This window comes from Hyperoodon ampullatus, assembly GCF_949752795.1.
Source record: "Hyperoodon ampullatus genome assembly, chromosome: 12".
Classification (NCBI taxonomy): domain Eukaryota; kingdom Metazoa; phylum Chordata; class Mammalia; order Artiodactyla; family Ziphiidae; genus Hyperoodon; species Hyperoodon ampullatus.
The window spans coordinates 70,172,528-70,316,706 of NC_136925.1; the positions used below are offsets into that span (position 1 = coordinate 70,172,528).

Below are 144,179 nucleotides of genomic sequence, written 5' to 3' on the forward strand. Positions count from 1 at the left end.
CAGAGAGATTTCCCTGTCTCTGCTCTCACAACTCCCGGGTCTCAGCCTTGGACCTGGCCCTGCCTCTGCGCGTAGGTCGCCGGAGGGCGTCCGTTCTTCGCTCAGACAGGACGGGTTTAAAGGAGCCGCTGATTCGGGGGCTCTGGCTCACTCAGGCAGAGGGGAGGGAAGGGCGCGCAGTGTGGGGTGGGCCTGCGGCGGCAGAGGCCGGCGTGGCGTTGCAGCAGCCCGTGGCGCTTCGTGCGCCCTCCCGGGAAAGCCGTCCCCGGGTCCCGGGACCCCGGCAGTGGCGGCGTGCACAGGCCCCCCGGAAGGCAGGGCGGACAGTGACCTGCGCTCGCACACAGGCCCTGCGGCGGCGGCCGGCGGCGGCGGCGGCGGCGGCGGCGGCAGCGGCGGCGGCAGCGGCAGCAGCCGCCCCAGCGTCCCACACCCGTCTCCGAGGTCTGCGCCTTACCCGCGGCTCGCGCCTGTCTCCAGCGCCTCCCCAAGCAGCCCTCTTAATGCCCTCTCCTCGCGCACCAGGCAACAAAAGGGAAAAAAGTCTCTTGCCTCTCCAGTATCTCCAGACCCTTTCCCCGGACTCCCTCCGGGCTAGCCGTGGTGCACTAACTCCTTCAGGCTCTCTTCCTGCCTCGAGCCCCAGTCCTCTCCCTGCGTTCCGACTGAAAGCCGATACCCGAGCCTCAGCTCCCAGCCCCACTCGCCCCGGCGGCCGAGCAGACAAGCCTCTCGGGCTGGTGTGTGCCTGAGGGCACCGATCCTCTGTGCCAGAATCTCTCCGCTTTGCCCTCCGCACCCCTGTTGCTGTGCTCTCCTCCGCTACTCCGAAGCTTTCCCCCTTCGCCACCTGCAGTCTCCGCCCGCGAAGGGGCTTGTAGTGTGTAGAAACCTTCCCTCCTTCACGGCTCCCTCCCACTGGTGCAGGTCCCGTCCATATCCTATTGTCTCTGTTTATTCTTTTTTTTCTTTTGACCTACCCAGGTATGTGGGGAGTTTCTTGCCTTTTGGGGGGTCTGAGGTCTTCTGTCAGCGTTCAGTAGGTGTTCTGTTGGAGTTGTTCCACGTGTAGATGAATTTCTGATGTATCTGTGGGGAGGAAGGTGATCTCCGCCTCTTACTCTTCCGCCATCTTCCCTTTGTCCTATTTATCTGTATTTTAACTTTTTACCTAGTAGTGTCTTTCTATTTAAAAGCCTTTCTTGTATGCAGCATATAATTGGGTCTGACAATTTTGCCTTTTAATGGGATACTTAGGTCATTTACATTTATTGTGCTTACTGATATGCTTAAGTTTAAACCAAGCATCTTGCTGTTTGTTTTTTAATTGCCACATTTGTTTCCCTTGTCTCTCTTTTTCTTCTGTCTTTTGGATTAAATGAATTTTATTTTCAATTTGTTTTATCTTTTTTGTTGGCTTATTAGCTATTATTCTCTGTATATTTATTTCTGTGGTTGCTTTAGGTTTACAGTAGACATCTCTAACATATAATAGTCTATATTTTAGTGATAGCATACTACTTCACGTAAAATATAATAACCTTACAGAATACTTCCACTTATCTCTTACCTTGGTCTTTAAGACTTTTACATAGGTTATAAACCCTAGACCACATTTTTATTAATTTTTTAGAGTCAATTTTTTTCAAAAGTATTTAAATAATAATAAAAAGTTCTTATAGGGGCTTCCCTGGTGGCACAGTGGTTGGGAGTCCGCCTGCCGATGCAGGGGATGCGGGTTCGTGCCCCGGTCCGGGAGGATCCCACATGCCGTGGAGCGGCTGGGCCTGTGAGCCATGGCCGCTGAGCCTGCGCATCCAGAGCCTGTGCTCTGCAGCGGGAGGGGCCACAGCGGTGAGAGGCCCACGTACCGCACAAAAAAAAAAAAAAAAAAAAAAAAGTTCTTATAAATTTACCCCGTGTATTTACTATTTTCAGTGCTCTTTATTTCTCCAGTTAGAAGCATATTTCCATCTGGTATCATTGTCCATCTAATGAACTTTATTCATTACTTCACATAGTGTAAGTCTGCTACATGACTATAATATAGGTATCTGTAAATATTTTCAAGGATTTTTTTGGTATAAAATTAAGTTACTTGGAAACAGTTTGATCTTTTGGGGTCTTGTGTTTAAAATATTTCAAGCAGGACAAGAACAACCTTTAGTCTAAGGCTAATTTTGCCTCATTACTGATTGCAAATCTCTTCTATGTACTTACCCAATTTCCCACAAATTATTAGGTTTTCCATTCTGGTTAGTAGGAACAGGCACAATTCCCAATTTTGCATGAATGCTTGAAACTTTCACATCTCTTCTTTTTCTCTTGATCTGGTTCTTACCTCTTCAGTACTCTGTCCTGCAAACTCTAGCTTCTTTAATCAGCCTAAATCCTCAGTCCATCTCCTGAACTCAGGGCATCTGCTTGGCTTCCTAGATTCCCCCTCCCTGGGCTGCAGCCTGGAAACTCTTTTAAGGCAGTATTCTGGGGCAGTCACTGGGCTCAAACCACTTGTTTCTCATCACTCAGGGTCATTTACCTTCATTACCTGATGTATAGTGTCTTGACTGTTTTTTCATGTATTTTATCTAGTGTTTTGCTTCTTTAATGTGGGATGATAAATCTTTTTCTGTTATACCATATTCACAGTCTTTTTTTAAAAAAAATCTTTAGTTTTTTTTTTTTAGAGAGAGCTTATTCTTTCTATATTTATATATATATTTTTTGGCACTCAGAATGGGGGCTTGCCCTCAGGGAAGGAGCAACAGAATTTAGGTGTAATAGCAAGGGGTTATCAAATACCATAATATCCCTTCAGAACTATTTATGCTTTGAAAATATATTAACTCTCTGTGTCATTAGGCTATAGCCCAGGCATCTATTTTTTGAACAGCAGTGAATGCCACTATATTTGAAGATAAAGTGATATGGTAAATTATGTACAAGATACACACTCACAGATCTATTCCTTTATTTAGATTTTTGTATGATGTGGAGACAATCCCTTGCCCCCCAAATTGATCTTTCTTATTTATTTAGTAGTAATTTCTAAGCATCCTCCACAGCCCTAACCCAACTTCCAAACAGAAAAGTTTAGAAATTAATATGATAGGAATATTTCCAGATTATTCCCAATCCAAAGAAATGCATACTGCCTACTCTATCTGAAACAAAACTCCAAATGAACTCTGATGGTCTTTAATGCCAATCTCTTTGAAAGACTAATCAGTAATAAATTTCTATCCTTTGTAGTATGGCTCCCAAGTGTACTGAAACATTACCAAAACCTTCCTAATTGCCAAATTTAATTAGAGTTCTTAGGTTAGGTTTTTTTTTTCCTTTTATATATGACTTCTTTGAAGTATTTGAAACCCTTGAAAATTTTATCTTCTTGAAATTTTCTTATTCCAATCACTTTTCTTCTGGTTCACTCTCATAATATCTCACCTAGACTATTACAACAGCCATGTAATTATGAAAGGCATGAAGTAATTGGTAACAACATAATATAGTAGAATATAGAAACAGCCAAATCGGGGATGTCCCATTTTGAAAGAAATATTCCCACCTTAACATGATGTTCTTATGATTAATGAGAAAAGTAAACTCAATCCATATTTCTATTTTGTCCCCATTTTATTCAATAAAGAACTGTATTGCACATGGCTCAGAATATATGAATTACTAATATGCCTCAAAGTGTTATTCCTCATGCAGGGAGAGGAAGAGTGATTGCCTGATGTTTACTCTCACATACACACTTTATAATCCACAACAGAGGACAAAATATTGAGAAACAAGTTGCGCAAGAGTGAAAAATATCCTCTGCACAGGCTGCTGTGTTTATTCGCCTGCTGTGATCCATTAGCAAAGAGCTGTTCTTGACTTCTGTAGATAAGAATTCTCTCAGTACAGCAAGTTGGGGAGAGAAGGGAGTTATTTTTTTTTTCAAACTGGTGAAGCTATGCCAAAAACATATTTGTAACTCCTTGCAATGTATCACACAAAATGAGTACCCAATTAATATATTCTAATTGTCATTACTGAGCATAATTCTCAATTTGCCCAACTCATACCATTCCCAAGAGGAGAAAAAAACAAGAATTTGAGTAAAGGAACTTTTGATGAGGTATAAAACATAACAAGATATCTAAAACCTTGAGGGGTGTGCCATTTCTCTTAAACAAATCCATTTTACTCTCTATAATTCAATTTATCAAGAGATTTGAAAATGTTAGTGAAATCTCATAAATAAAGCTTCTGAATTAAATATAAATTATATATGCACAGATCAGATAGTAGACTGTTTGGAAAACTGCTTACAGATTTAGCTGTCATTCACTCTGTTGCAAAATGTATTGAGGGCATGCTTATCAACTGCTAACAATGAACACCAAAAACCTCAAGGTAAGTTTCTCTGATGAACCATAATGAATTACACAGATGACTGGAATGCCTTAATAATGTGTCTTCATTGCCAAATACAGGATTTTTTAGACTTCATTGAGTATAGTATTGACATGTTTATCTTCTGGGAAAAAATATAATCTCACAGTTTAACATTCTTTAATATTGGAAAGAACCTAATAAAAAGCATAAGTGCTGTAGTGAAATAAATTAGTTTTACTTTAGAGGCCTATATATTCTTCATTTAACAAGAATGGACAAATCATGCAATTCATGAATTTATTCCTAGAGAACAGAAGCTAAATTCCTCATGTAGGACATGCTTAACTTGGAGAATTGAGTTATTTTTGAGAAAGTGCCTTCAGGAATCTTTATTCAATTTGAAAGTAATTCAAATTTGGGAAAAGTTTGAAGTATGAAAGTTTTAAAATAATCATGTTAACTATCACTTATTGCTCTAAGTTGGTTTTCCTTTTGTATCATAAATGTATATATACATCCCCAGGTTATTGCTAAAAAATAATCATCAGCATTATTCATTTATTTATTCACCAAACGATTTTTGAACACTTACTGCATGCCAGAAATAGTGCAAGATGTTAAACATTAAAAGATGACCAAAATACAGTCTGTGACTTATGTTTTATAGTCTTTAAACTTAAAGTTTTAGTATCATAAAGAAACAGGTAAAGACTCAGAAACAATGCATTGTGACAAATGGATTGGGTCCATCAGGATACAGAAACCACACTGTTATTTGAACAAGGAAATTGTACTACAAGGAATTATTAATTAGGAGATTAAAGAGAACTCTGAGGGGTCCACAGGTAGCAGATGCAAAAGCTACCACCCCCAGGCTAAGAAAGAGTAGAAAATATGGAAACTAATGACTAGGAGAGGACCTTGCCCCCAACCAAAGCCGAGATCTAGCTCTCTTCGAAAAGGGTATGTCTATGACAGGAACACAAAATCTGCTGCTGACAAAGAAACTTGCCAGAAGGAAAGGGACAGTGCCGTTCCGTAGAAACAGCCCATGTTTTGGAGTATGAGGGCAGCCTGAAGTTGGTTTACAGAAGCAGCCCATCACTGTGAGAGAGTGCGGATGGATTAGACCTACTTGGAAGTGGCTACTGGTGAGGAAAGGATGGTCAGAAATGGAACTGCACAGAGTATTTCATTATTTCACTTCTCATTTACAAATGTGCCTAGTTCCACAAAATAATATATTTTATGTGTAAAATCCAAATTTTACTAGAGAAATGGAAGCTGAGTCTCATTGCTGGGGAGGGTATGGAGGGTATGAAGGGTATCCAGGGGACCTGGAAATAGGCTATCTGACATAGCAACAAAACAGATTTTATAAGAGATGTATTCAATGGAGATTTGTCTAGGAGCAGGATGTGTAGTGTTGTGACTGTCATCCTTTTCAGAGCCTCTATAACTCTTAAGTAGAGCTTACAAAAATAAGAAGAAAAAATAAAGAATGATGATGAATGATAAGTGCAATTGGATTTCATCTGAAACTAAGTGAAGGGTCGAATTTCATGTACTGATTGATGTTAGGCCCAAAGAGCATCAACTTGAATGGGTGAGAAGACTGCTAATATCTGGGCTACTCAAGCAATGCGTGGTCACTGTACAATTCAAATTTTTAAAAGAAAGAAGCATGACAAAAGGAAAACAAAACTTTCAAAAAGCAATCCCAACTTCCAGTTTCCATTCTGACATGTAAAGAGCTTAGAAATTGTCACTCCCACCCTTAATATTAAAAAAAACAAAAAACAAAAAACAAAACTCAAAACCAATGACCTCCATCAGAAACTTGAGGTCATACGGCAAACTGCCGCACTGAAGACTGGAGACACAAGAGAATACAGAAAACCACAAGTTTTCCATAATTTCTTCCAGAAAATAGAAGCAGAGGAAACACTTGCTAACTCGATCTATGATGGCAGCATTACCTTAATACTACAATCAGACAAACATCATAAGAAAGGAAAACTACAGGCCAACATTGCTCATGAACATACATGAAGAATCTTTAACAAGATATTAGCAAATTGAATCCATAAATACATAAAAAAGATTATACACCAAGACCAAGTTGGATAAACATCTTTGTATGTTTATTTTTGTGTACTTATTCAATTATTTCCTTAGGGTAAATTCCTAGAAATAGAATTGCTAGATTACAGGGTGTGCATATCCTGAAGAATTTTAATGATTATTATTAAAATTACCTTCAAGAGAGCTGACCTAATTTTTATTTCCACCACAATAATCTAAGACAGCTATTTGAGCTTGTATGTATCCTCTCTGGTGATTTTGTTTTATTTCTGTTAGGTTTTCTCCCAAGTTTTAAAATAATAATTTTTATACAGTAAGGATTTATAAGAATTTTTCATATTTTGTACCTGATTTTTCCTGCTTTGTCATTTGCCTTTCAGCTCTATTTTTTATTACATTCTTTTGATATACCTTTCTTCTCTGACATGAGAACCATCTTGCTTTAGTTATGGAAGTGATATATTACAAGTTTCTTTAACTTTTATAGCTACTCAGATTACTTTATTCTTTCAGATTGAGTGTAAAATCATGTAATAAATTCTCTGAACGTTTTACATTGATTTCAGGAAGGTCCCCACCATGCAGGGGGGCATGGCTGTACCCTCTCCAATGAGGTCTGAATCTCATAGTAGGGAAGAGGAGAGGAAGGTGGAATCTTCCATATTTGTTTCTTCCTTGTGTGCTCTATCTCAGCCCTAAAGGTAGGTATTTCTCCCATGTCCATTACTCTTATATTCCTTAGACTTTTCTTTCAGGAAGCCATTCCTATACCAGGATGGTTATTAATAGTTTAACTTTGCCTAGAAGTGCCTGAAAACTATATAAACACACCCCATTAAATGTAAATTAAATACCCCAACTCCACTGAATCTCTGGGGCCATTTCAAAACCATCTGACACAGGAAGTGTGATGGAGGGGAAGCTGGAGTAAAAGAAAATAATAGTCTTAATTTGTTGAAATTGAAGTAGTTTACTTTTCCAAATTTTACAAAAATATGTGACCCAAATGAATACATTGTCATACCCAGTGCGTGGCAAGTGAGTGGCCTTGAGCTTAAGCTTCAGTAGCTTCATGGTAATTCTGCCTCTACTCTTAAGACTTCAATTTTGGAAGGTTGCAACATAAAGACGTAAGCTCCTCCTGGATTTCTGTTCAGTAGAGTGGCCAGAGACGTTCTGGTCCAGGGACAGACCAACAGAAGTCTTCCTGGTGGCATACATGTGGCATGTTGGTAGTCCACTGTGCGGTATCCATACTTGGCCATGAAAACAACAGCATCTCTGCCAAAGCTGCCCAGTGGTGCAACTGGGACATCATTTCTGGTTGTGACTCCCCCAAGCCTGTGAAGCTGCCCAATACGCCTTAGTGAACACCTTTAATGCACAATGAAACTATCTAGAAGAGAATCCTTTATTTCTAAATAAAAGAAAAATTTTAACTTAACTGTTAAAAGTCAGTGAGCCTGACCCCTTCAATTTGTGGGTTATCCCAGAGACTAGATGAGAGGGAAGCCTTTCCTGAACCCCCAAGCTAGTCAGATTCTTTTGTTATGTGTCCTTCTAGAGATGCATTCAAGGCACTAATTTTAGTTTTCATTATACATTTTATGCAATTAGTTTATTGACATCTGTCCCCCAAAAGACTAAGAATCCTGAGATCAGAGACTATGTCTATTTTACTTCACCAGTACTTATCACCTGTAGGTGCCCAATAAATGTTAATTGAAGAGAAATAAAATCACTTATCAAATGAATTCATTCTTCTGCTTTTATGCTTTCATCCTGCACTTGCCTTTTTTTTTTTTTTTTACCATATTTAACACATTCTGTTGATATTATCTATTTACTGGTCTGAACACCCTATTAGAGTATAAACCCCTAGAAGTTCAACATTATTTCTCAATTATTTTAAAATCCCCAATAATTACTCAATAAATGTTTGTTGAACTGATCTGTGCCCTGAACAGGGAATTAGTATTTCTGCCATGTATATCAGATGGCTTACACAGCCTCTGTGAGATTCAATTTTTTTTTTTTATCTGTAGAGTGAAGAAGTTAGAATAGAAATAATCTCTTAGGATCCCTTCCAATTAAAAAAGCTTAAAGTTATATGACTCTAAATATAAAATACATTCTCATATCTCAAATCACTAGCAATATCTTAAGCAATTTAAATGAGAAAAAAAAGGCCTTCAGGGTAAATTTGAAGATGTGGGGAGAAATTCCATAAAAATATATAGAATAGAATTTTGTCAATTATTTGATTTTTACTCAACAGAATTATAAACAATAAAATGTTTATTCACAGAAGCCAAATTGGATAACCATAAAGAGTTTATGCTCTTCTGGGGCCATGCAGAAAAATCCCTAAAATGTGTGTGCATTTTTTAAAGCTTATCATTTTAGGAAATAAAGTAGTTTGTACTTCTTGGGAATTTGAGAAATGTGATTATGCCTGCTGGGTAGTATTACTGTACACAAAGATTTAAAAGTTTCCTTTAGGAATTTACTATTATACTCAAGGAAAATATAGTAGATATTTGGGCACATTGGACCATTTAACATAACTCTCTTTTAACAAATGTGATTTCTGGTAAAGAATAAAACATGTATATTTGAATGATTCTGTTTTAGCTTTTACCCTGCTCTTACAAATGTAAATTCTATATTGAATCGACACAATGCAACTACTGGAAAATCTGTTTATCTTCAAAATAAATAATTTATTTAGTGGCATTTGCTCCAGAGCCTGAGAATAATTTTCATAAATCAAATAGTTCATCAAGATGTTTCAAAGAAACAGAAAAGAAAGGCAATTTGAGAACACTGGGTAAATGAAAGTAGCTGCTTTCTCATATCCTCATAAAAAATACATCCCTTAATCAACAAGATTACTTCCTTTTGTAAGAATAGAATAAAGTATATTACCTCCAACACCTTCCAACTTCTACTTTCAAATGACTGTGTGGATCTAAAATATAAGTATGTAGAAAAAGATCTAAGTCTGAGAAACAGTAATGAGGACCACTGGTCTCTAAAGATGAACTCAGCTAGACTGTCAGAGTATCATACATTTCACTGCTAGGGATTCATTCCTTGGAGATTTTTGCCATGTGGAAGCAGGTCCTTTTTTGGTGTCTAATTTGGGGGGGGGGATCACTAAATATATCAAACTTTTACTATTCAATCATATTGCACCTATAACTTAGAATACTGTCAGCCCAACCATGAAAGTAAGTCACAAGCTGGAAGGAATATCAGTTAGATTGGAGAGATGAGGAGAGAGGACCTATAACCAAGTAGGGCAGGCCTAGGGGACCAGAATGAGGCATCTCTGCATTCATATTGTGTCTTATTGGTATCACTAGGGTTGGGGAGAGGGAAGGAAAGAACAGAGAACAGTAATGGATGCTTAAAGGAATAGCAAGATTATGGCAAAAATTAAATTTACAACTTTGCCAGGGACAGATTTTATGTTTCGTGGTCTACTTATCAGAAAGTGGCTTTGACTGCCAACCTGGAGTTCACCTTCCTTTGAGAGACCGTTCAGTATTTCTAGCAACAACAACAGCAGCAGTTATTCACAAGTTATAACAATTATACCAAAATGCCATACATGGTAAGTAAAATACTCTTTGGTTTAGCATGTTCTCACTTGAGTATTTAAAAGTATTTTTTTTATCTTTTATAGAAACATAGAAAAACATACTCTAAACAGTTTGGGCACTACTCTAACTTTTGATATCACCAACCCCCAGTAACTGGCCCTGTACTAGGACATGGGTGCTTCATAAACTCAGGCTCTTCCATTAGCCTCTTCTCTGAAGCTGGGATGCTAAATAGGAATGCTTCATTCTGAAGTTCAACCACAATGAAAGGTAAGAGTACGATTATGCAGACTGCAAGCGTCAAAAAGGAATATATATGGCTCCTATATATGGCTCAGAGGTAAACCAACATCACTGTAATTCAGGAAAACTGACACTCAAAAGAGAGTGTTCTCAGGCAGAGAAAGACACATTGCTTACTAATAATGCTGGCTTTCCAGATACAAAAAGGGAGTGGTAACCTTGGCATCAAATTTTTGTATTGTAATTTACCATTTATGTACATTAAAATTAAAAAGATTTAAAATTAAAAACTCCATGGTCAAAAAGAAACAAAAAATATGCTTTCAGATTCAGAAGAAATAACTCAAAAAGTGATACATCAAACGACAGCATATTTAATATGGTTAAGAAGAAATTGTGAAAAAAATAAACTACAGGAAACTTTCATCACACCTTAGATTCATTGATAACCCTAACTATTCATCATACAGCTTTTTATCCCATGGGATTCTTCTCAAACCAGGTGACTAACTATGGAAATTTACTTCTGCCAATTGATTATTCCTTTAGCAATCATCTAAATTCTTATTCAATTTCATAATCACCAAAGAGAAAAAGAAGAAAATTAAAATCAAATCCAGGAACAAAAGTAGAAAAGTTTGACTCTACATGAATAGAAACCCAATTGTTTATGGTTCTTGTGTCCCCTTCTCAGCTATTTCTGTGCCCTGCATGAACTTCTGGAGGCAGCACACATGTGTACTTTAATTTTTCATTTCTTAACTGTGTAATTTATTTTATTTTTTAGACATCATCATTCTTTTTCCTCACTGGTGCACTTCTTATATGTAGAAAAAATCATACTCAATACCCTGGTATAAATAAAAAATATATATGCTTTTTAAAGCATGTGTTTACATTTGATGTTAATTTCTCATGTTTAACTATTCTTATATTATATTAAACTTTTATGCAGAAAGCATTTCTAAATTACGAACCAGAATCCATTTGAGCTATGCCAAGACATAAATATTTGCTTCATAGTTTTTTATTAACGATTTTAAATGCTATTTTTCTATTAAAAAAACCATGTGTACAGTTTGAGTTGTCTTCAATACAAATTTAAAAATTAATCAGCTATAATGGCAATGTGGCATAGTGATTAAGAATGGGGTTTGTGTTGGGCTTCCCTGGTGGCGCAGTGGTTGAGAGTCCGCCTGCCGATGCAGGGGACACGGGTTCGTGCCCCGGTCTGGGAAGATCCCACATGCCGCGGAGCGGCTGGGCCCGTGAGCCATGGCTGCTGAGCCTGCGCATCCGGAGCCTGTGCTTCGCAACGGGAGAGGCCACAACAATGAGAGGCCCACATACCGCAAAAAAAAAAAAAAAAAAAAAAAAAAAAGAGTGGGGTTTGTGGTATCACAAAGCCTGATTTTAATTCTGCCTCTAACACTTTGAAAGTGTTTTACCTTACAGAAGGTATTAACCTCTCTGTACCTCAGCTTCCTCATCAGCAAATGAGAACAATCGTAGCAACCACCTCAAAGAATAGTTATGAGCCCTGTTCATTTAAAGCCATTACTGTTACTATTGTGTCTAGTGTCAGCCGAGGAGATATCTTGGTATTGTTTTCACTATCATCCCCAAGAATCAATTCTGCACTTATAGACACATGATGCTTTGCTAGACGCTAGGTACATGAGTTCATCAATTGAGTCCTCTCAAAACCTGCAGACCCACACATGTGCACATGTACACACATCCTGCAATAGAACGGCCTGTACCAAACTCTGAAATAACCAATTAAGAACATCATCTACAGATGTGCTCTGCTGACATTAGAAACAGGTCAAAGGTAAATGGGAAGGGATGTGGAGATGCCCGTGGAAGTCCCTGGGAATTCTGCATTTCACAAAGAAAAGTACAGATCCCCTCTGGTTAATGGCTTCATGGAAGAGCAGTGACAGTGACAGTTTAAGAGAGGAGAGACACAACTGGGTGGATTTGAAAGAAAAGAACCTTATCTAGGCTTGCAAGGCTGTTATCTTAAAGACTTGGCATTTGGACTGGAATGACTGTATCATGGGAGTTTGAGACAATTTTGTCTAACATGATTAAAGACTCATGAACCAAAGAATAGAAACTAAGGAAATGAAGCTCAAGGCTTGTCCCTGACAGGCTGTGAAGCACGGTATGTGGATCTTAGAGTTCTGAAGAACATAATCAGCGGCAAGACACTATCAGGCTTTGCGGGGAGATAAGCAAGAGCATTTTAGGAAGAACTTCAAGGGGCTAAGAGATGGATGAAGAAAACAATGCTGACCATAGGATGACAGTGAGAAGTGCAGGGCAGCTGTAGGCAGAGAGTCCGGAAGGAGACTAAAATTGATCAAGACACAAAATTAAAAGTACTCGGGACAGGTGGTAAAAATGTGGGACAGATACGAGGGAAAAGCATGAAGCAGAATAAAGTTTAGTTTAGCAATAAAATGCATGAACAGAATGCAGAGGAGGTGAAATGACACTAGTTTGTGGCTTGAAATGGGAAAGAGATGATAATGACACAGCTGCTTTGATTGACAGCAGGGTGGAATAGAGGATTTGAAGGAAAACATAACACTGTTCTTGAATCTTAGCTGACATGGGATCTCCATCACAACTCATCCTATGTTCAGGGAAATATAAATCAAGAGTGTGAGAAGGCAAAAGGAAAATTACATTTGTATTTCAAAGTTCTTGATACCATGTGAGGTCAGCACTTACTATCTAAACTCGCTGCTGCTTCTCCCCTTTTCTTAACCCTTTGTCTCTATCAGTTACCCAGTAGCGGCATCTGGCCTGTACAGGGGGAAGAGAGAACCTAGGATTCAAAGGTAGTTTTATGTACACACAGACTGAAGCACGCATGCACATACATACACCTTCCAAAGCTAGAAAACAGTATCAGAATTAAACTTAAGAAGCTATTTCATTAATGCCCTTTCCACGTTGTTTTCTTTGGTAAAATGACTTTTGCTTTCTGCACTTACTCATATAAAAATATCTTTGTTATTCCTTACATTTGTTTCACACGTATCACTTCATAAACAGTTGAATTATGGAAAATAAGAGGAAGTGTTCACAATACCTCCTTAGTTGGTCATCTCTCTTCTCCCGTAGTACTAAAGAAAGTAGTATAAGCAACACATTTTTAAACAGACAGTACAGAAGAAGCGCTGCTCTGAGGGCCCATTTAAGTTTGATGTATTTTCAGAGAGCCATAACACAGTGCTGAAGAAATAGATGCAAGTGGGCCACGAAGAAAATAGCAAAACAAAAAGTTACTCTCAGAATGAGCATCTGAGAGCCAGCTCCCATCCTGAGCTAAGTACCTCCACTTCAGCATAGACAGCAAATATCTAATTAACATAAATATCTAATTGCTTTAACAGAATAGGCAGTAAATTATATTAAAGGGAAAAAAATAAACAGCAGGGAAAATAGGGAGAAAACTACTCAGGAGATTATTTATTTGAGAAATGTGATTATACTCACAAGTATTCTCTTTACTTTACTTGGCTAAGACACCGTCTCAGCAAACAGCTCCCATCCTATGAAACAGTAAAAGGAAGCAAGTTCTCCCAGGGAGAGGGAGGGGATGGTGGTTAGCCACAAGACTAGGTAATTAGTAAAATCCTGGCATGTCTAATACACTTGCCTTGAGTAGTGTTCTGGGTCAATTAATTGATCTGATATATTGCTTAGCTCAAAGTTAAAATACCAAATGAATAGGTGAGCAGGACTTGACCAGTCAATATACCTAATATAACATAGCCCATAGAACTGTCAGCCAATAAACTAGAACTGTGTCCAGGAATGATCAAATTTAAATTTGCTTTACTGACACCAGACTGGATTTTTGTCAGAGATGTTTTAAAGTGAAATTTTCATGAATTCCGAATAAAAATTTTACGTGGAAAATGCGTGGAGAAGATAATGATGTATACTCAATCAAGACAATTACATGAACTCTAAATGATTTCAGGGGTTTATTCTTGTGGCAAAGATGGCCCCTTCTCTCTTGCAGGCTATGACCCTCTTTTTCCTTTAAAGTTCTTCTCATTGGAGAATCTATCCACAGCTCATTCCATTTGGCCCCAGATATGTTATTCTAGTGTTCCCTACACACATAATGTGGACCCCTGCATAGCTTCAGAAGGTTTACACTTACTTATTTTTTATCTGTACATTCATTCATTCATTCATTCTTCATTCATTCCTTTACCCTATCTTCTACAACATCACTAGGAAGGGGCACGAGCCAGTTGAGTGTTCAGTTTTCTCTCTGAACACTGTAGAACATTTTTACTGTCCTCTCAGGTCCTTTGGTTGCCTTGGTAAGTGACAATTTGTAGCTGTTTAATGTTCAAGGGAAAAGAGGAAATTGAAAGTTGACATAAATCACTAATTAGAAGCATAGATTGTTAACTTTGGAAAGGACCTCAGTAGTCATAGGATCAAGTCTTCCATCCAGGAACGGACCCTCTTTAAAATATTTGTAGAGGGGTTTTTTCAACTTCTGGTTTAAAATCATTTAGTGGCAGGAAGCTCATTATCTCAGAAAGCAATCCGTTTTACCATTTTCCAATTCTGTTTAGAAAGTTCTTCCTTAAAGGAAGCCAAAACCTACTACCCTATAACTCCCAGTCATGAATCTTTCTTCTGCCCTCTGGAGCAGCAAGTACAAGGTACTTGCCTTATTTATATGTCAATTCTTCAAATATTTCGAGTGTTACTTCTTTCTACAGTCTTCTTTTCTCCAAGTGAATTGTCCTAAGCTCTTTTCTATATATTTTGATAATTACATCCGTTTAACAAAGCCATTGTGAGTATTAAGTGAAAGTCCAAAATGGTGCCTGGAATACCAAATTCATTGATTAGCTCTAGTAGTTTTCTGGTAGCATCTTTAGGATTCTCTAATTATAGTATCATGTCATCTGCAAACAGTGACAGTTTTACTTCTCCTTTTCTGACTTGGATTCCTTTTATTTCCTTTTCTTCTCTGATTGCTGTGGCTAAAACTTCCAAAACTATGTTGAATAATAGTGGTGAGAGTGAGCAATCTTGTCTTGTTCCTGATCTTAGTGGAAAAGGTTTCAGTTTTTCACCACTGAGAACGATGTTGTCTGTGGGTTTGTCATATACAGCCTTTATTATGTTGAGGTAAGTTCCCTGTATGCCTACTTTCTGGAGGGTTTTTATCATAAATCGGTGTTGAATTCTGTTGAAAGCTTTTTCTGCATCTATTGAGATGACCATATGGTTTTTCTCCTTCAATTTGTTAATATGGTTTATTTCATTGATTGATTTGCATGTACTGAAGAATCCTTGCATTCCTGGGATAAACCCCACTTGATCAGGGAGTATGATCCTTTTAATGTGCTGTTGGATTCTGTTTGCTAGTATTTTGTTGAGGATTTTTGCATCTATGTTCATCAGTGATATTGGCCTATAGTTTTCTTTTTTTTGTGACCTCTTTGTCTGGTTTTGGTATCAGGGTGATGGTGGCCTCGTAGAATGAGTTTGGGAGTGTTCCTCCCTCTACTTTATTTTGGAAGAGTTTGAGAAGGCTAGGTGTTAGCTCTTCTCTAAATGTTTGATAGAATTCGCCTGTGAAGCCATCTGGTCCTGGGCTTCTGTTAGTTGGAAAATTTTTAATCACAGTTTCAATTTCAGTGCTTGTGACTGGTCTGTTTATATTTTCTATTTCTCCTGGTTCAGCCTCAGAAGGTTGTGCTTTTCTAAGAATTTGTCCATTTCTTCAAGGTTGTCCATTTTACTGGCATAGAGTTGCTTGTAATAATCTCTCACGATCCTTTGTATTTCTTCAGTGTCAGTTGTTACTTCTCCTTTTTCATTTCTAAATCTATTGATTTGAGTCTTCTCCCTTTTTTTCTTGATGAGTCTGGCTAATGGTTTATCATTTTTAGTTATCTTCTCAAAGAACCAGCTTTTAGTTTTACTGATCTTTGCTATTGTTTCCTTCATTTCTTTTTCATTTATTTCTGATCTGATCTTTATGATTTCTTTCCTTCTGCTAACTTTGGGGTTTTTCTGTTCTTCTTTCTATAATTGCTTTAGGTATAAGGTTAGGTTGTTTATTTGAGATTCCTCTTGTTTCTTGAGGTAGGACTGTATTGCTATAACCGTCTGTCTTAGAACTGCTTTTGCTGAATCCCATAGGTTTTGGGTCATCGTGTTTTCATTGTCATATGTTTCTAGGTATTTTTTGATTTCCTCCTGATTTCCTTAGTGATCTCTTGGTTATTTAGTAGTGTATTGTGTTTGTATTTTTTACAGTTTTTTTCCTGTAATTGACATCTAGACTTATAGTGTTGTGGTTGGAAAAGATACCTGATACAATTTCAATTTTATTAAATTTACCAAGGCTTGATTTGTGACCCAAGATATGATCTATCCTGGAGAATGTTCCATGAGCACTTGAAAAGAAAGTGAATTCTGTTGTTTTTGTATGGAATGTCCTATAAATATCAATTAAGTCCATTTGTTTAAAGCTTGTGTTTCCTTATTTATTTAAAGCTTGTGTTTCCTTATTTATTTTCATTTTGGATGATCTGTCCATTGGTGAAAGTGGGGTGTTAAAGTCCCCTACAATGACTGTGTTACTGTCAATTTCCCCTTTTATGGCTTTTAGCATTGAGATGCTCCTATGTTGGGTGCATAAATATTTACAATTGTTAGGTCTTCTTCTTGGATTTATCCCTTGATCTTTATGTAGTGCCCTTCTTTGTCTCTTGTAATAGTGTTTATTTTAAAGTCTGTTTTGTCTGATATGAGAATTGCTACTCTAGCTTTCTTTTGATTTCAATTTGTATGGAATATCTTTTTCCAGCCCCTCACTTTCCGTCTGTATGTGTTCCTTGGTCTGAAGTGGGTCTCTTGTATACTGCATATATACGGGTCTTGTTTTTGTATCCATTCAGCAAGTCTATGTCTTTTGGTTGGAGAATTTAATCCATTTACATTTAAGGTAATTATTGACATGTATGTTCCTATTACCATTTTCTTAGTTGTAGGCCTTGTTATTGTAGGTCTTTTCCTTCTCTTGTGTTTTCTGCCTAGAGAAGTTCCTTTGGCATTTGTTGTAAAGCTGGTTTGGTGGTGCTGAATTCTCTAAGCTTTTGCTTGTCTGTAAAGGTTTTAATTTCTCCACCAAATCTGAGTGAGATCCTTGCTGGGTAGAGTAATCGTGGTTGTAGGTTTTTCCCTTTCCTCACTTTAAATATGTCCTGCTACTCCCTTCTGGCTTGCAGAGTTTCTGCTGAAAGATCAGCTGTTAATTTCATGGGGATTCCCTTGTATGTTATTTTTCCCTTGCTGCTTTTAATGTTTTTTCTTTGTATTTAATTTTTGATAGTTTGATTAATATGTGTCTTGGCATGTTTCTCCTTGGATTTATCCTGTATGGGACTCTCTGTGCTTCCTGGACTTGATCAACTATGTCCTTTCCTATATTAGGGAAGTTTTCTAATATAATCTCTTCAAATATTTTCTCAGTCCCTTTCTTTTTCTGTTCTTATTCTGGGACCCCCTATAATTCGAATGTTGGTGCATTTAATGTTGTCCCAGAGGTCTCTGAGACTGTCCTCAATTCTTTTCATTCTTTTTTCTTTATTCTGCTCTGCAGTAGTTATTTCCACTATTTTATCTTCCAGGTCACTTATTCCTCTTCTGCCTCAGTTATTCTCCTATTGATTCCTTCCAGAGAAGTTTTAATTTCATTTATTGTGTTGTTCATCACTGTTTGTTTGCTCTTTATTTCTTCTATATCCTTGTTAAACATTTCTTGTATTTTCTCCATCCTATTTCCAAGATTTTGGATCATCTTTACTATCATTACTCTGAATTCTTTTTCAGGGAGACTACCTACTTCCTCTTCATTTGTTTTGGCCTGGGGGTTTTTACCTTGCTCCTTCATCTACTGTGTATTTTTCTGACTTCTCATTTTGTTTAACTTAATGTGTTTGGGGTTTCGTTTTTGCAGGCTGCAGTTTTGTAGTTCCTGTTGTTTTTGGTGTGTGCCCCCAGTGGCTAAGCTTGGTTCAGTGGCTTGTGTAGGCTTCCTGGTGGAGGGGACTGGTGCCTGTGTTCTGGTGGATGAGGCTGGATATTGTCTTTCTGGTGGGAAGGACCGTGTCTGGTGGTGTGTTTCGGGGTGTCTGGAAACTTAGTATGATTTTATGCAGCCTCTCTAAGGGGTGGGGTTGTGTTCCTGTCTCGCTAGTTGTTTGGCATAGGGTGTCCAGCACTATGGCTTGTTTGTCGTTGAGTGGAGCTGAGTCTTAGTGAGATGGAGATCTCTGGGAGAGCTCTTGCTGATTGATATAACATGGGGCCAGGAGGTCTCTGGTGGTCCAATGTCCTGAATTCGGCTCTCCCACCTCAGAGGCTCAGGCCTGACAGCTGGTGGAACAACATGACCCTGTCAGCCACACAGCTGGAGAAGCTGGGCTCTGAGTTGTGTGTTAGCCACTGCCCTGTTGTAGCTCTGTCTCAACTATCTCCAAAGGTCACCCAGATACACTGGATTATTCCACCATTCCTCAGAACTTGCACATGCCAGTCTGGGATTTGTAGATGTCCTCCTGATACTCTTCCCTGAGATACTAATTATAGGCCCATCAGTCAAAATTATGACCTCCAAAATAGCAGGCTTTTGAAAGTCAGCTGAAGGTACATGTGTCACAGGACAAAGCCTGCATTTATGGTGGTGAGAGATATGCTAACAGTGTTGGTTCTCTTCAGTTCAGAGACTGGGACAGTCTGAGCCTTCATGTAGCCAAGTCAGGAGCAGCTGGCCAACGGTCCCAAAATGATAATATGTTAGATTCCAAGAAGGCTTTCTGCAGCACCTGAGCAGTAGTCCCAAGCAGCCACTCTGCTCAGCTGCAGCACTCTGACCAGGGAACTCGGTGAGACCCTCAAATGAGGATTTCTGCTGGCCCTAGAGCCTGACTTGCCCACCCAGGCAAAGAGCTGAGGAGGGCGTCTCCCGGCTCCGTCTCACCAGAGGAGCGGACACCTGGAAGCTGTGCAGCCAACAGCGCTGGAGCTGAGAGGTGGGTAGGCGGGGCTGACAGCCTCCCGAGAAAAGACCGAACCACATGGAGGGTTCTGGTGCTACCGCCCAGGTAGGGGAATTAATTCAGAGCCGAGGCTGAGAATAGTTCCCAGCCTACCCTGCCTGGAAAGCCTGGCGTTACCACATCCGGTCCTGATAAGGCAAGTTGCTGCAGCTGTTTTTATGCTCAACAGACTGTATAGAGGAAGAACAGGTGTTCACATCTGATTATTTACTCCATTGATTATAAATGAAATTATGGAGATGAGGCAATTTGTTGGATTAATCAGAAAAAGAAAAGAAAAACACAAAAACACATTCCTCCCTCTGTAAAGTTTTAGACATACAGGAAACTTATGATGATGACCTGAATTCTAGCTCATCCTTGCTTAATCATAAGAATGCATCTATCAATCAAATCGACACATAGGCAGGAAGACAATCTGTGGGTTTGAGACAGTCGTCTGATATTTGTGTCCATGAGGCAAAGTATAAAGGATGATGCTATTTTTAGAGTATCTTCATTTCCAAAATATGGAAATTTATCCTGAGACATATATGACATTTCATGACATTTCACCACTTTTTGACATTTACACAAATAGTATTCATATTCATTCTTTATTGAGCAAGTGTTTTAACATGGCAACTATTTTATTTGTGTATTTATTTATACCTCTTTCTCCAAAAGGAATTAAATATGAAACTTATAATGAATCAAACAATATAGCAAAATGAAAATAAAATTTTAAGTAAGTAAGAAAGATGAGGCAATGGAGTAAAAAATGGGTAGAAAAACAAGGCAGACCATGGAGTAAATTTAGTTCAAGAAATTTGTACTACATAATCCTAATTGTTACTGAGAAGAGGAAAACAGTTATTTGTAAGCTTCACACTTGCATTAAGTATTTTTTATTGCTCAGGAAAACAAGAACTGTGCCTAATTCCTTGATCAGAAGGAAATTTCTTCCATGAGATCACTCACTGTGAGAATACTGTGCAGTGCAATACAATCAATAATATTCTTAGTACACTTAGCAATGTGTTTCATAAGACTGTTCTTTTTTGATGCCATCAGTATTAGCCTATGATGGCAAACCAAAGGGGGAATGAATAAATGCAATTTTCAGCAAGAGATTGGGTTGAAAATGCAATATAAAATTTTATAGAATCACGGCTTTCTGCTGTTGATATATATTTGTTATGATTTAATACCATTAAATACTAGTGGTATATATAGTAATGGATATTAAGCAAAAAACAACAAAAGGAAGCCTCTGATAGTACTTTTCAATAAATTACCCAATCATTAACTTACATGAAAAAAAGTTATTCTGAAATGTTTTCTTCATATTTCTCTTAGGTTAAAATATACATCAGATCTGAGCACAGGAGCCAAAGAAGTATTTGGCTTAAATGATATCTGAGAATGTGCAAAACCCTGTGTTGCTAAACACTATTTACAATTCCTTCCTAAAGATGTTATAGTGCAGTGTGTTAAGTGCTTGAATAGCAGCAAGCGTAGGTCCTATGAAAATGCCGGGGAGGAGCAACCTTGGGGACCCATGAAGACATCTCAGAGAGGGTGACCTTGGAGAACAAAGGACAGGCCAGACATAGATGGGAGGGAAGAGGGTTCCAGGCAGAGGAAAGAGTATGTGCAAAAACCAGAGGGTAAAAAAGTTCATAGAACATTGAAGTAATTCACTGTGACTGGAGTGTACTCTTGGAGGATAGTTACACGAGTGACAAGAGAGACTGGAGAGAAAGACGTGGTCTGGATCATAAGGGGCCTTATATGTCCCAATAAGAACTTTTTAACTTTTTCCCTAAAATGATGAGGAGACATTGAGAAACACTGAGCAAGGAAGAGACAGTATCATACTTGAATTTTAGAAGGGTTTCTCTGGTAGCCACATAAAGAATGGTCTGGAAAAGGGTAAGAATAACAGTAGGAAGATAACTCAGAATGTTTTAATAATCTATAGCAGAGCTGATAATTGGGAGTGGACATACTTAAGAGATATTTAGGAGGTATAAGTGAAAGAACTTGCTGAGTGATTAGAGGGATGGTGAATGGGAGGAAAACGGCAAAAATGACATTCAATCTTCTGACCTGAGCAACTGGGGGAAAGATGTTGTCACTGTTTGCCCAAAGGAGAAAATGTGGGAAGTTCAGCAAAAAAAAGAAAACTTCATTTTGTGGCATGTTGAATTTGAAAGCTATCCTGGGAGATGTCCGAATAAAAATGTTCAGAAAAAAAATTGATATATGGGCCTGGCACTCAAGGAAGAGCTTTAGAATTGAGATTTGGGTGTCACTGGTATAGATGATGATTGAGAAAATTCTGATTTTAAATGGCAAACATGCTATCTCTCCAGACATCTGAATGGAAATTACAACATAAAATTTGAGGATAGAAATCCACCTCCAACAATGAATAGAAAAGTTAAGAAGGATGACCAGCAGATAAGACATTTCATCACCGAATGAGGAGATGCCACACTGCAGGAAGATGGGCAATAATGTGCTCATTGGAATCTTGAGACTCACTGAGCTTAAAGTTCTCAAATATAATGGAAGTTGAGAGATATAGAAAGGCAAAAATGAGATGGGGTGCTAATTATAAGTCTGGCGATAAAGAGTACGTCCTCACCAACATTTGCTTTGCTCTCCCTAACAATCAAAAAAGAGTTAGGAATATAAAAAGGAAAAAAGAAAGTATATCTAAAACAATTCATAATTATAATTGTAATAATGTCAACAGGAAGGAGGGATAAATACAAGTGGCTGTAGGTCAACATTAATGTTCTTTCCTTTAAGGAAGAGGAAATAATTAAAGTCAAAACTAAAAGCAAGAAAGGAGAAAATAAGGCATAGAAAAAGCAGAAAGATTTTGAAATAAAAACTAAGCAATAGAAACAAGTTCAAATATATCAGTAATCATAATAAACAGAAATGGCTTAAGTCCCCGAAGCATGTGAGGTGCTGGGCAGACATAAGCTTTGTTTGAATACCATTCTATAAGAAATGGAGGATACTTATCTTGTTTGTCCACAGTTGGTACAAAATCTTCACTGCACTTATCTCGACCATGAATCCATCTTTGGATTTGTCATTTAACTTTAAGAAAGCAACAATAAGGATCTCTATTAAATGAAAAATATATTCCATTTTCTTAAATAATTATATACAGCACACTAAATTTTATTCAGTGAGTTCTGAGTTTTCTCTCACTAGAAATTGATGAAAGCCTTGATAAGTGTGACAATGACAATTATCTGTTCTGTTCTGTGCTAGGTCCAGCTCTTTACTCTTTTCACTGTTCTGTTTCTTCTGAATTTCTTTTTTGTAATCCAAACCACTTTGATGCTAGGCCATACCATTTAATACTAATTATTTATAGTTCACATTTTAAATGACAACAATCTTATCCACTGAATGCTAAGTAGTATTTCCTTTAGTAATATTGGTATAATGTCTGATACAACTATAGTACAGGAATTCATCCTGCCTGTTACTTGAATGGCCCAACATTTTCTGTCTGCCTCTGGCTATTCTTTCAGCTCTCTCTGGATTTTCTTCTTGGGTTTCTGTCCTTTGGGCCAAATGATAACTTCCAGATCATATTTGAGCTTAAAGCTTTTCCCCCATTAGACATATTCTGAGATATTCTATAGCCTCTAGCTACAGGAGCCCAGAGCTAGTCCATACCTACTATAATGTAAACTAACCACATATTTTATGTTGACACTAAATTAATGCTAAGGAATCAAAGAAAAACAAACAAGATTAATGGGACATCTTTAGAAGGTAATAAAAGAGCTGCTCAGTAGAAGACTAATAATATGAAACACACAAATACATTTTTACCAAACTCTAAATGATCTCACATAATAATAATAGCTAATAATTCAACCAAAGAAAGTTTTGAATGTGTTTTGTGTTAGGGTTTTGAATATAAGTTTTATTAGATTAAAAACTTGGTCCAGGGCTTCCCTGGTGGCGCAGTGGTTGAGAGTCCGCCTGCCAATGCAGGGGACGCGGGTTCGTGCCCCGGTCCGGGAAGATCCCACATGCCGCGGAGCAGCTGGGCCCATGAGCCATGGCCGCTGGGCCTGCGCGTCCACAGCCTGTGCTCCACAACGGGAGAGGCTACAGCAGTGAGAGGCCCGCGTACAGCAAAAAAAAAAAAAAAAACAAAAAACAAAACTTGGTCCAAGTTTACCGTGTAAGTGTTCTAGTGCAACTAGAAACACTGAACATTGTCATATGAATCATATTTTAAAGTTTCCCTCATCTAAATTACCTACTTGAAAATTCTACTTTTAAAATGTGAAAACCCAATTCATATATTAAAGGGCTAATGATTCCATTTGTGAAAGTCCATTATTTTTACTGCTTCTTCCTTTGTATGCTACTTTTTTCTTTTGTTTCTTTTCTTCTTTAAAAAAAATAAAAAACTTTATACTCAGTATAATTTATGTCTAAAGATAGGGAAAAGAAGTCATAAACTTCAAATCAGCCCAGTCCGTTTAATTTTTCACCATCTACTTGGCTAGATATTAAGATTACCTGGCTCACATAAGGCGTGGAGACTATCTGAAGGTGTAATCCTGTGGAGTATATTTATTTATTGCCAAGAAAAATGGTGAGTTTTCAATATCTTTCATTTTGGGTTGGCATTCAGTTAGCTAGGTAAGAACCACTACTCAAAGGACAATAACTGGAAATCACAAATATAAAAATGTTCTAAGTCTACGAAATTCATCACAAACTACTTTTCTCTGTAACATTTTCATTTGCAGATCATCATTTAAGAGCTTCCATCTCCCTTTTAAGAACTATCCTCTGAAACCCAGTAGTGAAAACACTGCTATTGGGCAATATTCCAGTAGCAGCAAATATAAGACATAAGCTGTTTAAGTGACATCAGAAATCAGAATACATTTTAATGTCACAAGTTATGACAAAAATATTTTTTTTCATAAAACTAGAACTTATATATTGGTAATGAACCAAATACAATGCCTTCAGCTGTAAGCAATAGAAAACCCAAATCTCTGGTTTATACACAAATAAGTAGTCACACACAACTGAAGTCAAGAAGTTGGGAAGACTTCAGGTTAACTTATCTAGTAGCTCCAGCTTCACCACTTCTCTTTTCTCTCCTTCTGTGTTATTCTCAGGCTGGTAGGAAGATGGTTCCACTAGTCTGGATCACATATCTATACAAAACAACCGCCAAAGGAAGAAAGAGCATCTCTTCCTGTAGTTCTTTCTCAAGAGGGAGAAAACTTTACCCAGAAGCCCCCAGAAATGCTTTATATATGTCAGGGGCCCGTGTTAAGTCACATATTTTTCCTGAACTCATCTCTATTACCAGGGAAATACTTAATTTTACTCAACTCTGGGTTCCTGAACCAAGGAGGAGAGTGTTTCCTGTCAAGTGTTTTACTGTGACTGTGGCCTGACATCAGGCTAAACTGGTAAAAACTGGTAAATGGAAACTCAGTCCATTCTGATCCCTTCTTCCACATTTCCACTCTTCTTCAACCTGCCTGGTTTTTCATTCACCATAGTCTACTGGAAGTTGTTTTCTGTAGTGTTATGGTTTGAGTTGCGTCCTCACCAAAATTCATATGTTGAAGTCCTAACCTCCAGCACCTCAGAATATGACCTTATTCAGAAGGAAGGTCTCTGCAGTGTAACTAGTTAAGACAAGGTCATACTGGAGTAGGGTGGGCCCCTAACCCAATGTGGCTATACCAGTCCTCATAAGAAGGGGAAATTTGGACACAGACACACACATAAGGAGAATACCATGGGGAGATGAAGGCAGAGGTTGGGGTGATGCTTCCACAAACCAAGGACTGCCAAAGATTGCTTAACAAACCACAGAAACAAGGTGAGAGGCCTGGAGCAGATTCTCCCTCAGAAGGAACCAACCCTGCTGATACATTATCTTAGACTTCTGGCCCCCAGAACTGTAAAACAGTACATTTCTGTTGTTTAAGTTACTCAGTTTGTAGTACATTTTAATGAAGGCCCTAACAAACTAATACATGTGGTGTGCCCAGAATTCATATAGGTGCTTCTCCAACAAACCAGGAGTGAAACTGTCCTATTTGCCTTAGAATAAAGTCACATTTTCTTTGTGCTTTCTTATCTGTCAAATAGGGATAATAATAATATTTACCTCGTAAGATTTGCTGGGAAGATTAAATAAGCTCCCAAGTATAGGTAAAGCACTTGGAGAAAAGTACATGGACCATATATGCTCTCAATAGTTACTAGCTATTCTTGGCCTTGACTCATTGAGCTACATGCCAAGCTTCATTACAGGCACTGTAAGTACATCACCAAACAAAACAAACACAAAATTTGGCCTTTATGATTATTACATTTGTAGTGAGAGGATGCAGAGAGTAAAACAAATAGGCAGATTATGTGATATACTGGCCAGTAGTAAGTTCCAGGAAGAGAAATGAAGCAGAGAATGAGGAGAGGGAGGGCTGGGATTGGGTGTGGCAGTTTTCAGTAGGGTGGTCCAGAGAGGCATCGCTGGAGGAGGGATGGGAGTGAGGCATGTGCTCACCTGGAGAAAGACCACTCCAGGCAGAGAGAAGAGCAAGTGCGAGTGCCCTGAAATAGGAGCCTTCATGGAATAAGCAAAGAGCAAGAAGGCCAGTGTGGGGAGAACAGAGTGAGGTGGAAAGCAGTAGGAGGTAAAGTCAGAGACATAACAGGGGAGCAGGTTGTGTAAGTCCCTAGAGGTCTTTGGCTTTTATTTTGAGTGACATGGCAAGACTTTGGAGGTTTTGAACATGGGAATGATATGATCTGACATACATTTTTAGAGGATCACCCTGGCCACTGTACGAAAATACTAGAGGCAGAGGGAGAGGGAAGGCAAGACACAGGCAGACCAGGTAGGAGGCTGTTTCTGAAGTCCAGTCTAGAGATCATGGTGGTTCTACCTAGGGTGGTTTGGGGGAAGAGGTAAAACATAGTCAGGCTATAGATATTTTAACAGGAGAGGTGACAGGTTTTCCTGATGGATTACATGTGATGTTTGAAAGAAAGAATGGAGTTTAGAATGTCTCTGAGGTTTGAACTTGAGACTCTGGAAGCATGTTTCCATTAACCGAGTTGGGAAAGAGTGCTGGAGTAATTGGGGAAGGAAAGAACAAAGTTGTTATTGTTGTTCTTCTTCTTCCCTTTATTATTATTGCCATTATTATTGTTGTTGTAATGAGGGGTAGCTTCATCAGTCCTTCCCATTTTATTCTTGGTCCCATCTCCTATCAGATTTTCTCTTTTTCCCAGCAGGTAATAAACCTCTGTGCATCCCTCCCCTCTATTTGGTCAGCACATTACATCAAACTGGTCGCTTTTCCTACTGTGATCTAGTCCCAAAGAGAAGCGTTATAGATGTATACTGAGCATGACCCTCTATCCTGGGAATATAAAACTGACCCTAATTGCCTGTTTCTACACACACATCTTCCTTCTCAACTCCCCCAATAGTATTGTTATGAAAGGAACCACCTGCTTTTTCTTCTTTTGGAAATTTCGCTGCCCTTTGCTTTTTCTCATTTTAGCCACTTTTCTTCCACTTACTCTAGTTTCCATTAATCTTCCCACCAACTCTTCCCCACTAACTAATACTGTCTGCTCTCACTCCCATGAACTTTCCTATGACCCCTCAATACCGCAGTAAATCTCCTGACCTATCTCCCTAGCTCATCCCTTTCCACTGCCCTCAACTAAAGCTTTTTGTGGCAGGAAGAGTCATTTGAGGTCTCTGAGACTTAGTTTGCTCCTCTGTAAAATAAAGAAATTAAACAGATTATCTCCAATGATACTTTCAGTTTTAACTTTTGATCAAACTAACTCTACATTTAGCTATTCAGTATTCTTTCATGTGTGGAAGTTCTCATTTCCTAGCTAGTTTGTCCTCGATGTTTCCTTTCATTACTTCTTTATAGGTTCCAAAGTCCTAACCACATTCTTTCATCATTATTCCTTAGGCCAAGCCAAGTGGTTTTCACCCACACCTTAATGTTGGTCAAAAGAGTGTTTCTTTTCTTAAATTTTTCCTAACATTAGCACACAAAATAATTGACGGATAATGTTTCAAGTCTAAAAGAAAGTAAACTTATTGGGACATCTCTTTACCCTGAGTGAGATCTTATGTTGTTCTTTGAAAAATCTGTGACTGGAAAGTTTTGTTAACGCCAGTGACAAGCAGCTAACGGCACAATATCTGCTTTGATTTTCTCTGACACACCCCTGAGCTTTCCATCCTCACTTCTTTGTGGTGCCCTCACCTTTGACTTTCTTTTGTCCTGTAACTGCCAATTTTGATCAGCTAATGAGAGCGATAAGGAAAAAAACAATTTAGCTCAGCCGAATGCCTCTTTTAATAAATAAGGAAACACAGTTTGTTCTTCTGGATTTCAGACTAAATTAACAACATTTTAAAAAATCCTGCACACAGAGGTCATCTTTAATGCTTTTATTTAGCAAAAGTTGCAGGTGATTTTGAAATACATTGGACATTCACTGAGGATGAGAAGTTTTTCCAAAACATTTTCAATAGCCCTAAACTGATTTTGTCTATCAAAGCAAAAATGGGGAAAATCTACCCCAAAAAAGTCTTTCTATGGTGGAGGTTACGTAGCTGGACTTCGTAGACATTAAAGAAATTCTCACACACACATTTATATAATTAGTTAGAAATATTCCATTTTTAAGATTAAATTTTACATAACACATTATGACTATGGGTTACTCGAATACCATAGTTACTTCTACTTATTTTTAGCAAGAGAACTAGACTTCACATTACCTAATCCTGGCTTATAAATTTAACTTTGTAAAATTGTAGGATACATGTGTCCTGTCTAGCCTTCTCTGCCCAAATTAAACGCCATCGCCTTTGAGTCCCAGTTATAAGATGCCTCTCCCTCCTCTGAACTCCACTGGGACTTATCTTTCGTCCTTCTTATACCCATGCTTCCTAAATCAGAGTCTCTCATATCTATCAATAAATGTTGATGGAAGAAAAGGAGGAGGAGAAAAATAAATAAGCATTTTAGTTTAACAGAAAAAGTATGGGCTTTGAGTCAGACAAACCTAGTTTTGTATCTTATTTCATCTATTTATTCACCATGTGATAGAGGACAGTTGATTTAATCTCTCTGAGTCTTAGTTTCCTCATCTATATAATGGAGGTAATAAAATCTCCCTCATAAGGTACCGTGAAGATTACATTAAATAAGATTTAAAGCATCTAGCACATAAGAAGTACCCAATAAAAGTTACTTCCCCTTCCGTATTCCAGCAAATCATTACTAGTTCAATCCTGCAGTGCACCTGATTGAACATAGGGCTTTTTCTAGGCTATGAGCTTTTTGAAGACAACATCTTACTAATCTTTATATTTCCTATAGAACCCAGGATAGTGAGCTGCATAGTCTGGAGGCACAGTAACTGTGTCTTGTATTAAACTGAGGAATAACGCAGGATCACTCCTAAACTGTGGAACAATTGTCTGTGGACTTTGGCACTTGGGGCTCTTTTGGGAATACAGCTCCCCTTGTGAGCTATGTATGGCTCAGGCCACTCTGGCCTTGAGGCAGCCCCCATGGTTTAAATTAGGAAAACTACTTTCCTGAATTCTATGGCAACTGATCAGAATGCTGTTCCATTTCTTACTGTAAAACTGCTGCAAAAAAGTCGACCTTCCTCCGACAGAGACTGAACTTTGTGCTGGCAAAACCACAGGTTGTGTTGAAAAAGCACTGAGTCAAATAAACCTGGGTGATAAACTCCAGCTTGTCCCTCACCAGCCATGAGACCTTGGGCACGCTCCCTCTGCTTCCAGAGCCTCAGCTAAAACAAACAGAGATAATAATGCTTCTGAGGCTGTCACACAGGGTTGTGGGTAGAGATGGAAGGTGAGGCCTTGGAACACATTTTAACAACCATGAAGCAGAATGCAAAAAAAAAAAAAAATCTAGAAAGTCATCGCTTTGGGTCATATGAGGCTCTTACTTTATCATGGCCTAGGCTCCCACCCACACTATTCCCTTCTTTGGTCAAATGACCAACTCTCATACTTTATAATTCCATCTCAGTTCAGCAGAAAAGCTGTGCGTGTATGTACGTGTGTGTGTGTGTGTGTGTGTGTGCATGGACACACGCAGTGATGCCATCTACGTAACTCCCAACCTTTTCTTCCACAAGCCAAGTTACAACGCAACAAGCAAGGGCAGTCGTGCATTCACAGTACCGCAAAGCAGCCACCACGCCGCAGGCGCCGAGCCGCCTGCAGGCACAGAACTGCACCCATTCACCATCTGTCTGATGCCAGAACCACACTGCACAGTCCAGCTGCTTGTGGACTTTTCTTGCGTGTCAATTACAGCTTCCTTTGTAAAATATTCCAAAGAAGATACAGCTCAACCAAAGCGTAACCGGAAGTCAGTGCCAGACTAAAGAAGGCAGGTCAGCGGAGAAGCCAAGACCCGTCTTGGCAGTTGAGGGAGACTCTTGGTTTCTAGGTCATTTACAAGCATCACTCCAGGCTTCATAAGGGAACCGGGAGGTAGTTGAGGCAGATCCATCACCTATACACTGCATATGGAAGACCGAACCTTCCCAAATTTCTGATAAAAGTCTTCCTCTGCCCGGGTCAAGGCGTCTTCATCAATGTACACAGCCGGCCTTTTGGCCACAAGGAAGTACTGCACCTTCCTGCGATTCCAGCCCAGCACGTACTGGAGCCAGCCACAGATGGCGGCAGTGGAGCGGCCCACCCCGGCGTTGCAGTGCACGTACACAGTGTGTCCGTTCTCGAGCAGCGCGTGGAGGAGACACACGGCCTGTGGCAGCATCTGGACTCGGCCTGGGATTGAGAGAGCACAGCACAGACCAGTGAGAAGTGAAGCCCGTGTTGCCGCTCACAGTCACTCCTCCAGCGCACCGAGGAATCACAGTGTTTTGGCGGAAGGGCAGGGATGTCGGAGCTTGCTTCACTCCTTTGTTTTGAAAGGAGAGGTGAGACAATATCAAAACCTGCTGATTAGAAAGTGGAAAGAGCAGCCAGAGGCAATAGGTCAGCTCTGAATCTTCACTTGATTTTCCTTTGAATGACGTCTGCATCCGTGCAAATCTCCCTTCAAAGATAATTTTTTCACTACCGCCTATCCTCAGAAGAATGGATTTTTACATCCATCAGAATGGTCTGTACAGATTGGGCAGAGGTTTAAAGGATTTCAAAGAGAAGCTCACAGGTCCTGTCACCTGAATTTCCTTTAATCCAAAAGGATCTTCCAGGTAAATCCAAAACAGTTAGTCCATATTGGTTAAAGGAGTCAATCTGACTCTTTCAACATAGGCTAATTTTAATTTGTCCAGTGAAATGGCTAACTTATTAACTGATACACGTGGGATAGCCAGTCATTCATGTATCCCCTCACGACGTAGTGTGTGTTAAAACTGATTCAATTTCTCCTTTACTGTGCAATTATGATTATAGGTGTTGCTGCTCTGTGGCTACTATCTTGATGATTAGAGGATCCAATGTCTTCCCCTCATCACACTGAGACAGGATATACAATGCTCTGCTGAGGCTCGTTGGACTCAGGCCCTTTTCATCATCCTAGGGACAGACAGCCCCCTAAAACCAGCAAAATCCTGGATGCCTGGAGCTTCTCCTGCTCACAGATTCTCAGAGCAAAATGAATTTAGTGGAGTTTTTTGGAGAGTGGAGGATGGTCATTATAAATTACTTCAAGAAGCGATTAAAGAGGGAAACTATACAGAGTCCTGGATGAAAACTCTGTGCTATGACCTCACATACTCCAGCTGCTCTCTGTCCTCAACCACATGGAGACACCACAGTCCTGGGGCGATCTTCTGAGGGCCACAGAGAATGCCCTGTCCAGCCCTCACATTGCCATCCTGTTGGTGGCAGAGGTGGGAGAAACCCCTCCCTCAAATGATTTCATGAGGCCTGGAATTCTCCCATGAGAGCTGCTCAAGTAAGTTTAGACTTTCCTTAGATGTCCTTTTTTTAAATGCCTTGTAGGGACCAACACAACACATTGCAATCAGGCACCACCACCTTAGAAGGAGAGAGTTACCAAAATCCCACTGTGGCCTGAAGTCACCTCCCTGCTGGGGCAGGGGGTGGGAGGGGGCTGGCACTTAACTTCAGGCTCAGCCTGCTCTGGGATCAGTGCAGGAGATCTATATGGAAGCCAGATAATATTCTAGTTGCTCCTGGTGCTCTGTTACTGCCTCTGACTAAGGGATCTAAAGGCCCCAGGCGGCAGTTTAGAGATGCTTTTAACAGGAATGCTTGAGGCAGAGCACACTTTGAAGTGCCTGAAGCTCCATCTCTTGCCAGTACCTGTTGCCACACTTTCATGTTCCCTGCCTTGTCCCTGAAGGCATCTGAATTGGAGACACACCAGCTCCAAGCCTTGATTGATTTCTCAGAGTCCAAACTGAGCCATAGACTTTAATTGATCTATGCTTCTGTGCTTGGTTGCAGGGTGCTCTGAGGTTAGAGCTAGGTGGGCCTGCCATTCAGTCAGTTATTCATGGCCCTCTCCTAGAGGCAGTAAGTATCTCCATAGATGTAACAAGGCAGAAGACACCATATGTACCAGAGAGGTGTCTCGCTGTATGTCTCAGGGAAAGGACTGTTTATTTGGTCCACCATTGGAGTTGAGGGATCAGAAGGGGCAAAACCTCCAAGGTCTGTTTGAGTGGCCCTGCTGATAAGGGTGAGGCCTGTTCAAGGGCACAGCTTTTGTTCCACTGAGGGCATGTTAGAGGTTTACTTTAAGTGATGTTGTCCAGGAAGGGAACTACCAGTGACGGATCTGGGAGGCTTGGGTCACTCCTGCTTCTGCCACAGCTGGCATCACTTTTCAAGTTCCCTGTTACGGCTGCCTCTCCAGTTACCATGTTCATTGCCAGGAAATAAACATAAATATTTTTAATATGGGTTTTCATCAAATGCCAAATACACAAGTAAACCACAGTGGACATTTGCAGGAGGAACTGTTGCAGAGTCCCAGAGTCAATGCTCAGCTTTTGCAGCATCAGTGGAGCCAGCCTGCCCTGGCCACGTCTATATGGACCCATCAGGATCCCTTCTGCTGACCTTCATTATGGCCAGAGGTTCCCCAAGGAAGGGTCCGCACCAAATGGCCGAAATGACCTAGTCTCTCCCCCTCTCCTTTTTATCTGTAAAAGATTCTTCAACAGGTATGTACACAGTTTAGAAGTTGAAAAGGGATTTGTGTTAGCTTAAGGTTCAGTGAGCTCAGATGCATAATCCTGGAATGTAAATGTCAGCTGCCACGTGGAAACTCCAGAAGGCTCCCAGTTTAAACACAGGTCTCACCCACCAGTGGTCTTCTCCTAGAATCATGCAGCCGTCCCACTTAAGAACTGTCAAACAATTATTTAAATAGCATAAAGAATGAATAAAGAATAAAAAGGAGCACCAGAGAAGCAGTCAGTCTAGGGGGCCCACCCCTCTCAGCCTGGCTTCAGCTGGAGCCCTCCTTTACTTTGACCCTGTTTTGATTGATGACAGCTAACACGTATTGAGCCTTTTCTACTTGCCAAGCACTGATCTAAACATTCTGTGTGCAATAGCTCCTTTATAGCTACCTCTCGAGAGCTATGAGGTTGGTACTATTATTATCCTCAGTTATATCTGAGATTTGCCCAAGGTTACTCCCTAATGGCCACCTCCAACCCAGCCATCCAGATTCTAAAGCCTCTGGTTTTAACCTCTGTACTACTGTCCTTCTCTAACCTACCTGGTCAATGGCACTTGCTGGCCACTATGCTGTCAATCTGAATTTTCAGTCAGTCCCTGCCCCCCCACTTACCTGGTCATGCTGCGGCTCTCACTCCTGTGGGACAGTAACACCCTCCGTGGGATTCAGCACTTCTGCTCCTACCCTAGAGGGGCCATCTGTGCCCTACAGGCGCATGTCCTTCTGCTTGAAAACCCATTCTAGGGAGCTTGAGCTAATACGTAACCCACCAAGGAATCACAAGACGGTCCCCAGGGTCAGGGCTCACACAGTAAAGCCAGCGTCAACCAGATCCCCTAATTTTTATGTTTCATATATTTAGGCTCCATATAGAATTTAATTTGATAAAATGTTTCCATTTTTATAAACAATAACACCCCGAGGCAAAAGAGAACCACTGATTTTTTAATGTAAAATATTCCAAATTTTAAGTGTTGGCAACTAAGTTGAAATTTTTAAAGCCTGTGCAGGTCCAACAAAACACTCTACCATCTGTGATTCTTACTTTGGAATTTAAAACAGGCCTTGACTCTCCACAGATGCTCAATAAACACTCATTAAATACATGAATTAAAACAATGTAAAAAAACCCATTAATACCGATTTGATCTGAGACAGTCCAAGACCCCTCTTATCTAAATTTCTGGTCCACATCTCCTCCAGGCTAACCCAACTCTGGAATGATTAAAAGCTACCTGAAAACATGCAATGAGCAAGCAAGCACAGGTGAGAAAGGGGACAAGGGCATGGTGGGGCAGCCTGAGGCATGAGGGGGCCTGAAATAAGTGGGAGTGGGGAGTCCTTAAAGATAGCTGAGGTTGACCGAAGTCTGACCCTGAAAGAAATCATTCCTGGCACAACTTTCAGCCTTCCAACACACACACACACACACACACACACGTCTTTCCTTTCTTAATCCAGAGGCAGATTTATGGCTGAATATATTACTATTTTATTTGAGCATATTTTCTTTTCCTTAATATTGATAAGGTCTATGTTAACTGCAACGCCCTTTGGTAGAAACTGAAGAACTTGGCACTAATATTATAGTCCCAACTTTGGAATTTTGAAAGCACTTTCATATCAATTATTTTATTCTATTGTTATAATCGTGTAAGTCTGCAATTATTATTCCCCATTTTCCAAGTGCAGGAACAAGCCTGCCCGTATCACATGATGGTGATAAGGCTCAAGCCCCAGTGGTAAGGCTCCAAGGCCAGTGTCTTCGCCTCACGGCAGCACTGAATTTAGTGTGCTGAGTCAGAGAAAGCACTAAGACTGTGACCACAAGTGGGTGGCTCTGGGGAGCATGTTAACCCATTTGGGAGACAAGGGTAAACCATTTGTTATAAACAGCACTGCGCTTACAGAGGTCAAAACCCAATCTGAGTACTTCCCGTGTGAAGGAAAACTGACTTTTAATGAACAGATTTTATGTTTTCAGGTGAGTGCTAGATTTGGGAGCTTTTTGTTCCTCAGGTGAAAGACACAAATCAAAATAAAATAAAAAAAAAAAGAAAAGGAAAAACCTAAACAACCCCAGTCCCACTGCATATGACAAAAAGTACAAGAGAAAGAATCGATGGCACAATTGACTGTACCAGGTCTGTGACAACCCGTGGTGACAGTCAGGCCTAACAGACTGTCTTCTTTCTCAGACTTTATCTGACAGCATTATGCTGCGGCTCAAAACACTTCCATATGGATTTTTCTCTAGAGTTCTAAAAATATTCAGCTGAATTAATCTGTGTGTTCATTGTGCTAATGTTGTGACCACAGAGATTGATCTGTTGGTCAGAAATTCCTCGGCGACGCAGGAGTGCTGTTAACTCTTTGATTACTCCCCGAGGTTCTGCTGAACCAAAGAAACCCTTTATTTAGTCTTGGGGTTTGGCCTTTTTCAAGTGGGAGCTTTCATTTTGCTGCCATTTCATGTTTCCAAAGTGCCGCAGGGTGGAAGACGCTCCGTTGTATGACTGGTGACTCTGTAACCCTCCTCCCCCACCGACAAAGGTTTTAATACCATTACAGCGGGGCTTTGGAGGTAGAATTTTCCATCAGGCTTCTGTATATTCCCAAACTATCAAGCAAATTGCCTATCAGTCAGCAGGGTTTTGGAGAATCAGTGCATGGGGTGGAGCAGGCCATATTTATCTCAACTTCTCTGAGCTTCGTCTCACATCCTACTCCAACAGGATAACAATGCTCTAAGATGACAACCAAAGAAGCGAAAATCAAAACACTCCCAAGAAGCTACAGGCACACTGTCCTAACGACCTTCTCCATTTTGAAACCAGAGAAACAAACTGGACAGGGCAAATATGACCTAGATTCGACCAGTGCTCTTCTGTGCTTATTTGGTGGGTTTTTTTTTTTAATTCCTTGAAAAAAGACAGAGCTCTTGCAGTTGAATCAAGCTCCTCTGGATCAGCATTAATTACCAAGAAGAGTAACCAAACTATCTCCTTCTTCAGGAAGAAAAATTATACATCCCCAGTGACAGTTCAGTTCAGACTGACCCACGAAGGGGTCTAACCCGGCCAGGAGGACCATAAAGATTCATTAAGAGCCAAGATGGCCAAGGTCCTGGGACACTCTGGGGTGACAAGCTACTCCCCTGGAAACTCATGACTTTGTCTAACTCCAGCTGACGATGTACATGACAGACTGAAAGTGCAGGTGGTGGTCTGCAGAAAGTGCATGAAGAGTCCACGTGAGCATGTAGAGAAGCTTCATCATATGGTGTCAGGAGCAGTGTTCTGAGCCTGACTGCCTGAGTTGAAATCCAGGCTGTGTCTCTGCTCTATGACATAGGCCAGGTTACTTAACTTTTTTGTACCTCATTCCCTTCCTCTGCAAAATGCAGATAACTACAACATCTGCCTGGACTCTTGTCTTGAGAATTAAATGAGTTAATGTATGAAATTGCTGAGAAGAGTGTTTGATACATAATGTACTTTGCGGGGAAGAGGGCTAATGATAGAGACGCTTCCTCCCTGGCCATCACTGTCTTCCTGCTTTTCCTCAGAATAGCAGTTCACCAAACTCCCTCAGCCTGCACCAGTCCATAGCTCTCTACTGCCCCCTGCTGATATCTGGTTGATATTATTCGTGTAACTTGTTCTCTTGGCTCCACTCCTTTCTACAAACAAGAACCCTCCTCCACAGCCAGGCTGAAATACAGATCGTTCCTCTAAAATACCATGCCTCTGGGCCTTGGTTGTTTCTTCCACCTGGCATGCTCTTTCTCCCTCTACCTGGACCTTTCACGCCCACCTCAAATCCCAGGATACTCATGTAGCCTCCCTGCGCTCCTCCGTAAAAGAGCACCTCCCACGCTATAACCCTCTTAGTGCGCAGGGCTCATCCCTCTCATCACATTCTTCTTTCTACTATAATTAGTTTTGAACTTGCCTTACTGCCTCTTACCATGAGAACAAATGTGTGCCTTGGGCTTCCTTGGTGGCACAGTGGTTAAGAATACGCCTGCCATTGCAGGGAACAAGGATTCGAGCCCTGGTCCGGGAAGATCCCACATGCCGCGGAGCAGCTAAGCCCGTGCACAACTACTGAGCCTGCGCTCTAGAGCCCACGAGCCACAACTACTGAGCCCATGTGCCACAACTACTGAAGCCCGGGCACCTAGAGCCTGTGCTCCACAACAAGAGAAGCCACCGCAATGAGAAGCCCACGCACCGCAACGAAGAGTAGCCCCCGCTCGCCGCAACTAGAGAAAGCCTGCGTGGAGCAACGAAGACCCAACACAGCCAAAAATAAATTAATTAAATAAATAAATTTAAAAAAAAAAGTGTGCCTTATTTATCTCTGTTTCCCTGGCAGCATCCATGTCACACCCTACTTCCCTCTTCACAAAGACACACTCAGCCAGTGTTTGTGCAGTAAATGAAGCATCACTATTGCCACCCTGACCTGAGCTGCGTTCTCTCTCGTTCTCTCTCACCTTACCTACTGCAGTCGCCTCCTAACCGGCGTCCCCAGATCGGCTGGGGCCCACTCCGACATTCTCTACACTGCAAACGAAGGGCACTTTTAGAGGGAAAAAAAAAGTTAACTTGACATCTCTCAGCCTCCCGCCCTTTCAACTGCTTCTCACTGCTTTAGGATAGCATCTAAAGTTCTTATTGTGCCCCAAATCCTGCAAGACTCTGTTCCCTCCTTCCCAGCCCTGCAGCCACACTGGCCTTCTTTCAGCTCCTCCAACACTCTGTGCTCTCCTGCAAAGGGGATTCTTCCCAAGCTGCTCCCTCTGCCTGGAAGCCTCTTTCCCACCTCACCCGTGCCAACCCCCGCTTCAGATCTCAGCTCAAACACACCCGAGAAAACCTTCTCTGGCCCTTCTCCCTAGGTCTGATTTGCAGGCCTAGGCTCTCATAGCAACATCTATGTATCTTTCTAACCAAAAACTCATCATAGCTTTACAACTCTATTTGTAGTCATTTGTAACGCTTGTCTGCCCTATAGAACTAGAAGCTCCATGAGGACAGGAGTTGTGCCTGCTTTTCCTCACCGTTGTATTCCCAACCACCAGCCTAGGGTCCCACACATAGTTGATACACAGTAAATACATGTTTAATGAATAAATAAATCGAAGGACCCATGTTAAACGGAATCTTAGCCAAGGTGTCAAAAGATATATATATTAAATATATTAAACCAAAAACCTTATATTTATTCCATATCTGTCATTTACGTTTAGGTCATTCAATTATAGACAGCAAGGTAGGTAGGTAGATAGGCAGACAGATAGAGAGACAGACAGGCAAAAAACCAGCAAGCGCTTCTTTGAAACATTCAACGAGGAGCCAGAAAGCTCCTTCTCATTCTTACCTTCAGTGCTCATATCCGGTGTCGGCATCCAGATGTAGGCCAAGCCTTCTTCCTTATACAGCTTAATCATAGTGTCAGGAGTCATGGGTTCTGGGTAGCGGTTACAGCCTGAGGAATTCTGTACAATATCCCATTCCGTCTGGAAATTCATTACAGCCGTAATCCCCAGTTCATGCTTCAGTTTGATGGTTACATGTTCCACTTGGCGAGGGCAGCTACCCAGCCAGATATTTGGTAGAATTCTAATAAGAACGCATGGAGTCAACTATTACTATTGTTGGTGTTATAGGAGCTGCATAAAACATGTAGTATTAAAATGCAATTAACCTTTAAAGCTGGAACAGGAAAAGCTGTATTAAGAATATGAGAACCAATATTATTATCAAAAGACTGAAATACTGGTGGTGGTGTTTTGGGGGAAACAAATAATTCAATTAACTAGAATGCCAGGAAATAAGCATTAGCAAACCAAATCTATCAATATATTAAAGTAAGTCCACCAAGTTATACCTATTCCAGGAATGTATATGTGGTTCAATGTTAGGAAACTCATCAACATATTTCAAATACTAACAAATTAAGTGTAAAACTCCTATGATTAATTCTGGAAAATATGTGTTAAAATTCAGCATTCATTCCTGTTTAAAACTCTATACAAAAATTTCGAATAGTATGAGATTAACAGAAACTAATAATCAATAATCTTCTTTTAAATAAAAACAAAGTAAAGTTTATTTCCATTAGTAACAACATTGTATGATTCACCTAATGCTACAATGTAAGAAGAGGAAATGTAACTCTGAAAAAGTGATTAAACTGCAAAAGCTATGAAAAATATTAAAAGTATTAAGATTAAGATATCTGGATGAAGGAAAATATAAAAAAAATCAAGCAACCATTCTCTGTACTACCAATAGCCAGGTAGAAATAGAATGGGAGGAGCAGGGAAAATTTCATTCAAAAATAACAACAAGGGCTTCCCTGGTGGTGCAGTGGTTGAGAGTCCGCCTGCCGATGCAGGGGACGCGGGTTCGTGCCCCGGTACAGGAAGATCCCACATGCCGCGGAGCGGCTGGGCCCGTGATCCATGGCCGCTGAGCCTGCGCGTCCGGAGCCTGTGCTCCGCAACGGGAGAGGTCACAATAGTGAGAGGCCCGCGTACCGCAAAACAAAACAAAACAAAACAAAAACCCCAAACAAACAAAGAAAACAAAATTATAAAACATCTAGGAATACCTTTGACCAGAAAGCACTATAAAATTTTATTAGAGGACGTTATGAAAACAACAACGAACAAATAGAGAGACATACTGTGATATTGTGATTTATAATAAGAAATATATATTTGCTCTTCATAACCATTTCTGGCACAGAGCTCCTAAAACCATTGAAATTTCCTAAGTGATGAGAGCTGTAATGGTGTCTTTTGTTAATGAGGTAACTTTTGGAATACACCTAAGCATGGAGGCTGGTTGCCAGGGGATACCAACCTTGTGATTAGAGAGTTGGAATTTTCATCCCACCCCCTGACCTCCTGGGAGGGGAGAGGGGCTGGAGGTTGAATCAGTCACCTTTGGCCAATGATTTTATTAACCATGCCTATGAAATGAAGCCTCCATAAAAACCCAAAAGAACAGGGTTTGCAGAGCCTCCAGGTTGGTGAACACGTGGAACTGAGAAGGCCCTGCCCTTTTCCCCGTGCTTCCCCTAGGTGTCTCTTATATCTGACTGTCCCTGAGTTACATCCTTTTATAATAAACTGGTGATCTAGGAAGTAAAATGTTTATCTGAGTTCTGTGAGCTGTTCTAGAAAATTAGTCAAACTCAAGTTTAAGGAGAGGTATGGGGAATCTCCAATCCGTAGCCAGTCAGTCAGAAACACGGGTAACAACCTGGGTTTGCGACTGGCTTCTGAAGGCAGGTTGGGGGCTGGGTCTTGTGTGACTGAACACTTAACCTGTGGAATCTGATGCTGTCTGTAGGTAGGTAGTGTCAGAATTGAATTGAACTGCAGGACACCAAGCTGGTCTCTGGAGAATTGCTTGGATATGTGAGAACACTCCCTACCCCGTACATTGGAATTAGGTCCCAGAACCCAAAAGATATACCATGCTCTTTAGTTGCAAGACTTAAAATCATAAAATATAAGTATCCTAAAAATGTAAATATTTTCCAAATTAATATATAAATTGAACACGTTATTATAATCTGTTGCATATGGTATATGTTGTCTTGTTCACTGATTATTTCACATGCATACATTCTCTCCAGAACTAATAGATGAATAATCTATTTCAAACTTTACTTGATTCATGTAACCTAGAACCTTACTAGGTTCATTACAGGGCATTCAGACAATAGTCCTTAGATGATGGTGGCAGGCATCATGGATGCTCACCAGTGTTCCCACGTATCCCCTTTCAAGCATGGAGGACTAAACTTCCTCTCCGCCTCAAAGTTAGATATGGCCACATGACTTACTTTTGTCGCTAAAACGTAAGCTGAAGTGACCAGTGTGACTTCAGAGGGACATACTTAAGACCTTATGCATGATCTTCCACTCTCTCTTTCCCTGCTGCAATGAGTATGAAGGCACATGTGGATGCTGAGCTTCTAGGAGCTGAAGTCCCCTGGATGGTAACCTAACTCAGGGAGGACAGCAGCCCAGAGAGCTAACAGTTCATTGTGTTAAGCCAATTTTGGCATTGTTTGTTACCACAGCCTAACTTGACTTGTTCTAATACAAAGCCTAAATAAACTAATTGCTTAAAGTCTCTAATATGCAGGGAAGAAACAGAGCAGAGGGACTACACTTTTATTTAGTTACTTTCATTTTAAGTTTAGAGCAGTCATTCTCAATTGGGAACAGTTTTGCTTCCCGAAGGACATTTGACAGTGATTATGGAGACATTTTTGATTGTCACACTGGTTGGTGCTACTGACATCTAGTAGGCTGAGACCAGAGATGTTGCTAAGCATCCTGCAATGCACTGGACAGCTCCCCACAACAGAGAATTATCTTCTCCAAAATGTCAATAAAGTGGAGGTTAGGAAACCTTCATTTAGGGGAATAAAAGTGGAATAGAACTCTTTACTTTTTGTAGGAAGAAAAGGAATGTGGAGCTGGAGTAAGACCAACATACCTGACACAGAGTTTGTGGCTCATCAGCTACAATATTCTGATGATAATATGATTCCATGTCATATTTGGAAATATGTAATTATGTATGTACGTGTGTATATGAAGAGAGATATAGAGAATGAAGCAAATGCCTAATATTAGATAGCTGAACAGCAGGATAACATGTTAAGTGTGGCATAATGGAAAGGGGACTAAACACAAGCTAGAAAAACTGGGTTCAAATACCAATTTTAGCACAGTATTTTTAAAAGCACTTGGTAATAACTGTCTGACCTTAGGCCAACCTATTTATCATCTCTGAGCCTTTGGTGTGCTCATCTTTAAAATGGGTCTCAAAATAACTAATTCACAGGAATTTTGTAAGGAGTAAATACCATTAAGTAATGTATTTGAGTAAGTCTGACACTAGTGGATACACAATAAGTACCAGTGGAGTTTATGTCTAGTTATTATAATGTACCTATTTTAGTAATTTATTTGATATTGAAATGGCTATTTATATAATTTTTCATTGTCCTATGTATCCTTCGTTTGAATGCTGCAGAGAGTAGACTATTCACCCTATTTTATAATATGAAATCCAGCTAGTTATTCTCCTTTGGTTGTTGTTGTTGTCATTGTGGATGTTAACATTAAGAAGCCAATTGACTAATCCTCAAATGTGGGTATTATCCATCCTCAATGAAAATATCTTACAAGATCAAGCATCATCTTTCTAAAGCTTGAACCCTACTTACTCTCCAGGAGAGGATAAACCAATTTTTTATTGCCGCTTGGGTTCTAAGTATAATGGGTTATTAGGAATTTCCTTGTGGATATTGAGGATTCTTATGGAAGGAATAAAAGGATAAAATTTAAAACAAAGAGAAACCCAGGTGCTGTGAAGAAGGGCACAGGATCCAAAGGGTTTTTTTTAAACTTTATTTCTGACTCCAGAGAATTCTCAGACACCCCATTGGGTCCAGTGAACTGAGAGAAAGACCACCAGCAGGGACACATTTAGAGTAGCCCAGAGCTATGCTTGGCCAGGACACTGTTAGCTGAGTATTGGTCTTTGCAGGAATGGAAACTTCACATCCCCTGGGTCGTTGCCCCTACACTCCGGCTGTTCAGTGAGAGTAGGAACCTTCCCCTATGTAGATGTTCCATCCTTCCTTCCATTATTCCATAAAGATTCCTCCAGCAGCAACCTGCTGGTTGCCTAGTAGGTCATAGTGTTGGGCTGCTTTACCTATACTTTGGGGTTTAACTGAGCATACTTAAGAACACTCAGCTGGAAAAAGAAGGAAGTGGACACCTCAGTTATACAACCTTCTGAACAATAGTGTACTTTTACTGTCCAAATTTTGAAGTGGACTGGTTACATATTAAAATGAATATTCATGACAGGTAAGCTAAATTCCAAATGTTATCCGGAGTTCTCTTGAGTACTGTACTCTTTGAGTGGGAGCATTTAGTATTCAACTAGTAGATAAGTGCCAAAACAAAGTGGCTGGCATGCGAGATTTGCATATATACCGAAGAGTAGTTCAAAGAGATATATAAAGGGTAAATCAGGACATTTGACCCTATAAAATAAGAAATCAGAATCCAAAACCAGACTCAATATATAGATCACATTGTGTTGCTAAATAAAAAGGTGTTATTTTATCATCTCATTCAGCCCCGGTCTTCAAATGTATTTAAACTAGCCAGTAACCTTAAGAAACTCAGAACAAATCAAAGATAAATAGGCCCAAAGTTGGTACCCTAACATATATATTTTCCATATCAAGTTTCTAATGGAAATAAGCCCTTGAAATACACACCCACACATACTCACACACAAATAACACCAGTTTCTATACGAGATACTTCCAACTTTTACTTAACATAATTAATTCTTCCTCTAACAATGCTAGAAGTCAGAGTACATATTCAATAAATTAATATAAAATAATTCCTGATTTTTTTAGAGTAAGATGTTCTGAACCTAGGAGGCGGATAACTAAAGATAAATTCTGAAAACAAGTAGTGTAGTGAAGGATAGAGAATTGAAGTTGTAAAGTAAATTATACTGAACCATTACATGAGATATAGAGACAAAATACTGGGCTTGTTGGAAACACACAGATCAATAGAGTCTACTTAATCAGACAGCTAAAGTGCCCTTTATATGCATTCTATTTCAGTTTGTTGTCTCTAATAGTAGGTGATACATTTCTAGTTACACGATACACTATGGTAATAAGATGCATGATGTCCTTTCTAAACAGTAATTAAACTTTTACTTCATTCAAAAGAGAATGATTTGACACCAATTAAAAATCAATTTTTACTCATCTCATCTTAGTTTTAATCTTCTTTTGGTGTCAATGATACTTTAAATGATTTTTTAAATCAGGATTTTTTTGTAAAGGTGAAAAGAAATTTGTTGAAATATAAGATTTAGGGAATAAAAAATCTTCTGTAAAGGTAGTTTTAATGCAAGACATACCAAACTTCAAAGATACAATAACAGAATAAAAAGCAGAGCTTATAATTATATTGTAAACCACATCATAAAACTTCCAGAGAACTATTTTATGAATAACTCACTATCAATCATGAATTACAACAGAGATTTCTGGCATCTCCACTATAGATTATTTGGAAAGGTCAAAGAGAAACCACTGTACCAAATGGGCATTGACACTCAGTCAACCCAGAACAGAAGTTCCCAGATCTGGATTTGCATTCAAGTCACATGCAGTGCTTTTATAAAAACTTCTATTACCAGGATCTATGCCAGAGATACTCATAAAGTGGCTCTAAAGGGAGGCCTCAGATTCTGTGAATTGATTTTTACTTTATTTTTTTAGAAATTAACCATATTACATATATTACATATGTAGCTAGATTCCAGAACCACTAGCCTAGCAGATCCCAATAAACGTTCAGGAGGAGCTGAGTATATAGATCTCAATACCTTTTAGTAGCGGTGAAAAATATAGAAATGAGAGGATGTGGACTTGCTCAGCGCTACACATGGACATATAAAGTGAAGCCCTTACTTTCTCCAAAAATAGTTTCAAGACTGCATGTGATTCCTAGACAGAGAGTGAGGAATGGGAAACTCTGTTATAAGAGAGTAGTTGTGAGAACACGTGTCCTTATGTTTAATGCATATTATCTTCCAAAACATCAAAACTAAATCTCTTTCTGAGTCATGCCAAATACTTAACACAGTTATATCCACTAAGAATGTACTATTGTAGAGAAAAATTATTCACTTGGGTTCTGACTATTGCCACTATGATTCAACAAGATTGAATTTAAATAAAATCCATCCTAGTCATATCACAACTTGGCTAAAGACCAGGGGAAAGAAATAGATGGCTGACATTCTGGAACCTTACTTTCTTGGATTGCAAATCAAAATCAGTTTCATTCATTTGAGTGAATCTGGATTTGTGGTTCCAGGTCATCACATTGCAAAACTACACCGATTGCTTCATTTGTCAGGCTAGGACCTACGGTACAACAGCTACTGAAGCATACGAATCAGAACTCACTTGCTCCATCTCAGCTGTCAGTCAAAGGAGGCCTCACTGGCAGTAATGAGTACATCAAGTAGAATGAGCACCCAAGCACTTTTCAAAAACATCACAGGGGGGTTTCCCTGGTGGTGCAGTGGTTGGGAGTCCGCCTGCCGATGCAGGGGACACGGGTTCGTGCCCCGGTCCAGGAGGATCCCGCATGCCGTGGGACGGCTGGGCCCGTGAGCCATGGCCACTGAGCCTGTGCGCCCGGAGCCTGTGCTCCGCAACGGGAGAGGCCACAATAGTGAGAGGCCCACGTACCACAAAAAAAAAAAAAAAAAAAAAAAAAAAAAAAAAAAAATCACAGGGTACTGACAGGAGGAGGGAGCGTGGAAAAGACAAGAGATATCTGCAAAGGAGACAGCTGTATAGACTCCACATCGCAGGTTCCATCCTTAATGGCCACAAGAAATGGCAGAATAACCTTTTCCTGAAGGTGAAAATTAGCATTATGTTTTGTCCACAGGAAAAAAAATTAGGAAAACCACAGGAATGGTGGGATCAATGTATGAACATAGGCTTTTGTTTATTTCTTATCACACCAAGAGACCACAACTTGTGAATTGCAGCACCCTCTTCTTATCCATACAAACACAGCACCGTTTCAAAGACAGAGAAAATGGATTTTGCTGAGGTTCTTCACAAAATCCAGCTAAGAATTCAGGAGCAAAAAGAGATTAGCACATTTCTTAAGGTGTATAATTGTGCTGCATTTACCTTTTTTATTATTTTATGGACAATTCGATGTGAAATTAAAATGTGATCTGGCTTTTAAATAATAGGTGAAGAAAATAAGTCTATTAGGACTGTAATTTAGATCTCATTAGGGAGAAAGCAAGAGAAACATTAAAATCAACCTCTAGTAAGCTCCAAGCTTCATTAGCACATATAGGTCCTTCCACTGAAAATTTGTTCTCTGGTGTCAGGTGCTAAGTTATTAATGCCAAATTTCTACCCCAAAAGGGTGCTTATAACAGACTCCAGTTAAGGCTGAATAACTGCTCAAAGACAAATTCCAATTTTAAAAAAATGATGCTAATTAACTTCCTCAATAAAAAAGTTTTGGGTTTTTTTTTTTAAGATTTTTTTATTTTTATCTTTTTGGCTGCATCAGGTCTTAGTTGTGGCATGTGGGATCTTTCCTTGTGGCATGCAGGTTCTTCATTGTGGCGCGTGGGCTTCTCTCTAGCTGTGGCATGAGGGTTTTCTCTCTCTAATTGTGATGCACGGGTTCCAGAGCGCGTGGGCTCTGTAGTTTGCAGCACGCGGGCTCTCTAGTCGAGGTGTGCGAGCTCAGTAGTTGTGGCATGCAGGCTTAGTTGCCCCGCGGCATGTGGGATATTAGTCCCCAGACCAGGGATCAAACCTGTGTCCCCTGCATTGTAAGGTGGATTCTTTACCACTGGACCACCAGGGAAGTTCCAATAAAAAAGTTTTATTATAGTTTGTTTATGGGTCATAGACTATAGTCTATATAGAGCATATGTGAATTTTTATAAGCGCAGTTAGTTTCTTAGATTTTTTTGGATGTGCTGTTTTTGGCCACATAAAGCAAATATTTTTGACATGTTCTTTTATTTTCTATATTATAAAATGTCATTTAAGTAAATTAATTATGAAGGTCTGTTATGGGTTGAATTGCATTTCCCAAAAATTCCTGTGTTGAAGTCCTAATCCCTTAAAATGTAACTTTATTCAGAGAAGGTTCTCTACAGAGATAATCAAGTTAAAATGAAGCCACTAGTGTAGGCTAATTCAATAGGAATGGTGTCCTTATAAGAAGGGAAAATATGGACACAGACACATATGGAGAGAAGATGATGTGAAGATAAAAGGAATAAGAGTCAATCTCCAGTGCAAGGGAAGAGGCCTAGGACAGATCCTTTCCTCACAGCCCTCAGAACAAATCAATCCTACAGACACATTGATCCCATACCTCTAGTGTCCAGAACTGTGAGACAATGAATTTCTGCTATTTAAGCCATCTGGTTGGTGGCACTTTTTTACGGCAGCCCCAGGAAATGAATATAAGGTCTAAAATTCAGACTTAAAATATATACAATTATCCAGACTCTTCAAATAGCCATATATCAGGTGCACTTAAAGTTAAGCATTTGAATAGATATTTTTCACCTTTCATCCTGATGTTTGGAATTCTAAAAATGCAACTAACATTTGATTGTGGTGCCAAATTGTTCTTTATACACAATACTACCCACACTCCTTCCTTTACTCAGGTCCTTCAATCCATCACCTGAGTACCTCCAATGTAGGGGAAGAGACCATCAGGCCCCTGGCTGGGCTATTTGTCTTCTTTCTTGATCTAATAACTCAGTTCTAAAGTCCTGAGGTATCTATCAATAGTTTTGATAAATACAGTAGAGTCTTGGGTCCCTTTGCTTGGCTTTCAGGGAATGCGCCTCATTGGAGAATTACCTGAAATGTATAAGAGCACAGTCTCTCAGACTCATGATTTCTTCAGACTCTTAGTCCCATAGAGTTTGTTCTTCTTATTTATTTATTTTTTTTGGCAGTACGCGGGCCTCTCACTGTTGTGGCCTCTCCCGTTGCAGAGCACAGGCTCCGGACGCGCAGGTTCAGCAGCCATGGCTCACGGGCCCAGCTGCTCTGCAGTATGTGGGATCTTCCCGGACCGGGACACGAACCCGTGTCCCCTGCATCGGCAGGCGGACTCTCAACCACTGCGCCACCAGGGAAGCCCTGTTCTTCTTATTTTTGCATATATGTTGGCCTGAAATTTGGTTTATATGCCATATTGACAGATTGTACTGGTAAATACGGCAACTAGCACGCTTCACTTTCTTAAAGTCAATCACAAGGTACCACAGACTAAGACAAATAACTAGGCTAGCAGCCTCAATTGGTTCCCTTGATACAAATTTCAACAAAATGTTCCATTAAAATATCCTCTTGGCATGTTAATTTTGTTTCCAATGCCTTGCATTCCTTGAAAGAGTAAAATGTCATGTTTAATATTTCTTCACATAATGAACTTGAAAGGATTTCTTCAAAATTAATTACTTGCATAATGAATTAGGAACCACAGAAGATCAAGGAAGTAATAAAAAATTAAGCATGTGAAAATTTTTATATTTATTTTACAGTCATCCTTTCTATTCAAGAAAAATGTAATGATGCCTGCTTTTTACCAGGTACTCAACAATCGGTGGTGAGCAAGACAGTAAAGGTATGCCCTTATTGGAGCCTACTTTCTTTGAGGAAAACAGGCAATAAATGAATAAATATCCAAAATGTTTAAAATTTATAAATTAATTTGTAATGTGCTATTGAGGACTTAAACAGGGAGTTAAAATAGAGAACCACAGAGGAATCAGAATTCAAGTAAGACAATCAGGCAGGTCCTTCTTGAAAAGGTGACATTATTTTCTTTTTTAATTGAAGTATAGTTGATTTGCAATGTTGTGTTAATTTATGCCGTACAGCAAAGTGATTCAGTTATGCATATCATACATTCTTTTTTATATTCTTTTCCATTATGGTTTATCATTGAATATTGAATATAGTTCCCTGTGCTGTACAGTAGGACCTTATTATTTATCCATTCTATATATACTAGTTTGCATCTGCTAACCCCAAACTCCCCCTCATCCCTCATCCACTCCCCCTCCCCCTTGGCAACCATAAGTCTGTTCTCTATATCTGTGTTATTTCTGTTTTGTAGATAAGTTCATTTGTCTCATATTTTAGATTCCAAATATAAGTGATATAATATGGTATTTGTCTTTCTGTTTCTGACTAACTTTACTTAACATGATAACTCTAGGTCCATCCGTATTGCTGCAAATGTCATTATTTCATTCCTTTCTATGATTGAGTAGTATTCCATTGAATATATGTACCACATCTTCTTTATCCATTCATTCGTCAATGGACATTTAGGTTGTTTCCATGTCTAGGCTATTGTGAATAGTGCTGCTGTGAACATAGGTATGCATGTATCTTTTTGACTTACAGTTCTGTCTGGATATATGCCCAGAAGTGGGATTGCTGGATCATATGGTAATTCTATTTTTAGTTTTTTGAGGAATCTCCATACTGTTTTCCATAGTGGCTGCACCAACTTACATTCCTACAGACAGTTTAATGTCCCTTGAAAAGGTGACATTAAAACTGAGACATGATATAGAGGGACTTCCCTGGTGGTCCAGTGGTTAGGACCCTGAGCTTCCACTGCAGGGGGCACAGGTTCTATACCTGGTCGGGGAACTAAGATCCCACATGCTGCTTGACATGGCCAAAAAAACCCAAACAAACAAACAGAAAAAACCCTGAGACATGATGTAGAAAAAGGAGCAAGACATACAATGTTTTATGGTGAGAAAGAGAGGTATATACTTTAGGAACCAAGAGAAACGTAGAGACAGGAGTGAGGGGAATAAGGAAGAAGTGTGGCATGAGACAGACTGAAAACACCATGCCAGGCCTCATTGATGTACTAAGGAATTTGTATAAGAATATAAAAGCAATGAAATGTCAATGAAGGATATTTAAGTATAGGAGTCACATGGACTTATTTCATAATTTTTATAAGGTGACTCTGGCTGCTATGAGGAAGAGGGAAGACCTTTTGGATAGTGACAGCTTGGAATATAGTTAGTGGTGCAGATAGAGAAGTGGATTAATTCAAGATGTACATTAGCAGTGGAACCAACAGAACTTGCACATTAATTGGATGAAAGGATTGAGAAAAGGGAAGATTATAAAATGACTCTAAGTTTACTAATGTAATATTATAATATTTATATTTATAAATTACAATTGCTTAACCAGGTCTGCCCTCAATGAAGCCTATCTCTCTGTTTCCTTACTACATATTTTTACAAGTTTCAGATTAACCAACATTTCATTGACTAGACATCATGCTAATGGCATCCATATGCCCAAAGTCTTGAGAATATCAAACTATTCAAACTTCCTTTCAGTTTTCCACTCAACTCTTTCATTTCTATTATGGAAATGTTAATAAGGTAGGGTTTTGTTTTGTTTTTTTGATGTAAGAACTTTGTACAGAGGATATGTTGCCCATCAATTAGATTTAACTCACATCAAGGAAATATCCATTGTAGGCAAAGTGATACACAATTAAACTGATTGATTGATTTAATCAGTTCTCTAAAGAGTTATTTTTAAAAATTTATTCTTTGCACCTGTGGGCCCTTATTTCAGCTCTGGAACAAAAATGAATTTAGAAAACAAGACAGTTGGAAAATGAAAAAAATGATTTTTTTTCTTTTTTATGTTAATTCTTCATCATTGCCAACTAATCATTTGATTTACTGAAATACAAGGAAGTTCTATCGTGAAAGGAATTCTATTATGTACTTTGAGCCACAGTAGGCGTTTTCCTTATAATTTTCTTGACCAAAAAAAATCATCTGGGGTATTTGTATGGTTATTATTCATCTAAACCAGTGTTTCTTAAATATTAATGTACAGGGCTTCCCTGGTGGCACAGAGGTTAAGAATCCACTTGACAAAGCAGAGGACACAGGTTTGAGCTGTGGTCGGGGAAGATCCCACATGCTGTGGAGCAACTAAGCCCGTGCACCACAACTACTGAGCCCGCATGCCGAAATTACTGAAGCCTGCGCACCTAGAGCCCGTGCTCCACAACAAGAGAAGCCACTGCAATGAGAAGCCCGCGCACCGCAACGAAGAGTAGCCTCCGCTTGCTGCAACTAGAGAAAGCCCGCGCACAGCAACAAAGACCCAAGTCAGCCAATAAATAAATAAATAAATTTATAAATGAAAAAAAGTATATTAATGTATAGAGGAATCATCTGGGGATTATGATAAGATGCAGATAGTGATTCAGTAAATCTAGGTTAGATCCTGAGATACTGCATTTTCACAAGCTCCCCTGTAATATCAATGCTGCTGGCCCTTGGAACACACTTTGAGGAGCAAGGAGTACTCTAATAGTGATATTTAATCGATATGCTATTATGATATCATTATACAATAGATCAATGCAATTCATAATGCTCAGGTGCACTGAGAAGTAAACAAAATAAGGTCCCTCTTGCAAGTAGAAACAAAAAGAGAAGCATTTTATCTCTATGGTTGATACTAATACTAGAGTCCTAATAACTGTGCAGAGAGGCTTGCTATTTTTTAAAATTCTACTAATTACAGAAAAAATTTTAAATCTCTTTAGCCCTCTTTCTTGATTTCTCAGTGAAGAATCTGTAGGAAGCCAAATGGTTGTATTTACATAATGACCTTCCTTGGTTCTAAAACATTCCTCTTTTCTCCTTATTTACAGTGCTCATTGGCCTCTTGATAGGGGGAAAAATTCCCTTTTGTGTTATCTTTTTAAAGTGAAGCTTGAGATTTTTTATATGTGGATGCTGAAAACTGGGGATGATACACACAAGACTTGAAATTTAGGGAACACCAAGGAATTTAAATGGTTGAGAACTCTGATGCAATTAGCAGTGTTGCAGTCAGGGGTGTCAGAAATTAGGTAAGCTTCCAGAAGGACAAACAGAAACACCTCCTCTCCCCTATGAGATGTAAGTAGTTTGGATGACAGGTACAGAAGAGAGATTCATAGCTACAAATACTGTAATATTGGGACTGAGAAAATCCCTGGGAAGTTTTGCTTTTTTCATTCAGCCTGGAATCAGGGCACATATATTTCATGAGGACCAAAACAAAGTCATGACAGTCAATAAATCCACTTAAGGGGGTACAAATCAAAAAGGCCTCTGTTTACTTTATGTTACCCAGATTCTGAGAATCCATAGATAGGGAAAAAAATCCACAGATATGCCAGATATCAGTGATACTTGGTCTACTTACATTATTTTGAACTAGGAAAAGTCTTAAATAAACAGTCGGGCATGTAGTCTAATACAATTCACAAAGAGAATTAAACACCAATAATACCCAAACTAAAACTTTCATATTTAAATTGGTGAATTTCAAATAACCCTAATCATCACGAGAGTGCATTCAGTTATGTGGTGCCCTTATATGCAGTTAATTCATTCTGGCAATACCTTCAAAATACAGATTTATTTCAGATCATCCATTCCACTGAGCATATATTAGCTTACATTCATTGAAGTGCTTAATTGGGAAAAACTGGTCTTACATTTTTTAAGCTAAAATTGCCTCTTCCATGTTTTATGGTCAAGGACATCACCGCCTCCAACTGCTGTGCTTAGATGTTTTCAAGATTTTTCAGGAACGTTATTCTGCATTCACAACTGGGCTTAAGTGTGTGGAGAAATGTTTGGATTTCAAACTTTTGAAACACATCTGATATCTAAAACATCTGTCCCTTAAATAATAAAAATCATCCATAGGCTTCTACTAAGAGAATTCAGTCCAGCAGCCAGAGACCCAACACCTATCAAGTCCCATCTGACACAGTTGATAGTTCACAGTTTAATGTACACTTTCTATCTCTGTCTCAAATTACCTCCCTATGGGCTTCCCTGGTGGCGCAGTGGTTGAGAGTCCGCCTGCTGATGCAGATCCCACATGCCGCGGAGCGGCTGGGCCCGTGAGCCATGGCCGCTGAGCCTGCGCGTCCGGAGCCCGTGCTCCGCAACGGGAGAGGCCACAACAGTGAGAGGCCCGCGGACCGCAAAAAAAAAAAAAAAAATTACCTCCCTATTACATCTATCAAATTACCAAATTACATTCCTGTTATATTATCCCAAATTACATCTCTGTCCCAAATTACATGTATCCTATTGATCACTTCCATTATCCCACATACTCCTAGTTTATTCATACTTATGCTCTGTTTCCCTCATAAACTCTGTGTCCTCTACAAGCCTTAAGTGTGAGTGTTTCTCAGGGTTCCAAACTCTGGTCTCTCTTTGATTTATATACTCTTTTTTTTTTTTTTTTTTTTTTTTGCGGTACGTGGGCCTCTCACTGTTGTGGCCTCTCCCATTGCGGAGCACAGGCTCCGGACGCGCAGGCCCAGCGGCCATGGCTCACGGGCCCAGCCGCTCCGCGGCATGTGGGATCCTCCCAGACTGGGGCACAAACCCGTGTCCCCTGCATCAGCAGGCGGACTCTCAACCACTGCGCCACCAGGGAAACCCTGATTTATATACTCTTAAGTTATCTCACTAATATACGTTGCCATCTATAACTGCCATCTACATGCTGGTAAATTCCAAATCTACTGCCTCCAGCTCAGACCTCAACGCTCTATTGGAATTCTCCACTCATAGTCCCGTAAGTATCACCTGAACACATTTTCACCATCTTCCACTCTTTGCTCCCGACCCACAAACCTGATTCTCCCCAGTTGCTCTAGATTTCCATGTATTGTGCCACAAGCTGCCCAGTCACCTAAGCCAGGAAACCTTTCTTCCTTCTTTCTGCTTCCCCTCTCTACAGTCATTAACCCAGTCATACAAGTCAAACTCCTGAAAAGCTGCAGAATCGGTCACCTGTTCTCCATTCCCATTGCTTTCCTTCAGAGGCTCAACACTCAAGAAGTGAATTACACTAACAGCCTCCTAAGTGATCTCCCAGTCGGTCTCCCTTCTACATTGTAGCTAAAGTGATCTTTCTAAAACACAAATCTGATCACATGACCCTACTGCCGAAAATACTAAGGTGACTACCCATCACTTTCGTATGAAGTCTCAAGTCTTTGGCCTGACCCTTTGGAATCTGACCCCAATGTAGGTCTCATTCTGAAGCCCCATATGAATCCCACCATCCAATTTAGGGGAGATACTTGTAATTCTTCTGAAGCACCATGCACTCTCCCTTCCCTGACATTTATCCTGCTGTTCTTCCTCTTGGAATGCATTTTCACTGCATATCTATCTGATTAAACCTATTCAATCTTCCTTGGTCCTCCACTTAGGTCCTCCTTCTTTGTGTTCCCATAACATATACGCACCCTTATTTCAGTCTCTGACCTGTCTCACTAGAAATTTTGGGTTTTCTGAGCATTTCTCCCACTGTACTCTGTACCCCTTGAGAATAAGCATGACATCTTATTGATCACCTTACTTCCAGAACTTAACATTGTATCCAGCATAACGTTAGCAATTAAAAGCAAACAGGTGAGCTTCCCTAGTGGTGCAGTGGTTGGGAGTCTGCCTGCCGATGCAGGGGACACGGGTTCGTGCCCTGGTCCAGGAAGATCCCACATGCCACGGAGCGGCTGGGCCCATAAGCCATGGCCGCTGAGCCTGCGCGTCTGGAGCCTGTGCTCAGCAGCGGGAGAGGCCACAACAGTGAGAGGCCCACGTACCGCAAAAACAAACAAACAAAAAAAGCAAACAGGTGATTGAATAAATGAATGAGTGAATGAACAACTGTAGAAATGTCTTTACTTACTCAAAAGATTTGGTTCATTCAACTACATGATGGTTCTTACAACTATCACCAATTGAACAGCATTTCTATAACTTTTGCAAAACTGTGGTGAAGATATTTTTAATTGTGTTATCCCAAGGATATATGTTAAATTGCTGGTTGAAATTAGTTTAAAAATAACAATTTTCTCTGCAGACAAAGTGAAAGCTGTTTTTAGCCAAAATATAAAACTATATTTATATTCTTTTTTTGCCTTAACTACCAAAAAAGTTAAAGACAAATTTAGTGTTCACTAGTAGTAATTAGACCATCTCAAGTCCCTGATAATTTCTATCCCATTTCCTCTCATAAATGTTCTCTTTCTATCCTAAATTACTTTACTACACATGATTTATTCTCAAAATTCTTCTATTATAAATGATTTTAATATTTGTAAGTAGGTAGAGAATGGTGGCAAAACCTAATCCTTCGGGCTTCCCTGGTGGCGCAGTGGTTGAGAGTCCGCCTGCCGATGCAGGGGAAACGGGTTTGTGCCCCGGTCTGGGAGGATCCCACATGCCACGGAGCGGCTGGGCCCGTGAGTCGTGGCCGCTGAGCCTGCGCGTCCGGAGCCTGTGCTCTGCAACGGGAGAGGCCACGACAGTGAGAGGCCCTCGTACCACAAAAAAAAAAAAAAAAAAAAAGAAAACCTAATCCTTCAAAATATGTGTTTCTTCCACCTTAAGTCCCAGGCATTAAAGAGCCACATCAAAGTGAAGAATGAGGGCGGGAGGGGGACGAATTAGGAGTATGGGGTTAACAAACTACTATACATAAAGGAGATAGGCAACAAGAATTTCCTGTATATCACAGGGCATTATATTCAATATCTTGTAATAACCTATAATGGAAGATAATCAGAAAAAAAATAACTGAATCACTTTGCTGTACACCTGAAACTAATACAGTATTGTAAATCAACTATACTTCAGTTTTTTAAAAAGTCAAGACCAGCCTCTATCTGAGCCATACAGACTTCTGGCAACCTATCAGAATCTGAGTTTTCTGGTTAGTCTGGTTCTGCTGCTATGCACGTCGATCCAAACGTCCCACTCACATAAAACTGACTGCATATTATAGCCACCAGTACAATTTATCTGCAATACTAAAGTTCCACTCATGCTTGAAATGTGGTCACATTTTTATTAATTATAACCCATGGACCATAGCCGTAAGTTTCATTTCATGCCATGTAGCATTTTAAATGTTAGCTGTTAATGCAGGTGGACAAATTTAGCAGACGGTAACAAACGTGATTCACAATCCAGCTCCATACAAGAACCTGCTGGGGGTAGCTTTTGAAACACTTACACCAGATCCTCAATTAAAATGTAATTTCTGAAGCAGTAGGGTGGGGCCTACCATCATTTTTTCCAAGTACCCCAAGTGATTCTATTGTACATTGAGACTTGAGAATCAATGGCTCAGCGCCTGGGAAAGAGGTCCAAGTTAGAGATAAATATTTGTCATATTTCTCTTAACAGAAGACTGCCTATCAGATTTTTTAAAGTGAAAATAATTCTACTTTTAAAAAATAAAACTGTATTTACCCCCATTGAAATGAAGCTGGTTATAAAAGCCTGAATTAAAAAGGGAAAATTAGAGATGATTACTCATTTTTAAAAGGATTTCTGTCTTTATAAAGGATTAATTCGAGCATTTCTTCAAGTACCAGGTGGTGATTTAACTGATTTTTAGACTGGTCTCAGTTACTAATTATACTTGTGACCTTTGCAAAGTCACCTGAATCTCTCTAGACCTTGCTTTTCCAATGTGTTAACTGAGAGAACTGGATGAAAGAAGCACTTTCTTAGCTCACACTGTTTCCCAGAGGTGTCTAGATATTACACAGAGGTGGAAGGGTAGCTGAGGGCACAGACCCTGGAGCCAGACTGCATAAATTTGTATCCAGGCACCACTAATTATGCTACCTTGGGCAGATTAATTAACCTTTCAGTGCCTCACTTTCATCAACTATAAAATGGTATTAACAATACTACATACTTCATAGGGTTTTGAGATTAAATGAACTAATATACGTAAAAGCGTTTAGAATAGTTCTGGGCACACAGTAAGCACTATTTAAAACATAAGTTATCATTCTTATTACTTATATTCCACCCCTGAAGAAAGTCAGGGCCTTGAGTATTGCTAATGTATTGGTGAGCCTCTAAGAAGGGGGAACATCATGTAGCACTTCAAAGATATATTTGACCAGTTAACCTTTGATTGCAGGGGGACAGCTGTCTATGGATCACACATTGGGGAAAGCTGGACTACATGATTGCCATATCCCTTTAAACACTAGTATTGTATGACTCATCCCCATGTCTTAGAGACCCAGAAAACTATGGCCCATGGGCTAAATCCAGACGACCATCTGTTTTTGTAAACAAAGTTTTCAGGGAACACTGCCATTCTCATTTGTTTACATATTTCTATATCTACTTTCACACTACAACAAAAGAGTTGAATAGCTGCAACAGAAACCATATGGCCCACACAGCCTAAAATATGCACTGTCCGACCCTTTGCCAATCCCTGCTTTAGATGTGTAATGTACTGCAAAGCCTACAGCTCTTCTCCATGGTAACTTAATCGAGACAAATTTTATTTTATGAATAGCCATTTCTATTCCATCGACCCAGTTGGCTGGAGAAAGAGAGGAAACAGTCATCAATGTGGGATGGAAAAAGAGACTGGGTATGGGGGGTGGGAGGTTCTCGATTATATGGTCTGGAAAGGATAAAGAGCAAGGATCATAGAGTAGAACTGCTGATGGCAAAAAAACAGAAAGCAATTGGAAAAACAGAAGGTGACCCAAAGACCTTGACACTAGTTAAAGGTGCTGACATAGGATGGGCATCTTCTCCCATAACCTTCCAGAAGTCTACTCATCCTCCCCAAAATATTAGATTTCTTTTATAATTACCATTATTAATCAAGTACAATCCTAGAAAATGCTTTTGTTATGTTGTTTCTTTTTTTATTAATTTTTATTGGAGTATAGTTGCTTTACAATGCTGTGTTAGTTTCTGCTGTACAGCAACGTGAATCAGCTATGCATATACATATATCCCCACTTTTTTTGGATTTCCTTCCCATTTAGATCACCACAGAGCCCTGAGTATAGAGTTCCCTGTGCTATACACTAGGTTCTCATTAGTTACCTATTTTATACATAGTAGTGTATATATGTCAAATGTTATGCTATTTGTTTCATTATATAATTATTATCCTAATTTTATAGAGGAATAAACAGCAAAGTTCAAGTAACTTTCCCATAGCTGATCAATGGTTGAGCTCTAAGTAAAAACTAGTTTTACTGATCTCAGATTTTCCATTATGCCTCAGCTGAAGTTATTTGGTTTTAGACATTCTCTTAAATGCAGATAAATGCTAGATATAATTCTGATGACCAGAATTTTTTATGCACTATTCTAAATAATTGTTTATCACTGGGCAAAGCTTTACTATTTCTACCCATACAAACAATCTATCACTCTCCACAAGTTTAGCTCTTGGGTGGGGGTGATGGAGGAGGGGAATGGATAGGCAAGGTGATATAAGGAGTCTGCATTCTGCATAGATAGGCAACCGTGTTGAAATTTATCTTATCAAGAAAGATAAAGAAAGGAATTCATTCAGGATGAATAGAAACACAGGAAGCTACTGAAGAATAGACAAAAATGCACTGTTTGAAATGGCAGCTGCAAATCTTATCACTTATATTTCACTGCTACAAAGACTAGTCAGCTTTTCTTAGCCAAATGTGAATTAGAAGAAAGATAATTTAGTGTTTAGAAAATATGCCTAATTTACCACCAAAGCTATATAGTTTTGTCTTGAAGTAAGGAATTCTACATCAGCTTTTTAAAATGATGGTGATTAAGTAGACTACAATATACTTCCAGTGTTCTGTTCTTTTCATTATTTGTGGCACCCTGATGAAAAGTAATTATGCTTTGGCAAATTTTCCTCTTAGTTGTAATTTGGACCACTTATCTGAGATTCTCAGAAGGGAGCTGACTTGACAACTAAAAGAGAACACCTGTTTCTATCAATGTAAAGGAAGCCTTCCTGAGAGCCTTTTCCTCTGCTTAGCAAGGCACATTTCTACAACCAGAAATACTGAGTGATGCATTAATGAATTGCTTTCTCTATTTAGCAAACAGAGTCAGGAATTAAATGGTATATCTTTATATTTACATAAGGAAAGAAAGAATGGTCATGAATATAAAATAACAAAAAGAGAAAAGGGAGTGTGGCAGTGATTGAGAGGACTGAGCTACACTGATGTCTGCCCTAGTGACCTGCCCACCTGCAATGAGATCTCTCAGCTACTCAGGTGCTTTAAAAAAAATTCACAATTTGGGATTCTGTTATTTTATTAAATAGGTCAAAGGGGATCTGCAGAAAAGGTTCGTGTATGTTTTATTGTTTCCAATACACATTGTGTGTGTGAAAATTCCATCCATCCTCTTTTCACTGACGTTAAAAGCAGGCAGCTGGCACAATACTAACGGTTCATAAAAAGAGGATGGGCCCACTGTTTTATTGAAATACTAAATAATTCCATTTTCTGACTAGGGCCAGTGAAGCTTCAAATATACTTTTAAGAGGCTTTATTTATTCCTTTTATGACCTATAAAAAGGCTACACGGCTATTACTTTGGCTTTTCCATCCTGTTTTAATGAACATCAAAAAGCACTTTTACAAATACAATCTTTTGGTCTCACTGCATTCTTGAGATGAACATCAACAAGTAAAATAAGTACAGTACCAAAGATCTAAGACACAATTTATGTGGATCTACTGAGAATCAGTTAATGGACTTCAAGGAAATTTGTTTTTCTTTGCCTATACGTTACCATCCCTTTTTGTTTGCCTCTAACGGGAATCTAATTTTCTTATGGAATAGTTTATGGAAACTATTGAAGGGAAATTCTGAAACAAGTTATTTTGGTTATTTATATTTGTAACACATTAAGAGCTTGCACCCTATCAATTTTTCTAAGTATCTGCAAGACTGGGTACATGAACTTTTAAAAACTTTTTATTGAAATGTAATATACATTAAAAATACACATAAGTGTACTACTCAATTTTTTTTTTTTTACAAATAATACATTCATATAGCCAGCACCCAAATTCAGAAACAGAACTTCTACCAGGCCCTAGAAGACTCTCCTCACACTCCTTTCTACTCATCATAAAGATAACTACCATCTGAACTTCTCCTAACCCTAAAGATGTCAGTTCCATAGGGTCAAGGGTGGGCACATTAAATCTTACAAATCAGGAATTCCCCAGTGGTCCAGTGGTTAGGACTCCATACTCTCACTGCCAAGGACCCAGGTTCAACCCCTGGTCAGGGAACTAAGATCCCACAAGCTGCATGGCACAGCCAAAAATAAACAAATAAATAAATGAAATAAAATAAAATAAATCTTACAAATCCTCATTGACACCCCCAAACATAAGCCTGGCCTCAAAATTCTCCATAGCAATAATCAAGTTAGAAGATTAAAAACAACATCTAAATACATTTGAAAGTAATTCAAAATTCTATATCTAATCAAGTTGCCATCTATGTATAAAGACAATATGAAGACATATTAAATATGTAAAAGATTTAAGAAATAAACTCTCATGAATCCTTCTTGAAAAACTACCTTGTGACTTAATCTAAGCAACCCAGTGATGACTTTAAAAAGACTCAGAAAAGATAATGCCCTTATATGAAAGACATGATGGTCAAGCAATTTATTTAAATATGTAATTAAATCTAAAGAATTAATTATAGTGACAAAACAATGTGTTGTCACTTATAAAAGTAAAGCTATACAATATTAAAAATAAAAATAAATAATTATAAGGAAAAATCCCACTAATACTAAAAACTGAGGTTGTAGCCAAGGGATAGTGGGTTCTTTATCTATCTATGTAATAATATCTATGATCTTTCAAAAGGAGGCCTCTCTGGGTGCTTTCAATCGATTAAATTGAATTTGAAGTAACAGTATGTTCACATTCAAAAGATAACCTATAGTAGAACAAGAAACATTCTATATATCTTCTAATTATCAGAAAGATGAGCATATATAAAAGACAGAATGACAGGAAATGTTTAAAAAGCATTAAAAACAGGAGACTTGGGCTTCCCTGGTGGCGCAGTGGTTGAGAGTCTGCCTGCCAATGCAGGGGACATGGGTTCGTGCCCCAGTCTGGGAAGATCCCACATGCCACGGAGTGGCTGGGCCCATGAGCCATGGCCACTGAGCCTGCACTTCCGGAGCCTGTGCTCCACAATGGGAGAGGCCACAACAGTGAGAGGCCCATGTACCGCAAAAAACAAAAAACAAAAAAAAAAAAACAGGAGACTTAAGATAAGATGGTATAATTAAGACTGAGCATTTTATAATACTAAATATTAATGGACTATATTTACCTATTAAAGAAAAACTACTCTCCCACTGATTCAAAAAACAAATCTAACTACATATTAAATATAAAAGGCAAAGTAAAAACAATGTAATTTGGAAATGGGTAAAGTAAATAGATAGACAAAAGTTTATCTTTTTACTATTAATTTATCATTAAATTATTATTTGCAAAAATAAATCAAGGAACAAGATTTTAATAGAAGGAAAGATTGAATTCAAGGTAAGAATATTAAAGGATTTCATTTTATATTAAACTGAAAGATTTGATTATTTCAAAGGAGCCAACCTTCTGAGTTGAAAATTAAGATTGTATTTTATGACTTAAATGAATATAGAGCTTTTATTATCTATAAGTGACCAAAGAAATTATTGACCTCCCCATATTTTTATCCAGGGAGAATTTCTCTACTGAATTCTGGAAGAAAAAATAAACTTGTTGCTTGTTTATAATGCCAGTTATGAGAATAATTAAACACGTTTGGCACTTAGTTTTAATTTCTTATCTCATTTAATCCTAGCAACAGCCTACTAAGGTTTAAGTTTACTATTAACATTCTCTTACAGATGATGCACAGCACTTAAGTAACATACCCAAAGTCCTACTGCTTAGGGAGTAGTAAAGCTGGAATTCAATCCCTGGCAGCCCAACTCAGAGCACATGCTTTTAATGACTACATTAAAATATGGTGGGAAAAAAGAAAACAAAAAACCCATTCACACAGAATGGGATGCATGTACCTGGGATTAGCACCAAGATGACCAGATACCAGTCTAAGGCTAAAAGTCTACCTGCACCTCTACCAATTGGTGGTGAAGGGCCTTCTGAGAGCCTGCTGTCCTAGCCAGGACTGGCTCAACACATTAGCTAGGCTGAATCCCATAAAGTGAATATGTCAGGGCTCCTCAAGATCACTCCAGGTTTGGTGATTTGCTAGGTGATTTCACAGGACTCAGCATATAGTCGTACTCGTACTGAGATTTATGACAGTAAAAGGATACAAAGGAAAATCAGCAAAAGGAAAAGGTGCATGGGAGAAGTCTAGAAGAAACTAGGTGCACGCTTCCAAGAGTCCCCCAAACACACAGTGTAATTGCATAGGACATGCTTAATTCCTCCAGCATCAAGTTGTTAAAATAAATGGGAAGTATTGTCTACCAGGGAAGCTCATTAGAGACACCACCAATGGCTTTTTGTGGAGGTTGGTATGTAGGTATCCTCTGCCCAGTATATACCAAAATTCTAGATTCCCAAAAGGAAGGCAGGTGTTAAGCACAAATATATTCTTTGCACAGTTTAGGCACAGTGAGCCACAATTAGTATTTAGGGAGAGTTTTATATCAGTGTGTGGGACTGTTTACTAGCCAAACTCCCAGAGACCAGCAAGAGGGCCAACCTTGCAAGCAGGCTTTTCTAAGAATAGGCAATTTCAGACCTGCACTATTCTTTTTCTGCACAGTGAACATGAAGCATTCAACTACCTCGTTCTGAGTTTCCCTCTATGATTTGTGAATTGATGCTATAATATTCTACAGTTCTATATTTTTAATTTTCTTATAATTTAGATTTCTTCACCTTTCTCTACTCCCACCTGCGTACTCACTCTATCCACTGAAATGTGTACTCATCATCATTAGTTACTTCTGAAAAACAACCCCTCTGAATTGCTGACATTACACAGTCAGACTCTCTGGCACTCTAGAGATTCAAAGAGGGGAGAAGGCATTGTGCCTGCTGGTGGCCAAGCTATGACTCTGTAGCAATTCAGTTGTCATTTCCTCCACCCCTCACCCCCCCACCCCAGCACTGCACACGACCTACCTATGAATTGCAAAACTTTTGGATAAGTTCCTAGATGGCAAGTAATAGTGAGCCACTGAATGAAGTTCATCATTCAATCTATACATATAACCATCAGTTATGTGCAAGGCATTGTGTTAAAAGCAATGAATAGATGTGACACTGAATTCAGACATATATCCTACATCAAAGGAGTATATAGTCTTATAGGATGCATCATTAAATAACTTTTATATGAAATAAGAAGTGATGGATTACAAAGTGTAGGCACCATAACTGGGAATACAACAGTGACTGAAATAGACAAAGTCTTTACTCTTATTACCAGAGACAGGGCAGGTGGCATCAGAGAATGGGCCTGATCAATATCTGGATATGTCAAAATGATGATGCAATGTCATCATCATGGAAAACAGTTGACACAGGTACAGTGCTGTTGCCAAAAGAGCCATATGAAGCTGGATGGGATAATTTCCTGATCCAGTGTGACTGACTATGTTCTATCTGCAGAATGCCATGCATAGTATTCGAAGTCTCAAAAACATCCCTGCTCTTCAAGGCTCTTTAACACTCCTTTGACAGTGTGGCAGCATGAAATTTGCCCAATCTTGTAGATAAAAATGGGTGCAATTCAATATTGTACTTCTACAGGTAAAATAATCTCCTGAATCTTATGTTTATTAGTTTATTTTTAGGAAATGTTAGAAATTTTTTCAGTGTCCTCTCATAAAACAAGGCAGGATTCACTTTAGAGAATGTTTGTAATAGGTTTAGAATCAACAATAAAATTTGAAGAATGATAAATTACAATAAACAAAAGAATATGCTCCATCATTATTTTTTATTTGAGAAATTTCATCTTTCTAATTTTTTTTTCCAGACATGTATTGTAATTTTTTTTAATGGAAGCTATGCTTCCTATCTAACGGACGGGATTTATTCTCATCATTAAGTTGTATTTAGGTTTTTCTTTCTGGCCTTTGCTTTTTTTCATTTACATTCTTTATTCCTTTTCTCCCATTTGCTCATGCACCTTCTGTGCTGGCTTCTCTTAACCACTTGATCCATAATCAGAGATCTGACTTTCAATTTAAGTGGCATTTTTGTAATAATCTGTTTGGTCAGTTGGGGCCTCAAGCTACTACAGGGCAGGTTTTAATTAGAATTTTAGGAACACGAAGCAGCCTTTTGCTAAGATTTTCAAGTTCACTTTAAGGGCCAATTTCATGCTCTAATCAAAAGACTATCATTTCACTCTTAAAATAGCATAAGATTTATAATCCCTGTCCCCAGAGTCTGCTGAACTCAGACATACGGTCACTCAGGTGATGTATCTCATGGGACTGCCCTTCAACTTTGTCCTAAACTGATAATACCAAATTCCCATCAGCTTAGTATATCATAAGACTATGTTTGTTCCTTCGACTGTCTGGAATAAAACTTCATTTTCTTAATTTTTCTTAGTACACTAGCTACCTTATGTGCACTCCATATTTGCTATTTTGATTTTCCCAAAAAAGCTATTTGCATTAGCAAGAGAGCAGCCTAAGACAAACACCTTTAAATAAGCTGAAGAAATTAGCCACTACGTTAAACCAAAATTGCATAGTAAATACTGTCAGCATCTGTCCAAGCATGCAGTCATACTTTACTGTTTCTTTATTTTGCATTTTACTTACAGATATGCTCCATTAAATGACTGACCTGTTCTGTACTACCTCACAGCATTTTTTAAATTTATGGGCTTCTTATTTTTACTGAAGATCTGTTAGTTTGGATTCACCATGTACAATAAAATAGATGGATTTTGCTCCTAAACTCATTATTTCTCCTTCTCATTACAATTACTAGAAATCTGAAATAGTTTCAGTCAGAGAGTTAGTTGTTCCTTACTTTTACTTCTAAGCCTAGAAGAGGACTTTCCTATTCTTTTTCATTTAAAATACAACCTATTCTGTAATGGCATAGTTCACTGAATTCCAGATGAAAGTTATGTTGTTTTCACTAAAATTCATTTCATAATTAAGCAATAAAAAATCTACTCTGGGATGACACATGCCTTATAAGGCTATTTCAAAAACCCATATATGTAGAAAAATCTACTTTGCCTTTTATAAGTTAATGTAGTGAAAAGCCATAAAGGCTTTCTAAATTCAAAATCTAAAAGTGGCTTTGATTTTTAATTAATGTCAACTCTTAATCTTCCCAGTGCATTAGGGGCCTTCATATAATTTTTTAATCTCCATTTTCAAATAGTGTTTAGAAATGTTTGTTTCTAGGCTTAGATACTTTTCCCTACACAAATTCTAGGAAGATTTTTCAGACTGTTGCAGGGGAGGAATAAATTCTTTTTCTAATACCCTTCTAGGTTCTCTGACTGGAGCTCTATAAATCAGACTCAGAAAAGACAGATTAACATGAGAAAAGCATACAAATTTATTTATATTAATATATACTTATTTAATATAAAATTTACAAGACACAGGAGCCTTCACAGGGACACGAAGACCTGAAGAAGTGGTTAAACCTGAGCATTTTTATACTAGGTTTGATGAAGAGTGGAGAGTAGTGGGAAAATGTAATAGAACAAAAGGATGTGAACTAAGGGTGGTGAACTGGGGGAAACTAGCAAGGTATGTGCATTTGGATTCTTCTCAGTCTTCAGAGATAAGGATGCTCCTTTCCTCCAGGTATAGGGGTATCGGGAGGGCACTATTCACACAAAGGTCTTGATACCTGCTTTAGGAGAAGGTCAGATACATGCTGTTTCTCAAATTCCTTCAGCTTAAAATATTTGATATCCTGAGGTGCCATATTTGGAGTAGCATATACTAAACCCCATCACTGTGAAACTGGACATACATGAAGATTAAATAACATGAAGTGTAACCAACCAGGACGTTATGAGCCTTCCCGGGACAGGCCACCCCCACTCCCACCCTCTACTTTAGCTCCTCTCTGAAGTATGTAGATAACAGTATCAGATGCACATTTCCCGGGTAGTTTTACAGATGCTAAAGCCCCACCAAGTGGAAGAAATTAACACATCCCCTCTGCAGTATGGCGGGAACCAGGAAATATTTGCAACAACTTATCTGGCTTTTTAACTTTACCTCACCATCAACCAATCAGAGGATTGTGCGGGAGCTGATCATACCCTGGGACTTCCTTCCCTTGCCTGGCCTTTAAAAATGCACAGGGGGATCACCTCGGTGCTTTGTGACCGCCTGCAGGGGTGGGATAGGGAGGGTGGGAGGGAGGGAGACGCAAGAGGGAAGAGATATGGGAACATATGTATAACTGATTCACTTTGTTATAAAGCAGAAACTAACACACCACTGTAAAGCAATTATACTCCAATAAAGATGTAAAAAAAAAAAAAATGCTTTGCTAAAACCCATCTGGTAGTTCGGGCTTTTTGAGTACTAGCTATCCCAGACTCCTTATAGGACACCCTGCAGTAAATGCTGCACTTTCTTTCACCACAACCCGCTATCAGTAGATTGGCTTTACTGCGTGTGGGCAAGTGGACCCAAGTTTAATTTGGCAACAATAGGCCTTAACTCACTCAGAGTCCCTTAAGAAATGTGATGGAATATCAGTCAATTGACTTGCAAACTAAATAGTTTAACACAGGTAATTTCTTAGAAGTTATTACATCTGGGTCCAAAACATACTATGAAGTTTTTAAGTGTGTGTCAATCAAAAAAATTATAACGCCCACCACATAGATTTGTGTACTGTCTAAAATTATTACCCAACCAGGACCACCACATGTAGCAAGGCAGGCTTTGCACTGCACAGAGTGAGTGGTAGCAGGGTGGGTGGAGAGGGGATTCACGTAAACCACTATATGAATCATATATTCTGGAGTTGTGCACAGAAAAGGTCCTGGACACAAGCCTCTATGAAAATATATTTTAAATAGTGATAAAAATCTAAAGCCCAATTTTAAGACAGTGCTATGGTCTTCCCTGGTGGCGCAGTGGTTGAGAGTCCACCTGCTGATGCAGGGGACACAGGTTCGTGCCCCGGTCCGGGAAGATCCCACATGCCACACAGCGGCTGGGCCCGTGAGCCATGGCCACTGAGCCTGCGCGTCCGGAGCCTGTGCTCCACAACGGGAGAGGCCACAACAGTGAGAGGCCCGCGTACCGCAAAAAAAAAAAAAAGACAGTGCTGTACTTTACCCGGAAGGCTTTTTCTGTACTTCAACAGAATAATTATTTAAAAGATTTTATTAGGGTGAGAAAATAAGAATGTGAGGTAAATAATACTTTTATTAATTTGTGGCATAACTATGTTGGGAGGATTGAACAATAGAAGGATGTCACTGAGGTTTGTGGGGGAAGGGGAAGAAAAAAGAGCTACATTTTCATTTTTCAGGTGTGAAATCAATAAATAATACCAAAAACTAAAATCAAGAAGCAGTAATATAATCATATTATTTATCATTTACCTGAAAGTAATTAGCAAATAATCAGCTTAAAGATGTGAAAGTGGTTGCCTGTGGACAGACCAAATGAGAGGAGGTGTGGAGGCAGGGGGAGTGGCAGACTTCTCTTCCTAGTAAAGCTTGTAGATCTACTAGATTCATCAAACATGCACACGTACACCCTGAGTATGAAAGACTCATTTATATTTGCTAAATTAAATCTAAGTTCTATAACCCTTGGAAATGTAAAAGTAATGAAAAACAGGAGTTAATGGGTGGGAGTAGATGTGGAGGAAAATATAGGGGCAGTAAATCTCTTACCTTACACAGTAGGAAATCAAGGGGCACCGTCAAATATGTACGTGTCAAGAAATAGAATTTTTATGAAGCTAAATAACAAAATAATTCTTTTCATGAGCTTGGTAGGGATTGGAAGTGGGGAGAGAAGATAAGTGAGCTAAATTTCTCTCATGTCATAGAAGGGAATCAAAAGCTATTTTTAAATTGACATATTAACAAACAAAGTATATGCATATTATTTAAGACTTGGATTTAAGCTCTAGAAAAAATAACCATTAAATGGTTAAAAATAATCACTTCTGGTGAGTGGGAACGAAGGAAAGTATATTGAACCTTTTCATTTAGCATCCTCTTTGGTGTTTGAATTTGTATTATGGCACATATTGTTGGTATAATAATTAAATAGACAAATAAAAATAAATCTATTAATAAATACTGGGTGGGTCAAAAGGTTCCTTCGTTTTTTTCCGTAAGATGGCCCTAGTAGTGCTTAGTTGTCTTTAACTTCATTCGAAACAATTTTGTTAGATTGTATGTAACAGCTGTCACATCAGCATGAATTTTAAAAAAAGACATCAAAATTGGTGAATTTTTGTGTAGCCATTTTAATACTGAAGATGGAAGAAAAAAGGAATATTTTTGGCATATTATGCTTTATTATTTCAAGAAAGGGGAAAACGCAACTGAAATGCACAAAACGATTTGTGCAGTGTATGGAGAAAGTGCTGTGACTGAATGTGTCAAAAGTGGTTTGTGAAGTTTCGTGCTGGAGATTTCTCACTGGACAATGTTCCACGGTCGGGTAGACCAGCTGAAGTTGATAGCGATCAAATTGAAACAATAATTGAGAACAATCAATGCTATACCACACGGCAGATAGCCAACATACTCAAAATATCCAAATCAAGCGTTGAAAATCATTTGCACCAGCTTGGTTATGTGAATCGCTTTGACGTTTGGGTTCCACATATTAAAGTTAAGCGAAAAAACCTTCTTGACCATATTTCCTCATGCAATTCTCTACTGAAACATAATGAAAATGTTCCGTTTTTCAAACAAATTGTGACGGGCGATGAAAAGTGGATACTGTATAAGAATGTGGAACGGAAGAGGTCGTGGGGCAAGCGAAATGAACCACCCACAACCACACCAAAGGCCGGTCTTCATCCAAAGTAGGTGATGTTGTATATATGGTGGGATTGGAAGGGAGTCCTCTATTATGAGCTCCTTCCAGAAAACCAAACAATTAATTCCAACAAGTACTGCTCCCAATTAGACCAACTGAAAGTGGCACTTGACGAAAAGTGTCCAGAATTAGTCAACAGAAAATGCGTAATCTTCCATCAGGATAATGCAAGACCATGTGTTTCTTTGATGACCAGGCAAAAACTGTTACAGCTTGGCTGAGAAGTTCTGATTCATCCGCGTATTCACCAGACATTGCACCTTCGGATTTCCATTTAGTTTGGTCTTTACAAAATTCTCTTAATGGAAAAAATTTCAATTCCCTGGAAGACTGTAAAAGGCACCTGGAACTGTTCTTTGCTCAAAAAGATAAAAAGTTTTGGGAAGATGGAATTATGAAGTTGCCTGAAAAATGGCAGAAGGTAGTGGAACAAAAGGGTGAATACGTTGTTCAATAAAGTTCTTGGTGAAAATGAAAAATGTTTCCTTTATTTTTACTTAAAAAACCGAAGGCACTTTTTGGCCCTCCCAATAATAGAGCAGATGATCACATCCTATCTAGTTTTATGTCTAGATTTTCACATATGTTTATTTGAATCATATTTTATAAAGAGACAGCAATTTTTGTTTTACAGCTGGTCTGTAGCATAAAAGATACAAATGCTGATTTATGATATTTTAGTCTGGTTTTTATTTTTAATCCACTATGTAAGTACAAAGATTGGTAAACCACTGTCTGGTCAAAATATGTTGATGCCAGGGTGTATACTTAATAAAAGAATTCTATAAAAAGGATCCTTCACATCTAGAACCAGAAACTCTCACACAGTAATTCACTGTAATTTACCTCCTCAAAGCACTGCAGGCCTATATAACCCTCCAAAGGGAGATACTGCAGTTTTACACACAGTGAATACTTCCATTGTCCTAATGCTACCCTTGTCCTACTTATATGTTTATAAACATGGCACTATTTTTACCTTGAATAATGCATGGCTTGGTGGCCTGCAATATTAAAATAGAAGTCTGTTGTGTGCTTCATCTCATTGGTGTGCCCAGTGGCCTCGATCCAGTGTCCTATTGGGAGACAATAAACACCATCCACCAAGTTGTTTTCATTATAAATACAGCAACGGTCATGGTGAGGCCCATTGCCTAGAACAAGAAGAAATGACAAACAAAGCAATTACATCAATGTTTTGCTTAAACAGCCACAGAGTTGCTGATGCAAAATTAATAGTAAGATGAAGATAAATACAAAGCTGCATAATCTACACATTTCAGTATAAACAAAAATAGACTAGAGTAATAGGGAACACAGTAAAAATTTGTAGAGTTACTTATGAATTTCATAGAGTCCTATGCTCCCTTTGAATACATGGATATTTCCAAAAGCATATTAACTCAGAATTTCTTGGGACCTTTCAGTGCCTAAAAGCCTGTTGTGAGTCATTTTGTAGCCTGATAAGCTGCTGAAAAGGGTTTTTAAAGCCATTAATGTCCCTATGCTGCATACTTTTATCTTCCTGGTATGCAAATTTATGACTAAAATCAGTAATAAAGTGTTTCAGTATCAGCTCAAGCAATAAATTAAAAAAAACAAATACATTAATAAATAATAAAACGAATATCACATCCAATCCAGTTTGCATGTAAATCAGTGGTTAGTATTATCTTCAAATGGGAAAACTAAGTATCACAGAGATTAACTAGCTTGTCCAAGGTCACAGAACTAATAAGTGCAGAGCTATCAGTAAACTGATAGCCCTAGACCCTAACTTTCAGGCACCTGACACCTTCATGCTGTTTTCCACCTACTTCACAAGCACCAAGACACACATCCTCTTTCCAGTGAGTGGAGGAAAAGAGGCAGAGACAGAAGAACATGTCTCTGAACACACTACTTGCCTACATCACAGTTCTGCCCAGTATCAACTACACTAGTAAACAGACCTTTTATTTCTATGAAAATTGTAATTCGTACACTATTTTTATTAGCCCTTATGTGACCACCCCATTTCAAATAATTCTTTTCCTTAAATTACCTAATTTCCATACATTGTCATTTATAAGAAAAACATGTAAGCAAAATAAAACAGGAAAAGTCACATTTATTATGAATATGAAAATTTGACTCATTTGTTCCTTGCTCTATCTTACAAAACATTTTACCTAAGGTTATTTGGCATAAAATCTATTTTAAAAAATCCTTAAGTCATTGGGCATTTCTTTAGAATGTAACTTGCTTCCATCAGATAGAAGGTACAGGATGGCTCCTTTAATAAATCATCATTGATCTTCCTATCTCAGACTCCTCTTTTCCTCTTGATGACTACAAGGCACTACACCTTGTAACTGCCCTATTAACCTTGATATTTAATAGATGAAAATCAAACTATACTAGCAATTTCACTTCTAGAAGTATATCCAACAGAAATGTAAGATTAAAGAAAGATACATAGATGCATACATGTGTGTGGCAATACTATCTTAATAGCAATACTGTAAACTACATAAGTTCATCTATACATTTTTCCACAAATATTTATTGAATGCTGACTATATGACAGGCATTATACTAAGTCATGTTAAAGATTTAGGTATTTCCCATAAAAGCAATGAAACATTAAAATATTTTAAGCAGACAGGTGACATGACCACATTTTTATTTTGAAAATATCTCTCTGGTTATAGAGTAAAATATTAATTCAAGCACAATGAGATTAGAAACAGAAAGTCCATTTAGGAAAATACTGCATTAACCCAGGAAAGAGATGGTAAAAGCTTGGATGTAAAAATGGAAAGGAGTGGGAAGGTTCAGCAGGGAAAAGCCACAGGACTTGGTGATTAATTTGATATGGGAGGTGAAGAAAAAAGGAAACCAACAATGACTCCTAGGCTTCTGGCAAATACAACTCAATATATAGTGGTACCAGTCACTGAGATGTGAAATCTGGAAGAGTTGGAAGGAAAGATCATCAGTTTGGTTTTGGCATTTGGGGCTTGAAGTGCTATTTAGATACAAAAGGAGATGTCAAGTAGAGAGTTAGATTTATTGATTCGACACTCAGACCAGAGATCTAAACTAGAAAAATAAGTTTATGAGTCATCTAAGTATAGATGGTAATGGAGACAAGGATATAGGTGAGTCACAAAGAAAAACAATACTTTATACATTCTTTTAAAAAATATTTATTTATTTTTGGCTGTGTTGGGTCTTCATTGCTGCACAAGGGCTTTTCTCTAGTTGCAGCAAGCGGGGGTTACTCTTTGCTGCGGTGCATGGGCTTCTCACTGCGGTGGCTTCTCTTGTTGCGGAGCACGGGCTCTAGATGCGTGGGCTTCAGTAGTTTTGGCTCGTGGGCTCTACAGCGCAGGCTCAGCAGTTGTGGCGCACGGGCTTAGTTGCTCTGTGGCATGTGGGATCTTCCCGGACCAGGGCTCAAACCCATGTCCCCTGCATTGGCAGGTGGATTCTTAACCTCTCCACCACCAGGGAAGCCCCGAAAAACAATACTGATTGAGAAGAAAAGGTTTCTAGAACCAAGTTTAAAAGCATCTCAACATTTAAAAGCTGGACAGAGGGATGAGCTTACAAAGGAGGCACAGAAAGAGAAGCTGGAGAGGAAAACTAGCAGTGAGTAAATGAGGTGGGGGAGCATGATTGAAACTGTAAACATAGACTAAAAACTTGATGGATGCATGTCTGACTGTTAACAGTAGTTACATCTGAAGAATGTAATTGGGATGGAAGGACTACTTTAAACTATTTTGAATCCATTGTATTTGCTACAAAGGGAAGGTATTACTTTTTAGTAATAAAAGAATAATATCTATGGCTCCTACTGTTCAGTATAAGAGACTTACAACAATTTAAATGTTGTAACTTAAATAAATTTAATTATTGAGGAGCTCAAATATACATAAATTACACTGTTCAAGCAAAATTATGTATGTAACATTGACTTCCTAAGAATTCGTCATTCCTAGAATTAGTTTTCTGAATTATTCATTTTTACACATACATGTTTTAGGAGAAGTAACATGACACATCTATCTCTCTCAGCCAGGGAGGTATCAGTGCAGGTGTAGGGGAGAGCAGGAACTCCCACCCCATTCAGTAGTAATAAGGAGTCCAATCCCTTCAGCTGTCAATGCAGATTGGGCGAGGAACCTGGGTAATGAGGTGGTACCTCCACTCTCCTGCTGGAGCAGCATCAGAGGAATCCAGTTAAACCAAAAGGGGTTTGATAACATGCTAAGTCTCATTATATAATACTCAGAATGTCGAGGTTTCAGTACAAAGTCACTCATTATATCAAGAATCACAATGATCTCAAACTGAATGAAAAGAGAAAAGCTCCAAAGATGCTAACATCAAGATGACAGAGATGTTAGAACTATCTGACAAAGATTTTAAGCCTCAACAATCCATTGAACACATTTGAAACAAATGAAAAACCACAAAGTCTCAGCAAAGAAATAGAAGATGAAAGTAAGAACTAAATGGAATTTTAGAACTGAAAAATATCAGTATTAACAATTGAAATAATAACTTCAGGGGATAGGCTCAAGAGCAGAATGGAGGGGACAAAGGAAAGAATTAGCAAGCTGCAAGATAGAACAACAGAAATTACCCAATCTAAGCAACAGAGAGAAAACAGATTTAAAAAAAAAAAAAAAAAGAACAGAGACTTAGGGACCTGTGAGACTATAACAAAAGATGTAACATTCCAGTAATTGGAGTACTAAAAAGAGACGAGAAAGAGGGTATGGTGGAAAAATATTTGAGAAAAATAATGTCTCAAAACTTTCCAAATTTTCCAATAAGCATAAATCTACAGGTTCAAGAAGTTGCACAAACTCCAAACAGGGTAAACAAAAAGAAATCCATGCCACAACACATCATAATTAAATTTCTGAAAACTAAACGCAAAGAAAAATCTTGAAAATAGCCAGAGAAAAATAACAATTTAGGAAAACAACCATTCTAATGTCAGTAGGCTTCTCAAAAAAAAAAATGGCTAAACATAAGATCTCTATAAACAGAAAGGAAATTGTTGACCATCAGGAAAGAAGAACATGGTAAGAAAATATGGGTAAATACAATAGACTTTCTTTCTCCTCTTGAGTTTCTAATAAAAATTACAATGCTCTCTGATGTGGCCCTACATGGATGTAGTGGAAATATTTAAGGCAGGTATATGGAGAAGGGCAAAGAAATAAAGAAGGAAATAAGATTCTTCCAATTCATTTAAACTGTCAAAATGATGAAACCAGTTAACTGTGACAAGTTATGTTTGTATTATGTAGGTAAATCAAAACGGAATTCTAAAAAATGTTTAAGTATGAACCATATTGCCATAAGAAGGCAGAGAAAGGAAACAGAGAGAGAAAAAAAACCCCTCAGAAACAAAAAATAATATAGCAAACTTAAGTCCTAACATACCAATAATGTCGTTAGATGTAAACTGTCTAAATGCACATTAAAATACAGAGATTGTCAGAATAGATTTTTTTTTTAGTGAACCAGCTATTTGCTGCCCAGAAGAAACTCACTTCAAATTATACAGGTAAGTGGAAAGTAAAAGTATAGAAAAAAATGCACCATGCTAACATTAATTAAAAGAAAGCAGAAATGGTTATATTATTATCATGTAAAGTAGAACCCCAGAGCAAAGAAAATCAGAGATAGGGAGGGAAACTATATGGTGGCAAAAGTATCAGTCCAACATGGATGGATCTTGAAGGCATTATGCTAAATGAAATAAATAAGACAGAGAAAGACAAGTACTATATGATCTCACTTAAATGTGGAATCTACAAAACAAAACACAGAAAAAGTGTTAAGATGTCTTTCAGTGATTGAATGATTTAACAAACTGTGGTACATCGGATACCATAATTTAGCCAAAAAAAGGAATGGCCTATTGATAATGCAATAACCTAGGTGAATCTCCAAAAACTTATGCTGAGTGAAAAAAATGCCAATTCCACATACTGTATAATGCCATTTATATAACATTCTTGAAATCAAAAATAAAAATTATAGAGATGGAGAACAGTTTAGTGGTTGCCCGGGGTTAGAGGTTGGGGAAGGAAGAAAGCAGGTGAGGCTAGAAAACAGGAACATGGGAGATCCCTGTAGTGATGAAAATGTTACCATTGAGGGAACTGGTAAAAGATACACAGGATCTTTCTGTATTATTTCTTACAATTGCATGTGACTATACAATTACTTCAAAATAAAAAGTTTAATTAAAAAATAAATAAACCTTGGTTTGTCTGTTTTTTCCAAATAGACTGGAGAATTTTTAAGTTTCCAACTCACTTTCTTTTCCATAGGACTGGCCTAAGAGTACAATGTATAACACATTGTTTACTACCACAGTGATCATTTACGCCTAGAAGTTCAGTTGACTTTTCCAGGTCTCTTCTACCTCATAAAGGAGTCAGTTGGCTGTGTTGTAACAAGGTTAAAGGAGTAACTTTGTGGCTTCTTTGGAGGGGGGATGGGGGTGGGGAGGGAGCCTGTAGGAGGTGAATTATCTGTTCCATTGGAGCCACCCACTGCCAGTCATTCATTAGCATTAATTTAAAATAAATAAACATACAAACAACTCACTAAGGCAGGATAAACTAACGTGTTATTGGCAGAAAAGTAGAAAAGGGTTGGTTTAATTAACAATAAACACCTATTTCCCTAGAGCAGATTTGGCCATAATATTATTTGTTCACTGAAGCAAGTTAGGTAAGTTAAAATAAAGCAAATAAATGTGAAGGAGTAAGAGGCCTGCTTTCTGACACTCCAATTAAAGCCAGAGAAGTAAGAAACCTCAAAAATTTAAAAATCTGGACTAACACATTATTTTAAATAGTTCTATAAGTTTGAAAGTTCAAGTGAAAGTGACTATTTTTTATAAACTCAGAAGGCTTGAAATTATATTGGACAAGCAAAATCTACTGGATAGTGTAGTCTACTTAAAATTAAAATTATTGGGGCTTCCCTGGTGGCGCAGTGGTTGAGAGTCCGCCTGCCGATGCAGGGGACACGGGTTCGTGCCCCGGTCAGGGAAGATCCCACATGCCGCGGAGCGGCTGGGCCCGTGAGCCATGGCCGCTGAGCCTGCGCGTCCGGAGCCTGTGCTCCACAACGGGAGAGACCACAACAGTGAGAGGCCCGCGTACCGCAAAAAAAAAAAATTAAAATTATTTTGCATATGTTATTTTATTTGAATCTATCCTCTTTAGAGTTTAATTACCTTGCAGTTTTTATTTCCAGCACACGAACATCAATTTTGAACCTAACACATTAATCTCTAATTTTAGCTAGTAATTCACCCAAATCAGATCTCTCTCATGCCCCATCTGTTACTTACTACTTCAGAAACTATTGGTGCATAAAGTTGTACAAATATGGTATAATCATTACCAACTCTGGTATTTTGATGTTCTATTCCAATGGCAAAAGCAAAACAAACTAAAATGCAAAAAATCTTTTTGTTCAACCAACTGCCCCTTTGAGAGAGTGGATCCTGTTCCACTTGAGCTCTTTGGTAAATTGCAGTATGCAACGGTAGAAAATAGCTGAGTTTGGGAGTAGCAATGGGAGACAGGTAAACTGCATGATAGAATAGAGGACACAGGTGTGATCAACAAAGGAGAAGATGGGGAAAAAGGGTGTGAAGATTGAGAAAGAGAAGGAAAGGTGAGATGGAGAAAGAGAAGAGAGAAGGCAAGATGCAGCTGGCAAACTACATAAAGTGAAGTAATAAACACATTGGTCATGAGACCACCAGAGAGCAGGTAAAGGCAAACATATTAATTCTTAATTTGAAGTTGTTTGTCTTTCTATAATATTCCTCTCTACTCCTCCCACCCAACCTTCAATACAACCTACTGCATTCACACACAAATTTCTTGCATGGAGAGACAGAGAGGAGAGTCCATTAATGAAAATGTGTTTAAAAACTCAGTGTCTTGCCTGTGTTGATGATGTACAACAGGGCAACAAGAAGCTTTATCTGCTAAGCAGAGCAGAAGCAGGAAAGCAAATGTAAATCCTTACAGGAGGATTTAAACCTTCCCTCCTACACAGGCATCTTAGAGAGGGTTCCATCCTCCCCAATCTATAGGAACAGGGACTTAGATAGATATACATAGATATATAGATGTACAGATATTTAGATATATAATATCATAAGGAGGAAGACCACAGTTAAAATCTAACTTATGTAATTATAGTCTTTACAAGCTTTCAGAATCTGTACACACACAACAAAATAAAATTTTAAGAAAGAAAACAAGGAAAGCTAATAAGAAAATAATAAATAATACAAGATTTAGGAAGAATATTTTGATTTACAAGATTTTTATCTCATTTGATTATAGGAATGCAAAAACCTTAAATGCAAAGAGTTAAGTAGACAACACTTCATGCTAATGGTAAAAAAATGAAATTTGACTAATGAAAATTAGGAAATCAATGACTACCTGTGGGCATGAAAAAAGTTCTATACTAACTCAGGTAGGTATGTAGACAAAAACCCAGTTTCTGTATAATAATATTGCATTAAAATAATAGGAGGTGTATATAGTCGAGTGCCATGCCAAGAGTTAAAGCTAAAATAACTCCTAGGAAAAATCCAATACAAAACAATCCAACAAATTCAGGAAAGAACTCCAAGAGTTTTGGTTTAAAATAATTATAATGACTACAAAGACACTTAGCAATGATGAAAATAGGAACTAGATTTAGAGATAATAAGGTTTTTCTACAGTAGATAAGAAAATATTGTTAAGGAGGCTAGAATTTGGAGGACCAGAAAGGAAAACATCAAATGTGACAGGATGATTATGGTAATGATTCAAACATCTGACTCAGGGGTGTGTGTGTGTGTGTGTGTGTGTGTGTGTGCATGCGTGCATGCATGCAAATATGTATATGTGTGTGTGACTGTCTTTCAAGGTAAAAAACTGATTATTATTGGTGATTGTTATTTTTATGGCGAATAGTAAGTTGAAATGTAATACATAAGCATCATCCTTTCTGTAAATCTATACACTGTCTAACCCTTTCAGTCAAAATTTAGACAATTACTTGATAGAACCACAAGTCAGGGGTCTCCAACCTTTGTACATAATAGGTCTGGCCTCACTTGCTCTCATTAAAATGATTCACATATTCTTCAAATTCTCAAAGTCCTTGAGACAGTTGTTTAGTAGGCAGGTGTGATGTGTTGGTTCTCTCAAAGGTGAGCTTGAGGTGTGCAGAAAACAGGAACAGCAGGAGTGATTAATAAAGCTTAGCCTCGGGTTCACTCTCTACCAAGTCTCCAGAGGGGATTTTTTAGGTAAAACTCCCCAAAGAGGCTTGATCAGTTCCAGCTATGAATTTTAAAGAAAAACTTAACACCTGCCAAACCATACAGAGCAGAAAACATTAGAAGGGAAAATTTCCATGATTATAAGAAGATATAGGTGAAGTGGAGGCTTAGATCAAGCTAGGTTGAAGAAATATAATTTTAAAATGGTTATGGGAAAAGCAAAATTCAATAGTTCTTTTCTTAAAGATTTACTAATAATTTAATATCTCATTGTTATGAACTAAATTATGTACCCCCAAAATTTATGTGTTGAAGCTCTAATCCCCAGTGTGCCTGTAGCTGGATATAGGGCTGTTAGGGAGGGAATTCAAGTTAAATGAGATCATAAGCGTGGGGCCCTAAACCAATAGGACTGGTGTCCTTATAAGAAGGGGAAGAGAAACCAGAGATCTTTCTCTCCATGCAGGCAAAGAGGAAAGGACACAGTGAGAAGGCAGCCATCTGCAAGCCAGGAAAAGAGTCCTCACTGGAAACCAAATCTGCTGGCCCCCTGACCTGGAACTTCTAACTTTCAGAACTGTGAGAAAATTAATTTCTGTCATTTAAGGCACCCAGTCTATGGTATTTTGTTATAGCAGTCTGAACAGACTAATGCACTCATATATGTGAAATATTCTAGAATTTAATCCAGTTAATATCCAAGTATTATTGAGAGCTTGTTGTATATCCAGTCCTGTGGTAACTGAGGTAGACAAATGAAATTTAAAACATGATTGTCACAATGAATTGACTATTGTTGATTAGACAAAGGTTACACAAAGCAATTAGTGAATGAAACAAAACTAAACTAAATGGTGAAAATAATTTTAAAACTACTCAAGACACTGATACATGAGCAGAATGTTCAAGGACTGCAAATAAGCTGCATCTCCAATGACATTTTTCAATGTATGATGACTGGAATGCTATGTTGAGATTTATTTAAAGGAGTAATTGGCTCACTAGGAAAGGAAACCATGATAGATGTGCAGTGTGTACATGGATATAGAAGACAAAAAATAGAGTATCAGTATGAGCTACATCTACTGAGAAAAGTTTTGTGATAAAGGGTATGGGTCTCAAACTGTGATGACAACAGGGTATGCTTTAGACACATAACAAAGAGCACAACAATGTATGAATGAGTATGATTCGAAGAAGAAAATAGATAACAAGAACAAATGTTTCCTTCAGTGGGTAAAGTGACAACATAATATGGACTCATAGGGGGTTCATATTACTTACCAAATTCTAAAGCAAGCACTGTAAAACAACTGGATTTCATGACTTGGAAAAGCGAAAAAGAGAATTACCACTTTTCTAACCATTATTTAGCAAGTCAGACTTTTTTTTTATTGCAGATGATTTGCATTCATTAGTGATTCATGAGTATACGCACATCTTAAAATGGGAAGCATCTCAGAGATTGAAGATTCTCTTTAAAGACATCCCCAAAATGTCATTACCAGGCAATTATGCTTCCATTTAAAATTAAATACAATAACAGAGCTCTCCTTTTTATATAATTTTTAGAGAAAATCTGAAACTTAGATTGTTCTTAATAGGCTTACTCAAAGCACCAGGACTGAATTATTAATAATTCATGCAATGTGATGATAATCTAGAGAGAAGCCAAAAGATTTGACCATCTGATTTGAAGTGATCAAATCTTTTGGTAGCTAATAATGCCATGACTCAAGGGATTAAACAAGATTGGAATATTAAAATGCTCCATCTCTGCATAATTGGATATATTTCTACATACTGCATTTACTTTCTATAGTCACGTGCAGAGATATTTATTCATGTGTTTAATGCATTTTTATTTGATTTCTCTAATAATTTTTAATGTTGATTTTCCTACTGTCATTTAAACAATTTTTATAATAGTGTCTAGACTTCTGCTGTTAAATTGTCAGGTCAATTTTTCTCTCCATAGCACTCTCAGAATTGACTAGAAATTTCATTGTGTTTCATTGTCTGGACACAAATCAAGTCACACTATAAAAATAAAGCATCTATATTAATATTAGACTCACTATATGAAGCAAATTCCTCTAACCAAATTTCACTACTTCATTTGACATACTGTGAAGCCCACGACAAAGCTCTCATGTCACCTATCTTTGTGTACTTTAAGTCAAATAATGCTGAGGCAGAAGGCAATACCTTCCCTAGTAGCCATATCTCAAGTGTCCAACATTTGGATGCAAAGAACATAAAATAATCATATTCATCCCAGGAACTCTGAAGAACATTGAGGATTATTTTACATTTAACCCCATCCTAACCCAGCTCACCCAGCAGACAGGCATTTTAGTAATTTCATAGTAAGTAAATGCTTTGGCATGAAATCTCTCTTCAATTATGATTTTCTAGAATGTGGACTAAATGGTTTAATAAGACATTCCCTTGAGCTGATCTAGATCTGATGTGAAAACCATCTCTGCTTCATGCCTTGGTTTCTTCCATGGCAAAAATATTTTTTTGATAGTATAGAGATACAGCTGATGTAAACATCATAGAGGCACTGCTCTAGTTACTGAAAAGAAACTAGAAATGAACAGCTAATTGAACAAAGTGGTCAAACAGTTTTAAAGACTAAATTGTTTCTGAAATTGATAAGCCAGATTAAAACCTTTTTAATAAGATATATAGGCTGTAAAAATAAGAGTGTCAATTAGGTAGATTATCTTAAAATTTACCAAAGCCATAAACTACACATGTATAAGAAAGAGTTGATAAAGAATTTTGCTTCTCTGAGTCCTACATCTGACGACAAGCAACAGAAAAACTGACTAACACTGACTTCAACAAATACACATATATCTCTCATGTAACAAGAGGTACAAAGCCAGGCAGTCCAGAACTGGTGAAATACCAAGTGCCTTCTAAATGTCTGCTTTGCCATCCTTCACACATTGACTTTGTTGTCATGCTTGTCAACCCATGTTCAAAGGGTGACCTCTAGACATAATGTCTGACACTCCACTAGCCATGAAGAAGAGTGAAGCGCCCTTGTTCCTTTTCATGAGAAATTGAAAGCTTTCCTGGGAGCCTCACCCAAAAGACTTCTCACATCTCATTAGCTAGAACTAGGCAACACGGTCATCCTTAGACCAATTGTTAGCCAAGATGAATAAGAGTACCATAACTGATTAAAGTAATAATGTTTCATCCCACTGCTACCAAAACAAATCAGGATTTCTGCTATCCTGGGAAAGTTAGGGAAAACAAATGCTAATTAGGCCACTGATGGTGATGGTAGTAGTTTGGAACACATCATCTTTCTCCAGCAAATCATTTTGGAAGATAAACCACATTTCTTTAGGTAGCACTTGTCTCTACCTGATTTAATTCAATAGTATCCAATGCATTAAATTTTTAATTATAAACTATTTTTAAATAAATCAACAGGAAAATAAATCATCTAAAAGCATTTTAAGGTTTTAAAACCTTAAGAATTGCCCACACAGGCTCCCCTCACCTCCCCCCCCCCAAAAAAAAGAAAGAGAGAGAGAGAGACTACAGGCTCTCTACTTCTTGACTGTGTCTGTCCTGTATAACCTCTTTGCTATCACACAGACTCTCCTCCCTCCTACTCCTCGCCTTAAATCTCTCCACATCCCTCCTCTTCAAGTTTTCCTTTAGTCTCTGCCCCACCGCCATCTCTGATAACCTGATTTTTCTTCTAACTAGGCTGGTCCCCAACAAATACCCTCATTTCCCTATTCAGTCTTCAGGGGCCTACAATTTGGCATCTGCCCTCATCACCCCACTGGAAAAAAAACTTTAAATGAAAGTCATCTCATGTCAGATTCATTTTTCACCTTTCTTTACCTGCCTGCAGCATGTAATGATAGTGGCCACTCTGTTGAAAGTCTCCTCTGTTGGCTGCATAATACTCTTTCCCTGGACGGCAGTATATTATAGCAGTTAAGTGCATGGATTCAAGGTCCAGACTCAGACTCCATCCCATGTTATACCATTTACTGTTTGTAAGTAGTATTAAGAAAGTCATTTAAGCAATCTGTGCCTCTGTTTTCCTGTTTGTGAAAAAGGGATTGTAGCACTATCTATCTCATAGGGTGGTTGTGAGGAAAGTCAATCAGATGATCCTTTTAAGGATTTAACACAGGACCTACCACAGTTGGTGTTCAATAAGAACTTTTTTTTTTTTTTTTTTTACGGTACGCGGGCTTCTCACTGTTGTGGCCTCTCTCGTTGCGGAGCACAGGCTCTGGACGCGCAGGCTCGGCGGCCATGGCTCACGGGCCCAGCCGCTCCACGGAATGTGGGATCTTCCCGGACCGGGGCACGAACCCGTGTCCCCTGCATTGGCAGGCGGACTCTCAACCACTGCACCACCAGGGAAGCCCTCAATAAGAATTCTTGACTAGTCTTTTCTTACAACTCTTCCACTCCTAGTCTGTTTGCAAAACTGTTTACTGATTTGCAAAACAGGTATACCTCTAAAATAAGTTCAAATTGTTTTAACAGCTCTGTCCAGACCTACATGTTCCAAAGATAAGATCACCCATTTTTTTCCAGCAACTCACCTAGTTTACAAATTCTGATCAATCTCTTTCCAAACCATGCTAACTTCTCCCTAAAATCAAAACTAATTGAAACTCCCAAATCTTTTCACTTTGAATTGTTCTCAAAGCAAATTCTCTAGTTCTCTATTTTTATAAAATAACTTACTAATGTAAATACAAGACTTGACTTTTATTCATTTCTTCTCACTGGTTTATTCCTACTTTGGGACTTAATATTTTTCAAGACTGCTGCTCTCAAATGAAATAGCAACTCTCTCTCCCAGTTTTCTCTCATCAGCAAGATTGATAAGCATGCTTCCTAAATTACTAATAAAAAGATTTAGCAGGAAAGGACCTAGAATAAAGTGACTTGTGAAATGCCAGTTGCATTCACCCTCATGTTCCTACTGCTTTATTAATCAGAGCACTTTAGGTTCAGTTGTTCAACTTGCAATCAATCCACCTAACTAATCTATTAGCCAGCCAGTCGCTTCCTAATTTGTAGACAAAGAAATTGATAGGTTTTTCTAAAATCCTTAACTAAGATACACTGCTCCTCTATTTTTTCCCTTTGTACAAATGAGGACTGATATTTGATGAGGTAAAACTTCTGAAACAAATTTTAAACCTACTTTAAAATATGTAATGATGATGAAATACGAGAGGTTTTTTTTTTTAACTACTGTGGGTTGTAAATTCTTTTGATAAGCAGTAAAAAGCTATGGATCATCTTCCACAAAAAACTTTTTAAAAATGTTCATGCACACAGTGCAAACAGCTTAACACTATCCTGTATATTAGAAGAGAGGAAATGTGATTCGTAACTATGACCATAAGAGAAAGAAATGAAATTTTCATTAACATATCAATTCATGTTTAGACATCTATCTTTTTAACATTTTTTTCCTCCATGAAAACAGCAACAATTTATTTGGCACAAAACTATTAAAATTTTCTATCAAATGTCAGCCATTTAAAAATAAGATTTCTCTATCCACACCATTTTATAAGCAACTTTTCTACAGCCTAATTTTCAAAGCAGCTACTTTCTCTTGTACAGAATGCAGTGATTATGGCAGTTTAAAACTGCACCGATGGTCTCCTTACAACTAAAAACTAGCAATCCATTATACTGCTAAAGAATCTTTATATTTTTTCATGCTACAGGGAAAGACTGCTCTAGTAGACCTAGACCATCACTTATATGGAAGCCTTAATATACAGAAGTCAGCAAGGAATAACTTATCAAACTTTACAAGTATACTTTTCCTATTTAACTCATCTTGTAGAATTAATTTTCTAAGAAATTCTCATGCAAAGCAAACTGATATGGAACCATGACAACATGTTTCACAAACATGTCATAGACATCAAAAGATTCAGCATAACAACTTTATCATGTAGGATACACAGGATAAAATAAGCATCGGTGGTATTATCAGTCAAAAACGTCTACATGAGTTTATTGAAAAAAACTGTTAAAGCATTCACAAAAAAAGCCAATGGCAAGATATTTGTAGGTGATTTTACTGATTTTAATTACCTACATCAAACTAATTTACCTACATCTGAGCAAAATTAGGCTATCTAACACTTCTTCCCAAAAGACGCAAAAGTTCTGGGTAAATTGCTAAGTCTTAGTGATTGTCCTCACATATATATCATTAAATCACTTTTAAACAAATGGTAACAGTTTCTCAGAATTGTTTTGGGAGATAGGGAGTGCACAGGATGGGAAAGGGGAAAGATAAGGTTGGGAGAAAATGAGATGGTGATTAAATTCTTTTCTTCGAGATTAATACAAACTATAAAATTATAGTAGAGTACAAGTGAAATACTGCCACCCAGTGGACTTAAAATATAAATAAAATCTTCAAATTTGAAAAGATTGCCAAGCCAAGAATTTCATATCACTTTTCAACTGGCATAATAAAGTTTAATAATTTTCAAAGTACTTTCAAATATATTATTCCTCAAAAAAATCCAGTGGGACAGATAGCAGACATGTGAGTACATTTTTTCCTGAGTCTGAGATTCTAGCAGATTCCATGACAACTGAGTCCTATGCTTAACCAGCAGCAAAGCAAGCACTGGAACCCAAAGCTGCTGGCTCTCAGTCCACTGCTGCTTACACCACACAGCTCCTCCTAAAGAGACTCTGACATTTCTACCTTTGTCCAAACCCTGTATTTCATAGAGGAGGAAAGTGAGACTCAGAGATTATCAGGGTTTCTCAAACATTTCTAATATATAGACTGGCATATATAATCTATAGGAATATAGATTAAAGCAGAACCCTACTGTCATAAAAATTCTTGTATTTTTTTCCTTTTAAAATTCCTGTGGAATCTGTGTTCTCTTCCATATTATATGCATGTCTGTTTTAATCTGAAAATAATGAGGTTTTTTCCTCAAAGATCTTTTACAAAAAGTGTTGCTTTAAGACAATGATGCATTTCTATCCTGTGCTACAGACTCACTAGTCCAGGACCACATCAAAGGTGGGAAGACAGAGAGTATGAGTGTACTAGTTCGAGACACCGGGAAATTGCCTTGTTCAAGTTCATTCATTCATCAAGTACTTAATGAACACCTGCCAAATGCCCAGCATTGTTTTAGATCCTAGGACATACTGTGATAACAAACAACTCTAAGTTATCAGTGGCATAGAAAAGCACTTCTCTCCCATGCTAGAGCTCATTGTAGATTGACTAAGTAAGGGCTCTTCTTCACATTGCCAATATCTTCATATTGGGACCATCAGACAGAGCAATCATTTTTAGAACATCAATAGTAATCTCTTGTCAGAGAGAAAAAAGTGAGGCAAAACAACAGGAAATGACACACATCATTTCCTCTTACACTTTATTGACCAAAGCAAGCCACGTGACAAAGGTATACTTCTTTAACAGGGCAAAGAAGAATAATCCTCCCACAGGGGGATGGTGTGGATATTGGTAAACGATAATCATCTACACACCCCAAATTTTCCAAATATGCTGAGAAAAGGTGGTGCTGGGTAACACAGAGGAAAGAGGTCAAATCCCTCAATATATGGGATGGGAATTCAAGCAATTTTACTTAAATATCAAAAGAAAGGGTTATCACAGAAGCCTAGAGGACTTGGAATATTGATGCTTCAGATATGTGAGATATAAATGAGTAGGTATTAAACAAGTAGACAGAGAAAAGGGATTTAGAATATTTGTAAGTATGAATTACAACTCTTAGTCTTAGTTCTGGACATAGCACTTTATCAGTACAAACTCACAGAAGCTGCCTGTGTTCAGTGAAGGGTACCATATCTCATCAGAAGCAACATGGCAGGGTTACTTAATTTACATAAACATAAAACTATAGCCAAGTGGGTGGGGTATCAGAGCCAGATGTATGCAAATTATATCCAGTGTCAACTCAAATGGATGCTTAACTTACATGTATGTAAAACCCACAACCAGTTAAATGGGGGCAACAGAGCCAGCAGGTGCCCTAATCACATATATAACCAAAATACGTGAGTTCACTAAACTGCATGTTATTTTCGTAGCTCAAAAACACTTGCTCTAGCAGGAGGGATGCATATTATTCCTTCCCTCTGCCAATGCTGGAAGGTTAAGTCTCTGACCAGAAGCTCTAAAATGAAAACCTTCATACTGAATCTAACCAACACTGATAACCTAGACAGCTGCCAGAGAAAAAGAAAGCAACCTTACCTACAAATGCCACCAATGGACTGTGACAGACACCCCTTAGAGAGTAAGAAACTCACCCCTATATTCCTAATCCCAAGAAGTATATATATGAATGTGTGAGTGTTGTGCATTAGTCATAAGATTTTTTTAGATAGATTCAATAATTTTACATTATACAATCATTTGTTGTACTTAATAATTATATAATAAATATAAATTATTTCAAGAGGTTACCTCTAACTGGTTTTCATATTATTCCACCAAAGCCAATGGAATAATGTGTCATGGTTTGTTGCAGATCTAAGACTGCCATGGTTTTGACAGAAATCCAAGAAAAGGGTACAGCACTAATAAAGAATTGCATAAAATATTGGGGAAAATTAAGAGTCTAGGTGGCTGAAACTTAGACTTCCTTAGGAAGTGGCAGGAAAAGTACAGGCAAAAGTAATTTTTTTAAAATAAATAATTGCCAGATTATAAGGAACCTGAAAGGTCATACTAAGAAGTTCAGACTTATTTTATAGGTAATAAGAAATCATCAAAGAATTTTTAATCACACATGGGATATTATCCAATCTGTGCTTTAGGAAAATAGCAGCATGGAGGAAGGAATGAATAGAGAAGGGATGCAAAGGAATTAGATCTGTAGAAGGCCACTGAAACGCAAAGGAACCAAACTTTGGCAAGAGGCAGGAAGATGAACATAAAAAGGGGTGGAGTGCAGATTGAAATATTTCAACTGCAGAAGCACTTTCAGTGATTTCCCAAGCCAGTTGCTTATCAAAAGCACCTGGGGTAATTGTCAAATTCTTATTCCCTGGACAATTCCAGAATTATTAAATCAGGATCTTTAAGGATGTGGCCTAGAAAATGCCCCAGGGGCTCATGATGCAGGCAGCCCAGGCTAAGAAGTACATATGTTTCCATATACTTGAGTGACTAAGCTATATTGTCTTTAAATTGGGAACAAAGAAAAACAAGTTTTGCAAAGGTTGATTATAAGCTGAGGTTTGAATATCTTCAGTTTAAAGTACTTTTTTTTTTGTACATCTTTATTGGAGTATAATTGCTCCACAACAGTGTGTTAGTCTCTGCTTCACAAGTGAATCAGCTATACCTATACATATGTTCCCATATCTCCTCCCTCTTGCGTCTCCCTCCCTCCCACCCTCCCTATCCCACCCCTCCAGGTGGTCACAAAGCACCAAGCTGATCTCCCTGTGCTATGCGGCTGCTTCCCACTAGCCATCCACCTTACGTTTGGTAGTGTATATATGTCCATGACACTCTCTCACTTTGTCACAGCTTACCCTTTCCCCTCCCCATATCCCGACGTCCATTCTCTAGTAGGTCTGTGTCTTTATTCCTGTCCTACCCCCAGGCTCTTCATGACATTTTTTTTTCTTAAATTCCATATATATGTGTCAGCACACAGCACTTGTCTTTCTCCTTCTGACTTACTTCACTCTGCACGACAGACTCCAGGTCCATCCACCTCATCACAAACAGCACAACTTCGTTTCCTTTTATGACTGAGTAATATTCCACTGTATACACGTGCTACATCCAGGTGAAACAGTCCTGTAGACAATAGACTATATAAGCTTGGAATGTAGAAAAGGGATTAGAGAGGACACCTTCAAGATGGCGGAAGAGTAAGACGTGGAGATCACCTACCTCCCCACAGATACATCAGAAATACACCTACATGTGGAACAACTCCTACAGAACACCTACTGAACGCTGACAGAAGACCTCAGTCTTCCCAAAAGGCAAGAAACTCCCCCACGTACCTGGGTAGGGCAAAAGAAACAAGAATAAACAGAGACAAAAGGATAGGGACGGGACCCGCACCAGTGGGAGGGAGCCGTGAAGGAGGAAAGGTTTCCACACACTAGAAGCCCCTCCGCGGGCGGAGACTGCGAGTGGCGGAGGGGAGGAGCTTCGGGGCCGCAAAGGAGAGCGCAGCAACAGGGGTGCGAAGGGCAAAGCAGAGAGATTCCCGCACAGAGGATCGGTGCCAACCAGCACTCACCAGCCCGAGAGGCTTGTCTGCTCACCCGCCGGGGTGGGCGGGGCTGGGAGCTGAGGCTTGGGTTTCGGGTTTCAGTCGCAGCGCAGGGAGAGGACTGGGGTTGGAGGCGTGAACACAGCCTGAAGGGGTTAGTGCACCACGGCTAGCCCGGAGGGAGTCCGGGGAAAAGTCTGGAGCTGCCGAAGAGGCAAGAGACTTTTTCCTACCTCTTTGTTTCCTGGTGCGCAAGGAGAGGGGATTAAGAGCGCTGCTTAGAGAGAGCGGCATGGACATATATACACTACCAAACATAAGGCAGATAGCTAGCGGGAAGCAGCCGCATAGCACAGGGAGATCAGCTCGGTGCTTTGTGACCGCCTGGAGGGGTGGGATAGGGAGGGTGGGAGGGAGGGAGACGCAAGAGGGAAGGGATATGGGAACAGATGTATATGTATAACTGATTCACTTTGTTATAAAGCAGAAACTAATAAAAAAAAAAAAAAAAAGAGCGCTGCTTAAAGGAGTTCCAGAGACGGGTGCGAGCCGCGGCTATCAGCGCGGACCCCCGAGACGGGCATGAGACGCTAAGGCTGCTGCTGCCGCCACCAAGAAGCCTGTGTGCGAGCACAGGTCACTCTCCACACCTCCCCTCCCGGGAGCCTGTGCAGCCCGCCACTGCCAGGGTCCCGTGATCCAGGGACAACTTCCACGGGAAAGCGCACGGCGCACCTCAGGCTGGTGCAACATCACGCCGGCCTCTGCCGCCGCAGGCTCGCCCCGCATCCGTACCCCTCCCTCCGCCCCGGCCTGAGCGAGCCAGAGCCCCCGAATCAGCTGCTCCTTTAACCCCGTCCTGTCTGAGCGAAGAACAGACGCCCTCAGGCGACCTACACGCAGAGGCGGGGCCAAATCCAAAACTGAGACCCGGGAGCTGTAAGAATAAAGAAGAGAAAGGGAAATCTCTCCCAGCAGCCTCAGAAGCAGCGGATTAAAGCTCCACAATCAACTTGATGTACCCTGCGTCTGTGGAATACATGAACAGACAACGAATCATCCCAAATTGAGGAGGTGGACTTTGGGAGCAACAATATACATATTTTTTACCTTTTTCCCTTTTTGAGAGTGTGTATGTGTACGCTTCTTTGTGTGATTTTGTCTATAACTTTGCTTTTACCATTTCATTTGTCCTAGGGTACTGTCTGTCCGTTTTTTTTTTTCTTCTTCTTCTTCTTTTAGTACAGTTTTTAGCACTTGTTATAATTGGTGGATTTGTTTTTTAGTTTGGTTGCTCTCTTCTTCCTTTCTTTTATATTACTTTTTAATTTTTTAATTTTTAGTATTTATTTTAATAACCTTATTTTATATTATTTTATTTTTTTCTTCCTTTCTTTCTTTTTTTCTCCCTTTTCTTCAGAGCCATGTGGCTGACAGGGTCGGTGTTCTGGCTGGGTGTCAAGCCTGTGTCTATGAGGTGGGAAAGCCGAGTACAGGACACTGGTCCACCAGAGACCTCCAGGCTCCAAGTAATATCAAATGGCAAAAGATTTCCCAGACATCTCCATCTCAACACTAAGACCCAGGTCCACTCAACAACCAGCAAGCTAGAGTGCTGGACACCCTAGGCCAAACAACTAGCAAGACAGGAACACCCCCACCCATTAGCAGAGAGGCTGCCTAAAATCATAATAAGGTCACAAGCACCCCAAAACACAACCGGACATGGTCCTGCCCACCAGAAAGACAAGATCCAGCCTCATCCACCAGAACACAGGCACCAGTCCCCTCCACCAGGCAGCCTACACAAACCACTGAACCAACCTTAGCCACCGGCGGCAGACACCAAAAACAACGGGAACTGTGACCCTGCAGCCTTCGAAGAGGAGACCCCAAATGCAGTAAGTGAAGCAAAATGAGAAGACAGAGAAACACACAGCAGATGAAGGGGCAAGGTAAAAACGTACCAGACCAAACAAATGAAGAGGAAATAGGCAGTATACCTGAAAAAGAATTCAGAGTAATGATAATAAAAATATCCAAAATCTTGGAAATAGAATGTAGAAAATACAAGAAACGTTTAACAAGGACCTAAAAGAACTAAAGAGCAAACAAACAATGATGAACAACACAATAAATGAAATTTAAAATTCTCCAGAAGGAATCAATAGCAGAATAATGGAGGCAGAAGAATGGATAAGTGACCTGGAACATAAAATAGTGGAAATAACTACTGCAGAACAGAATAAAGAAAAAGGAATGAAAAGAATTGAGGACAGCCTCAGAGACCTCTGGGACAACATTAAATGCACCAACATTCGAATTATAGGGGTCCCAGAATAAGAACAGAAAAAGAAAGGGACTGAGAAAATATTTGAAGAGATTATGGTAGAAATTTTCCTTAATATAGGAAAGGAAATAGTTGATCAAGTCCAGGAAGCACAGAGAGTTCCATACAGGATAAATCCAAGGAGAAACATGCCAAGACACATATTAGTCAACCTATCAAAAATTAAATACAAAGAAAAAATATTAAAAGCAGCAAGAGAAAAGCAACAAAGAACATACAAGGTAACCCCCATGAAATTAACAGATGATCTTTCAGCAGAAACTCTGCAAGCCAGAAGGGAGTGGCAGGACATATTTAAAGCGAGGAAAGGGAAAGACCTACAACCAAGATTACTCTACCCAGCAAGGATCTCATTCAGATTTGATGGAGAAATTAAAACCTTTACAGACAAGCAAAAGCTGAGAGAGTTCAGCACCACCAAACCAGCTTTACAACAAATGCTAAAGGAACTTCTCTAGGCAGGAAACACAAGAGAAGGAAAAGACCTACAATAACAAACTGAAAAAAATTAAGAAAATGGTACTAAGAACATACATATCGATAATTACCTTAAATGTAAATGGATTAAATGCTCCCACCAAAAGACATAGACTGGCTGAATGGATACAAAACCAAGACCCATATATATGCTGTCTACAAGAGACCCACTTCACACCTAGGGACACATACAGACTGAAAGTGAGGGGATAGAAAAAGATATTCCACAAAAATGGAAATCAAAAGAAAGCTGGAGTAGCAATTCTCATATCAGATAAAATAGACTTTAAAATTAAGACTATTACAAAAGAGAAAGAAGGACACTACATAAGGATCAAGAGATCAATCCTAAAAGAAGATATAACAATTGTAAATATTTATGCAGCCAACATAGGAGCACCTCAATACATAAGGCAAATGCTAACAGGCATAAAAGGGGAAATTGATAGTAACACAATCATAGTAGGGGACTTTAACACCCCACTTTCACCAATGGACAGATCATCCAAAATGAAAATAAATAAGGAAACACAAGTTTTAAATGATACATTAAACAAGATGGACTTAATTGATATTTATAGGACTTTCCATCCAACAACAACAGAATACAGTTTCTTCGTAAGCGCTCATGGAACACTCCCCAGGATACATCATATCTTGGGTCACAAATCAAGCCTTGGTAAATTTAAGAAAATTGAAATTGCATCAAGTATCTTTTCCGACCACAACACTGTGAGACTAGATATCAATTACAGGAAAAAATCTGTAAAAAATACAAACACATGGAGGCTAAACAATACACTCCTAAATACCCAAGAGATCACTTAAGAAATCAAAGAGGAAATCAAAAAATACCTAGAAACAAATGACAACAAAAACACGATGACCCAAAACCTATGAGACGCAGCAAAAGCAGTTCTAAGAGGGAAGTTTATAGCAATACAATCCTACCTCAAGAAACAAGAACTATCTCAAATAAATAACCTAAACTTACACCTAAAGCAATTAGAGAAAGAAGAACAATAAAACCCCAAGTTAGCAGAAGGAAAGAAATCATAAAGATCAGATCAGAAATAAATGAAAAAGAAATGAAGGAAACAATAGCAAAGATCAATAAAATTAGAAGCTGGTTCTTTGAGAAGATAAATAAAATTAATAAACCATTAGCCAGACTCATCAAGAAAAAAGGGAGAAGACTCAAATCAATAAAATTAGAAATGAAAAAGGAGAATTAACAACTGACATAGCAGAAATACAAAGGATCATGAGAGATTACTACAAGCAACTCTATGCCAATAAAATGGACAACCTGGAAGAAATGGACACATTCTTAGAAAAGCACAACCTTCCAAGACTGAACCAGGAAGAAACAGAAAATATAAACAGACCAATCACAAGTACTGAAATTGAGACTGTGATTAAAAATCTTCCAACAAACAAAAGCCCAGGACCAGATGGCTTCACAGGAGAATTCTATCAACATTTAGAGAAGAGCTAACACCTATCCTTCTCAAACTCTTCCAAAATATAGCAGAGGGAGGAACACTCCCAAACTCATTCTACAAGGCCACCATCACCCTGATACCAAAACCAGACAAAGATGTCACAAACAAAGAAAACTATAGGATAATATCACTAATGAGCATAGATGCAAAAATCCTCAACTAAATACTAACTAACAGAATCCAACAGCACATTAAAAGGATCATACACCATGATGAAGTGGTGGTTATCCCAGGAATGCAAGGATTCTCCAATATATGCAAATCAATCAATGTGATACACCATATTAACAAATTGAAGGAGAAAAACCATATGATCATCTCAATAGATGCAGAAAAAGCTTTCGACAAAATTCAACACCCATTTATGATAAAAAGCCTCCAGGGAGTAGGCATAAAGCGAATTTCCCTCAACATAATAAAGGCCATATATGACAAACCTACAGTCGACATCATTCTCAATGGTAAAAAACTGAAACCATTTCCTCTAAGATTAGGAACAAGACAAGGTTGTCCACTATACTACTATTATTCAACATAGTTTCGGAAGTCTTAACCACAGCAGTCAGAGAAGAAAAAGAAATAAAAGGAATCCAAATTGGAAAAGAAGAACTAAAGCTGTTACTGTTTGCAGATGACATGATACTATACATAGAGAATCCTAAAGGCTCTACCAGAAAACTATTAGAGCTAATCAATGAATCTGGTAAAGTAGCAGGATACAAAATTAATGCACAGAAATCTCTTGCATTACTATACAGTAATGATGAAAAATCTGAAACAGAAATTAAGGAAACACTCCCATTTACCACTGCAACAAAAAGAAAAAAATACCTAGGAATAAACCTCCATAAGGAGACAGAAGACCTGTATGCAGAAAACTACAGGACACTGCTGAAAGAAATTAAAGATGATACAAATAGATGGAGAGATATACCATGTTCTTGGATTGGAAGAATCAACATTGTGAAAATGACTATCCTACCCAAAGCAATCTATAGATTCAATGCAATCCCTATCAAACCACCAATGGCATTTTTCACAGAACTAGAACAAAAAATTTCAAAATTTGTATGGAAACACAAAAGACCCCAAAAGACCAAAGCAATCTTGAGAAAGAAAAACGGAGCTGGAGGAATCAGGCTCCTGGACTTCGGACAATACTACAAAGCTACAGTAATCAAGACAGTATGGTACTGGCACAAAAACAGAAAAATAGATCAATGGAACAGGATAGAAAGCCCAGAGATAAAGCCATGCACATATGGTCACCTTATTTTTGATAAAGGAGGCAAGAATATACAATGCAGAAAAGACAGCCTCTTCAATAAATGGTTCTGGGAAAACTGGACAGCTACATGTAAAAGAATGAAATTAGAACACTCCCTAATACCATACACAAAAATAAACTCAAAATGGATTAAAGACCTAAATTTGAGGCCAGACACTATAAAACTCGTAGAGGAAAACATAGGCAGAACACTCTATGACATAAATCACAGCAAGATGCTTTTTGATCCACCTCCTAGAGAAATGGAAATAAAAACAAAAATAAACACATGGGACCTAATGAAACTTAAAAGCTTTTGCAAAGGAAAACATAAACAAGATGAAAGGACAACTCTCAGAATGGGAGAAAATATTTGCAAATGAAGTAATGACAAAGGATTAATCTCCAAAATTTACAGGCAGCTCATGCAGCTCAATATCAAAAAAACAAACAACCCAATCCAAAAATGGGCAGAAGACCTAAATAGACATTTCTCCAAAGAATATACACAGATTGCTAACAAACAGATGAAAGGATACTCAACATCACTAATCATTAGAGAAATGCAAATCAAAACTACAGTGAGGTATCACCTTACACCAGTCAGAATGGCCATCATCAAAAAGTCTACAAACAATAAATGCTGGAGAGGGTGTCGAGAAAAGGGAACCTTCTTGCACTGCTGGTGGGAAGGTAAATTGATACAGCCACTATGGAGAACAGTATGGAGGTTCCTTAAAAAACTAAGACTAGAATTACCATGAGAGCCAGCAATCCCACTACTGGGCATACACACTGAGAAAACTCTTCAGAAAGAGTCATGTACCACAATGTTCACTGCAGCTCTATTTACAATAGCCAGGACAAAGAAGCAACCTACGTTTCCATCGACAGAGGAATGGATAAAGAAGTTGTGGTGCATATATATAATGGAATATTACTCAGCCATAAAACGGAATGAAATTGAGTCATTTGTTGAGACGTGGATGGATCTAGAGATTGTCATACAGAGTGAAGTAAGTCAGAAAGAGAAAAACAAATATCATATATTAACGCATGTATGTGGAACCTAGAAAAATGGTACAGATGAACTAGTTTGCAGGGCAGAAGTTGAGACACAGATGTAGAGAACAAACATATGGACGCCAAGGGGGAAAACCGTGGTGGGGTGGGGATGGTGGTGTGCTGAATTGGGTGATTGGGATTGACATGTATACACTGATGTGTATAAAACTGATGACTAATAAGAACCTGCAGTATAAAAAAACAATAAAAAAGAACAACTAATACTAAACTTTCTTTGGGTTATTTGTATGGAAATATGTTAATATAAATGTTTCAGACATTACATGAAATTTCTAAAAATCTTACATGTTCTGGTATAATGTTATAAGTCATTATTCTAGTTATTACTTTAAAATATATATCTCAGAAATAACTAAATTTCCTTGTCAATTGCATTATTATGAACTTTCATCAAATCTTTAACTTTGGTCATTTTTAAGTCTTCCTTAATTTGCAGACAGTTCTGGGTGTACTCTGATGCTTTTGCAAATGTATTCCTGTAATAGTGTTTCATCTTCAAGGAATTCATGGAAAGACTCTGACAAGTACAGGTTTCTGGTAACTGACTATACTGCTGAACTGAATGAATAAGCATTTTCAGAACTCTAATGGAAACCTGATGAATTTGTAAAAGTGCTAACAAAAGATCAAGATGAAAAAAAATTAATTACATGGGACTGAGTGAACTGATGAGGATGATTATAGTTTTTGTGACTTTCTGTTTGAATTAAAAAAAAAATCCCACAAAGACTCAGAGGCAAAAGATATACAAATCAATTTTCACTGCAAAGTAAAGGAGCTGTTACAGTGGAGGATTACTGGACTGAATGTCAATATTATGACATAGTATGAGTGTGTTTCGTGTTTGGTAATTGCAATCATTGTTGCTTTTGTTGTGGTCATCCATTTACAATGCTTGATGTCAGTTTATTTATCTCTTGTAAAAATAAAATACAGGGTGTGTGTGTGAAAAAAAAGTATAAAAAAATACCAAAAAATTTTATTTGAGGATACAATCCAATGAAATGATTAAGACATTCAAGAAAGTGGAAGATTTGGAATCCTTAACAATGCAACAAACATCGGAGTTCAATTAAAAACAAGAAAAATAAAAGTCCCAGATAGCTGTGCTCAGAAAGCTATATATTAGTGAAAATTGGAACAAAAATCCCAATTCTTCAAGGAAAAGAATGTTTTCAAAAAGTGAGGAATTTGCATTAATCCAATACTGCATTTAAGCTAGGAAATCGTGACGATCAACGTGCTGTTTCTGTTTTTAAAAAGTAACTAGAAAGTTTGAAACAAGGTGTAGAACATGGCCACCCAAATATAAAGTAAAATGAACTCTGGTATCACTTTAAATAAAAATCTGAGCATGATTTACAGTGTAAGAGAAGAGAGCTTTTCCTCCTGGTACACAGGTTTCATGTCACAGAATTATATTTCCAAACTTTTAATGAGTGCAACTGAACCACTTAGTTCCACACTAATTATTTCCTAATCATAATAGTAAAAATAACAATAACAAACACTTATTTAACACTTAATATATGTCTTATTCTAAGCTCTTTAGATTTATTAGCCAGTTTAGTGCTTTCAACAACAGCACAGTAAAGTGACTTGCCCAAGGTCACACACTGGCTGGTGAAGCCATTCTGGCTCTAGAATCGTTGCTCTTAAAAATGGGCTATGCGGGCTTCCCTGGTGGCGCAGTGGTTGAGAGTCTGCCTGCCTATGCAGGGGACGGGTTCGTGCCCCGGTCCGGGAAGATCCCACATGCCGTGGAGCGGCTGGGCCCGTGAGCCATGGCCGCTGAGCCTGCGCGTCCGTCCGGAGCCTGTGCTCCGTAACAGGAGAGGCCACAGCAGTGAGAGGCCCGCGTACCGAAAACAAACAAACAAACAAACAAACAAACAAAATAGGCTATGCTGCTCCTCATGATGTTCTTTGTTAACTTACAATTCTTAGAATCAACCTATCCACCTAAAACAAGAAGGCACAGCAACAATTATAAAACAGAATACAAATTATATAATAGAACTTAATGTAGAAATGATGATTAACCAAAGTAAGGAGAAGGGGAGGAATGTGTAGGTGAGTTATTTTTCTTATCCTTTTATATAGGAGTAACTTTCTATGTAACAGAAGCATAATACAGAAATTTCTATATAATAGAAAGTCAACAATAAACTACATATATGCAGTATAAAATAATAATATAAAAACCAGCAGGGAGGAGAGAGATAATGAACTTGAGCTAAATTCCTCATATTTCACAGCAAGTATGATGGCTAATTTAATGGGTATACAGCAGCTGTCAATAGATACTGTCTAATTTTAATTTAAATGTAATATATAACTTGTATGGTAACTCAGAAAATCTAAAAACAGAAAAATTCAAGTTGATATATTAAGAAATAGCAATATAAGCAAGTTATTCAGAACTTTGGGAGGAATACCAGAAAAACTAAAAATAGAAAAGGAGAGAGACTGAATAAAGGGAAGAATCTTTCTTTTTTACCATCCTAATTTTTATAAAAATGATCAGATATTACTTTATTATGAAAAATAATTATATAATACTATTAAAAATAGTAATATCCTGTAAAGAAGGGCGTAATTGATGAGAGTACCTTTCAGTTCTGGCATGGTATTACAAAAGGACAATAAATGTCACCAGACCATGAAACTCAGTGGGTACAAAAAGAGGCACAAGGAAAAAAATATATATAAACATATTACAGAACACTCATGCTCGTTGCAGATTCTTTGATTCCACGTCATTATGGGCTAAGTGGCCCATTTTTGTCATATAAACTTCCACAGAGACATTTCATCCGCTTTAGACAACTACTGAGCCACACATACTCCAATCCCCAACTTTGCACATTTCATTTAAAGAAAGGACTGTCTAAATTCACACATCGCGGGCAGGATTCTACACCGGCATAAAGTTTTCAGGGAATAATTTGGTAGTCCTTACTGAAATGTAAAATATGGCCACGCTTTGACCTAACAGTTTCACTTCTCAGAATCTACCATACAGGAACATTTCCAAATGCTCAAAGATAACTTTATACACGGATTTCCAATTAAGCTATTACTGTTTATAACAGAGGAAGACAGAAAACAACCTACATGACATTGGTAGATGCAGACTATTTCGCTGCCATTTAAAAAATGAAATATACATTTATACGAGTGGCACTAAAAGGTATCCGCAACCTTTACAGAGCAAGAAAAAGCAGGATAAAGAATAATATATTAACCAATTTGTGTGTGAGATAGATACATATGTCATATATTGGTCAGTGTGCAGTGGACCTAGGGTGTGTGGAGGACACAAGTTTTTACTTTGTACATTTTTTGCTTTTGTTTTTGATTTTTTACAGCCAGCATGTATTGTTTTTATATTTTAAGAAATCAGAGCATATCTAAACTGTCATATATTCAGGGCTTTAAAAAAAAATCAAAACGAGAAATGCTCAACGTTTTTCCATTAGTTCACTCTCAAATCGAAAAGAAGAAAAAAAATACACTAGATAATACGTTGCAGTTTAGGATTAGCGAAAAGGCTAGCTTCACTGGTTGGGTCATTTTTTAGTGAATCAGGGCAAGAAAATGAGGGCACAAAGACAGTCAAGACAGAGTTAAGGAGCGAACCCAGGAGCGGCGGGGGACCTGGCAGCCCGGGGACCCGCGCAGGGAGGACGCGGAGGGCGAGGGTGACCGAGGCCCGAACCGGGTCCCGTGTTTGTGGGAAAGAGGTCGGAGGAGCAAAGACCGAAGGGGCGGGAGGCCGGGAACCCAGCCTCCATCTAGCGAACCTGTCGGGTGCGGGAGGCGCGGCTGGGGCGACAGCTGGGCGGACAGAGAAGGGTCAGCCCAGGGAGCCCGGGGAGTTCAGACAGCTTGCGAAGCCCGAGAGGCGGGCAAAGCGCCCGGGAAGGCGCAGCGGGGACTGTGGGGCCCGCCCCAGGCCGAGGCCGAGGCCAAGGCCAAGGCCGAGGCCGGGGTGCAGGCCGGCGCAGCTCCCAGTACCTTCCCAGTAGAGCTCTCCTCCCGGCTCGCGCTTTAGGAACTTGTACCAGAACGTGTCCACGCGGCCCGGCTCCGCCCCGTCCTGCGCCGCCTCCTCGGCCGCCAGCTCCACCTCCCCGAGCCACAGGCCCGGCTCCTGCAGCGCCAGCGACCCCGCGCCTGCCGCCGTGCCCGCCGGCCTCAGGCGCACCGCCCCGCGCGGCTCCCAGTGCCCCAGCTCAGGCCGAGACCCCACGACCAGCAGCTCCGGCCCGGCCCCGGCCACCGCGGGCGGCACCACCACTCCGAAGCGGAACCGCATGGCGGCGGGCGGCGCGGCTCCCGGGCTCCAGTCTCCCTGCGACCGGCGGACGCGACCCGAGCGCCAGGCGGCCGCGGCGATTGGGCGGTGGCGCGAGAGGCCTGGACGCGCGAGGCGCGGACGCTGGCGGGGACACGTGCGATGCTGCACCTTTTTTGGGCTGCATCACGCGGCCCAGGAGCCCGAGGATGATCCAGGCTGGGGCCTTTGGCCGCGGGAAGTGGTCAGCTGGGGCCACCACCCGTCTCTCCCTGAGAAGGAGCCTGGCCCCTGCCCGCTGCCTCTTCCAGCGGCTCCGCGGACGGCTGGGTACGCATTGGAAGCAACGAAAAGGGGTTAGGAAAGGAAATAAAACATCTCATAAGCTCCGAGATTTTCCAGTAATCTTTCCAAAAACCTCGAAATTATTTTTGTGAGGATCGTAGGAAGAAGAGAATGGCATATAGAAAGCAGCCTCCACAATAGTGAAGTTGGGGAAAGATCCTGCAGTGGTGTCTGGAGAGCTCCGGACCTTCAACAGCTCACTTACTCTCTTTGGGCCTCAGGTTCTTACCTGTAAACTGAGGGTATAAAATAATGATCTTTAAAGACCCTGCCGGCTCTGAAGTTTTTCTGATTAGTGGAAGAGGCTCCATTCAGAGCCTAGAGCTCGTGCAAAAACACTGAATACTTTTCCCTTGCCTAGACCAGTCTGATGCCTGAAATGACACATGATCACTTTCTTTTTTCGAAAGAGTGTTATAATACTTTTAGTACGTATAAAAATGGGTTTAAAGTAAATATTTTCAAGCCTTTCCAAGGTAAAACAAAACCCCAAAACGGTAATTCTATGACTGTAAATATATGACTGATAATTTTTAAATGGCATAAAATAAAGCTTTTTGCTTTGAATTTGCTTTCAGTAAAAGTCAGCAATATTTTTTCAACTTAAAACATCATTTTGTGTCCAGAAACACAGGCTTATAGTTATTTGATCAAAAGAAAACTGTTAGGGGTAGGGCGGGGAGGAGGGGGGCTTTAATTTTGGTCACTGCCTTAGGAAAACTACCTGTCCTGTTTACATAATCTGTTACTTTTTGATTCTTTATTAAAATTGTTCTCGTCGTCTTAACATTTCTATATTCATCAGCACTTATTCATCAGCACTTAACATAGCAATCTGATGTGAACTAAAGACACACAAAGACACATCTTTACCAGTATTTGAAAGCTTGTGAATAGTGGGGGGAAAGTCAAAAAATTTCAGACATTCAGAATATCATAAGTAGAACAGAAAGAAGTACAAAAATGTAAACCATACAAACTCAGTCTCTCTGTGGAACAATTAGTGAACTATTAATACATTTCACTTTTAAATATCGATATTCCACTCAGTGTTTGGTTAGTTGCTAAGCTTAAGGATAAACACAAAGAAAGATGTGAAGACAGCAGGGCTGGCCAAATACGGCTGATTCAGTAGCAAAGCAGACATTAAATCACAGTGACAAGTGAGTCCGTTTATTCAAATTGCTGCTACAAAATATTCTTAGAGTAATTTTAGGAAAATAAGAGTCACTTGGCCATGCAAGGACCCTGGAAGCTGACAGTTCAGAACTTTCTTGTGTTCTGCCGTGCTGCTGTGTTGTGTACTTTCCAAATGGCATTATTCCCATCAGCTCTTCCAAAGGGAATACTGCCCATTCTGTAGATGAAACAATGACAAAAAAGAAAACAATGTATTTTTTCAATAGACATTATTTCCTTTTCTCCTCTCTCCTCGTAAAGAAGTTGAGTAATTTTAACAGTTGGAAGCACCCTTTTAAGCCCGTAAATAAAATTTATAACAGCTTATTTTATGGCATGCATGGATTTAAATATAGTACGAATGTGACGGCTACACTGCACCCCAAGTAAAATGCAATTGGAAAGAGAGAAATACCAAAATATAAAAATACATATTTTAAAGTCTCAATCATACTTTGACTGTCAATCATTTTAACTTATTAACTATGATAGTTATAATAGTTATTGAGCCCTTTTTATGTGCCAGATACATGGTTTTCATATTCATATTATCTCATTTAATTCTCTCACCAATCCTATGAGATAACTGCAATTGTTATCCCTATTTTTATATGAGAGAAAACAAGCAAGAACGGTCCAGTAAACAGCCCACAGCAAGGAAGGGGCCGAGACAGATGCTAAAAGACACCCATTCATCTTATAGTTAAAGATAAGATAACATAATATAATATAACATAATATTTGATTTCTGATAAGTAAATCATTTACAGAATGCATTTAAATCCCAGCATATTTAAATGAGTTATTCTCCATTAGTTCTTAATTAAAAAATGAACTTTCTGTAAATATTTCCTGTGACTAAATTCATGCTTAGGAGTGATGGAATAGAAGAATCATAAGTGGCAGTCTAAACTGATCAATGAGATCTGTAAAGACATAAATATCTTGGTATCTAAAGTGGATTTGACCTCAGGTTCTAGAAAATGGTCATTTTTATGCCTTAATATGCCTATCTTGTTGGCAGTAGTAACACAGATTTAAGAAGGCAAGGTGAAAAAATGTACCAATTATTAAGCTGTGTTATTCCCAACTCGTTTTCCTTGTTGAGTTCTCCATGTAAGATTTCTTTTACATTTCAATGACTCGGGATATTTATTAAAAGAGGTTAGTTATGAAATCCATTTGGGGTCAGATTCTTGATGCTATAATGACAAGCTGAATTTAGAACAAGAATTAGCCCAGCAGAGTAACATAATTCTCATAATAATTTTTAAAAGACCAAACTAATTTGTTGTCATTGAATTTCATTTCTATAGTGCTATCTTATATATAACTACAATATATCTTGGAAGAATGGGTGATAAGTTCAAATTCAGTGTTTCAGGATCCGATTCAAATGCAAATTCTTTCAAAGCCCCCCCAGGGACAGCTCTTACTTGGATCTCCGGTCATTTATGTTTTCTGAAGCAATCTTTCACTAGTCAGTGAGTTATCATAAGTCTTTCCTTATAATATTGTGTATGTATTCACACACTCACTGATGTAAAACATATTCCAACCAAGTAGTTTAGGAACCATTATAAGTATTAGTTTATTACTTGTCAGAACATACTGAGTTAAATGTGTCACATATACTATTTCCAATTTTGTAGCTTAAAAAAAATAATAAAAGCAAAACCAGACAAAACATTCCAGGGAGAATTTGAATACAGCTTAGAGATGTTTGCGTATTGCAACTGACTTTTTTCTGGCTTGGAAAATTGTAGGTTAGGCTACTTGAAATCCCTTTGAGGATCTGGAGCAATAGAAGGATTTGAGCTATACCAAGGCTTTGTTCAAAAATCCCACAACATTTCTCAACTATTTAAGAAATCCATGTCCCTTTTTGGTATATATAAAAATCTATCTCCAGGAGATTCCAGTAATTCGACTTCCCACCCCACACAGTCATAGAGAAGTACTGCATTTTCAGTGCATCACCAGCAGCCAGTTTTGTCATGCATATTTCTCTGTAATTTATACGATCAAAAATGTTAATTGTTAGAAATGCTCCAAGTATAAAATTACAATGAAATGTATGCCTTTTCCAAAGACACTGACTCTGCCCCTCCCCTCAAACATCCCTCCCTCACACATCCCTTCCCACTATCCGCATTGTAAAACACACCTCCCTACACTTCTCAGTTGGAAACCTCTATGCAACAGGTCAGTTGAGCCTGGGTTCTGTTAGGCAATGACCTCAGCTGACTTTTCCTAGGGAAAGTAGTGGGCCAAGCCAGGTGCCCAGACCTTGAGGTTAGAGACACCAGCTTAGAGAATCCTTCAGTGGTAAAAAGATCCTCCTAGGTCTGGGGCAACTTGAATGACAGGTTCATTAACACCTTTCTCAAGGAGGGTAGAGGGCCTGATAACTCAACCCTTGGGAATAAAAGAGTCATGGCTGGAAGGGACGATCTGAAACTCCCAAGGGAACTTTCAAAGAGTTTGAGAAAAAGGAAGGAGGTTAGCTGGAAGCAGAGCTGACTCATTTATCCTTAAATGGAGAATGGAGACTAAAGTGGAGGAGGTGGGCAATTGTTAGTGGGGAGGCAGGCCAGGAGGCAAACCTAAAAGTACTTTTTAAGAATTTGAGCACATTGTGACCGCCTGGAGGGGTGGGCTAGGGAGGGTGGGAGGGAAGGAGATGCAAGAGGGAAGGGATATGGGAACAGATGTATATGTATAACTGATTCACTTTGTTATAAAGCAGAAACGAATACACCATTGTGAAGCAATTATACTCCAATAAAGTTGTAAAAAAAAAAGAATTTGAGCACACTGTAATTTACCCTTTGCTTATTTTTCCTCACCATTGTATGTGTTTGCATTAAGAATAAAAGTACTTTAAACATGAAACCATTTAGGGTGCCTATTTCTAAGATTGGGAGAGGAAGGAAGGCAGAAAGTTGTTTAGAAGACATTCCTTTACTACATCATCAGCTGGACAAAGACCAGGATCCCAGAGAGGAAAGTAAGCATTGGTGAGAACCATAAAGGAGAAGCCTGAGGTGAAACCCCACTGGCCTTCAAGAGGAAAGAAAGGATAAAGCAGGATCTGAGTAAATGCTTTGGGCCTTCCCCAAATCTCTAGTTCCTACTAGGACCTCAGGAGCTCCCTGGAAATGCAGAAATCAATTAGAAGGAGGGTGTATCCTCGTATTTGAATCAATGGAATGAGCCACTTTCTAAAAGATATATACTTGTCCAAGCATGCATTATGGACATTGTCCAAGTATAATTTTCCAGAATGAATCTCTTGCAAATTAATGAGGGAACCAGCAGGATGGTAAAGATGGTTCAAAAAGAATTCAAGATGCAATGTATATAGACACTGAAAGACTGCTATAAGTTTACTAGGTTAAACACAAAATTGATTAATTTCCCATGAGGCAATAAAAATGTGACCTTTGGGTTTATCTATTCTACCGCACAGAAATCACTTGTATCTTTAACAGATAAACATTTACAAAATTTAGTATATAACTTTGGGAGTAGGGCCCAAATCAATGGTAAACAGTAACATAAATCAAGACACAAAGGATCTCATAAAAAGCTGAATAATTCCTGAATGCATCTGGTGGACACTGCTCCAGACTTCCCGACATGCAGTCAATCTTGCATCTTACCTCTAAGTTTTGAATACTTTTTCTTAACAATATATAATAATAATAATAACTTCTCATTTATTGAGCGCCTCTCTACCATGAGGTAGGCACTGTGCTGGGTGTCTAACATACCTTATTTAACCCTCTCCACATTTCCATGACATAGTTATGATCTCCATTTTACAGAAGAAGGATGAAAGTTTCTGAAACATTAACTGATTTGCCTCAGGCCATACAGCTAATAAATGACAGAGCCAGGAACTGTACCCAGGAATGTCTCCCTAGCCAGGGACTCAGCATATAGTTGTGCAGCTCAGATACTGCACAGAAGCACTGGGCTGGAGATATCAGTGGGGGTTGAAACATAGCCCATGGGTGGTTCTTTCTTCCCATAAAATACCTGCTCCTTGGTAAGCCTAGTGCCACAGGGTAAATCTGTAGAAAGCCATGGGGGCTGAGAGTGCCCAGGGGTGACATATGTCACTACTTCCTTCTCCCAGAAGGAAATACTCCCAGTTCCCACATAGCTATATACAAGCTTAAGCCCTGATGCCAAAAGCATAAAAAAACAAACAGGGCTTCCCTGGTGGCGCAGTGGTTGAGAGTCCGCCTGCTGATGCAGGGGACATTGGTTCGTGCCCCGGTCCAGGGAGATCCCACGTGCCGTGGAGCGGCTGGGCCCGTGAGCCATGGCCGCTGACCCTGCACGTCCAGAGCCTGTGCTCCTCAACGGAAGAGGCCACAGCAGTGAGAGGCCCGCATACCGCAAAAAAAACCAAAGCCAAAAACAAAAAAACGGGCAGAAGAACTGAACAGTCATTTTTCTAAAGAGGAAATGAAGATGGCCAACAGGCACGTGAAAAGATGCTCAACATTGCTAATCATCAGGGAGATGCAAATCGAAACCACAATGAGATATTACCCCACACCTGTCAGAATGGCTATCATCAAAAAGAACACAAGTATCTTGTATTGGCAAGGGTATGGAGAAAAGGGAACTCTCGTACACTCTTGGTGAGAATGTAAGTTGGAAAACATTATGGTGGTTTCTCAAAAACCTAAAAATAGAGCTACCATATGATCCAGCAATTCCACTCCTGAATATATATCCCAAAAAAAATCCACTAATTCGAAAAGATACATGCACTCCAATGTTCATAGTGGCATTATTTATAATGGCCAAGATATGGAGGCAATCTAAGTGTCCATCAACAGATGAATGGATAAAGAAGATGTTTATACACACACACACACACACACACACACACACACATAATGGAATACTATTCAGCCATAAAAAAGAATGAGATTTTTGCCATTTGTAGCAACATGAATGGACTTAGAGGGCCTTGTGCTAAGTAAAATAAGTCAGACAGAGAAATACAAATAACATATGATATCACTTATATGTGGAATCTAAAAAATACAACAAACTAGTGAATATAACAAAAAAGAAGCAGACTCATAGATATAGAGAGGAAATTAGTGGTTACCAATGGAGAAAGGGAAGTGGGGGACAAAATAGGGGTAGGGGTTTAAGAGGTACAAACTATTAGGTATAAAGTAAGCTACAAGGATATATTGTATACATGGGAAATATAGCCATATTTTCTAATAACTGTAAATGTAGTATAACCTTTAAAAATTGTGAATCACTATATTGTACACCTGTAACTTATATAATATGTATATCGACTATAACTTTACTTCAATTTTAAAAAGTAGCCAAAAAAATAAGAACAAAAATAAAGGCAGACCAGACAGTCTGCCACATAATATTGTCATAGACGCAGTACCACAGTGCAAAGTTTGTGTAAGAAGGAGGGAGGGGAAGGGGACAAGAAAAAAAACTCTTTAAAAAATGTTAAAAAAAATTAATGACAAGAAAAGGGAACCCTCATACAATGTTGGTGGCAATGTAAATTGATACAGCCACTATGGAAAACAGTATGGAGGCTCCTTAAAAAACGAAAAATAGAACTACCATATGACCCAGCAATCCCACTACTGGGCATATACCCTGAGAAAACCATAATTCATAAAAGCACATGCACCTCAATATTCATAGCAGCACTATTTACAATAGCCGGGTCATGGAAGCAACCTAAGTGTCCATCAACAGTGGAATGGATAAAGAAGATGTGGTACATATATACAATGGAATATTACTCAGCCATAAAAAGGAATGAAACTGTGTCATTTGTAGAGACGTGGATGGACCTAGAGAGTGTCATACAGAGTGATGTAAGTCAGAAACAGAAAAGCAAGTATCATATAATATAATACATATACGTGAAATCTAGAAAAATGGTTTAGATGACCTTAGTTGCAAAGCAGAAATAGAGACACAGACACAGAGAACAAATGTATGGATACCAAGGGGAAAAGGGGTGGGGTGGGAGGAATTGGGAGACTGGGACTGACACATATACATTATTGATACTAATGTATAAAATGGACAACTGATGGGAACATGCTGTGTAGCACAGGGGACTCACCTAACGCACTGTGGTAACATAAATGGAAGGGAAGTCCAAAAGGGAGGGGGTATCTTTATGTGTATGGAGGATTTTTTTTTTTTTCGGTAAGTGGGCCTCTCACTGTTGTGGCCTCTCCCGTTGTGAAGCACAGGCTCCGGACGCGCAGGCTTAGTGGCCATAGCTCACGGGACCAGCCGCTCCGCGGCATGTGGGATCCTCCTGGACCAGGGCACAAACCAGTGTCCCCTGCATCGTCAGGCGGACTCTCAACCACTGCGCCACCAGGGAAGCCCTGGAGGATTCATTTTTTTGTGCAGTGGAGGCTTACACAACCTTGTAAAGCAACCATACTCCAATAAGAATTAATTAGAAAAAATTAATGACAACTGTTTAGACACAGTTTGGTAAATCTCAATATTTTTACTCATTAGCACAGATCCTTAGCAAAATTACAGCTATAAGCAGATTATATATAACAGCCTGGACAAATACAGATGTATCTAACTAAATGTAGGACAGTAGCCTAGACTTTATATACATGCGCTGTGACGAGATTGCCTGGCTGTAGCGGTCTGCCACGTGGCGGCTTCCGCTCCCTCTGTTAAGACCTAGGTCTGCAAGAACTTCACAGGAAACTTCACAGCCGTTCCGTCGCTCTGGGAACTCTGAGAGATGAGTGAAACAGGAAACAAAAATTCTACTGCTTCCTTCCTTAAAAGGAGGCCAGAGAAGGCTAGGATGAGGGAAACAGTTTACTGAACCCGACTGAACACATTTCACTTCAATTTATAAATATTGTCAGATGGAGGGAGATGCTAGTCTCTAGGCCACCGCACAAAAAAGAACTTGCAGAATGTACCAAAAAAAAAGCAAGTAAACTATTATACCAGCTTATGTTGCACATTTAAGTCATTTGAGTTTTGAACCCCTGCTTTTCAAAGGAAAACACACAAAAACCTGGTTCCTAAAAATCTAGAAGAGAAGAATTTTTTCGCTTCAGCATACACAAAGGTACTGATTTGCACTTTGCAGTGGTGGATAGGAAAAAAGACCTTTTCAGATTTTTTCAAATCCTTCCAAAAGAGGCAACTAATTCACATCAGACAATCAATATACAAATAATGTTGAAGTAGACAGCATTGGATTAGGTGACTTGGACCTCACAAATATAAGATGTGATCCTTGCCCTCAAGGAGTTTCTGCTGTAGTTGTTAGAGATAAATACACATGAAAAGTTGAATTACTTCACAGATATTCATTTTTTTCAATATAAAGATACTAAATTACTTGTCACAGAGCAATGACTGACAACTAGAAACAGGAATCATAAAGGTCAGAACAGGATTGAAGCACCAAGGATCTGGATGGTTTGGTCCTTGGACGCATAAAGGTCATAAAGGACCTTGGAAGCAGAACGTGGGAGAGAAAATAAACAAGAGATGAAGGTGAGGGGACACGGGTATCCCAAGTCAGAGAACTGCATCCACAAAAGCAGAGGCAGAAAACCTCAAAACATGTTTAAGGTAAAGTCATTTTAGAGGAGCAAAGGATAAGGATCCCCAAAATCATTTTTCTCAGATAATTATATAAGAAATATGTATTTTGCCTTAGTTACATTTTAGAGAAATCATGCACTTTAACTCATATGTTTCACATTTCACAATTTGTAATAAAAAATAATGGATAAAGAGACAAGCATGTTATAGTAGTTCTATAAGGAAGAAAGGGAAAATAAAAGAGAAAAATATTTTGGGTGTTTCATGTCCATAGAGAGAATATCAAACTTATTAAAATCAAGAGGTGAGGCATTTCATGTACCTCAGTTCAATATGAAGATGAGTTCATTTATGCTATTTCATAACAGCAGAAATGAGTAAATTGCAAACTGTTATAATTTGCTCATTGCCTCCTTCAGTGAGTATGTGAGTGCATCACCCACAAGCTTACCAGACTAACAGTATTAATCATGGCAAGGCTAATATACATTTAATAATCTCATTTAGTTATCAAACTTTTTGAAGTATTAGGTTAGGTACACGAGATTGCTTTTTTAAGTAAATATCTTTGGGATGCAGTAACATTCTTTTTAGAAAGTGTGATTTATTATCACTTTGAGGGAAGAATCAATTTTCCAGTCTTTAATTTTCAATAAATGTCCAGCTCTGACATAGTCACTGTCCCGCCACTAAATTCATCAGAAAAAAAATTCTTTGGTTTAGTTAAGTTTGTATGTCCCAGGTGGAGTAGCAATTGATTCTATAATTCAATTTAGAAATTCCTCCATAGAATAAATGAAAACATAATTTGTTTCACCAGATTAATGGCTTTAATATTCAGTCAGTTTAATATAGTTAGTTTACCACAGTGGCCCTAGTTAGAAAATTCAAAGAACTGTTATATTTGGAACTACAGATTTTTAAGAGCCGTCTGGACCTCCATATTCCAGCCTCTTTGTCTCATCTATGAGCAAACTGAAGCTCTTATAAAACCAATTTTTAAAGTTTCCATTCATTTGTTTTCACCTATAGATCTAGATTCCTAAAACATGAAGGATTATCTGAAAGACACACTTCCTCTTATTTCCATGTTCTTCATTCTCACTCCCTTTCCTGAAGGACTAACTATGTGGTAGCCTCATGTCAATGATACATCCACCAGAACATACCCAATCCATGATTGATAATAAATAATGTATTCATTATGTTGTGCGTGCATCACCAAAATCTTAATTCCAGAACTTTTCATCAATCCAAAAAGAAACCCCATACATATTCATAATCATTCTCAATTTCCCTCTTCCTCCATCCTCTGGCAATTCCTATTCAACTTCTGTCTCTATGGATTTGCCTATTCTGGAAACTTCATACAATTGGAATCATCTTAAGGGTTCCACTGTTGTCTCTGAGATGTCTTTACAAGCCACTGATATCCAGTCTACAAACTTATCGTCTGTATTGAATCAAAGACTATGGTTTGATCTATACTTCTTTTATATCCTCTCCTCAAATACAGCATGGTGTTGAATACTTACTGGGGACTCGGCGAATACCTGACTGGATTTTATTTAAAAATGGAATTACTGAGAATATTTCTTTTTTTGTGTGTTTCTATATATGTTATATATATTTTTAACATCTTTATTGGAGTATAATTGCTTTACAATGGTGTGTTAGTTTCTTCTGTATAACAAAGTGAATCAGTTATACATATACACATATCACCATATCTCCTCCCTCTTGTGTCTCCCTCTCACCTTCCTTATCCCACCCCTCTAGGTGGTCACAAAGCACCGAGCTGATCTCCCTGTGCTATGTGGCTGCTTCCCACTAGCTATCTGTTTTACATTTGGTAGTGTATATATGTCCATGCCACTCTCTCACTTCGTCCCAGCTTCCCTTTCCCCTCCCCGTGTCCTCAAGTCCACTCTCTACATATGCGTCTTTATTCCTGTCCTGCCCTTAGGTTCTTCCCATTAGCCTTTAAAACATATTAATGTTTCAGCAGTTTGAGATGCCTAGGAGAAAACTACCTGTGCAAATCCAGACTAGTCTTAGAACTAGTTAAATAACTCCTATCTATTAAAGAACATTGAAAACTCTCATTTTGTGATAATCATTTCCTTATTTCTCTTTATAGTTTTATTTCCTACATACACATCCATAATGTAGTGTGGCAGAGGTTACTAGTATCCCACTCATATCCCCTAGCAATTACTAGGGTTAAGTCTCAAGCCCTATCATTTCATGATAGGAAATGAACTATTCTTCTATGAGAGGAAACAATTTATCAAATGTGCTACATGGCCTAATACATACAGGCAGAAATTGAGAGGATATGCCTGAAAATGAGGGGGTGGAATATAAGCTGGATATAGCATTGGCTTATTAATTTGAAGGCCCTCTCCTGTGACTCAGGATGTACCATCTTTAGCAAGGGCTCAAGAGGTCAGTCCCAATACATTGTTGGAATGGCTCCTTCAAATCTGGGGAAAAAGATGGTGCATAGTGAATGATGTGAATGTTGAAATTGCCTTGGCAGAGAGGGTATTGAGGAAGGGATCAGAGAACTTAATGGGGTGAGCAGGCTAGACTAAATATTTAGAACATAGGGTAAGAGAAGCCACCAGCTGACCATGCTCCTTGGGGGTGCCCAGAGGATATCCTTTTACTAAAGCAATAAGGAATGTACTACTAAGGGAAACATCAGTATTTGAGAATTTCTGTGGCAGCTCTTCTTTGAAGCCAGGGCTAATGGTAGAAGACACTGCTTTGGAACTGAACTCTTCATTGTCAATGAGAAAAATAAGAATCTGGAAGAGAAAATGGCAGGTGGCAGCCCATTGATATCAGAAGGGAAGTGGATATATCATCAACTGAAGGGGAGACATGTCCCCACAAGGAAGGACTTTTCAGTGCCTCAGCAAGTACTTACATAGTGATTTCCAAATCGTTCCACCAAAGGGCCATACACAAGTACACTGCAGAAAAGAAAATACCTATATCTTTTACGAGCTCTTAGCTATTGGATCTGACTTGAAACTGTCAGGAAACCAAAATATCGTGGATATCCAGTCAGAAAGGGGGCATTCAGAGATCTGTTGACAATTAGAGTCCTGGTCCATGTCCATTTCACAATGAGTCCAATGGGTCCATGAAATCATCCATGATCATTTCCCCAGTCCTTGAGTATATAATCGGAAGGGATGTACTTAGTAACTGGTAGAACTGGTGAAACTTAAATTGGCTCCGTAATTGTGGAGTGCCATAGTTAATTTTATGTGTCAACTTGACTAACCATGGGGTGTCCAGATTAAACATTATTTCTGGGTGTGTCTGTGACAGTATTTCCAGATGAGATTAGCATTTGAATTAGTGGAATCAGTAAAGTAGATTGCCCTCCCCAGTAGGCGCGGTATCATCCCGCTGAGGGAGGGCCTGAATAGAACAAAAGTGGAGGAAGGAGGAATTTTCTCCTTCTTGCCTGGATGCTTGAGCTGAGACATAAACCTCCTGCCCTCATGCTCCTGGTTCTCAGGTCTTCAAACTCAGGCTAAGTCACACCAGTATCATTCCTGGGTCTCCAGCTTGCAGATGGTAGATTGTGGGACTTCTCAACCTCCATAATTATGTGAGCCAATTCCTTATAATAAATCTCGTCCTCTCTCTATATATCTCTTATTGCTTCTGTTTCTCTGGAGAAACTTAACAAATAAATGGAGTAAAATCATAATTGTATAAAAGTTCGTAGAAAATTATGTATGTCCTTGAATGCCTTCACTTCAGGCAAGACAGACTCTTATCCTTGGATGAATGGCAGAGATTAGTGTCTCCCTCAAAAATGTAAAGGATGCAGGGACATGACTCCATCATATCTCCATTTAATTCACTAATCTGGCCTTAGAAAAAATCATATGGATCATGATGGATGATGGCAGAATACATCACAGCCTTCCCAGAACTATGATAACTCTTCTGATCTCGAGCACAACATAGTTCAAGGGTACCTCAGTCATCTGGACTCTTCTCAGAACTCCACTATATTTGATAGTAAAATAATTGGAACTGAGGATCAAAAAGTTGTAATATTCTGGATGCCTTTGTAAGGCAAAATGCACACCAGAGGGTTGAGGCAAAATGCACACCAGAGGTTTGTAAATAATTCCTTCAAAGATTCAGTGGTCTTCAATGCCAAAAGAGTGTTTTGAGATTCAGTAGTCTGAGATACGCCAGCATATCCCCTTGGAAGTAAAGAATTGCACCTTGCAACTCCTACAACTAAGGAGGCGTCATGGACTTTGGTAAGCCTCTTTGGATTTTGGAGAATACATACCACACGAGAATGTTGCCTCAACCCATTCACTGGGTAACTTGGAAGATTACCAGTTGCAGTTGAGCCAGAACAAAAAAGGTCTCTGCAGCAGTTCCAGCATATGGTACAAGTGACAATGCCTTTTGTAACATAGGTCCCATCTGATCCCACCAAACTAGAGATGTCTGAGGCAGACAGCAATGCTGTGTGGCATCTCGGCAAACCCTGGAGCAGTTCTCCAACAATAATTAACAGGAAAAGGTGCATAAATATCTTAGCTTTGTGGGCTTCCCTGGTGGCGCAGTGGTTGAGAGTCCGCCTGCCGATGCGGGGGACATGGGTTCGTGCCCCGGTCCGGGAGGATCCCGCATGCCGCGGAGCGGCTGGGCCCGTGAGCCATGGCCGCTGGGCCTGCGCGTCTGGAGCCTGTGCTCTGCAGTGGGAGAGGCCACAACAGTGAGAGGCCCGCGTACCGCAAAAAATAAATAAATAGATAAATAAAGTATGTTTAAAAAAAAAAAAAAAAAATATCTTAGCTTTGCCCCTAAAATAAGTTAATTCAGGTGCTTTTTCACTGGCTCCCTTGAGTTCCCTAATGGGACTAAGCTCTAGTCATCCATAGTGGTAACTGGCTTGAAAAACACCATATATTGTCTGCTTCCATTTCTTGTCTATTTATTTCTCCACTTCTACTGCTATTTTTCTTTCCTTCCCAAATAAACTATTGGATTGACCCATATTTGCCATTTTTGCAGGTCAAAAAATGAATATCACTAGTTTCATACATTTCAACCTAATATTTGAGCTTGAATCCTTGATTTAGGATCTGCTTTTGGGGACACTCATAGTAAAAAATTGTTTCACCTATTTTTTGAATTTTGTATAAATGAAACCATATTGCATACACTCTTCTGTAACTTAAGTCTTTTGCTCAACATTATGTTTTTGAAATATGTTCATATTGGGGCATGGAAGTTCAATTAATTTTGTTTATGTACAGTATATTTCATTGTTTGAATATCTCACATTTTATACATTTTATTGTTAATGGAGAGAATCATTATTTTCAGTGTGGTCCAATTATAGACAGTGGAGCTACTAAGAACCTGGTATATACATCCTGATGTATATGCACAAGTTTCTCTGGGGTATACAACTAGAAGTAGAATTGCTAAACCACAGCATATGTTCATATTCTACTTGTTCTTTAAAGAATACTCAAAAAAAGAAAAAAATAACCTTTACTAGGGTACAATCCAGTGTGTACAGTATCTTCCTAACCCCTGCTTTCTACACAGCATACCTCCAATGTGAGAATTTTAATTCTATGCAGCCCTGGGTGGGAAAGAAAACAGAGGCTTTTGTTTCCTTTTAGAGTTATCTCCTTCTATATTTTCTCCTCGAAGAGTGTAATCTCCCTAAGTTTTCTCTTTTCTTACAAATAAATAAACCCAATTCCTTTAGTTATTTCTTCATAGAGACTATTTCCTATGCCTCTAATTATTTCCATTAATCTCTTCTGGACTGCCCTCAAATTTTTCAAATCTAGGGTAACCGTGAAATGAATTGTCCAAAGCAGGTCAATTTTGAGAATGGAAAGAGGTGTTAAAATAATTAACAGTGCTAACAACAGTGTAAACAAGATCCATCTTAGGCAAACCAGAATGTACTTTATTCATATCACACTTTGTGTGTTCTCGAACCAAATAAGGAATGCTTCTGAGGACTGGCTCATATTAAGTATTAAAGAGTATTAAAGTTGGCTACATGACACATTCCCATTTACAATCCCAGTCTCAGAGACATTACTGTGAATTTATTATGCCTAAGTAACAGCACATAATGGTATTCCTAAACAGCGGGCAAAACATTGGTCTCTTAGCAGCAACGAAAAAATACTAACTAGGTTTCAACTGTGCCCTTTAGGGAAATTGTGACTGCATATTTGATCTTCCATTTAGTAATAGACACAAATCTCATGGTAATTTAGTATTCAAAGGAGATTTTTCAAAAGTATTAGCTGGTTGCTAAGTAACGATAAGAAAGAAGGTAAAATGGGGGAAATTTTGCTAACTTCCCTTGTATTCACTGGCTTCAGAAAACAGTTCTCTTATAGATAGGACCCGTTTGACAATTTGTACCTGGGAAATTGAAAGTGTGACACTTTTCTGCAAGAAGAAATGTGCAAAATGAAACTATTTTAGGCAGAAAGAAATTTCACAGTGTTAGTATTTGTTTATATGGAACAGCCTACAATGCATCTCACTGCTTAAATAAGTGAAATATCTGAATAAAAAAGTAAAATATTTGGGGAAAAGTCTAATTGCCTCAGAAATAGTTGGATTTTCTCAAATAATTTGGTAATAATAATAGAATTGGCCATTTAATAGGAGCTGCCTTGTGGTGGTCAATAAGCTTCAAACTTCAGTTACATCACCTAATAAAAACTCCTTAATTTTCTTAACTAGAAATTATGATCACATTTTGCTGTTTAAGATACTGAAGCTCAAGTGGTTAAGTAAATTCTAAGTGGCTGAGCCAATATTTGAACCCAAAGCTTTTTGACTCCAAAGGCCTTATGTCTTTTATAAGATATTTGCAAGGCTTTGATTTTATTTGCTACCGCATAAAAGATGCTACAGTTCAGGTGACATTAAGTTAATAGAGACAGAAAACATATTACTGAGACTTGAGGATATTAGTTTACCAAAACAATTCAAAATAATTTAAGCAGAGATTTAGGGGCCCACTTTAAAAACCAATCTACACTTTCCTTGAAAGTATATTTCTAAGCTTAAAAAAATCAATTATTAATACTTAAACATTAAAGAGGTTGATGTAATCTAGGAAATAGAAAAAATTCTATTTTAAAATAAACATTGAATTTCATATTCTTTGGAAGTCAATTTAAACAATGTCAATTTAGGAAAAAATATGTATTAATTAGTAGAATAATGTAGATAATCAAGTAGGAGGGATTTAACGTCCAAATTTACAGAGGTAAGACACGTTTTTTGGTTGCCTCTCAAGTCTATCCAATTTTCGTTATGACAAAATTTCACTTTGGTGGATAAACTTTTAGTTCATCTTGTATTTTTGTATTTTAATTTAGTCTAAAACTAAGATAAATAAAAGAAGGTAGGCCAGAGGGTAAGAAGATTAGAGAAATATGGTGATTCATTTATGGAAATTAGATGGAAAGGATAAAATGAAAGAGAAAAAATTTATTATGCATGATGGGCAATAACATCAAAGTCTCATATTATTCTGAAACAGAAAACTTGAAATGATTGGAATAATGCCCCTGTATAAACTTTTTCAAGACGAATTGAAGTAGAAACTATTCTTTTTCATTGTTCTTCTGCTCATTGCCCATCATGCATAAGAATGTTTTTCTCTTCCATTTTATTCCTTCCATCTAATTTCCACCTAATTTCCATAAATTAATCACCATTTTTCTCTAATCTTATTACCCTCTGGCTTACCTTTGCTTATTTTATTTATGTCACTTTGTAACTTCTAGAAAATTCTTTTGAAATGTCTGAACCACATTAGCTGTCTTTCTTCATAGTAAAGTGATCCATTATTAGAAAAAAAGGTCATACTTTAAAGAAATATATTTATTTTGAACTTTGGCCTTACTGAGGATAAATACAAAATAAATGATTATGGTTTAAGGAAAAAAGTTTTCAGTAGTAAAATTACATATAAGTTCCCAAATGTAATACATGCCACATCTTCAGTGGAAAAATATTAAAAATGACAAGATAACTTTTCTGCTCACTGTCTAGATATGATTCTTTTATTGCTATCTAAGCTAAAGATAACACATGAAGGAAACTCTGGACAATATTACGAACTTAGTGTCTCAAAATCAAGAATGATAGATTTCTGAGAGACTCATATGATTTTAAAAAGCAATGTTAGGTAGCATTTTTCTCGATTTCTGAAAATTGTAAAGTAATAAAGTAAATTTAATTGTCTGATTCTGCAAAAGGAATAACATTTCAATCCCTGACCAGTGAAGATTTGATTTTGAATGCCTTAAAGATTTGGTTAAATTATAATATCATACAGTTTGGGATGGGCAAATCCTAAGGAGAATTTGTGAGTCTTTTTCAATAAGATGGCAAAAACACACATCTCTTAGGATGTGTGTCTGCTGATTAATAACTAGAAGAAAAGTAAGCCATTAGAAGAGTAATGAGGTAGAAAATAAATAATGACCTTTCAATGTAGTTTGGCTCTGTGTGTGTGGGACGGGACGTGTATTTAAGAGCACTAACAGGCCTAGGAATGGAGAAGAGAGATCACTCTCATTGTGGGAAGGAGCAGACATGAGCAGCTCCAAATCACAAGGACAGGGATAAGAACAGTGGTTACTAGGAGATCACCTCAGGGGAAAAAATGACAGGAGGATATTTACTCTACAACTTGTGAACAAACTGACTTTTTACTTAAATATGTAAGTGGGAAAAACTTTAGGTTTATTAGTATTAAACCAGTGGTTATTTATAATCAATATCTGAGGCAATTGTAGACAAGCAGATGGACTGATGACATGCAGGTGAATATGCTTTAAAAAATGAAATTATTTAGTAAATGTCAATTGTCAGGAGCTAGCAACGTGACTGTAACTTAAACATTACATTTGTGCTTGATAAGATCAAACTTTTTGATGCTTAATAGCTATCTGTATCTCTAGATAAATAGAAAGATATTTTAAAAGATGCTTTTATATTTTATTATATATGTGGCAAAATGGAATTTTTTCTCTCCTTTCTTCTCAAATTTTTTCACTTAATGATGTATACACACACACACACACACACACACACACACACACACACTCTTATCCCACTGATCCCTTCAGGCTCTGGTCCATCCCCAAACAGAATAATGCAAAACGAAATTTTAGGATTTGACAGAGCATAGAAAAGATTCAGAGACCCATATAGGTTATGCTATAAAAAGCAGTCTATTAGTAAGAAAAATATTTGTCTCGCGAATGTTTCTCTTTGAAAACTAAAGGAATCAAAGCACTCTCCACTCAGGAAGAAACTAAATGGGAAAAGAGGTAATCTGGTCACAGCATCTATGCTGCTAACAACTGATTGATATTCATATAGATATAAAGAAGTGATTTTGAAAGGAAAGATGAGGAAAGCTTTGTCCATGTTGAACTGTGGTACTTGCAGGCCATCCAGGAGATGTTAACTGAAAGGCAATTAGGTCAATCACTATAGAGTTTAAAGGAGGTTTAGATTTGAAAGTCACCAAATCCAGAGTGCCTGAAGGTGAAAACTGAATATAATTATCCAGTTAAATGGTTAGAATGAGTGGAGAAAGGGCCAGCTTCAAGGATGAAGCTCTGGTGTGCCCTGGTATTAGAGAAGAGCCCTGACACTGAGAAAAAAACATTTATTCATTCATTTGACAAATATCTGTGTGTCTGCTCTATGTGATGCAGGAGCTTAGTAGTGGGAAGACAAAGAAGATAGAGTCCATGCCCTTGAGAAGTCCAGTTAAGAGCAGCCAAAATAAATTAAAGGAAAAGTAAGAGGAAGTAGTTAAAGGAAGATATGGGAAACAAGAGTTTCAAGTGTCACAGAGTTCAAGTAAGATAAGGACAGAAAAATACCCTAGTGGAATTGGCAATTAAAAAGTCTTTGCTGATGAGGCGTCCCTGGTGGTCCAGTGGTAAAGAATCAGCCTTCCAGTGCAGGGGCTGTGGGTTCAATCCCTGGTTGAGGAACTAAGATCCCACATGCCACGGGGCAATTAAGCCCGTGTGTGACACAACTACTGAGCTTGCGCGCCTCAACGAGAGAGCCCGTGTGCTGCAACTACAGAGCCCACAAACCACAACTACAAAGCCCACGCACCTTGGAGCCTGTGTGCCACAACAAAGAGCCTGCATAGCAAAGAAAGATCCCGCATGACCCAGTGAAGATCCCGAGTGCTGCAACTAAGACACGACGCAGCCAAAAAAAATTTAATTCATTCATTCATTAAAAAAAAAGTCTTTGCTGAGAATGGTTTCTTTGCCATTGTTGCAAGGAAAAGTAAATTGCTCAAGATGGCTAGTGAATGACACATGAAGTAATTAATACAAAGTGAGGGTAAACTACTCTTTCAAGGGGCTTGCCATGAAGAGATATGATGAGATAGAGAGAAGGAAGGAGGGCAGTGAAGCACATATGGAAGTTTCTGTTTATTTTAAGATGAAGCACACAATCATATTTACAAGCTGAGAGAATGTTTAGTATGGAGATGGAATGTGAATGTACAGGGAAATAAAAGCTGACTGATGGAGCATATTTCCCCTAAGGGGTAGGAGAGGAAGATGGGACCCAGAGCGCTGATATAAGAGATTAACTTTGTAACCAAATAGGAATAGTATTTTAAGAAAAAACAAGGGGGAAGAGAAATAAAGATAAATACACATGCAGAAAAAATTAGAATAAATATGGGAAGGAAAATACTGGGTCGTCTTACTGAGTCTTCAGTTTTCTGTGATGTTACAAGCAAGTCTCCTGACTGAGAGTGAAGGAATGGAGATGATCTAGACAGTTAGGGAATGCAGAGCGGCTGAGTAGCTCTGCCTGCCCTTTGGTGTTTTGTTTAGAAAATACTTTCTTGACATTGACCCTCAATGAGAGCAGTGAGCTAAAAGTTTCCACGCACCCTTTGATACCAGGAGTTTCTAGGGTTCACAGTAGACCTCCTTAAGAAAGCATCGATTAAAGTTGAAAAAAGAGTTGAATAATGGTAGAGAGCAGCAATGCCAATGCCAATACAATAAAGAGTTACTATTTTTAGGAAGTTATTTTAAGAGGTAAATATTTCAGTAACCAAGGCTTGTCCTGTCCTCAGGTTCTCAACTCCAGTGTCTCTTATAATACTAATTTTGCTATGGTATCAAAGATCCAAAGTTTGACAATAATGCACTGTTTAAAGTTCATCACTATGTAAACATCATTTCCACTCACTGGCTTTCCAGAAAAGTTTGGTTGAGTAGGAAAAAAGGAGAGGACATTACAGTCAACATGAAGAGGATGGTAAATAACCTGTCTATTTCTGTGCCACACTCATTAATGGATAACCCTCAATGCTGAACCATTTACTATTGCAGGATTATCAATTATTAAGTGCTTATGAGTTGTGATGCTGTAATCAGTTTTTTTTTTAAATTTTACCCATGGATAATTTTTTTTTTTTTTTTTTTTTTGCGGTACGCAGGCCTCTCACTGTTGGGGCCTCTCCCGTTGCGGAGCACAGGCTCTGGATGCGCAGTCTCAGCGGCCATGGCTCATGGGCCTAGCCGCTCCACGGCATGTGGAATCTTCCTGGACTGGGGCACGAACCCGTGTCCCCTGCATAAGCAGGTGGACTCTCAACCACTGCACCACCAGGGAAGCCCCCCCATGGATAAATTTTTAATGCAGAAGGAAGCAAAGATAAATGAAGAAATTATGAGTGTTACATCTACTCTGCAGCACACAAATGAGATTAATGTTCTGAACATTTCTGTTTGTAACAACACACAATTTTGATGATCAAATTAAGAGCAGACAGAACAAAGCACACGTGAAAATTTCAAAACCCTATATAGGTTAATGGTAATAAACTCTGTGAGTGGATATTTTAAATTGAGATAGGGCTTATGCCACAAAATTACCCTTTTTAAGGGTAAAATTCCCTGCTCATTAGTATATTTACAAAATATTTCCACCACCCCAAAAAGAAACCCCATATTCATAAATAGTAACTCCCCATACTCCTTTTATCTTAGCCCTGGGAAAACACTAATCAACTTCCCTTCTCTATGAGTTGGTCTATTCTGGATATTTCGTATAAATGGAATAATGCAATATGTGACCTTCTGTGTCTGGCTTCTTTCACATAGCACAATGTTTCAAGGTTGAACCAAGTCATAGAATGTACCAGTACTTCATTTCTTTTTATTGCCAAATAATATTTCATTGTATGGATATACCACATTTTTAAATCCATTTATCATTGACAGACATTTGTGTTGTTTCCACCTTTTGACAAATAATTATAAAGTTCCTGTGAACATTTCTGTACAAGTTTGTATGTAACCATATGTTTGCAATTCTCTCAGATATATGCTTCAGAGTGGAATTGCTGGGTCATACAGTAATTCTATTTTTAACTTTTTAAAATTAAAAACTTTTAAACATTAAGATATAAACAAAGGATAGTCTCTTCAATAAATGGTGTTGGGAAAACTGGACAGCCACATGCAAAACAATGAAACTACACCACTGTCTCACATCATACACAAGAATTAATTCAAAATGGATTAAAGACTTGAATGCAAGACCAGATACCATAAAACTCCTAGAAGAGGCAGTGCACTCTTTGACATCAGTCTTAGTGATATCTTTCTAGATATGTCTCCCCAGGCAAGAAAAACAAAAGCAAAAATAGACAAATGGAATGACATCAAACTAAGAGTCTTCTGCATAGCAAAGGAAACAATCAATAAAACAAAAATAAAGCTTACCAAATGGGAGAAGATATTGGCAAATAATAATTCAATAAGGGGTTAATATCCAAAATATATAAAGAACACATACAACTCAATAACTAAAAAACCCAACAACCCAATTAAAAATGGGCAGAGCAGCTGAATAGACATTTTTGCAAAGAAGACATAACAGATGGCCAAACAAGCACATGAAAAGATGTTCAACGTCACTAGTTTTTAGGGAAACGCAAATAAAACCTGAAATGAAATATCACCTCACACCTGTCAGGATGGCTATTATAAAAAAGAACAAAAAAAACAAGAAATAAGTATTGGTGAGGATGTGGAGGAAAGGGAACCCTCATACACTGCTGGTGAGAATGTAAATTGGTACAGCCACTATGGAAGAGGTATGGAGATTCCTCAAAAAATTAAGAATAGAACTACCATATGATCCAGCTATCCCACTTCTGGGTATTTATCCAAAGAATATGAAAACACTAATCTGAAAAGATTTATGCACTTCTATGTTCATCGTGGCATTATTTGCAATAACCAAGATATGGAAACAACTTAAGTGTCCATCAAAGGATTAACAAGATGTGGTATATATACACAATGGTCTACTACTTAGCCATGAAAGAGATGAAATCTTGCCATTTGCAACAACATGGATGGACCTTGAGGGTATCAGCCTAGGTGAAATAATTCAGATGGAGAAAGACCAATATTGTATGATTTCACTCACATGTGGAATATAAACACTGATAAACAAATGAAGAGAAAAACAAACCAAAAAACTGAAATAGATGAACAAACCAAACCAAACAAAACCAAACATGTACATATAGAGAACGTAGTAGTGGTTATCAGAGGGGAAGGGGGGGAGGGTGAAATGGGTAAAGGGGATCAACTGTATGGTGATAGATCAATGGAACTAAATTTTTGGTGTTGCACACTCTATAGGGTATACAGAAGTGGAAATATAATGTTATACACATGAAACATATAATGTTACAAATCAATGTTACTTCAATAAAAATGTTTTTAATTTTCAAAAATACAAAAAATGAAGCTAAAAACAAAATTTCCAAACTTTTTCCAAAATGGCTACAGCATTTTACATTCTCATCAGCAATGTATGAGGGTTCCAATTTTTCCACATTCTTGCCAATGCTTGTTTTTCCCCCTACTTTTTATGTACAGTTTTTTTGTTATAAACTTATTTATTTATTTTTATTTTATTTTTGGCTGCATTGGGTCTTCGTTGCTGCACTTGGGCTTTCTCTAGTTGCGGCGAGCAGGGGCTACTCTCCGTTGCAGTGTGTGGGCTTCTCATTGTGGTGTCTTCTCTTGTTGCAGGGCATGGACTCTAGGCTGCGTGGGCTTCAGTAATTGCAGCACGTGGGCTCAGTAGTTGTGGCTCACAGGATCCAGAACGGAGGCTCAGTAGTTGTGGTGCATGGGCTTAGTTGCTCCACAGCAAGTAGGATCTTCCCAGACCAGGGCTCAAACCTGTGTCCCCTGTATTGGCAGGCAGATTCTTAACCACTGTGTCACTGCGCCACCAGGGAAGTCTTTCCCTACTTTTTAATTATAGCAATCCTAATGGGTGTGAAGTGCTCTCATTGTGGTTTCAATTTGCATTTCTCTAATGACTAATGATGCTGAGCATCTTTTCATGTGCTAGTTTTCCATTTGCATATCACCTATGGAGAACTGTCTATTCAAATGCTTCATCCATTTTTTATTTGGGTTATTTATCTTTTTGTTTTGCATTCTTTACATATTCTTGATACTGCATGTATCAGATATACGACTTGCAAATATTTTCTCCTATCCTGTAGATCATCTTTTACTTCTCTTGATAGTGTACTTTGACACAAAAAGTTTTTAATTTTGATGAAGTCCAGTTTATCTGTTTTTAATTTTATTGCTTGTGCTTTTGGTGTCATATACAAGAAAACATCACTTAACCCAAGATCACAAATACTTATGCCTATGTTATTTTTTCTTCTAAAAGTTTTATAGTTTAGCTCTTACATTTAGATTGCTGGTCCATTTTGAGTCAATTCTTGTGTATGTTGTGAGGAAAGGGTCTAACTTCTTTACTGTGTGGATATTAATTGTCCCAAGACTATTTGTTGAAAGTCTTACCCTCATTGAATTATCTTGGCTCCCATGTTGAAAATCCTTAAATGTAAGAGTTGATTTCTGAACTCGCAACTTTATTCTATTGGTCTATATTCCTATCCTTATGCCAGGACCATACTGTATTGATTACTGTAGCTTTGAACTAAGTTTCAAAATTGGAAAGGGTGAGTCCTCCAGCTTTGTTCTTTTTCAAAATTATTTTGGCTATTCTGGGCCCCTTGTATTTCCATATGAATTTTAGGATCAGCTTGTCCATTTCTGGAAAAAAAAGGCATTTTGGAGATTTGTTAGGGATTATATTTAATCTGTAGATCAGTTTGGGGAGTACTGCTATCTTAATATTGTGTCCTCACAAGACGTTTTTCTATTTATTTAGATCTTCTTCAATCTGTTTAACAATATTTTGTAGCATTTTAACATACGTTTTGAACTTCTTCAGTTAAATTTATTCCTAAGTATTTTATTATTTTAATGTTACTGTAAATGAAATTGATTTCTTAATTTCAGATTCACATTGTTCCTTGCTACTGTATATAGAAATACAGTTGATTTTTAAAAATTTTTTATTCAACATATTTCAACTTGATCTTGTACCCTGCAAACTTGGTGAACCCATTCATTAGTTCTAATAGTTCTGTGGGAAGTTTTTAAATGAGTTTACTTGTTACAGGTCTACTCAGATATACTATTTCTTCTTGAGCCGGTTTTGTTAACTTGTGTCTTTCTAAGAATTTATCCATTTCATTTAGGTTATCTAATTTGTTGATATAAAATTGTTCAGAGTGTTCCCAATATATATTTTTTTCTGTAAAAGATGCAGTAATGTTCTCTCATTCATTCTTTGTTCTCGTAATTTGAGTCCTCTTTGTTTTTCACTTGGTCAGTCTCGCTAAAAGTTTGTCAGTTTTGTTGATCTTTCCAAAAAACTAACTTTTGGTTTCATTGATATTTTCTATTCTCTATTCCATTTATTTCTTCTGTAGAGTTTATTATTTCCTCTTTCTATTTGCTTTGAGTTTAGTTTGTTCTTTTTTTTTTTCCCCTGAGGTTCTTAAGGTAGAAGATTAGGTTATTGATTAGACATATTTCTTCTTTTTTGATGTAGGTGTTTATAGTTACAAATTTCTTTGTAACACTGCTTTAGCTGAGTCCCATTTGTTTTAGTATTTTGTGTTTTTATTTTCATCCATCTCAAATAATTTTCTAATTTCCCTTGTGATTTCTTATTTGATCCATTGGTTATTTAGGAGTGTGATGCTTAGTTTCCACATAATGGTGAATTTCCCAAATTTCCTTCTATTATTGTTATCTAATTTCATTCCACTGTGATCAGAGAATATATTATGTGTGGTTTTAATCCTTTTAAATATATTGCTTTATGTCTAAATTATGATCTGCATTGGATTATGCTCCATGTGCACTTGAGAAGAATAGGTATTCTGCCATTGTTAGATGGAATATTTCATAGGTGTCTGTTAGGTCTAATTGATTAATAGTGTTTAATCAGGTTTTCTATATCCTTGATGATTTTCTGGAATACTCATTCTATCCATTATTGAACATGAATTATTGACGTTTTAACTATTATTGTTCAATTGTCTATTTTTCCTTTTAATTCTGACATGTTTTGCTTCATGTATTTTGTGTTTCCCTTATTAGATGCATGTATGTTTATAGTTGATATATCTTCTTGATGGATTGCTCATTTTATCGTTATAAAATATCTTTCTTTGCATCTAGTAACACATTTTTATTAAAGTATATTTTGTATGGCAATATAGCCACGCAACTCTCTTTTGGTTACTGTTTGTAGGATGTATCTTTTTGCATTATTTTAATATTTTAATTTTATTTATTTATTTACTAAAAATTTTATTAGGGTATAGTTGATTTACAATGTGTTGTGTTAGTTTCAGGTGTACAGTGAAGTGAATCAGTTATACATATACATATATCCACTCTTTTTTTATATTCTTTTCCCATATAGTCCATTACAGAGTATTGAGCAGAGTTCCCTGTGCTATACAGTAGTTCCTTATTAGTTATCTATTTTATATATAGTAGTGTGTATATCCCAATCCCAATCTCCCAGATTCATGCTCCTCTGTTTTACCCCTGGTAACCATAAGTTTGTTTTCTACATCTGTGACTCTACTTCTGTTTTGTAAATAAGTTCATTTGTACACTTTTTTTAGATTCCACATATAAGTGATACCATATGATATTTGTCTTTCTCTGATTTACTTTACTCAGTATGACAATCTCTAGGTCTATTCATGTTGCTGCAAATGGCATTATTTCATTCTTTTTTATGGCTGAGTAATATTCCATTGTATGTACCACATCTTCTTTATCCATTCCTCTGTTGAGAGACATTTAAATTGCTTCCATGTCCTGGCTATTGTAAACAGTGCAGCAATGAACATCGGGGTGCGTGTATCTTTTCGAATTATGGTTCTCTCCGGGTATATGCCTAGGAGTGGGATTGCTGGGTCATATAGATCAATGGAACAGGATAGAAAGTCCATAGATAAACCCATGTATCTATTGTCACCTAATGTATGACAAAGTAGGCAAGAATATACAATGGAGAAAAGACAGTCTCTTCAATAACTGGTGCTGGGAAAACTGGACAGCTACATGTAAAAGAATGAAATTAGAACACTCCTTAACACCATACACAAAGATAAACTCAAAATAAATTAAAGACCTAAATGTAAGGCCAGACACTATAAAACTCTTAGAGGAAAACAGAACACTCTATGACATAAATCGCAGCAAGATCTTTTTTGATCCACCTCCTAGAGTAATGAAAATAAAAACAAAAATAAAAAATCGGATCTAATTAAACTTAAAACCTTTTGCACAGCAAAGGAAACTATAAAGAAAACAAAAAGACAACCCTCAGAATCAGAGAAAATATTTGCAAACAAAGCAACTGACAAGGGATTAATCTCCAAAATATACAAACAGCTCATGTAGCTCAGTATCAAAAAAACAACCCAATCAAAAAATGGGCAGAAGATCTAAATGGACATTTCTCCAAAGAAGATGTACAAATTGCCAAAAGCACATGAAAAGATGCTCAACATCACTAATTATTAGAGAAATGCAAATCAAAACTACAATGAGGTATCACCTCACACTGGTCAGAATGGCCATCATCAAAAAATCTACAAACAGTAAATGCTGGAAAGGGTGTGGAGAAAAGGGAAGTCTCTTACACTGTTGATGGGAATGTAAATTAGTACAGCCACTATGGAGAACAGTATGGAGGTTCCTTAAAAAACTAAAAATAGAGCTACTACATGACCCTGCATTATTTTATTTTTAACCCATGCATGTCTTTGAATCTAAAAGTGTCTCGTGTATCATTGGATTGCGTTGCTTTTTACAATTTCTTCCTTCTGATTGAAGTGTTTAGACTAAGTCTACTATTTTACTATTTGTTTTCTAAACATCTTTTTATGTTCCTCTATTCCTCCATTGCTGCCTTCGTTTATGTTAAATATTTTCCAGTGTACCACTTTTTCCCATTTTTGTCTCTTTTATTGTATTTTTAGTTATGTCTTTAACTAAAAGATTACCCTGGGGATTACAATTAATATTGGGTTGAATGTCTACCCAGACATTTATGTCTACTAAGAACCTCAGAATGTGACCAAATTTGGAAATAAAGTCTTTGAGATGTAATTAGTTAAGATAATGTCAGACTGGATTAGGATGGGACCTAAATTCAATGACTGGTGTCACTGAAAGGACCCACAGACATAGACACAAGGAAGAAGACCATGTGATTGCAGAGGCAGAGATTGAAGTGATGCAGCTACAAGCCAAGGAATTCCAAGGATTGTCAGAAGGCACCAAAAGCTATGAAGAAGCAAGGAAGCCTTCTTCCCCAGAGTCTTCAGAGGGAGCGTGACCATCCTGACACCTTGATTTCAAACTTCCAGACTGAAGGACTATGAGAGAATACATTCTTATTGTTTTAAGCCCATCAGCTTATGGTAATTTGATATGAAAGCCCTAGGAAACTAATACAACATTTTAATTTATAACAATCTAGTTCAGAGTAATATCAACTTAATATCAAGCATATACAAAAACTGTGTTCCTATATATCTCCTTTCCTTCCCCTTCCATTGTGCTGTTATTATTATATAAATTACATCTTTATACATTGTATGGCTTTGAACACAGATTTATAATTATTGCTTGATACAGTTGTCTTTTAGGAGGAAAAAAGTTTACAAGCAAGAGTTACATTTTTAATCTCAGTTTCCTACTCGTAAATGGGAATAACAGTTCTATTTCCTCAGCACAAAGGACTTGAAGTCACCCCGATCCCTCTTTTTCTCATATACTTCACTGTTTCCACTGCTAACACCCTGGCCCACAACATCCTGTTCTTCTGCCTGGATGACAACAATAGGTTGCAAACAGGTTTCCTTGTTTTTAGCCCTCATTTCACTACAACCTACTCTCAAATCAGTAGCCAGACAATCCCTTTAACATGAAAGAACATGGAGTAAGCCATACTTAAAGGCTTGTCATGGCTTCCATTTCACTAAAAGTCAGAAGAGTCACACAAACCACCCCCCAGGCTTTTCATGATCTGGTCTCCCATTACCTCTCTCATTGACTCTCCTACTGTTTTCCCCATCACTCACTCCCCTCCAGTCACTCGGGCTTTCTTGTTACTCCTTGAAAATACTTGGACACTGGTTTCAGGAACTTATACTTGGCACTATCCCTTGCCCAAAGCACTCTTCCCCTAGATAGCCATATTGCTGTTTTCAAGATAAAAACTCCATTTGTCAAGAAGACACAATAATACTTCTACATAAACAAAGAATGAATCATAGGAGAAATCAGAAGATATTTTGAATTATATGATAATGAAATACAACATGTCAACATTGTGGGATGCAACTGAAGCAGTGATTAGAGGGAAATTAGTATCTGTACAAGCCTATATTATAGAAGGAAAAAGGTTTAAAATCAATGATCTAAGTTTCCACAATAAGAAGGTGGTAAACAAAGAGCAAATTAGGGCTTCCTGGTGGCGCAGTGGTTGAGAGTCCGCCTGCCGATGCAGGGGACACGGGTTCGTGCCCTGGTCCGGGAAGATCCCACATGCCGCGGAGCGGCTGGGCCCGTGAGCCATGGCTGCTGAGCCTGCGCGTCTGGAGCCTGTGCTCCGCAACGGGAGAGGCCACAACAGTGAGAGGCCCACGTACCGCAAAAAAAAAAAAGAGCAAATTAAACACAAGGTAGAAACAAAGGAAATAATAAAGAAAAGAGGCAAAAATAAATGACAGTAACAGACAAACAAGGGAGAAAATTAAGAAAGCCAAAGTTGGCTCTTTGAAAAAATTAATAAATTCATAAACTCCTATCAAAAGTAGTAAAAAAAAAAAAAGAACTTACAAGTTACTAATATTAGCAATGAAAGGTGGTGGTGACTACAGATGCTGTAAACATTAGTTTAAGAAGTCACTTTTCTACCGCAGTGTTCCCCGCCTGCTGCTCTTCTCTGTCCTGTGCAGCTCCTCCCTGCTGTCCTTACAAAACTTGATGCTCTCCTCCATTTTTGAATTGGTTCTTCATTTTTGAATAGTTTTTAATATTTAGGGGATTTTGCTAGAAAACTCTAAAGAGGAAAGGTGGGACTATCAAATTAGAAATTTCCTGGGCATTTATGGTAAATTTAAATGGACAGATTCTCCCCATTCCTATATACACACTCATTTGCAACATGATTTTACTGCTTCTCCCACAGAGAGGTAGAGTCTATTTCTCCATCCCTTGCATCTGGGCTTAGCCGTGTACCTGCTTTGGGAAATGGGACATTCACAAATGTGACAAGCAGTGGTTTGCACACTGGGGCTTACTCTCTTGCTGTTCTTGCTACTGCCCCGTAAATAAGCCTGGGCTAGCCTAATGGATGATGAGAGACATGTGGCCTAATCATCCCCATCACCCCAGCCAATAGCCTGCCAACTGCCAGACATGTCCATAAAGCTGTCTTAGATCATCTAAATTCCAGCTGACCATGGATGCATGAGCCAGCCAGACAAAGATCAGCCACGTCAGACCAGACCAAACTAACCTAGCCAACTAATCATGAGCTAATTAAACTTGTTTCAAGCCATGAAGTTTGGGGTGGCATGTTATGCAGCAAAAGCTAACTGAAACAGCATTTTAAAATATTCAGTCATTTTTCATGATTAGTTCAACAGACATCTACTGAATGCCTTCTGTGTGTAAGGCCTTTTGCTAGGCACAGAGATCCAAAGCCAAGTGAGACATGGTTTCTGCCTAAAGGGGTCCACAATATATAGCAGTGTACAGATATCAGCAGATAGATAATGGCAGTGCAGTGTGATGAATACTGAAAAAAGGTACGATTTTTTAAAAAGGGGTGGGGACATAGATGAGGGTGACTCATTGGCTTGGGAAGGTCTAGGAAAAAAACAGGTGACATCAGAATTGGATCCTCACCAAGTATCTGAAGTTTACCAAAGAATTTGGGGGAGGCCATTCTAGGCCAAATAAAAAGCATATGTAAAGGCTCAGAGACATGAAAAGATATAAAGTGTTTGGGAAATAGTGCAGAAATGTAGCCTGCAAGAGGACAGAATAAGAGGTGATGACTAAGGAAATCTGGGTCAAATAACCTATTTGATAAAAGTCCTAAGTCTTGTAGAAATACCACAGAATTGCTGAGAAATCACTAAAGTAAAAAATCACAACAAATTGAGAGTAGAATTATCAAAGTTATTTCCCTTCCTCCCACTCCTTGACCTTGGACCTTGTTGCAGTGTCTGAGTAGACCTGTTGTGGTGTAAGTCTCCTCTTGTCTACTCTGTTTATCCTGATAGTTTAGATCATACTATCAGCCTCAACCTGTTCAGCTCATTTAATTATACTTATTGTTGTTCAAGGTGGAGCACACACACACCTTAGTTGGCATATACACCCCCAATCATAGGAGAGGCACCTTAGTTGGCATATACACCCCCAATCATAGGACAGGCACCTTAGTTGGCATATACACCCCCAATCATAGGGGAGGCACAGTTATTTGCAAAGCAATTTAACTTTTTTTTTTTTTTTTTTTTTTTTGCGGTATGCGGGCCTCTCCCGTTGCAGAGCACAGGCCCCAGACGCGCAGGCTCAGCGGCCATGGCTCACGGCCCCAGCCGCTCCGCGGCATGTGGGATCTTCCCGGACCGGGGCATGAACCCGTGTCCCCTGCATCGGCAGGCGGACTCTCAACCACTGCGCCACCAGGGAAGCCCCAATTTAACTTTTTAAATATTGATTTTAAGCAACAATTTTCTAGTCAGCTCCTTAGAACACAGTGGAAAGTAATTGGCTTAATATAATCTAAAAATACCTCCTTCCTTAAGTCATGAAAGCAAACTTAATTGTTAATAAATGCATTCCTCAAGTAATAGACTATTTATAATCATGTGTATTTTACTGTACTGAAGAATATGTCTTTAGTGTTTGAGGAAGATACATATGAAGAACCATTTAAAGGGCCTAAAAGCCTTTCCTTCTCTGCAACTTGTCCATTTGTCCGTGTTACCAGATACACAGTAGTCATAGGAGGAGGGGGAAGTAGTAGTAATTCATGAGGCATGTCACAACCTTCCAGAATCAGGCCTACACAGTGCCTGGCATCAGTGCTCAAGACATTCTTGTTGAATGAACAAACACTGACGAACTCAGCTTTGATTTCTCCAAATATAAAATGAGAAACTAAATGATCATTAAAGTACCTACCAATGCCAAGATTCAAGTATTTTCCCACAATTCAAAAGAATACAAAATGTATACATCAGTTCAATTTATTTAGTCTTATCTAATACATCAGTGTACTTGTTCTTTAAAAGGAACATGAAGTATAAAACCATAAAAAATGATCATGAAAATTATACAAATTTTTTTTCAAAGCATGATTTTAAATACAGATCTTTAAAAAATGTGATTGAGATGTGCCACAAGGAATCATAAGAAAATGTAAAAGGTGAAAAATGAACACTAACATGGAAGCCAATTACTCACTGTTACAGTTGTATTAAATATAAGAAAATTGTGATGAATTACAACTTTATTTCCGCTGCTGTCAGCAGTACTTCTGTGATGGAATTCATGAATTTCATTAGGACTTTGAATAAATGTGTTACATTACTAATGCTGTAATTTAATTCTAAACCATAGCTTAAGCATTTCACACTTGAGAACACTGTACTTTTTACCTTTAGTAATGACTGCAAATACTTTTTTAAAAAAATTGTGGTAAAATACACATAAAATTTACCATTTTACCCATTTTAAAGTGAACAATTCAGTGGCATTTAGTACATTCACAATGTTGTGCAATCAATACTATTTTTGTCCTAGAATATTTTCACCACCAAAAGGAAACCAGTATCCAGCAGGCAGTCACTTCCTACTATTCCCTCCCCACAACCCTTAATCTGATTTCTCTCAATGGATTTGCCTATTCTGGATTATTTCATATAAATGGAATCCTACAGTATGGGGCCTTCTGTGTCTAGCTTCTTTCACTTAGCATGTTTTTCAATAAATACCATATCCTTTTGCAATTAAGATAAAAATGACTTTATGTTAATCATGAGAAGAAGAAGATACTTTGGAAACTAAATGACATCTGAGGTAAGTTAATGAGTCAGTGCAATTACCTCTCAGAATCCAATTCAAGTTTTCAGGACTGATTGGTGCTTAAACACTGATCAAATGAACAATACAGCTTTAACATTTTAAATGCAGCATAAAAATCTTTAGAATTCATATCCACCAAATTATTAACCATTTAAAGCAATTTATTTCATATGTCAGAGTTTTTAATCATAAAACTACTGGAATGTTGTAGGGAATCAATACTATTCTCTATTTTTATTTCAGATCTCTAATACAGGAAACAATTTTAATTAATTTTTATTGGAGTACAGTTGCTTTACAATGTTGTTAGTTTCTACTGTACAGCAAAGTGAATCAGCTGTATGTATACATATATTTATTAGGAATCAAATATTCTAGACAACAATATATTCCAAAATAATTTCCCTTCTCTTTCTGCATTTGTAAAGAAAAGTCAGAACACACTGCTCTCAAATACTCCAATACACTCATTAATACCTAAACTTTGAGTTATCTATGTATAAAATAGATAACTAATGAGAACCTACTATATAGGTCAGGGAACTCTACTCAATGCTCTGTGGTGACCTAAATGGGAAGGTAATACAGGTAACAATTTTTAAAGTTATCAGTTGATAAAAAAGACATCCAGTTGACCTAATTAAATATTCACTGGGTAATTTTACACTTGAACAGATGCAGTATCCTATTGTTTCTATTTCTATGGTTTGATTTCTTTTATTTAATCAAATAACGTGAGTAAACCTGAATACTGATATTTCAATTTTTCAACACTACAAACTTATTTGTGAGCTGAGACTTTAAAAGAAACTAAGTTACTTAATCAAATCTAAACTTTATTGATCAAAACTACTAAACATAGGTTGATCAGCAAAACAAGTTTTTAAAAAGTCTGTGTACTTAATCTAGGTTTTCTGATCACCTGATCAGAAAATTGAAGTCATAGGATAAACAAGCAATAATGACAATTAATGTGGAAAGGAGGAATTCAATGAAGAAAAAATTCTAGGACAGTCGGAGGCAGGATCTCCTTTTTTTCAACTTCAACCTTTTGAGCAATCACAAATTATTGCTACTGTTCTTGTATCATTAGACCACTGAATAATAATCTAACAATGTTACTCTCTTGACTGGAAGGGGTTTAGAAAGCCATCTAACTCTGGCCAGTTCCTCTGCCCAAGGATGAACCAACACATATATGAACCTGTTTACCTGTTTGAAGATCCTGAGAAAAATATTCTTACAATTTATATTAGAAAAAGGTAAAAACTAAACCTGAGGAATTTGCTTTTACTGGGAAAGGACAATTTGACCTGATTAGTTGGTCAGTCTTAAGAGTTCAACACAAATGCAGTTATATTACTTTCAAACACACACACTATTACCACCACTAGAGCTTACCCATGTAGTTCCTTTCCTTTCATATTTGCATGCAAATCGGTCAATAATATGATCTGGGGGATGCTTAAAATTTTACTGGTGTTAGTGAAAAGGAAACAGATTTCCCTTGTTTCTGTTGTCAGTTTGCTTCAGAAATGCTCTTCATAGTAAATAACAGATGCTTCAGTACATCAAAGATAAAAAGTTATAAAATAGGAGATTCGTATCAATGAGTTTTTACTGTATTTCTATAGTTTACGAATCATCCTTGTAACTCATTTCTTTGTAGTTTATTAATGAAAAGTTACTCCCCACGTAATACATTGGAATATCAAACATTCTGAATACAAGATGTCAGTTTTGAAATGTTCTAAGGTAAAATAGCACTTTGAGATGTATCTCCATTAGTATATCTCAAGATGTATTAAAATCTACTTGGCCAATTTATGGAGATAATACATGCAAATAAATATATGTATAAACAATACATTTATAGATTTTACCAATCACAGATGCAATAAAATACTTGTAAAACTTCAGCAAAGGTTCCTATTTTTACAAAGGATTTTCAAAACAGCATACGGTACTTAATTTCTACTTTGTTTCCTTTTGGTATTACCCAATAACTCTTTCCAAAACACTTATTAGTAATCAAATATTCTAGGCAACAATATTTTCCAAAATAATTTCCCTACATCTAAACTTCCCTTCTCTTTCTGCATTTGTAAAGAAAAGTGAACTGTGTCCAAAACACTCATCGGTACTTAAACTTTGAGTACCTAGGTTTTTTCATCCATATAATGGAAACTTCAACTTACTTTGATCTTTTAAATCAAGGAAAATTGTGAAAAAGTGACTTTAAAAGAAACCATTCTTCCTCTCCCCTTATTTTATTTAAAATGGAGTTTACTAGCGTTAGCCTTTACTTGTACATCTTGAACATTTTTGTTTAGAAATCAGATTTAGATCAAATCCTAAAAAAACCCATCACTGAATTATTTTAAACACAATGGATGAGTCACTGATTAATTTTCTTTAAAGGCATCACTAATATGCTCTTGCTTTCTAGGCCTCACAAGCATGTTAAGACTACTAAGAGCTATATTTAGATAACCAGCCAAACACACATCAGAGAAATTATTTCCATCAGAAGGCTTTATCCAGCCTTTTGAGAGAACGAAGGCCAATCGCTTTCTTTCTACTGTAATTCTAAACACCCACCTCTGCAGGTGCCAATTATATCACTTTCCAATGTGGTGTGTCATGCATGAAACAAACATATTTTTTAATGTTTGTATAACTATTCCTTAGAAAAATTTTGAAATAAATAAGCTCCATGTCTTTTTAGGTTGGGATGCAAAACATGAAATCTGTTTTGCTTCTGAACACCAAAACCTACCTTCAAATTGCCAGAGATTAAAAACCTGTTATAAATATGGTAGTATAAACTACCGTATCATCAAGGATTCCAATGTTAAGGGATAGTTAATAATAGCAACAACATTGTTGGGACATGTAGCACAGGGTCAAAGACCAAAAAGGATTCTATACTACTGATAAACCAGAAACCCAATCTTTAATACCTCTTATTGACAGTGTTGAAAGAATTCCTAGAGAATTCTTGTAGAATTTAATCCAGTATCGTTTTACCTCTACTCTATCCTAGAAATCTAATATGTTCACATGATTCTGCAACCACTCAACAAGAGAATGAATGAATGACTAGGCTAAATGTTAGCGCGAATGAACAATCTGCAATTAACCTTGACCAGAAGAAACACTAGTGAAATACTAAGAGTAAATTTACTAGTAAATACTAGCTTTTTAAAAGAATGTCCAACAACCATGGTACCTAATGTATTTTGTCATATGGCTGTAACATTGAGACAACATATATCATTAAATTTGATCATTTAGGTAATACTAATAAATTACTATTACTCTTAATTTTGGATCATACATGTAGCTACATGCACACATATATCTGTCCCAATAACACATCATTCAGGAGAAGAGCTGGCATAGTCCCAGGCTTTCCTCTAAATTCTCATACTTTACCAAGCATCAGAATCACGCGGGGAGGCCTTTGTTAACAGATTGCTTGTTCCCACCCCATCGTTTCTGATTCTCTAAGTCTGTGAAGGGGCCCAAGAATTTGCATTTCTAACAAATTCCCAGATGACGCTGATGGTCCAGGGACCACACTTTGGGAACCACTACTCTAAGTGAACTGTGATTCTCAGAAGCTACAGAAAGAGAGAAGGACAGAGAGACAGAGAGAGAGAGAGAGAGAGAGAGATGGGGCGGGGGTTGGGGTGGGGTGGGTGGGCCTTGAGATTAAGCTAATAGGCAGTTTTGAGGAAAAAGGCAGAGGAGAAAAGTGAATTCAGACATTTCCCTCCTCCCTAATACCTGCCCTTTATCTTGCTGGTTAGCAAAGACTAAAGTATCAACAAAGGCTTCTCAAATGACAACTTACTTGGCCAAAACACAAACCTTTTCATGCTTAAAAGGTTAGATAGATTGTTCCCATTAAAAGTTTTAGAAAAATAATATTGCCAGAAACTCTTCAGCCTTTCAATACCCCTAGGTGGGACTACTTTCAAGAAGACACTGAAGGGGCAGAGAAAGCTAACTGATGAGTTTTCTATATTAAAAAAAAAATTAATGTTCACCAGTAAAACGTGGGTGAGCAATGATAATCAACAAGCAACTCCTACAACATGCAGAAAATCCCCACTACAGAAACAATATGACTAGCTTTGGAATTTGTCAAGCCAGGATTAAAATTTTATTTAAATGTAAGTTTTTTCTTTTTAAGTTACTGAGCCATATAAAGGAAAATATTAATTTTATTAGAATTTGAACAAATGCTGCACAAAGAAAACATTTTAACAAAATAGTATGGTGGCATAAACAAAAAAGAAAACAGCCAAAGACGTGTAAAAGAAATAAAAGGTAGAAAATGTTAAATATCTGATGATCCAGTGTGGAAACATGGAGTCTAAACTTAAAAAACAAGGATTTTAAAAAAGCACAACAATAAAACAAAAAGTTAATGTTTGTGCTATCCTAACCAGACACATTCTTCAGCAAAACTTTAAAAGGCAGAGTTATATTTTACAGTATTTGATATCTTATTTCTGACTTTTTCACAGAAAGAGACTGTTTATGTAATTCAAATCTCACAGTTGAAATAGTTGGTTTAAGCACTAAGAAATAAGTATTCTTCTAATTAAAATGACAGGTGAGGCAAAACAATTGATTAGTCTTTAACGCTGTATTTTTCAACTGTAATAAGGCCTTGATCCAACCAAAACAAGTCTTAAAGCAATTCAGAATTCTTTTGTAATGCCCAAGGAACGCCTCTGCCCTGCCCGATTGCCATATATGGGAATCAAGAACCTAGTTAATAGAGCATTCTCAGGGACAAATGTAGGAAGAGAAGACAAAATAGTTTTGAAGTTTTTTTAGCAAAGTAACTTGTAACCATTTCAGACTACCAAATGCCACAAGTTACCTAAATTATTTAAGTACAAGTCTCCATCTTTGCAATTTATTTCTTAATACTGATATATTCATTTTTCTAAACTGATCATATCAGGTTAATAACAGTATAAATCAATTTGAAAACTATAATAAAATACCTCAAGAATAGGCCTTTGAATATCTTTCTGTTATATTTTGGTTTTACACAAAGATGCAATTCTTACTTTTTTGGTAGAGAACTCTATGGAATATTAACCTGGAAATGTTTTAAAGAGACTGTCAACCAAGACAGGTTTCTGCATTTCATGATTGTCATCTTACAAAGATAGCAAATGTCACATTTTTAAATGTCTTAAAACAACATAATTGTGATTTTTATAAACATCAAAAGGCAAAAATTTTAAACACTTGTGATAAAAAGTTAAGCCCTTTGCATTCTGAATATCTGAAATTTATTCACGGAATATGCCCAATTCAAACTTAAGATGAGGTATACAGTCGTCTCTCAGTATCTGCAGAAGATTGGTTCCAGGACCCTGCTACGGTCCCAAAAGTCACAGATGTTCAAGTCCCTTACATAAAATGGCATAGTATTTGCGCATAACCTATGCATACTTCCCATATACTGGAAATCATCTCTAGATTATTTATAGTACCTAATGCAATGTAAATGCTATGTAAATAATTGTAAATATAATGTAAGTGCCATATAAATAGTTGAAGATGAGTGGCAAATTCAAGTTTTGCTTTTTGAAATTTCATGGAATTTTTTTTTCAAATATTCCATCCTTTGGTTGAATCCATGGATTTGGAACCTGCAGATATGAAGGGCCAACTGTATTTTCTTCTCTCCAAATATCAAATACCTAGCAAATATATAATACCATATACAGTTTCAAATTAAAGTAAATTCACAGGGTTTTTTTTGTTGATTTTGCTTTAACCTTGTTTAGCTTTGTGTCACATAACACACTGCCATGTCTCTGGATGTGGCATCTAACCAAAAAAGCTGCATATGGTCAACTCTCTGTATGAGAGTTGTAAATATGTAAGGTGAAAACATTTTTGTGGACTATTTTTAAAACATGATAAATGGCATTATCAACATTACTCATGATTTTAAATATTATGTATATATTAGAGATCATCTACGTATCAACAATTATGTAAGGGGAGAACCAGAAAAGAAAAACTTTATAATGGTCTTATGCAGTGTTTAAGCAACTGAATGTTTTCTGAATCTGAAAAGCCTATGATGTAAAAATCAGAATCAAAGTTTTGATTTTTGAATGCATAGGTTATAACCCACAGAAAATGAGGAATCAATTGTTTGGTCAGGATCTTGTTATTTAAGAAGCAAAAAATGTAAGAACCAAAATATGCACACCACTAAAAATACTAATTCTGAAAATTATGTAGCTAAAAATTAAATCACCCTGTCCAGCAAGTTCCAAAAAATTCACACATTTCAAACATTAAGGCAACTTTTTTCCAACTAAACAGTACTTTATAAAAATATAGGTCACTTCAAAACATTATATACATAGTGACAATGAATTTAGCTAGTTGTAATCTTTAATACATTAATAAAGTGTCACATATTACCAAGAAATTATACTAGGTGCTTGCATGTATGTGCAAGTGGAATTATAGTATTTAAAGTACAGGTTTTAAAACTGAGCGAAGTGAACGTCCTTCTTTAGTGAGTTCTCGTGTCACACACATACACGGCAATGGGATTGCTTCCTCCCGTTTCTCTACAATATTGTAACTGCATTTCTTCAAGTGGTCAGCCATGCTTAGGATGTCAGCAAATTTCCATTCATTGACAGAACAAAATGCAGTACTGAATCGCCATACCTAGAAGAAAATTCTACTTCAGATTTAAACAAGTCAATTTACAAGAATCAAAACATATTTCTTGCTCTAACTGCATACATTTCTAACTGTTAAGAGAAATATCTAATATAAAGTTTCAAGTAGTTAACTACAAAACTGGAAGTAGTAATCCATTTGGATACAAATCTGTTTATCAAATATTTGTAAGATAAATCATTTCTATGACATTATAACTTCAATAAATATAATAACTAAAAAGAAAATAAAAGACAAAGCTCAACATTGAAAATCACCACATCCAACCTGGCTTACTTATTAAGCAATTTTTATAAAATATTCAGAGCTACTTCCTAAAATAATGCATATTGTACACCAGTCTTTCAATCTATCCAAATGTTTATATATATATAGACCTATCCATAGTCTGGAGATATTGACAATACAGGTGTTATTTTTTTCTACAAGTTTTTCTCCCATTCCTATTACACCATATGAAGTATACTAAAAAATACTCTAGAATATTGTGCCAAGGTACTTTTTCTTTTCATTATTTATAAGTAGTAAACGCACTTAGTAATAACGAGGAACACAAGTGCTTCAATTTGTTCAACATGTTTCTGGAAATTTTTATAGAGCTTTTTGTAAAATGAATCATTTTTTAATTCCACATCATTGTAAAATACATTTCTGGGAAAAATATTTATATGCCATCCCTGTTCTGGTAAAAATAAGAACTACTTTCCCTTTTGCCCACTCAGCACCTCCAAGCCCTGAAGCACTGTCACCTTATAGGTCCAGCAATGACTGTTGTGGCCCCCTCTCATCTTCACAATTTGAAAATATAAAGTTACCTGAACATAGGTAATAAGCATGAATACAGCAAGACAGGCCTAGGCATCCTAGCTAAGCTAATCAACAAGCAAATGTCTAGAGAACACTGAACCCATGGCAAACAGCAGATACTCTAGAAAGTAGCTGTGAATTTGAGAGAAGCCCTCAGCACTCATTAGAGCTTCTCAGAAAAGAACGCTACGAATTCTGGGGTGGCCAGATGCCTTCAAATTCTGAACACAATTATTTTTCAGCCAGCAGTAGAATAGTTCAGCACATAAGGTACTTAATTGCTATACTTCTTAAGGTTATATCAATTATCCTGCATGGAGTCATTTCCCAGATGTCAGTGAAGGCCTGGAGAGTAGCTAACAATAGACATTATAGATTACAATTCCCCATAACCACAAAACTATACTAAGAATTAGGAGTTTTTGTTAAGCTTCGCAGAATGAATTTGCTGAAAGATTCAATGGTGGCCGAAAGTCTCCCTACTTCCACACAGTCAAAAGAGTCTGGTGAAACAAACTCAGGAAAAAGTGGACGGCTCCCATCTCCTGATGACAAGGTTTCTTAGTAATGGGCCAATTTTGCATCCAACTATACATCAAGTATTTACTTAGTGCCTGCTATATGGGAGGTGCTATGCTAAGCAGTTAATATTTTGGTTCCCAGAGAGTCTCACTGCTCAATGAACTTACAGTCTAATGAAAGAAACTGACAATTCGTCAGTGAATTTCCAAACAGCATCGTCAGTGCTTCAGTGGGGGTACATAGAGTAGGAGGTACATAATGGAACACTACGAGAACACAGAGCAGTGCACTTCCCTAAGGGCTTCAACGGGGTCGGAGTAGGCTTTCCTGACAAAGTAAGATCTGAAGAGTAAGCAGGATATACCAATGAGATAATGATCACAACCTCCAGAAGTAGGTTCCCAGGGTCTGAATCCACCAACTGAACAAGTTACTTAACCTCTCTAAACCACAGTTTCTTCATCCATGAAATAGGGACAGTAGATTAAATACATTAACGAAAGTAAAGTACACACTGCCTAGAACATCTCAAGTGTTCAAATGCAGGTATCAGGGACAGTGTACTCAAACACCTTAAGGCAAGAAGAAAACATCAGACAACTGTAAGTAAATTCCATGGCTGGAATATAAAGTGACAAAAGGAAACTGAAGAGGTAAGTGAGGACAAGATTATGAAAAGTCTTAAATGTTTCATTAAGCAGTCTGCCTCTACCCCAGGGCAATGGATGGGCATTTTAAAAGTTTTCAAGCACTACAGCATAAGAACTGTATTTAAGAAATTATTTATTACTCTACCTCTTCTATAGAGAGTATGTTGGAGAGGGACTCAGTTGGAAACAGAAACCCAGTAAGGAAGAGGCTACTGTAGTAACCCAGGAGAGAACTACAGGCGGGACTAACTAGGGAAACCGCAGTAGAAACAGTCAGCAAACCTGAGAGGTATGAAGAAGGGAGACAACAGGACTCTGTGATTACCTGGATATGGAAATAAAGGGGGGAAAAAAAGCAGTCAACCTTAACTCCCAAATTCCTAGTTTAGGCAGCTTCAGAGATGAAAATGCCATGTTCTGAGATTAAGAGGTGTAGAAAAGTGGACCTGTTGAGTTCGCTGAAGCTGTGACATAACCAAGTGCAGATGTCCAGTAGGTGCTTGTATATAATGGACTGCAGTTCAGAGGAGAAAATGGCCAGGATATACACACGTAATTTGAATAAATGATGGCAATTTAAACTCCAAGAGTAGATGAGGTTTTCTGCAGCAATAAAATCCCCAGAAAATATTTTACCTCATAGGTCAATACTAGTGAGCAAGGATAAAAATGGGCCATGCTCTGAGGGTCTCATCACTAATGGCAGAGAGACACCAAATCATGTAGAAAATGAAAATACACACATACCCACATATATGCAGCAAGTGTGAAATTTTCTACATAAAATAATTAGTGTGCTCATTTACTGGTCAAAGCTTCAGGAGAACACAAAAGCAGACGCAGAATTCTGAAAAACTGGAGCAATGAGTGAAAATAAGAGAAAACCTAAGGGTGGTAAAAACAAAGTAGCCAGAAATGTGAACCCTGTTCAACCAATGTGATGTTTATTAAATTTTTTTCTACTTTATAAAAGCAAAGTTTCGTATTATAAATGTTCTAAAATGAAAAAACACCTTCAATCAAAGGTATTTGTAATGCCTTCTAGTTTCTATTGGATAGTACCTCAAACAGAAGCTGGGCAAAAGTAAGATATCACAGGAGGAAAATGGTGGAGCTAGGATTTGTTCCCAATCTCCAGCTCAAGCTTCCAATCTGCAACACTCCCTTGTACTGTACTAAACGCAGAGTCAACAATATCAAATCCTACTGCCCTTATCTCACCTCAGCCTAACACATTTCCACATCCATCCATTTACATTCTCTATACCCCAAATACTCCATTGGTCACTTACTAGGAGTAGATTTTTTTTCATGTCTCCTTATTTAAGTTCTCCCTGTAATAACCAAGTTCTAAGAAAGAAATTGCTAAGAATGGACCAAAACTGCCAATTACAAGCAGTAAAAAACCTTCTCCTTGCTTCCTCCATTGTCCTATGGTGAAAATGTTTCAGATGGAGCCCAAATTAGAAGGTGGCTAACATGGACTCAAGCAAAGGGAGCTGTTACAGAAGAAGTAACTAGGTACAGAACCCCTCAACTGAAGAACTGGAAGTGGCCTCTGTCGTATGACATCAGACTCTAGTTCTAGGATGTCTGCAGTAAATATGTGATTAGGACTAACAATTCTAACTATTCTTGCTTTCATTATCATTATAAAAAAGTTTGTCATCATACTGAATTATTGTTTTAAGGATGGTCAATTTTGCAACAAGGTTAATTTTATTAATTCAGCAACAACATTATTAAGTGCCTATTATAGGTCAAATAAGGGACTGATACAATTAAATTAAACCAACCTTTTCTTTTATCTGCCATGATGAGTTTCCTTCTGGATACTTCCTTTTCCCCCACTGCAGTATGACCATTCCACGAGACTGAAGAAGACTGCCACACACATCCCTCATTAACTTGGATACACATGAGAGCTGGCATAAACTGAAGCCATCAAGAAAGCCTGCAATATGTTGCAGGACTTCAAAAGGAAGACTACTTAGATGGTCACTATGTAATCCCAACACACAGTTTCTAGCAGGCTCTACTAACACTGTAGATACAGATGGCTGAACTCCAAATGACCTCAAATGGCGGTCGTGTATAATCTTTGCTCCTTGTGTTGATGGACAAAATCTACGCTGAGAATAGGTACAACCATAATATGCTAAGGGACACCTCTGTTCCATCCAGCCATTAAGTCCAGCATGAATGTCACCATGCACGTTCTTAAAATGTGATGAAAATTCTTTTCTTCTAAATAACTGTCCACAAACAAATGTAAACATTGGACGCTGCTTGGGTTGGTACCTAGCGACACATTCCAATACTAAATCAAGCCCAAGTGTCTGAAAAGGACTTGGATTTGAAAGCTGTGGGTTGGCATGATCACAAGCTGAAGCTGAAGCTATTTCCCCAACCATTGTATTTGTAGCTAATATGGCAGACGGAAGTGAAAAAGTCTGAGTCCCAAAGTCAATGTGATAAACGTCAACCATGCGACTATCAGATATACCCCTCCCACCTGGAGAATCTCCTAGACAAAACAGTAATGCTGCTGTGATTAGATCTATTCCTTGGAGACCCATTGGATCTTCTGCAACTTCCAAATCTGATGTATCTACTGCTTTATCTTCCTTTGGTTTAGACCAACATGAATTAGAAAGAAATTTGAATGAAGGAGGATGACTGAAGGATAAGACATCCACATTCCTTAGGTCCCCTAAGTCTACTTTTTTCCAACACAAGTCTTCATCATCATCTGGCATGAGGATATGCTGAACTGTGCCATTAGGCAAAGCATTAGATGGTATTACTTCCTTAACTTGTGCTGCTACTGAAAGTGAACTAGAAGGTTCTGAAGGGCCATCGGATGCTACACATTCTCTATTTGTTAAGTTACTTTGTTTTGAGTCACTATGTAAATTCTGATTCTGCTCAATGACCTGTGTACATATATTTTCCAAAGGAAAGCCATTACAAAGAGCAGAAGTGCCGTAAGAACTGGCATCCAAGTCACATAATAAATCACTTGAACCATTTTGTTCAGACTGGGCATTCTGACTTGTGTCATTATGGTCAATCCCGCCTACTGCTCCTATCTCATCCTCATAAAGACGGTCCTGGTCTTTCAAGTTTCTGTTCTGTAAGCTTTCTCTGGCATTTTCTTCTTCTTTCATTTCATTCGGGGAAGCACAAAGACTCGTACTTAACATGCCAATGTCTCTTGTGGCGGTATTCAGGATATCTAAAGCAACAGCCAAACTTCTGGTTGTTTCAACAGTAGCTTGATAAAGTGCACCGTAAGAGTCTTCATCAACAGACACCAAACCATTAGTATGTGGTATTTCTGGGACACTTGATTTAACTGAGATCTGTTCTCTAGGTTCTGATACTTTATCAGTTGCTTTTGACATCATGGTGGCTACTTTGAGAGACTCTAAGAGCATCCTTTGGTCTTGAAGGGCCAAGGCCATATCTAACTGTGCCACTTCATCAACATCTCTGCTTAGATTTTCATATGATTTCCGGTCTGCATAACTAACTGGCCATCGGTTCCACTCCATAGTACAGCACACCACACTTGCAGGACACATTTCTAGATGTTCGGCAACTTTATTTCGAGCCATTGTAAATGGACATCCAAAGTCACTATTTAAGCAAGGCACTCGTTCCAATGGACATAAAAGTCGATG

The 144,179-nt window shown here is 38.1% G+C and overlaps 2 protein-coding genes across 3 annotated transcripts in view; both read right to left on the bottom strand.

Moving 5' to 3' along the window:
- Positions 1 to 30,063: 30,063 nt before the first annotated feature.
- EPM2A (EPM2A glucan phosphatase, laforin) lies at positions 30,064 to 98,987 on the bottom strand (the record flags this gene model as incomplete). Of its 2 annotated transcripts, XM_079716845.1 has the most annotated exons (4): positions 30,064 to 30,341; positions 38,128 to 38,369; positions 69,359 to 69,533; positions 98,687 to 98,987. In XM_079716845.1, the coding sequence occupies 4 exons, from the start codon at positions 98,985 to 98,987 to the stop codon at positions 30,064 to 30,066; spliced, it is 996 nt and encodes a 331-aa protein (XP_079572971.1). The 2 variants fall into 2 exon arrangements, with proteins under 2 accessions (XP_079572971.1, XP_079572972.1); XM_079716846.1 differs by lacking the exon at positions 38,128 to 38,369 and having other exon boundaries at positions 30,143 to 30,341.
- A 39,178-nt stretch (positions 98,988 to 138,165) lies between these two features.
- FBXO30 (F-box protein 30) overlaps positions 138,166 to 144,179 on the bottom strand; it is a 6,170-nt gene continuing 156 nt past the window's right edge. The window contains exons 1-2 of the mRNA XM_079716319.1: positions 142,290 to 144,179; positions 138,166 to 138,499 (exon numbers count right to left, since the gene is read on the bottom strand). The exon at positions 142,290 to 144,179 is cut by the window's right edge and continues 156 nt beyond it. Coding sequence (XP_079572445.1) covers positions 138,296 to 138,499; positions 142,290 to 144,179 — 2,094 coding nt within the window. The 3' untranslated portion in view covers positions 138,166 to 138,295. The remainder of the gene's footprint in view (positions 138,500 to 142,289) is intronic.